Raw genomic sequence first — 144,179 nt, 5'->3', positions numbered from 1 at the left:
GGGTCCCATGGTGCTATTCGAGTTTAAAGTGGGGCACTAAACACTGAAAAATACTCAAGAACTGTAAGAGATCATTTTTTATTTTGATTTGCAATTTACTGGATAGACAGAACTGCTCTCGTGGAGATAATAAGCATCACAGGGCTTTTTAAAGGGATACTTGATCACGCTGCAACAGCAGCAGGAGGTGACTCTAAAATTATTATAGTATTACAATATGTAATGTAGTTATTTTGTGAAGTTATGATTTAATAGTGCATTTTTGTATTTGTTAACATTTTTTCTCAGCTGGGAATGGCACTATGAATGGTCTGCGTTTTTTGCGTAAGTTGTGATAAATTTTAACATTTTGTAATAGATTTCTGTATATTTTAGTGGCAAAAGATAAAATAGACTGGTCTTTGCATACATTTTTTGCATTCATGATATACCTAAACTTTTCTTAAGTTTTTCAATATATCTAGGCTACACAGTTTATCTGCAAGGTTTCTCAAATTGTCTTCAATTTCAGAAGTTTATCCAGTCTATCAACTGAAAAACATTTGACCATTTTTTTCCTTTGAAAATCAAAATAGCATTTTATTACCTATTGCTTTCTATGTTAATTTAAAAAGCTATCAAATAAAATCTATGCTTTACTGCTTATTTGGGGACATTTTGTTGGAACTTCAGGTGTAAATATAGCTTTTTCTTCAAATATTAAAGACTGTTGAATTCAGGCTACACAGACAATCAGATAGTTCAATTATAAGGCTGAATGCTCTGTAGGTTTCTGGGGAAAAAAATGTACATTTTACACTACTTTGAAGTAATGTCACAAAATCGTTTTAACTGACTGGTTTTTTCTATAGTTTTTCTATAGTTATTGGTTTGGTCCTTAAGAAAATCTATGAAAATCAGCCGGTCACTGTGGCTCATGCCTGTAATCCCAGCACTTTGGGAGGCCAAGACAGATGGATTGCCTGAGCTCAGGAGTTCGAGACCAGCCTAGGCAAGATGGTGAAACCCCGTCTCTACTAAAACAGAAAAAATCAGCCAGATGTGGTGGCAGGCACCTGTAATGCCAGCTACCCAAGAGTCTGAGGCACAAGAATTGCTTGAACCCGGGAGACGGAGGTTGCAGTGAGCCAAGGTTGTACCACTGTACTCCAGCCTGGGCAGCAAAGCAAAACTCTGTCTCCAAAAAAAAAAAAAGAAAAACAGATATGAAAATCAATGTGTGTGTTTTTGTTGAAGCATAAGAGGAGTTAAAGAAATGGTACATTATACTTTTCTTCACATCCCTATTTATTAATTCATCCTATAATTTGATAACAGTTTATTCAATGTTTGTATGTATGAGGCACTATGATTGGCATCAAAAATTTCTAAAAGAAAAGAAAAAGTACTATGGAGTTCTCTAGCCATATGTTCTTTGGCACATTATGTAACCTGTTTGAATCCCACTTCTGTCACATGTATATTGAAGATAATAATTTCTACCATGTAAAGTTTAGATGTAGGCTTAATAATGATGTATATCAAGCCCCAGGGCCATGGAGTGGGAATTAGCATATGTCAATTCTTAATAGTATATGAACCAATCCTCAAAATATTAGGCGAGATGAGACTTTGCAGATAATTAGTGATGGGTTCAACTATTGAATTCACCTTTAAGTTTTGTATGATCCTGGGCAAGTTCATTTCAATTCTCAGTATCTAAATTAATGAAGTACCCACTTAGGCCAAATAGATTTCAGAATGGGCTCACATTAAAGTGTTTCACAATTTTATATTTTTTTACATTATATTATGCTGATACCAAAAAACAGTATCTTATCTTAGTAGTCTATGTTAGTGAGACAAGTTCATATGACTCATGGTACTTGCTTAAGTGGAGTAAAGTGTTAGGGCCTTTAATTGATGAAGATTCCTTTTTTTCCTCTTGTTTTGAACTACAGAAGAATTAGCACATATCTGGTGTGAAAATTTTCACAAACAATCATAGAAAGTCAATTAAAATGATATTCTGATATCATTTCAAAGCAATTGTGATACAGAATTCCTTTTGTGTAGGAAAGCCTTTTGTATAGCACTATGTGCAAACCACTGTTGCCAGTTTTGTTCCACCTACAGAAATAACAACACATTACAAACTTCTTAGTAGTAGCCGTTATGTCAGATGTTGTCCCTTTGGAAAGGAGGAATTATATCTTATGCTACTTCTATATAGTCCGTGGCATGTAGTAGATTCTTAATGCAGAGTTAGTAAGTGATAGTAAAAGGATGATTTGATAACGTTAGTTTTGGGTCTGTCAAAGCCTACTTCTAATCCACAAATCTTTGCCTTCCTAAACTAAGTATAGGTATTATAAACCAAAAGATATCTGAGACAGGTCTGAATCAATTAAGAGGTTTATTTTGCCAAGGTTAAGGATCATGACCTGTGACACAACCTCAGGAGATCCTGAGAGCATATGCTTAGGTTGGTTGGGTTACAACTTGATTTTATACAATTTAGGGAGACAGAAGTTGCAGGCAAAGACATAAATCAATCCATTTAAGATATACATTGATTTGGAATGGAAGGACAGGACATCTTATAGAAGGGGGCTTCCAGATTATAGGTGGATTCAAAGATTCCTGACTAGCAACTGAGTGGAAGGGTCAAGCTCTATCTGAAAAATTGAAGTCAGCTTTAGTTAAAGTAAGCAAGAGTTAGTGGGGATGGTTGTGGAAGCCAAGGTCTTGCCATGTATATGAAACCTTAAGGTAGCAGACTTCAGAGAGAATAGAAGTCAATGTCACTTACTGCACCTTAAAAGATTTCAGATTCCCTGGAAATAGCTAGATAGGGAAAGAGATTCTCTAAATAATGTAAATTTCACCCACAGGAGATAGTTTTTCAAGACTCTTAAAAATATGTCAAATAAATATATTTTGAGAAAAAATACTCTGATTTCTTTCAGGGCCTGCTATTTGTCATGTGACATTATACCAGAGTCAGGCTGGAATAAGTTTCTTATAGCTACAGACTCTGTTCTGTCAGTCTTAAGGTCTCAACTGTAATGTTAATGCTGGCCAGTTGTATCTAAAAATCCAAAAGGGAAATGGAATAATGAAGCATGTCCAATTCCTCTTCCCATCATGATCTGAACTAGTTTTTCAGATTTCTTTGGAATCCCCTACATTGAGAGGGGTCTCCATTCAGTCAGTTAGGGGGCTTAGAATTTCATTTTTGGTTTACATTCTCTCCCTTCTGGCCAAAATTTGCCAGACGTAACATCAACGGCCGAACTTTTATTTTGTCCCATAGCATTGCCGAGATGGTGTGGCTGCTTGCCCCGGGTCCATCCTGACCCTCAGTGGGACCCACGTGGTCAATAGACTTAGAGACTAAAGACTGATAGCTAATTTAAGTGTTCTAGGTCAGATGGGAGTGGAAGTGGGCAGGCATTCATCAACCCTTAGAATTATTTAAACCATATAAAACCCAAATGCAAAAGTCAAGGTTACAAACGTGGCTTATCTGTAACTTTTATGCATTGAGCTACCTTAAACTTGATTTTAGCTACAGACTTGTAGCAATCAGCTATACAGAACATAAGCATTTTGTTAAAACCTTTTTAGCTAAGGAAATTAGAGATTTTGGTTATGCCACTGTGCTTTTGCAGTCTTTTTAGTAATTTTTCCTGAGGTGGTTGAAAACATTTTTTATATATATTTGCATAAATGTCATAACTGAGAGCACTACACCCAGGAGACTTTATTACCAGGTATCTGGATATCCTCTCAATAATTTTTCTTTAAATTCAATGGAAGCAGGGAATTCTTTACAGTTGGGATGAATGAAAAGGGCCATGAAATGTCCCAGGAGGTAAAGTCCCTCATTTTGCCAGCTGTTTTGGCATCTGTTTGCCTGTCCTTGATTTGGGGGGCCTGGACTAATTCTCTCCCTCAAAATCAGCCCTTATGATCTCACATGCCCACATTTTCCGTGACAGTTCCTGGATTTAGAGGGAAGGAGCTCATATAGTTTTAGCAGCAGGGTGCTAACAATGAAAACAGATAAGGTCCAGTGGGATTTAAAAAAAAAAAAAGGTAATCTTTGTTGTATTACCCAATTTTGTAGGCTATATATAGAATTAGCAACATTTTAAACAAAAAGGACATGACATAAGCCCTGCCTAAATCTGACAATGACAGGAAAAGGAAATACACGGGTAGCTAAACATTTAAATGATTTAATATTAAGGCATAAACAAATTATATTAATTTAGACAGAGGAAAAATTATTAAATGAGTACTTATGTCTTTGCATACAGTTCTGGTCCAATGTCATATGGAAGCAAACTATTTTGACTGCCATCTTTTTCCCGGTTTGAAGATGAGGCTTTTGTAAACTTGAATTTGGTGCCAGATACCAGAGTTGATGTTTAGGATTCAGTAAGAGTCAGTGCCCCCTTTTAGAGAAGATAGGGGTACCCAGGAATTAAAGCCCTGCAACTTAGCAGCACAAAGGTTAGTTAAAAATATTTGATAAAAGATCCTTTTTATTGGAGCTGGAGGGAGTCTCAAGTGATAGCTAATCATTGGGCTGGAGGTGGTAATACTGGAGTTAATGACTTAATTGGAAGCTGTAGGAAGATTTTATAACTTTGAGGTGATTAATTTTTATAGTTTCGATAAGTCTCCAACAATAAATCTAAATCAGAGACTAAATTTAGGATTTTCTTTTGAGGATGTTTCTTAAAGATGTTTAAAAGCCCAAAACAAATTTATTAAAACAGGTCATTGTAGAATAATAGCTATTCATTTAACTAAATAGATAATTGAAATACTTCAAAAGAGATAAAGGAAGTTCACGTGGATATAAAACTTTAATCCTTTTAAAGTTTAGCTTTTTAATTAATTTTTAAAAACCTAACGAAAACAATACAGAAATTAATTTGATAAAATGTGAAATATTTATTTCTTAGGCTACTTACAAACAAACAAAAGACAAACAAACAAAAACCCTGCTGCAGTGATTGTTTTTCCTTATGGGAAGCCCATTTGGATAACCTGAAAGCCAAACCTGCTGAAAAGTAGGTAGGTTTGTACTTTAGTCTCTATTTTTTAACTGGACCACTGAGCTTAGGGCAGAGCCCACAGAGAATTCTGGGTCACCCAAAAGAGAGAAAATGCCACAAGACCCGGCCATGTTATGTTCTTACAGTGCAATTTGTTATGAAGACATTTCTCTAAGTGTTTAAACTGCACCCTTTTTAAAATTTTAAACATGCAAAGGGTACCCCCTGTAATAATAACTATTTAAGCAATTGCCATTAGCTGCCTCTAAAAGTATATTTCTTACCTCGTTATTACACACACCAAGGTTAAACATTTTTTCATAATGCAAAGTAATTCCCAGTACCCTCAAAAGTAAAAAATATCATGTAATGCAGTACAAAAAGAGAGAAGAAGTTTTTCTGTTTTGTTTTTTTGTTTTTCTGCTTTTTCTGTGACCTCAGTGGAAATCTGTTTGCTTATAACTCTTGGTATCCCATGAGGAAAAACAGACTTCTCATAAGTAGAGGAGTCTAGTCGCCCACTGCTCCCACTGCCTCCTTTCCCACCCAGCCCCCAAGGGATCCCAGGCTGCCAGAAATTCCTTTCTTCTTTCTAGGTCCCTCATGGGGTAGAGGTGGCAAGAGGGAGGAGAGACAGGAGGAAGTAAAAGGAAGAAATGGAACTTAGTTGACTGAGGAGAGAAAAAAAGCATAAAGAAAAAAAGCATACACACACACACACATTGGATATTTGCTATTAATTACGCTGACCTTTAACCCTAGAGCTCTTAAAAAAAATCTTTTAAATCTGTTACTATCTTATCTTAGCTGGGACAAACAGCTGATACTTCAAAAGTAGCACAAATATCAAACCAGCAAGGACTTGATGTAAGAACCAAACCTAGGCTGTCAGGGTGAAAAGGGCAAATCTTAGCTATTGAACTGCAACATGAGGTGGCTGCCATTGCTCTTTCAGTTTAGGCTTCGCTAGCAAAAAGTGGCCTTGCTGGGTACATGAAGTCCCTCATGTACTCAAATGTTTTAATTTTTCTTTTTCCTGGACTCTTTTTCCCTTCCCCCCGCCTTTGTTTTGCAGCTGTGGGAATTTCAACCAATTTAGAGGCCTTGTTCCCCCTAATTTGAGACTTTGCTTCAGATATGACCAAACCTGGTACAGTTGGTCAAGCCCAATGAGAGAAGGGCTGAAACAACAAAAGGCAACAACAAAAACGGAAACATACAAATAAAAAATTTAAACTAAATAAGCAAATGATCCCACAATGTATACAATTACTGAGCACTCTAAAAGTGAGGGAAAATTAAGACCCACTGATTGTGAACCTAAACCTTTAGTCATTAAGCAGAAATTTCAAGCCCAAGTCCCAACTCGGCAACTTATCTAGGAATGGGACACAGGCTGAAGACTGCTCTCTACAATCTTAGAAGCAGGAAAAAAACTCGAACTTGCCTTCCTTGGTGGAAGCAAGTGGAAACTCCAGAAAAAAAGTTAAACTGCTCGTCATTGTCACGGAAGCAAGGACATTTGCCTTTCTTATTGGAAGAGAGCAGAACTCCAGAAAAGGAGGGATTTTTTTGTTTTTTTGCTTTTCTATACAGCAAAATGAACCTTAGATTTCACTCTAAATTTGAGAGATTCTCTGGAGTGGGGAAGCTCTTTCACCTCAGCAGATTGTCCTCATGGTTTGAGCAATGAGGAGCCTGAGCTGGTAATAAGCGCTGATAGAAGATTTGTGAAAAGTCAGGGCACCTCCACTCTGGGTCCCTTCCATTGATCACTAATTTGTAAACCAAAAGGTATCAGAGACAGGTCTCAAGTTAGAGATTTATTTGGCCAAAGTTAAGGATTGTGACCTGTGACATAGTCTCAGAAGGTGCTGAGAACCTGTGCCCAAGGTAGTTCAATTACAGCTTGATTTCATGCATTTTAGGGAGTCTCTCAACTCGAATAGATGCCTCTCTCAGCCTAGGGGATTTCAAAGAAATCTGAAAAACTAGTTTAGACTATGATGGGATGGGAAGGGGGGTTGGACATACCTCATTATACCCTCTCCCTTTTGGAGTCTAGGTAAAACTGATCAATTGTTAACATTACAATAGAGATCCTAAGGTTGTTTCCGTGACAATGGAGAGCAATTTAACTCCTTTGTGGAGTTGTCACCTACGTCCATCAAGGAAGACAAGCTTGAGGTTTTTTTTTCCTTCATCTAAGATTGTGGAGAGCAGTCTTCAGCCTGTGTCCCATTCCTAGATAAGTTGCTGAATTGGAGGTTGGGCTACTCCAACCTGACTCTGGTATAATGTCACATGACAGATAGTGGGCCCTGAAGGAAATCAAAGTATTTTAATCCCAAAATATATTTATTCAACATATTTTTTAATAGCCCTGAAAAGCTATCTTTCGTGGGGGAATTTACATTTTTTAGAGAATCTTCCTTAAGGAGTTCTTTCAAAGAGTCTAATACCTTTTAATATCCAATAAAAGGCATGCACATCTATCTTTCTGACACATGCTACTTGGAGGCTTCATCTACATGACAAGTGTTTGGGTGAAGGAAAAGGGACAAGATGGAGGAAGGTGAACAAGATGGAGCAGTCCCTGTTGTTTCCGGGTTCTTCTTCACAGACTTTCCCGTGCCCGGGAAAAATTCCCACGCCTGGGAAAAGAACCAAATCAACTGAGCATGCGCAGAATGACGTCAAGCCGAGGACACCGAAATTCAAGAAGCCACTCCTACACACACGCCCCAAACTCCTCCCCTTCCAGCTCCCAGGCATAAAAGTCCGCCGCCAGCCGGAGCCGGTGTGACTTCTTCAGCCTCCGCATTTGTGGACCAGAGAACATCACCCGAGAGCACCGGCGCGACTTCCCTGGCCCCCCACACCTGAGGACCAGAGAACTTCGCCTGAGAGTGTGTGTGTATTTGCAATTAAAAACCTGCCACTTTCTTACGTACTTTGGCCTCATGTTTAATTACTTAGCTCTCCTAAATTAAGTTACATTAAATTAAATTAAAACAGTTGGTGCCGAAACCCGACCCAGGAGGAGACCCTTCCTCAACATTCCCTAGGGGTCTAACGAACCTCCTCCGCAGCGAATCGGCTCCCAACCCAACCAGCCACGAACACCAAACAAGTGTTCCAGCTTCCCACTGGTGCCGCTCTGAGAATTTCTCCTTCGGTGAGTACTCCCCTTTGTTAACCCTCTCCGTCCGTTTCCATGTCCTTGGCCTGGAGTTGTACGTACGCCCAAGGACGTAGCCACCCTGTGGCGCAGTGAGGCCTTCCAACCCAGGGCGTCCGTGCTTGAAGTTCCTCAATTCTCTGTGAGTAGCTCCAGGAGCCCGGTCTCTAACTTAGCTGACAGGGCGGCCTTTGCCCACTGCGTGAGGTGGGCTGTTTCTGAGGTGGTTAAACAATGGGAACCTCTGGTGAAACCTCTCCGCATTGTAACATGGCCATGGTATGAATGAACAACCAATCTCAATGGCCACCAGGCGGCTGCTGACTATAACATTCCTTGTCTCTAATTTCTGCCAGGCTCAGAGAGAAAGTGGTCAGAAATTATCTATGTTCAAGGCTTTTAGGACTTACGGCTCTGCTAAATTAGGGACCTATTAAGCCTGGTGTTAAATGGCCCCAGATCTTGGCTAAACCCTAAGCCGGCCCTTGGCTTACCTCAGCAACTGAGGAGGGCTCCACCTCCATTTCAGATGGGGCTGGCGTGACCTCCCTCTCAACACCCAGCCCCCACTCCCTATGACTTCGCTTCCCTCCCGGCCTCCTCCTCAGCCACTCCTCTTACCTCTCATTTCGCCCACACTGGCTCCCAAGACGTGACGGCCCATTAGTCAGCCCTCTGCCAGTCAGCCTGCCCCAGCCCCCTCTACCAGCCAGCCTGTCTTAGCCTACCCTACTGTTCAGTCTGTTTCCAACCTCCCTGCTAGTTTGTTGCCCCCTCCCCCACCCGAAGTTGCACAAGCCAAAGTGGTTAAGTCCACGTCCCGCATGGCTGGCCTTTCCAAACGAGCGACTTGGTGACCTCCGTAGCCTAATATTCCAAGAGTTTGGTTTGATACCTAGGCTAGAGCATATGGCCTTACCTGGCGACACATGTCATTCTTGGCACCATCGCCGCTTCCGGAAAGGTACATTCTAAGCCTCAGGCAGCATGGAATCGGCATTTAACTTCGCGCCACTGTGTCCCATTGAGGAGATGGCATCGATCCATAGAACCAGGTTGGGGCTACCAACCACACAGCAGCCCGGCGCCATAGGGTATGGTTCAATGTCTGCTGGCGTTATGCAGAAGGCAGCCTCTAACAGTAGGGGCAATTTGATAAAACTAAAGGGAAATCATCCTTCCCAGATGAGAACCGGCTTCCTTCCTAAATCGCACAGAGGCACTAGCCCAATTACTCAGCTAGACCCCACCTCCCCAGCTGGGCAGCTGTCCTAGCCTCCTATTTTGCTCCCAGTCAGCCTCAGATATTGAAAAAAGCAGGTTGAATGGGCCTCAGACTTCCCATACAGGAAAATTGGCCTAAAGTTTCAACTCTAGAGAGGGAAGCAGCTGAGGCATGGGGAGCTAGACAAGGAGAAAAGAGACAGCTGGCTTCAGGCATAAGCTCTAAGTGGCTGCTTCCCTCCAGCCGGTAGCACTCTGCGACAGGGGAAGACACAGAGGGCAAGTCTCTCAAGAGTAGCTTAGCTTCAAAAATCACGGAGACCCAGGACACTAGGCAAACCAGGTGTCACAGGCCAAGCAAACATCTGTCTCATCCATGCTTTAAGTGTGTGCTTTCTTCATTATCCATCCACCTACCACCCCAGCCTGCCAACAGGGCCACTAGGTGTTGCCCATGTGGGGCATTGCCTCAACGTGGTGCCTCTCCCCTCCAAGGCCGGGCTCCCTTCCAGCTCCTACCTGGGCGGCTGACTGGCAGTGCCACATTGAGACCCCTGTCACCCCTCCTTTGGGCACAGGGAGTAACTCTGTTGTGTTAAGCCATTTCTTTCTACTGTGTCTGAATTTCACCTATTCTGTTTACAATTATATTTCCATTAGCTAAACTGGGAGGTTAGCCAGCCATCCACTATCTCGTGGTTTGGGGTGGGCATTAAACAGTCTAACCCTGTCCAGACAATGCTAAGTTACTGCCTGGACTATGCATGCTTTGCCCCTCTTTCCTCCTCATGCCCCTCTTGCCCCCCTCTTGGGGTTGAACATCACTAACCTAACAAAACATCTATTCCCTTCCCTTTCTCCAGGTGTGGAGTTCTACTCAAGGATCAACACCCTCCTCAAATTTTCCCACTTCCTCCACCAATTTCTTCATCATGCTTGACTTTTCCCTCCATATTGCAGACACCCTCCTTCGGTATCCCCCAAGCCGGTAGGTTTTAACTTTTTACCCTCATGAAGACCACAAGCTTGGCAGGGTGCCCTTTGTGATTTGACAATGTTGAACCTCTACACACGCTGTCATCATTATGGTTCCTCTAATTCCTAGTGCCCTACCATTCCTAACTTTGTATGGAGATTCTATAAACCTGGTCTACAGACAACCAGATACACTGGTCATGCAGGCACTGCAGATTGTCCCCACCTCCCCACCAGGGTTGTCCTCTGCCCACTCTCCTAAATAAATGTGAACTCATTAGGCCAGGATGAAGGACAGATACAGGGAAGGAGGAAGCAAGCAGAGGCAGTAGAAAGCCCAGACCTCCCCAAGGGCCTCTAGAGCACTCAGTCCAAATCCGTCAAAACCATCGAGAGATCATCCGGAAATCGAAAAACAAGCGTCGTCGAGAATCCGTCGTCCCATCAAAAAACAAAATCAAAATTTCAAAATCCGTCGGCATTCGTCGAAATTTCCGCGTCAACTCATCGGCATTTCCGTCGTCGAAAAATCCGCGTCGTCATCATTTCGTCGGCGCTCCGTCAAATCGTCGCGTCATCGTCCGTCACTCGCGTCATCCATAAGCTCCCAGCAGGTGGCGGCCCTGAAACCGCACAGTGTAACCAAACTCTGTCAGCTGTAACCCATACCTCCATCACCCAGTCCCTTTGCGTTCCGGTATCTTTAGTGCCTAGCTTAGCCCACATATAGCAAAGGAGAATTGTCTGAACTAGCTTCCCAGCTCAGCTCCAGCAATAGCATCCAAAAGCGGGCTGTTTTCTTCCCTTAGTTATCGGAGTTTCCCTATTCCAACAATTTAGCATAGCGGATTTTGGTATGGCTACTGCCTGTAGTACAGCAGATGTTTCCATTCTAATTCCCATACTAATCCTGCCTTATGTTATGTCTTGCTCCCATTCCTAATAAAATTTCCTCCGGGGAGCCAAGGGTCCAAAGAGATCACCGAGTCACCTTCAGCCCCTGCAGGGATGCTCCATCCTACACTAACTGCCAACCTCAGACCTAACTTCCAGCGCAACAGCAGAAGCAGCCAGACAGTCCACGGCCCTAAATTCTTATAATCAATAAGAGGTTTGGACTGTTTGGAGTGAAGGAAAAGGGACAAGATGGAGGAAGAGGTGAACAAGATGGAGGCGATCCCTGTTGTTTCGGGTTCTTCTTCTGGGCGCCAGCCGGGAAAATTCCGGAGCCCAGGAGAAAAGGCAAATCAACTGAGCATGCATAGAATGGCGTCAAGCCAAGGACACTGAAATTCAAAGAAGCCTCCTACACACCCGAACTCCCTTGCTGGCCAGGCATAAAAGTCTGCGGTAAGCGTAGGTGTGACTTCTTATTTGCCATTTGTGGACGGAGAACATCACCGAAGGCGCCCGGTCGCGACTTCCCGGCCCTACACCTGAGGACCAAGAGAACTTCGCCCGAGTGTGTACGTATTTACAATAAAGAGCTGCACTCTTCATTACTTTGCCCTCATGTTTAATTACTTAGCTCTCCTAAATTAGGTTACATTAAATTAAATTAAAACAACAAGAATCTTGGCCTCCATAATCCCCTACTTACCTTTAGTCAAGCTGACCTCATTTCTTTATGGAGAGCTTAAGCTTTCCAATGAATTGTCAACCAAGAAATCTTTAAATCCACCTATGACCTGGAAGCTCCCTGCTTCAAAATGTCTCATCCTTCCAGGCCAAACCTATGTAAACCTCAGATTTACTGATTTATGTCTTTGTCTGTAACTTCTGTCTCCCCAAAATGTATAAAATCAAGCTGTAACCATACAGCTTTGCCCACATGTTCCCAGGACTTCCTGAGATTTTGTCACAGGTCATCATCCTTAACCCTGGCAAAATAAACTTCTGAATCGATTAAGACAGATCTCAGATACTTTGTGGTTTACAATATAAATGTAAACAAGTGTATATTTTAAAAAGAAGACCTTTATATATGTGGTGAGATGTGCAAATAAAATACCAAGGCTTTCAACACAACTTATATACCTTATAGTTCATTATTTTTGTATGAATGAAAGGATGTTCAAATACCATGCATGGCTATTTCCAATACCTTTTCAATTTTCACTATGTTTCAGCATCAAAGTAAACTTTGCAAACATAAGATTTTCCTTGCCTGCTCAATAATCTCATTTCTTATTCATGTTTCAAATAGAACAAAACTGCCAAACCTTACCTTTGAAAGCCATTTTTCAGAGAAATGGCCTTTCAGTATTGTGTGAGCTTCTGACTTTATGCAATCAATAATAAACCTTTAAATGCTTTCTTGGAATATAACACATTTTCTTGTTGTTTTGGATAAGAACCCAAATACTATATTACATTCACCTAAAATTTATTTGCTCTTTCAACTGCATGAGAATGGTTACTTCTGTGGTGTATTTTATTAGTACACTATTTATTGACAACTCTTTCTTATGCTGGTTTTTGGTTAGTTCATATTGGGGATGTATTGAAACAATCTTTATTATCTCTTTTAATTTAACATGTACAGCTGAGAAACTTTAGTGTTATCCCCATCACTTGTCATCTGTTCTGCATTCTGCCATTACTTGGATTTTTCATTAGGTATGAATCACCTCATTTCCCTATACTCTGGTTTCTCTCAAAATAAAGTGAAATAGAATAAGTTTCTTTCTAGAACTTTTAGGACAAAGACCTCTTCCTGGCAATGTCTTTTAGACCACTTTAATGAGTGTAACCTAAGCTTAAATTTTCAGATTCTCCAGCTGAATTTTATATGAGGATATCTTGGTTGGAATAAAAAGTAAATAAAATTGTAAACACCTATTCATAGAGCAAGTTAATTAAATTGTATGGCTATTATAGAATGCTGTTTTAAAAAATATTTACTGCTGTTGAGAAATGTTTATAACTCCAAACATTAGAAGCATTATAGTAAAATGTAAATGCATCAAATACAGCACATTCTGTGGCAAAAATAACTATTTGGCTGTTCTGGCTCTTCATCCCTAAATTAGCCTTGCTAATAGTTTATTCCAAAAGAAAAGACAATTTGTTTTCAATACCACTTTGTAAGTATGTTTTCTGTAATACAAGTTCTATAAAAGATTAATTGGTGTTCTGTTAAAGGGTTATAAGGCCAATAAGTTTGAGAAATAAGTCAAATAAGATCAAATAGGATTTTTAATTACATGAGACACCAAAACTTTTAATGTATTGATAGTCATTTGGGACCTTAAAGAGGGTAAAACAGCTTATATTGTGATGAAACCCGATTTTGTCATCTTTTTTTTTCTTTCATCATTAGTACATTTCGTGTTCTGTCCAAGAAATCTTTGCCTACTCTAAGATTGTGAAGATTTTATCCTATGCTTTTTATTTAAGAAGTTTTATCATTTTTAACTTTTGCATTTAGGTCTCTGAACCCTTTTTAGTTAACTTTAAGTATGATGCAAGTTGGGAAATTTAGAGTATTTTTTCCACCAAAATACCTAGTTGTTTTTACATCATTTGTTGATAAGATTATTCTTTCATTCTCTTACGTAGGCACAATTGTCAAAATCAATTGGCCATATATGTGTGGGTTTATTTCTGGACTCTCTAGTCCGTTCTATTGATTTGTCTATCTTTATGCCATGAATATACTACTTTGATTATTAAAGCTTCATATTAAGTCTTGATATCTGGTAGTACTAAGGGAGGAGACCACCCCTCATATCATCTTATGCCCAATTTCTGCCTCCAAAGAAAGAAGAAGTAAAAACTAAAAGGCAGAAATGAAATCCACAGGCAGACAGCCTGGCGCCGCACCCTGGGCCTGGTAGTTAAAGATCGACCCCTGACCTAATTGGTTCTGTTATCTATCGATTACAGACATTGTATAGAAATGCACTGTGAAAATCCGTATCTTGTTTTGTTCCGATCTAATTACTGGTGCATGCAGCCCCCAGTCACGTACCCCCTGCTTGCTCAATCAATCATGACTCTCTCACATGCACCCCCTTAGAGTTGTGAGCACTTAAAAGGGACAGGAATTGCCCACTCGGGGAGGTTGGCTCTTGAGACAGAAGTCTTGCTGATGCCCCCGGCCAGATAAATCCCTTCCTTCTTTAACTTGGTGTCTGAGGAGTTTTGTCTGTGGCTCTTCCTGCTACAGTACAGGTCTTACAACTTTGTTCTTTTTCAAATGTGTTTGCCTCTACTAGGTTTCTCATTTGCATTTTACCTTTAGTATCCCTCCATCAAGTTGTACAAGACAGCCTGCTGAGATTGCACTGAATCTACGGATATCTTTGGGAAGAACTGACATCTTACAGCATTAAATTTTCTAATTCATAAACATGGTATATCTCTCCAAGCATTTATGAGGGGTTGGCAAACATTTTCTATAAAGAGCAAAGCAATAAATATTTTAAGTTTTGCTAAATTATTTGGTCTCTCTTGCAACTTCTCAACTGCAAAAGTAGCCATAGCCATATGTAAACAAATGAGTATAGATGTATTCTAAAAACAAAAGCAGAGCATGAACAGCAGGCCATAGTTTAGCAATCTCTAATTTATGTTATCTTCAGTTTCTCTCACCAATACTATAGTAGTCCCTCCTTACCTGTGGAGCATACATTCCAAGACCTCTGGTGGATGCCACAAACTGCAGATAGTACCAAACCCTGTATATACTATGTTTCTTCCTATATATACCTATCCATGATTAAAGCTTAATTTACAAATTAGGCATAGTAAGAGCTTAACAATAATAACTAATAATAAAATAGCAAAATTACAACAATATGCTGCAATAAAAGTTATGTGAATGTGTTCTCTCTCAAAATATCTTATTATACTCACCTATTTTAAACTGTGGTTCACCTCGAGTAACAGAAACCTTGGAAAGCAAAACCACCAGTAAGGTAGAGGACTTCTGTATTTTGTAGTTTCAGTGTACATGATGTTAACTTTACCCTTAAGTATTCTATATTGGATGCTTTTGTAAATTGTAGTTTTTAAATATTAATTTCTTATTATTAATGGCTTGAATAAGAAATTATCATTGATCTTTACATACTTATCTTGTATCCTGGGACACTACTAAATTCACTTATCATTCCAGAAATTTTTGGTAGGTTCCTCATAAATTTATTGTCTGCAAATAAAGACAGTTTACCTATTTTTTCCCCATATTAGTTATTTATTTAAATATTTATTTATTTTTGTTACACTGTGTTGTCTAAGATAGCCAGTTCCAGTTGAATAGGAGTAATGAGAAGAGACATCTTTGCTTATAGCTAACTTTGGAGAAGGCATTAATCTTTCTCTATAAAATAAGGTGTTAGCTGTGACTTTATGTGGATGCCTTTTATCAGGTTGAGGGAGCTTCTATTTCTAGTTTGCTGAAATGTTCTATCATGGCTGAACACTAAATTTTTTCAGATGGTTTTCTTCTTTATTCAAATAATATGGAAAATTACATTGACTGACTTTCAAATGTTAAATCAGCTACACATTGCATGGAAAATCTGTAGCTGCTCTTATTCCTTATGATACATTTTTGGATTAGATTTGCTGATACTTTGTTAAGAAGTTTTGTGCAATGTTCAGAAAAGATGTAACTATATCTGCAGATTTATTTTCATGTAATATCTTCGGTTTTGGCAGAATAACTCTGGACTTCTACAGTAAGTTAGAAAGTGTTTTTCTTCTGTTCCCTTAAAGAGTTTGTGTATAATTGGTATATTATTAATATTTTTTCCTTAACTGTTTAATAGAATTTGCCATTGAAACCATCTGGGCCTGGAGTTTCCTTTGTGGGAAGGACTTTAATTATAAATTTAATTTCTAAAATAGATATAGATCAATTTAAACTTTTTTTATGTGAGCTTTCATAAATTGTGGCTTTCAAGTTTGCCCTTTTTTATCAGGTTGTCAAATTTATTGCCATAAGGCTGTTTTTAATATTCCTTATTATTCTTTCATGTGTACAGTATATTGGTAATGTCTACTCCTTCAATGCTCATGCTGGTAATTTATATTTTCTCTCTTTTTCATTAATCAATTAGCTAAAAACAATTTAGCTAAAGATTTTCTAATTGTATTGATCTTTTCAAATAAGTAACTTGTTTACTTTCCTTTTCTTCTTCCATTTCAGCTCTTGTTTCCTGTAATTTGCTTTGTGTGTATTTTTCTTTTTCTAAAGGTAGAAGCTTATTCTATTGATTTTGATCTTTTTGTAAGGTATTTATAACTATGAATTTCTAAGAACTGTTAGCTGCATCCCTCAAATATTGGTATGTTTTGTTTTCATTAACATTCAGTTCAAAGTATTTTACAGTTTCTTCTGTGATATCTTCTTTGGTCCGTTGTTTATTTAGATAAAGACTTGTTGTTTATCTTGGAAACTTATCAGAACATACCTTAGGAAATGTTAAGCACTGTTCTTGGTTACATTTAGAGTATAAGGCATGTTTAGAATATAAAGTATGAGTAGAGAATAGACTCAGGATTGAATCTACGTATACACACGGTCTATATTCCCCCACAGGTTATAGCAGATTTGATTTCATTTCAGAGATTTATTGAGATCCAAGATGGTATCACATTGGAGGGAGTGGCATAAATGTGAAGGAGAAAGTTTCAGTATCAGAGCAGACATGATGCTACAGGTCAGGAGAGCCTTGGGTTGAGGACATCAAGCTTGATGCGTAACAAAAACTTACAAATGCAACAAAGTCAAAAAGCACACAAGTCTCAAATAAAATAAGTAATCACAAAGAACTTCCATAATATGACTCTGCTATATAATTAGAGAATATTTAGCAAAAAAATTATAGGATGTATGTTAAATATAAACAATGCAAAAGTGAGTAGCTTATGTGGTATGGCAAAATTCATTAGATGTGTTAAAAATAGATGGTAAGTTTGTAGCCTGAAAGACATGTTAAAGGTAGAATAAATGAAATATATACTAGAATGAACAAGAATATTACATATAATAGAAAAGGATAGTAAGTTGTAGTTATGATCATGCCCTTTTCAGGCAGGCATTTTTATATATAATCTTTAAGTTGGCCATTATCAGTGACATCCAACATGGTCCCATTCTAACCCATTCACATGTTTTGTGTCTATGAGGTATAGATAAAACCCATAGTTGTTTAGGAGGCTAATTGAAATAGAATTTTGCTTCAAATTTTGCTCCTATGTCTCTCTGATATGGTTTGGATTTTTGTCCCCTTTGAATCTCATGTTGAAATGTAATCCCCAGTGTTGGAGATGGGTCCTGGTGGGAAGTCATGAAAGTCAAAGGGAAACCTTTGGGTCATGAGGCCGGATCCCTTATTATCAAGAGAACCCACTCCCGATGTTTAACGTGGGTTCTTTTCTATTTCCTAAGTGTCTCGGCTGGGTTGAGAAATAAAGGGAAAGAGCAAAAGAGAGAGAAATTTAAAGCTGGGTGTCCCGGGGAGACATCACATGTCGGCAGGATCCCTGATGTTCCCCGAGCTGTAAAACCAGCAAGTTTTTACTAGCGATTTTCAAAAGGGTAGGAACTGCACGAATAGCGTGTGGGTCACAGAGATCACATACTTCACAAGGTAATAAAATATCACAAAGCAAGTGGAGGCAGGGCGAGATCACAGGACCACCAGAAGAGGAGAAATTAAAATTGCTAATGAAGTTTCGGTGGCATTGTCATTGATTACTCTTATCAGGAAACAAGGTTTGAGAGCAGATAACCTGTCTGACCACAATTTATTAGGTGGGAATTTTCTTTCACCTGATAAGCCTGGGAGCACTATAAGAGACTGGGGCTTATTTCATCTCTTTGGCTTCGACCATAAAAGACGGGTTGCCTTAAAAGGGGCTGTCTATAGGCCTACCTTCAGGGCGCATTCTCTTTCTCAGGGATGTTCCTGCTGAGAAAAAGAATTCAGCAATATTTCTCCTATTTGCTTATGAAAGAGGAGAAATATAGCTCTGTTCCGTCCGGCTCACCAGCAGCCAGTTCAAAGTTACCTCTCTTGTTCCCTGAACATCGCTGTTATCCTGTTCTTTTTTTAAGATGCCCAGATTTCATATTGTTCAAACACACATGGTCTACAAACAATTTGTGCAGTTGACACAATCACAGGGTCCTGAGGTGACATTCATCTTCCTCAGCTTACAAAGAAGATGACAGGATTAAGAGATTAAAGACAGGCATAGGAAATCACAAGAATATTCATTGAGGAAGTGATAAGTGTCCATGAAATCTTCATAATTTATGTTCAGAGATTACAGTAAAGACAGGTGTAAGAAATTATAAAAGTATTAATTTGGGGAACTAATAAATGTCCATGAAATCTTCACAATTTATGTTCTGCTGCTGTGGCTTCAGCTGGTCCTTCCATTTGGGGTCCCTGATTTCCCACAACACCTTATGAATGGTTTGGTGCCCTCCCCATGGTAATAAGTGAGTTCTCTAGAGTTCATATGAGATCTGGTTGTTTAAAGAGCCAGGCACTTCCTCTTTCCTCTCTCTTGCTCCTGCTCTCACCATGTGACATTCCTGCTCCCACTTCACCTTCTGCCGTGAGTAAAAGTTTCCTGAGGTCTCTCCAAGAGCTGAGTAGAGGCCTTTGCCATGCTTCCTGTACAGCCTGCAGAACTATGAGTCAATTAAACTCATTTTCTTTATAAATTACCCAGTCTTAGGTATTCCTTTATGGAGATGAAAACAGACTAACACATTCTCTGGTAGAGTATGTGTTTTGGCCCCAGGTAACTTCTGTCCATGCATTCCATTCTTATTCAAACTTCAGCCTTGGTCCCCATCGCCACAGCATCAGCAGAGAAGGTTGGCATGGCAGAGACTGAGAAACATAGGGAGGGAGATAGCTGTGTTTATGTGAAAATTATATAATTCAGGATTTGGGTAGTGTGATTCTTTCACACACTTGTACCCTACACTTTGTGTTAACCTGGTGCCCCATTTCTTTTACATCTCATTGTGTGTTTTAGATTCATTTAATATATCATGTTATTTGGGCATCTTAATTTGGTCTGTAAGTTTTTCTATTCTGAGACTTGTAGAGTAGCAACTGGAGGCTACCATTTCATCAAGGTAATTTCCCACACAACCATAATAACAAAATTAATATTTTAACCAGTGATCAGAAAGTTATATGGATATTTTACCAGTGATTAGGACTAATTTTAATATATATTATGAAGAAATTTTAGTTGAAAATTTAATAAAAAGTGATTGTAGGATTAAACACACATGTTAACCACAGAATGAAGTTATATAAATATATAAATTATCAAATTATTTCATGATAATGGAAAGAGCTTTTTTACATACATATATATACACATACATACATACACACATACCTGTAAGTTCCTAGATTTTGATTCTAGCAAGTATTTAAACTATGAGACAAGAGGTGTTTTTTTTTAACCAAGATTAATATAACAAATGTTTATTGAAGGCCAACTATTTGTCAGCCATAGAGTCAAAACCAATGCCAGTTTAACTTTGTTGACATAAACATATTATTGGTATTGACCTGATTTACACTTTTTGTAAAGGTTATTATGTGTGGTAAAAAAATGTATGAATTTTAATCATAGAACAAATTCAAGGAAGGTGTATTTGCCATGTTTTAGCCAATGTATGTGAAGAGAAGTAAAATTCCTTTTTATAATTTGTCATTGAAATAAATGCTGACAAGATCCATTGTATACATTTATAATAAACTCTCAGATTATAAATCTAAATAGATTTATTAATGTTTTGTAACTTAAGATCAACATTAAATGACTGTTCAGAATAGTACTGTTAGCATATGAACTTGTCACTTCTTTTTACGTAAGCTCCTTTCCCCCACATTAAGTACCAATGCATTTAAGATAACATGTACTTTTAAATATATCAAAAATTAAGTATGTTATTGTGATGGTTAATATTGAGTGTCAACTTGATTGAATTGAAAGAAGCAAAGTATTATCCTTCTGTGTGTCTGTGAGGGTGTTGACAAAGGAGATTAACATTTGAGTCAGTGAACTGAGAAAGGCAGATCCACCCTTAATGTGTAGGCACCATCTAAACAACTGCCAGCACAGCTAGAATACAGCAGGCAGAAAAACAAGCAAGGATTATACTTGCTCAGTTTTCCAGCCTTCATCTTTCTCCCATGCTGGATGCCTCTTGCCCTCAAACATCAGACTCCAAGTTTTTCAGTTTTTGGACTCTTGGACTTACACCAGTGGTTTGCCAGAGGCTCTCAGGCTTTTGGTCACAGGCTGAAGCCTGCACTGTTGTCTTCCCTACTTCTGAGGTTTTGGGATTTGGGCTGATCCACCACTGGCTTCCTTGCTCCTCAGTTTGCAGACAGCCTGTCATGGAACATTACCTTGCGATCATGAGTCAATTCTCCTTAATAAACTTCCTTTCATATACACATATATTTTATTAGTTCTATCCCCATAGAGAACCCTGACTAATACAGTTATTATTGTTCTTAATCTCCAGCTTGAAACTAGGCGTCTTTTCTCCTTCTTTGTCATGGGTACACTCTGACATTTCAGTTCAAAGTCACCCATGTCTATTAGAATCTGCCAACTCCTAGTTCCTCTGTTTCAGACCTGCAGCAATGTTCTGCCAGCCTTTTGTCAGTCACTTTATTCAAATAACTTATGTTAGTAGCAGGTATGCAATACCTATTGCAGTTTCATTACAGAAACATAAGATGAGAAAGCAGAAATTCAAGGAAAACTGATGAGTTTCCTCCCTGGTGGTGACTAAATTTATCCTGAAGCAAACAAAATTGGACCAAGACATACTGTCTGAGGGCCCATGGCTTCTTTCCTTATGAACTCTGTTTTAGAAACAGTAGAGAATGGTTGCCAATTTAGAGGCACCGGAGAATAGGAATGTGTATTCAAGCCACACTGTCTGAGTTCAAATCCTTGCTGGGTTAGCTAATTTCCATGTGATTTTAGGCAAGTTGCATAATCTTTTGGGCCTTGGTTTTCCCATTTGTAAAATGGAGATAACAATAATTTATATCTCATAGGTTTGCTGTGAGGATTTAATAAGTTAACATTTGTGTTTAGCACAGCACTGGAGAAATAGCAGATTGGAGGAACTACAGAAGTCCTAACTAATATTGCTGTGGTTCTGAAAAAGCCTCAACTTGAGGAGCTCTTGAAAACCTAAATAGCATTTAAGGCCAAGAGTATCCGTCTATTGTCAGGATCACCAGAAAAACATGTGAGAAGCAACTTCAAGGTAATGCTGCATTTCAGCATGCTTTACCCCGAATGGAAACATAGAGGACCCAGGCAGGCCATGTTTTCCAAAGAGCAGGGGATCAACTTGTTCTTGATGGGAGGTTTAAATCTTAGGAAAACCATAAATAAGGCCACAGTCATGGACTTTGAACACTAAATCAGATGAAATAACTTGTAACTTCTTCCATGTAATCACAAAAGTTAGAAAACATTTATTAGTAATTTATTTTAAAGAAGATTACCCAATTGACATTTTCTTTGAAAAAAAGATATTAAAAATTTATTAAACTATAATTTTATTGTTAATTATTTGAATTCAAGAAGATTATTATGGTCACTTCTGTGAGGTTTAGTTAATTTTCACTTCTTTCTATGTTGTAATTTTATTAGTCATTGTGAAGCAGTTTCAAATTATTTCATCAATCTTCAACTTTGCTTTTAATTTATGTAGTGGGATTTACTTGTTCATTGGTATGAGTAATTTTCAATATTTTGCCAAACAGCCTGTGGCAACTGAAAGCACAAGTTGCATACATTAGACTTTTCTGTTTGAGTGCAATGCAACAAAAACAAATTACGTGCAAACCCAACTTTATTGAACTGCAGGCACTCATAACTAATTAAAAATACTTTTAAAATATCTGCATTTATGAAAACAAATTTGATCAACATATTTGGGAGGCAAATAGAGCAAAGCATATCTTATGATTATAATAATTTTTAGTTGTACTTTATTTTTATTTATGTTTTTTATCTCCCTACTCTGACAAAATGCTTTATATATCATTCAGTCCATCTTGTTCTAGAATCTACTGTATTTGAAGCCCAATAAATAGTTGTAGACCAATTTTCTTACTGCTATATACTCAGATTATGCCTGGAAATTCACCCTACAAGTAAACTTTCCATCAATTTCATAGTGTTGTGAAAACTCTCTAGTAGCTCAGAACATTCTTGGTGGTCTCAATGTATTAAAAGTATGCAGTCAGATACTGATATCCCTCAGTCCTGCAGATAGCTAACAAAGCTGAAGTTCACAGGCTAGTGAGCACCAGCTGAGAGCAACTTTCTATAGATTTCGTGAGCAGCCCAAGAGAGACAGGATCTGAGATGTGATGATATGTCCTCTGGCAGCAGCAATATCTGATACCGAGCTCTGCTAGGTGGTGCTGAGTGTGGCCTCTGAGGTGTCTTATTGTCTGGGACACCTGCTTCATTCACCGGCTGCAGAGAACACAGTATCCATTAAAGGAGCTGAAGGAGGTGCTACAGGAGTTTACATGGCAGGAGTCCAAGAAGCTCTACAGCAGTCCAAAATGAGGTTGGGGCACATAATACACTTGTTCATCCCTATTCTCTATTTTCGCACATATGGGTATCACTCCTTCTGTGGCTGCAATATCCTTGTGATGGGATCCAATCCAGCTGCAGTCTTGCTCTCCCAGTGCATGCTCATTCTGCAAATCGGAGCTTCAATGTATTGCTACGAAAAATTCTGTCTGGTCTTGAAATCCATTGACACCATCACAAGAAAATTCAACATGACATTGTCATGAACAGAAATGGATGATTGCTTCATATTCTTACATATAATTTCCAACTATGGTGAAATTTTGAATGATTGTAAGAACTGTTTTTGCATGTTTATACCTCACTTATTTTGTTGATGGAGACTATCTAGAGTTGGAATTCTCATCAAAAAGTCCATCAGTAATTATTTTAAATATAAAACTGATATCGAAAAATTGAGTTAATGAAAATAAACTCAAATTTTTCATAAAAAATATGAAATGATATTATATGGAACTTTATGTACATGGAAATTGAATAATTTCTATTATTTTTCTATTTGATATTTATATTTATGTAATTAAAAAACATAATTAAATTTTAAGCTAAATTAAACTGAGCTCCAGGAAGACTTATCATTTTCTCTGAGCCATGACTCTGAAAATTTGGAAAGCACCATACAGTAGGGATTTTCAGTGATTCAGGGATTTCAGTGATTTGCAAGATTCTGCAAAGTACTTTCAAAACTGAGCATGAGGTCTTTGCTACTGCCTTTATGGCATGCAAATCACTCAGCCTCAACTCAGTTCCTTCCTCCAATGTAAAAAATCCTACAAGAACAACATCTCACGGTTCCATCAAATGGGACCATGTGTGATATTTTACACTGGACTACACAACAGACTGGAAAAGTGATCCGCAGAGAGGCTCATTGCTGTAAGTTCACTCCATGTAGGAACTGTCTTGCACAAAGCTGCCACCCTGGTATCTTCTTCCAACTTTTCCTCTAGTTGGACCTCAAAGTTTCCTTCTTCCAGCCTATGCGAGGACCAAGAGGCCTGTCTAGAGTAGCCGCCCAGCATCAGGCTCCGACACCCTTTTCCCTTTCCTCTGGGAGACTTGGATATGTGCCAGCCCAGCCCAGGTCTCCAGGTTCTGCTGCGGAAGCTTCCCACATGGTGCCCGTCGCTTGGGACGCGGCTGGTGGGCTCCCTCCAGTGTCCTTGTGTCTTCTCTGCAGGTGTCCCGGCAGGTAGAGGAGGAGGCCGGTGGCTGGTGTTCCTGCAAGGCGGGGCTGGGGCTCCTCGATGTCCTTGCGCTCGCTCTGCAGGTTCTGCGCCCCAGGACCCGGCAAGGACGGAAACAGGCCGGGAAGTAGTGACACCTGGGGCAGTCAGTCATCCAGGAGCCGCCGCCACCCGCCCCACCCCCAGTCTCTGCAGGAGGTGTTTGTCTTCGCCTCTGCTCCCGGCTCTTTCTCTTTCACTTTTCTTTTCGCCAGGGGTTGGGACTCCGGGTGGAAGGCGCCCGGGGGAATCCCAGCTGACTCGCTCACTGCCTTCGAAGTCCTGCGTCCCCCCGGGAGGGAACTGGGTGGCCGCACCCTCCCGGTTGCGGTGGCTGTCGCCCCCCACCCTGCAGCCAGGACTCAATGGAGGTACAGAGCTTGACTTCTCTGCTTTGGGAGGGGAGTGGTGGTGGTTGAAAGGGCGATGGTATTTTCCCCGAAAGTCTGCGCCCGGGGCCCCTCCCAGCTCCAGCGCTACCCTCTGGTCTACCCAACTGGCCTGGTTGCCCCGCCCTCTCCTGGGGAAAACTTAGTGGCAACTTCAGTTTTTGGTTTTTCCCCTAATGACACTTTAATGACACTTCCGAGGCTCTCCTCGCCATCCTCCCGCTTCCGGAGGAGCGCAGATCGCAGATCCCTTTGCCCCTGGCGTGCGACTCCCTACTGCGCTGCGCTCTTACGGCGTTCCAGCCTGCTGGCTAGCGCAAGGCGGGCCGGGCACCCTGCGCTCCGCTGGGAGGGTGAGGGACGCGCGTCTGGTGGCCCCAGCCAAGCTGCCGGTTTCTGAGAAGACGCTGTCCCGCAGCCCTGAGGGCTGAGTTCTGCCCCCAGTCAAGCTCAGGAAGGCCAAGGAAAGGTACCGCAGCTCCCCGCTTCCTAACTGCTCCCGCCCCAAACTCCCTGTGGGCCGGTGCAGATGTTTGTGCGTGCGCGTCTATCTCTATCTTTGCAAAATCAAATTATCGCCCTCTTCTTTGCTTGCACACGTCTTCTGGGAGAGAAATTTGCAGGAATGGTTAGTGCTTGGCAGTCAGGCCTGGGTCTGTATTGGTTCCAACTCTGAGCCAGCCAGTTATCTATTAGAGAAGCAATAGTGTATCTAGAATGCCAAAGGAACTTGGAAAAAATACGAGCGAATTTCACTGAAATAAAATCATTATTCACGGTGGCTTTTAAATGAAAATCCAGCCAATTTTTTCAAGTGTTATTAAGACCGCATGTTACTAGGGTATACAGTTCATTTGACTTTATGTAATTCCATGCATTAAAAACTATGTTAACTTCAAAGTATGTGTAAACCAAACTAATTATTAAATGACCCTTACAACAGATTCTTAAATAGGATGAGTCAGCAATTTCAAAACTGGAAGTGAAGTGGTGGTCACCAGCTAGTTTCCATTACATATTTTTAAACTACTTTCTAATATTATGATACTGGTGGTGGCCAACTAAGTGGTCGTCATCCTTATCTTGTCAGTGTGGTGAAAGAGGCCATATTAGCTAGACTGAATTCTTACTGTGGTATTACAGAATAAACTGGTGATTATGCATCCTGCCATGTAGAGGAGGCAAGGTGAACCACTCTACTGAAAGTGTCAAGATACAATACACTTTTGGAAGGCTGAGGCGAGAAGATAGCTTGGGACCAGGAGTTCCAGGTTACAGTGAGCTATGATCTGCCACTGCACCCCAGCCTGTCAAAAAAATAAATAAATAAAAAAGATATAATACAGGTTAAAAATTTAAACTCCTCTTGTTTTCGTGTTAAATAATGTGGTCAACAGAGAAAGGAGATACAAGATCCAAGGGAAGGAACATAAAGATATATAAAGAGAAGAACTGAAAACACAGCGAAAGCCATTTAGATTTAAAAAGTGAAGAAAAAGCTAGTTTTACTTAAAGTTAACAAGTATCGTAGAGATCTTAAGGTTCGTTATGATTGTCTTAGTTTCATATCCTTGCGTTTCTGTTTTCTCACAGAATTTTAGTCAATCACAAGAGCCTCTCCTGCAGTATCATCTGCTTTGCAACAGTGACGGAAAAGGGTCAGTTGGCCATTGGTCTGGAACTTCTGATAGGCAGGGTATTCCCATACTTTTGGTTTCACCGTTCCCTGCTTGATTTGTAGTGGCAACTCCAGAACTTGATGGGAAGCTATAGTTCTAGTTGGAATTTTCCTGCAGACTACTGGTGATTAAAATGATGCTCTTTTGTTTTAATCCTTGAAATTAATGTAGCAAATATCAACAGCTATATTGCAAGGCCCAACGTTTGTCAATGAAATATTTGTTTATAAATTTCCTTGGGGGATGGAGAAAAACAGTGCCTTAAAGTTTATTGAAATAGCTTTTGGAAATGGAAGGTTTTAAATCCTATGGGATACTCATCTCAGATTTGGTGCCTCTGATGGATTTCAGGATAGCTAGAAAAGGAGCCCTGAAATGCTGGGTACATGTGGAGTTTTCTCAGGAAAATATCCGCAACTTTGATCAACTTTTTAAATAGGTCTCTGACCCAAAACAGTTTTAAATCTTTTAGAAATATAGACTACTGTCCTTTTCTCCCCATCTGTCCTGGAGTTTAATGTTGAGTTCTGCTCATTGTGTTAACTATTTTTCTGAGGGTTAGCTAATGATAATACAGAGTTCTGTCTTCAGACCCATAACTTAAGTTATGAGAAACAGTATGAATAATAGCTAACATTGTTGAGTTTTTACTATATATCAGACATTGTTCTAAGGATGTATTTTTTAAAAACATCACAATAAACTTATGTGGTAGGCAATATATTTTACAGCTGAGGAAATTCTGAAGGTCACAGAGCTAGAAAGTGGTAGAGCTGAAATTCCAACTCAGACAAGTTTAAGATTGTTGATATTTATGGAGGATAGTATTATCTGCATAAAAATATTTCCTACAATTTGACAGTGATAATCAATCCCTATTTATTTTCAGGCAGCGTTGTAATGGTAGAATGTTGGTTGTAAAGTAATGTTTGTATGGCACTCGTGCAATTTACATTATTATATATTTAAAGATTATTTTTCTAATCAAATAATATTCATTTGAGTATCAATATGTGTTTGGTTCATTGGAGAAATTTCCTTTATGGTCCCCGAATGAAAACATTTGTCTAATTTGCATCACTTTTTGCTGAGAGAGCTTGACAAATAGTAGGCAAATGTGGATTGATCTAGATATCTGTCTCTGCCTATCTATGTATCCATTCATCCATACAACTAGAAGTCTGGGATTCATGGATAGGTCAGAGAAGAGGTTTCCATAATATCACAACTGGTGATGATATGGTTAACCATTTGGGACGTCCTCTTTTCAGAAGGCGTTATGGTAGAAGGGTTGGCAAGAAGCCAGTTCTTTTACTCAATATTAGCTCTTTGATTCACTTACCCAGTGATTACAGTAACTGCATGAGACTACTGACACTAAACATCGCTTAAATACTTGCTGCTGTCCTATAGGAACGGGTTGGATGGAAATATTCCATAGAGGAGTTGAAGGAAAAATTGTTTTAGTGAGTACTTAAATGCATTAACTAACACCTACTTGATGGTGAATTTCACTAATTAAATACTATCAAGTATATGTCTATATGTGTGCATATATGCCTATATATGTGTATATATACTGTATATGTGTATATATGTGTGTGTATGTATATTTTGTACTGTACTATTTGTTAACAGCTGTGGGCAGACAAGGGCTACTTTTTACTCGGCTTCCAGACTGTATTGACTAGGTAAGCATAAGTAGCTAAGAAATCTTGACAGAAAGCCTGAAACAGAAATTATTGTTATTAACAGTGTCATTCCAGCAGGAACCTCATGCGAATATGAAAGTTACAAAGAGGAAGCCTGTGCTATGTTTCAGGCACCATACTGGCCCTTCATCTGTATGTCCTCACTGAATTTGAATAACCATTGCATTTTTATCCTGAATTTACAAACAAAAAAAAAGGCATGCAGAGTTTCACTTGCATTAGGACACAACTGGGTGAGACAGACACTCCACTGAGATTTATCTTGATTCTAATGTTAATGCTCCTTTTTGGATATCATATGTATTCTCTTCTAAGAAAACTCAGGTGTTCAGTGTACTGAAAACTAAAATGCTGCTATCCTTACCTTGAAATAGACCCTGGTCACCATTTGGGGTGATTTAATGCTATTTATTAATTTGCCTATGTAAAAGAATATAGCTTTATTTATTTATTTATTTATTTATTTATTTATTTATTTATTTATTTTTGACACAGTCTTGCTCTGTCTCCCAGGCTGGAGTGCAGTGGCACAATCTCCACTCACTGCAACCTCCGCCTCCCGGATTCACGCCATTCTCCCACCTCAGCCTCCTGAGTAGCTGGGACTACAGATGCCTGCCACCAGGCCTGGCTAATTTTTTTTTTGTATTTTTAGTAGATACAGGGTTTCACCATGTTAGCCAGGATGGTCTCAATCTCCTGAAATTGTGATCCGCCCACCTCGGCCTCCCGAAGTGCCAGGATTACAGGCTTGAGCCACCACGCCTGGGCAGAATATTGCCCTTTTTTAAATAAAAAAAGTTGTTTAGTGCTGGAGTCAGAAAGGGAAGAAAAAGAGGCTCTTTGATCTCAGTTTAGTTCAATGATATTATTTGTCCACATTTCACATCCAGAGCCAGAGTATTTGTATGCACTTATTTCATAGTGTTTCATCCCACTGTAGGGGCAGAAGACTTTATTGTAGACCATATAAAATTGGATTTCTTAAAAGTCTGCGTGTAATACACAGTTGTTTCTTCTCTAAATGCTAATGGTTCCTCCAAGTGCCAACGGGATGCAGACAAGATGAGGAAAGTGACAAATTATTTTGTGAAATGAGGGAATTGAAACTGCAAATGGTTCTAGAACAGGAAAATATGATGGTTGTAAGGTTGATGGGGGGGGGGTGGCGGTGGGGGTGAGCTCTGCTTGCCATTGTGACACACAAAAGGAGCCCAGAGAAGGTCTTTGGTCCTTTATATCACTGAATGCTACTTCTCCTTCCCGGGTATTTTGCCCATGTTCCTTCTAATAGAAATTTGACAAAGTAGTCCTTGCACACTGTTAGCACTGACCTCTAAAATTATCAAATACTTATTTCTTAATTGAACATTTGATAAAGATTTTGCATTTTTTAGGTTATTTGCTCTCCTGACTCATCTGCAACAAAAATAAGTACGTAAAACTTGATCTTTTATTTGAAGGATTTTTATTGTGAAAATTATTCTTGCTTATGTTATTTAAAATACTATCATTACAAAATTAATCAAAGGAACCATTAATTTTTGGTAAGTGGTTATTAAGCATAAAACTAAAACAACATTGGAAATACATATCATACAAGTAGATATGTCAATGCTTTGATTAAAGATGTCTCTTATATCAACTTTTCAAATCGCCCCTTTATTTGGCATCCTGGTGAGGCAAGACACATGTTAAGATTCTGGATAGTGAGAGATAGGCATTTTTTTTTCCTAAAGTGGGAGAAGGGTAATTATGAAAGAGGAAGTGAGGAAGGAGAACTTGCCAGAAATTTGCCTGCTTTGGGCACATATCAGGCATATCTCTGGTAAAAGGGACTCTTGTGCAAGTAATGGATCTTGAAATTGGTTCGTTTAGAACCCTCTATGCCCACAAACCCCGGGAAAGTTGTAGGGTATGCCAGAGGTGTGTGTTGTTCAGTTGGGATATATAGTTCAGCCTTCTTTCCCACACCCTCCCTTTGGCTTCTGGATTACCATGGGTTACTGTGCTTAAAGCAAAGCACAGGGAGTGGGATGGGGAGCAGTAAAGAGCCTGGGTTAACTTCTGTAGAGGTATCCCACTGGGGACTAGTGGGAAATAGCTCTAAAAGGGCTTGGGTAGCCTCTGCAGTGAAGTCTCCTCTTCAGCTACAGTCACCCTGCCTCAGTGTTCCAGACACACTTGCCATTCTTTGTCAGCCTTCCTGGGTCCTGTTCAAAATGTTAACCCCCTATAACATTTTCTGTCCCCATCTACTGCCCAGGCAGAATTATTTTCTCCCTTACATGAATTCTTCTGGTGCAGTCTGCATTCCCTCATAACAAATTTAATGTCTGTAAACTCATTTTTATGTGTCTGCCTCTTCACTTATATTTTGAGTAAGGACAATGTGCTCCATGTGCTTAGCAGAGGGTTGGTCAGAGTCTATTAGGATTGACTTCAGTAAGAGTCAGTCATCATTCAGGTGTTTGACAGCTAAGCAGACAACTGTAAAAGAGGTAGGAAACATAAGTAATATAGCAAAATAATGTTGGAATACTGTAATAAAGATAGAATTTTAGGGAAATTAGTTTGAGGCAGAATTTATTGAAGAAAAGACAATTAGAAATAAGGAAACCAGCTAAAAATCTGTCACAGCTAATTCAGGAGTGTAGTTTCATTCTCATTATCTGCTCAAGGACATAACTCTGGTAATTCATTCTTTCTCCCCATCACCATTTTTTTTTTCTCTGTCTCTGATAGGTCTTTCCCAATACCATGTAGCCATACTATAATTTCTACCATTTTAAAAAAATACTCATGTTTTTCTCCTCATGCTTCTCCTCACTTCTATATCTGTTTTTTCTGCCCACATTTTACAGGAAAACTTACAACATTAACTATATTCTCTGTTTCCAGTTTTCCTCTGTCCATTCTCTCTTGAGCCAGGCAGTCTGTCATGTCCACTGCTCCACTAGAAATACACTTGTCGAAGGTACCAAGAACATCCCTTTTATTAAATCCAGTGGTTAGTTCTTGGGTCCCTTCCTATGTATCCTTTCAGCAGGACCTGAGAGATCTTCATGTGGCTTCCAAGCCACTCTCCTTCTCCTTATTTTCCTTTTACCTTACCAGCACCAATTTCAGTCTCCTTTTACTTTACCAGCAATAATTTCAGTCTCTGGCTGGTTCCTAATTTCCCTAACATGTAAATACAGCAGTCTGGGGGCTCAGTCCTTAGGCCTGTTCTCTATCTGTACTCTCTGTCTTGGTGATCTCATCTAGTGTCATGGTTTTTAATCCCTTCTTACATTGATGATTCACAAATGTACATGTGAATCTAGCCATAACCTCTCCCCTGAACTCCAGACTCATTTAGCCGTCTATTTATCTGTTATTCACCCATCTCTGATTGGATGCCTAATACTTACTGGATTCCTGCCTTTACTGCCATATCTGCTTGCTCCACCTTCTTCCTCATCTGACTTGATGGCAGTTTCATTCTCTTAGTTCCATAGATAATCAATCAGTCTGTCTTGGATTTGTCCTTAACGTCTCTTTATGTCATATTCCACGTTGAATCTACCACCAAATTATTTAGCTAGGCCTTCAAAATATACGCCACATCCTATCTCTTCTCACCCTTTTTTTCACTGCTGTCACCTGGGTTCAAGCTGCTGTCATGTCTCACAGTATTATTGCAAAAGTGCCTGCTGCTTGTCCCCTCATCTCCACTACAGCCTGTTCTCAACATGGCAGCCACAGTGTTTCAGTTACCTGTCCCTGCATCAAAAGGATCAATAACAATAAAACAAGAACAAAACAAAACAATACCCCCAGAACTTAGTGACTTGAATAACAATAATTTGTTATTTATCATGATCTTGTAATCTGGGCTACTTTTGGCTGCTTGACTCCTCCTGGGCTGCTGGAGACAAGATATTCAAGAAGGCGTCTTCCTTCACATGTCTAGAACATCAGCTTGGATAGCTGGAAAGCTCATGCTGGCCAGGCATCCATCTCTCTTTATGTGACCTCTATACGTGGCTAACTTGGACTTTACATCATGTTGGTCTCAAATAGTTGTACCATTGAACTAATTATTGACTTTCAGGATCCCCTATAGCTTATCTTGTTATGGTATCAAACTCAGAATTTAAGTCTCTAAACTGGATCTCCAGATGAGGATGATATTTCTCTGATGTAGTTTCTTGAGTGTAGAAACCTGTAACTAAAAAGATAGGTTATCTGTGACCTTCCCCTTGTCCCAACATACAATGGTAAAACAAAAATAGGACAATTGCTTTAAACAATACAATTTCAAAACAAGACAATAGAAGGCATATAACAGTCGCTAGTCCATAACAAGTCTAAATAGAGCCGGCATATGTCCTAAGTTCTTGCTCTGGAAGCAATACATCTTCCTGATTAAGGTTTAAATTTGTTCCCTAGGAATCGTTCTCTGTGGCTTTTAACTTTACCTTTTGTACTTTGGGCTCCTTTTCTCATTCTTTCTTTCTTTTCTATGAGAAATAATTTTTGCTATTCTTTGCATTGGTGTAGCCTGCTTCCTGATGTTAGAGCGTTAATAATTTAGAGACCTTTTGTATACTCACTTTTGTTTAACTGCTTTTTGTTTTTAAGTTCAATGATATTTAAAATTTGGGGGGCTTCCTATGAATTTTATTGAGATTCATTCACTTCGTTAGATAAAAGACGACTTGTCTCAAATCCTTGAGACAAGTTCCACTTTAATTTGTTGGGAAGTCGAGATGCCATAGAAACCCTTAGCATTTTTAGAAGCCCTTTGCCTAGTTAGAAAGGTCTATTAGGCACCACTTTAAATCTTTCAGAGTTCTTAATGAAGGGCCTCCCTGCCATACAACTGATTTGATCTTCAACCTGAGAGCACATATAGTACACCCTGGATTTGATCTTTGCCCTGAAAGTACTTATTTCTTGGAGAATCTTTTGCTGCCTGGAAAGGCAAGAATGAGAACAGTTGTTATTTTCCAATCTAGCAAGTCTTAGGTTGAACTATTTCATCACTGTGTTTCTGGCCTTCACTGACAGTGTCCTTGCCTCTCTCCAGGTGTCTTCCCACCACTCAGTCTCACAGTAGTTTCAATGTCAATTACTAATTTCCATGTAATAAACTACTCCAAAACTTAGTGGTGTAAAATAAGAACCATTTTATTTTCTCAAACCTAAGAATTAGGACAAGTTACAAAGAGAATGACTTGTATCTACACTGCAATGTATATGGCCTCAGCTGGTATGACTCAATGGTCAAGGGATGTCTGAGATGGCTCAGACATTAAGTCACAGATAGAGAGCCTCAGTTCTGGCTGTTGTATGGGCCCCTTGGCTCTCCTTCTCTTAGTCTTTCCACATGGCTAAACTGGACTTTCTCACAGCATGATCATTTCAGGGTTGTCAGACTCTTCACAACTTGACCAACTTCTATAAGAGAGGAAGTTGGAGCTGTAATCACTTAAGGCTTGGATATGTAATTTCCAGACTGTAACATTTGTTTTATTCTTTTGGGAAAAGCAAGTCAGAAGACTACCCAGATTGAAGGGGAGAGAACAAAGATTCCACCTCTTGATGAGTAGAGTGTCATGCATGTTCATGGGAGGAAGACATTGATTGATGGCAGCTGTCTTTGGAGATTATCCACCACAAAGGATAATCCTGTTAAAATATTAATCAGGTTATGCCGTTCCTCTATTCCAAACCCCCCATGGTTCTTTCATCTCACTCTAATAAAAGCCAATTTCTGTTACAGTGGATATTAAGTCTCTAAGTGATTTGTACCCCTGATGTCTGCCATCTACTACTCTTTCCTTAGCTCACTGAGTCAGTTACACTGGCACCTTTTCTATTCATCAACCATACTACTATGTTCTTGTCTAAGAGTCTTTTACCTTGCTGTTCCTTCTTCCTAGAATGCTTTTCTCTCAGATATCACCCTCTTCCCCATACCTGCTTTGGGGTTTGGCTCAAATATCCCTGTTGCAATGAAGTAATCCTTGACTGATGTACTTCAAATTGCAGCCTCCCCAGCACTCCCTGTCCCAATCCTGTTTGGGAATTCAAATTATTTTTCAGATTTTGGAAAGTAATATAGTGTGTTTACTATATATCATGTAACGACCAAGCTTATTCAGGTACTTCCTCAAAAGGGAATAAATACAGCTTACACATAGTCTAATGTTAGTTCAGTGTGTGTTTTGTTAACCAGTGAATTAAGGAGAAACTTTCAGTTTTTAGAGTTTTTTTGATTTAATATTTTCATATAAGGAGCTATGGACTTATATGTGTTATTGAATTATTTGATTATTAACATCTCCCTTCATTAGAATATGAATATGAAAGTCCAATTTATGCAGTTTTGTTATTTTATTCATTGTTATATCCCCATCACCTATTAGTGCCAAGCATATGATATGCTTGGCACTAATAGGTGATGGGGATATAACAGTCTCTCAACAAATATTTGCTTGAGTATTTAAAGCAATATTTAAAGCAAAAATGAATGAGGGAATGAATGGATTAATGGATGCTAAGTAGTAGGGTACTGCAAATAGAATGGAGAATAGAAAGACAAGCTAATTTCAAGGAAGATTTGATTTACCAGTGTTCTATTTATTCATTGAACTGATTTTGGCAATTCAGCAGTTAATAATTTTGAGTGCCTAATATGGGTTGGGCACCTACCTAAATACTTGACTGGTCTGGATTGAGTGGGGGGAGCAGAGCACAGGGAAGAGTCAGAGGATGCCCAAGATTTTAACCACGAGAGTCAGGAAAGATAAACATGTTAGGAACGGATATATATTACAGCTAACACATGGGGCAAGGTAGGGGAATGGATGAACTTGATTTTAGAAATATCACAATAGAGCTAGAAGTGGAACAAACTACTTAAAATGTCCTGTAAGTGATTAGAAGTGCTAGATTGAAGATTGGATGAACTATTTGTACAAGAGATTTGAGTTTGTGAGTTAAGTAAAAATTATTGGTTAAAACAAGTAGTCAGGCTTTTTCCCCAGGAGGCAAATGTATATATAGATGGTTTAGGGTCACATAAGACAATCAGAAGGACTGTCACTGAGCTAAGCACCCTGAAAGAGAAGATGTTCGGGAAGGCCTTCGAGGAGGGATTGGCCAGCTCCCAGGTCTTCAAAAGAGAAGGCCAGGCTTTTTACACCTCCTATCCCTTGCCTGCCTGTCATACTTGCTCTGCCTGCTGCTATCTAGAGGGATTTTAATCCCTTATATGCTTGTTCTTACATATTCATCTTTAAAGACTCACTTTCTCTGTGACATTTTCCTGGCCAGATGCCATCTTTACCTCCTGTCTTGCCTCACACCTTTTCTTTGTGAGTTCTCCACCTGATAAATATTTCTCTCATAGTATCTGCAGTGTTTCACTATATTTACCTGTGTTCATATTGCCTTTTCCACAGGTGTATGCTAAAGGTCATAGATGACAAGAATTGTGATGGTGGAGTTGGAAGGGCTGAAGTTTGAGAGACACTGAATCCTTATGTGTCTAACACCTTGCCTGGCACAGAGTAGACCTATAATAACGTTATTCTTGTTGTCAATGATCCAACATATATTCCCAAGGGGTCAAGTTAGATAAGGTTCTGAGAAAATGAGTTTGACTATATTTGACTCATAGTATATTACTGGTGATCACATGGCTTTTGGGAAACTATTCACAGCATATTTCTTATTGTCAGGGTCAGAAAGGGAAATAGAATTTTCTGAGGGTGTACTTTGGCCAGGTAACAAATAGGATCTTTACCTTCCTTATTAGGAGTATGAACTTTAGAGAACTGAAAACAAATAGGTTTGTTTAGTATTTTGTGCCAGTTTTAATATGGGGGGATAACTTTATAAATTTGCAAAGTAAATGCTTCAGTAAATGAAAGGAAATTGAAACAAGTCACACCCTATTCTCTAAATTCCTTCAAACAGAAATCCTTTCATTTTCTTAATTTTATTTGCTGAATATTTTGAGAAGTTATTTCAGTAGGACAAAAAAGAGACGAGAAATTGTGTGAAAATAATAGTATTGCTGAAATTTAATTTATTTAGTATCTCTTCTCTTGAGGGTTTAAGAGAAGAAATATAGTTTCTTCTCTTGTTATGCTGTTAAAAAATTTGTAGTTACCTCAAATATCAGATTAAAATCTGTATTTGGTATCTTTCGATTCTACCCCTGAAAAGCAAGATCCTTGTAATGAACCTCTAAAACTGGAAAGATGTGATTATGCTGATGGCTTATTTGACTTGATATTGAGGCATTCATCTTCTAAACCTTGACCTTTCTTAAGTCAAGCCATATTACTCTGAGCCACTGCAATTTATAAAACATGGCTTCCAGGCTAAGGTGTTTAATCCGAAGAAGCTAACAGCACACCAAAAGTTCTAAACAATAGTGGATACTTACTGATCACTTTCTCTGTACATGACTCCCTGCCAAGTGCTGTGAAGGATAAAAAGACGCAACACACATGATTATCTTTAGAAACTTATTATCTAGTGCAACAATTATTGTTTGCAAGTAAAGACCTGAGTGTCCAGGGTACTGAACTACTGTCAGCCCCTGAACACAACACACTTTCTTTCATAGCCAAACATTTGGACACGTTCCTCTTATTGGAAATGCACTACTTCATCCAGTGTCTGTCTCTTCCTTGCCCCCTTCTCCTCACTTACGTCGTCCAGAAGTCTCAGTCTGATCATGGCTTCTCTGGGAATATTGTCCTAAATGTCCAGAGTTGGGTTAGGTGTCTTTGATTCTTAACTTCATACCATGACTATTTCAATAGTTAATCTTTATTTTCATCCATAGTTCCAAGTACGTTAACATATGTAGCCTTCTCAAACTCATGAGATACTTTCCTTTGCACTTTTCAGATAAGTAAACTGAAGCACCAGAAAGGGTGGTGACTGGTGCAGGGACTACCAGTAGGAAGTGGTGGAACTGAAGCTTGAACTCAGGTTTCTCTCCCGAGCATGCACACTTCCTATACAGGGTGCTACCTTGCTGGTGCAATTAATAAGAATTATAAAGTTTAAAAGAGAGGAGGTAAAATTTTCATTATAGATGAAAGCCAGACAAATTAACAAGCTACTAAAACAAATGAGTTCAGCAAAGTTGCCAGACCAAGATTTTTAAAAACTCAATAACATTTTTCAATACTAAATAAAGCATTAGCTAACATAACACAACAGTAAAACAAACCAGCAACACAACCTTCCCCAGCAGAAGACTGCTTGCTGCAATTAAATATGGTTTATTTGAGGATTGTCTGGATGGCTCAACATCAGAACATCTATCAAAAAAATCTTGACGATACAGGAAAAGTTAATGTCAAGTTCTGAGAAGAATAAGAATAGATGGAATTTTCCAAAACTGACTCAAGTATATCTATGAAAAATCTATAGTAAACATCAAATTTAATACAGGGCTCAGAAAAACTTTTTTTTTGTTTTAAATTTTGGGAGATGATGAGAATGCCAGTGTTGGCACAGCTATTCAGTAAAGTAACGAAGACAAAAATAATAATGACCATTCATTTTTATTGAGTATTTACCTATGTGCCAAGCAGTATACAAGCAAAAGTGTGGTGGATTCCCATTGGTGCAAGGAGATGTTGAAACTCCCATCTTCCTACTCCTCCAAGGTAGAGGTGATAATTGAACTAAAGTAAGCAAGGATGAAAAGGAGTTGTTGCAGAGCAATTGTAGGTAGGATGTTCAATTTATCGTTCTGACCCAGAATGTAGCTGTTTGGACATAACGGACTGGAGCAAATTACAGTGTAGTAAACTTTGGGTGGTACTGGTGATGGTGTAGGATAGTTAGATCTAAGCTGTGAAATGAAAAAATCCCTCAATATCTACTAATAACTGCAATTTAGATATAGTCAATACATATGGAGGTGCAAGTACCAAACATACTGTAATCATGGATTTTTGTGGTTGAAGCAGAGCACTTTTGAAATTAATATGGAGAAGCAGCACAATGCATAGCATATGCCTTGTGCTATGTTAGCTGAATGAACTTCTGGTGAAGAATTAAAGTGGGGATCCAAAACACATTGTTAAATCTCAATTTAACCTCTTTATGTAAAATTGAATAATACATTTAATTTCTCTGCACTTATTATTCTCTTCTTGAAAATTAAGATGATTAGACCAGAGAAATTCCCTTTGGTGTTGAATCTGGTGGTTCGGGGAACCAACATAACATGGATGGATTCTATCATATGCTGAGGTTTTCAACCTGTGATCTTTATAGATGTTACTTAGGCACTGGAAAGGACTTTAGACACCTCCAATCTAATCTCCTTACTTTAAAGACAAGGTAACTGACACTTAAAGACATAAAGTACCGTGCTAGCGTCACATAGCTGTTTAATGACAGAATCAAGCCTTGGGTCCAAGTCTCTAGACCCCAGTCCATTCCATGGTTCTGATAAGATTAGGAAAGCTCCAAATTTCATTAAGAAGTTCTCAATCTGAATTTTACATGAACTATAGTTTTGGAAATTGTAATATGTTAATGATGAATAGATGGGAATGATGGTAGTCTGTATGGAGTATAAGAAAACAATAGATGGTGAACATTTCCACCATTATTTACACAACACATCCAAAGAGAGAAATTCTATGGTGTGCGTGTGTATATATACACACCATATATACATATACACACACACCATCTATATATATATATAAAAACACACACATATATATACACACATACACAATGAAATACTATTCAGCAATAAAAATAATAAAATCATGTCTTTTGCAGCAACACGGATGCAATTGGAGGCCATTATCTCAAGTGAAACAAATTGAAACAGAAAGTGAAATGTGGTATATTGTCACTTAGAAGTGGTGGCTAAGTGATGTGTACACATGGACATGGAATGTGGAATAATAGTCATTGGAAAATCCCAAAGGTTTGGAGGATGGAAAGAGGTTGAGGGATGAGAGATTACTTAATGTGTACAATGTACATTATTCCGGTGATGGTTACACTAAAAGCCCAGACTTTACCTCTATGCAATATAGCCATGTAACAGCACTACCTTTGTACTCCTTAAATGTATATTTTTAAATGAATGTTTGTGGTCCCACCACATGGCCACATTTAATGTTAGTTGCGTAGAAGTATGTTTTATAACTGAATGGAGATAATTTTCTATACTATATTCTAACCTAGATGATGTATATATTCTGTAAGATTTTTCAATTTTCTTTGTTCTCACTCTGTATTTGTCAAAAAAAATTACTAGTAATTTGGTCATGTAAATTAATAGTGCAGGCTTAGTTACTCAGGGATTGCTCTGGTGCAAGAAAAAAGTTACTCACTTCTGCCTTCTATACCGCTTCACTTTTCACTCCGCCACTGCCAAAAAAAGCCCTCCAAATAAATCTGACCTCTTAGACTACAAAAAATGCAGCCATCTTGGGAAACCTGCAACAAGTACACCCAGTAGAAAGGGTCAAAATCTTAAAGATTGTGACATATCTGTAATCCCACAGAAGGGATGAGGCATGCCAAGTGTTGGATGATGTCTACAAAACCCATTTTCCTTAGACAAAAGCTGGAAGGCATAGAAGTGATATAAAGCAGAGAAAAATGAAAAGCAAAAATTATAAAGACAAGAATGGCAATCTACTTATAATAATGGTTTTGATAACTACCATTTAGATAAGAATAGTTCATGAGGCCAGTGAAAGAGGAGATACAGTACTAAAACTGACCATTTTCCTATCGTGAGGACAGGATCTCTGTTAGCTCTGTCTCAGATAATTTGTACAGCCCAAGCGGAGAAGAAAGAACCAGCAGTGCTATAAAAGATAAGTTCTCCTGTCCAATTTAGGGAGAAAAAAGCAACCACACTGACCACATTAGAGCTCAGGAGTCCAAACACTGCTAGTTGCCAAATAAACTTCATTAAGAGAGACAACTTCCCCCTTAGCAGTTTTATAAACACTATTGCTTTTTCATATAGACTTGAGAAGGTTAGTTTACTTGTCAGAAAGTAGACTAGAAAGCAATGTTTTAGAAACAAGACGTTTGGGACTGCCACAGGGATCTAATGTTCAGACTAAATCACTTGATACATTTCATACGAAGCTAAGTATTTGGAACAAGAGATGCTAGAGGTCTAATCAGCAAGAATAATAAACAGAAGAACGACAGCCAAGTCTAGCGAAACTGTCTGGAGAAAGAGTACTGGAGGATTTGCAGTCTAATGAGCATTTGTGCTTAATAAAAGATAAGCTGTTCCTAGATTTTTAAATTTAAGTGTTATTCCTGAGGATTATGGTCATCGCATCTCTTTGTTTCTGTAAGGGGCTGGTGAGATGCAATAGCAATGTTTGAGTCCAGTTATTTGTGAGTGGGAGATGTGCTCTATCATTAGGTGTCCTTCTCACCGAATGGGTTATTATCAGCAGGTAATAAGAAATGCGCATCATTACAGATTCTCAGGTGGTATTTTGTTCTAAAACAGACAAGGTATGTCTTCTGTGGCAGCGCTGAGTGAACACATAGAGACTGGTGTCAAAATGGCTGTTATAAATTACAGGGTACGTTTTAATAGTTAAACGATTATCTAAAGAGGCACCACTGGAAAATTGTTTAGTAATAATTGGCTGATTTTTATGATGAAGGATAATTCTAATGCAAATCTTTTTATATAAATACCTGAAGAATTCAAAAGAAGGACATTAATTTTAAAAGCATTTCTGGGAACTTTCTGTTGTCTGGACTTATTTATCTTTAACTGCAAATGCTGGAACTGTTCAGAAAACCATCAAAATAGCTTTCTATATCTATTTTTAGAGTTTAAAAGTATGACATACATATATAGTCATATGTAATTAATGTATATAATATAAATGAAATATAATTTCTACTATATAATAATGGTACTTGAGAGGCCAAAATTGACCACTACTAAATTCAGGCCTAACAAATTCTGTTGTTGGAAGCTACAACTAAAAGAGAATGCCTTGGCCTATGGAATGAAAGGAAAATATTTCGTTATTCTTGAAGGGTTAAAGCTATAAGGCTTCTTTTCCTTCTTACCCTTTCCTTTGTCTTGGTATTATTTCTTTATCATTCTTCTTTACTTATCTTTCTTTCCCCATCGTGGTTTTTATGTTTTCAAAACTTCGCTCAAATTTACCAGCTGTAGAAACCTCACCTTGACTACCTCAGTTTGTCTCTGCCCCTTCAATGCTACTGTACTAGGCTTTGCCCTTTTCATGGCAAAATATGACAGCCTTCCTTTTTGTGAAAATGTTCAAATCATATCAAGGAGTATGTCTTCCCAGTAAGACCACTACCATCCAAATATAAAAATGTTTGTTGCTAGTATTTGGCCTGATAAAGAGCTTGTACCAGAATATAAACTAGCCACATCACTAACACAGGTTTAGTTCACGTGACTTTTTTTTCTCATAGCAAGACTTTCCTGAAAAAGAAATTAGGGCAAGCTTTATTAATTGCAAACTGGCACTTTAATGAACTAGACTATAGGGATGTTAGTGGATACTTTTTATCTTCCTGTGAGAAGGGTGAGTAGGATAATTGTGATAGATGAGGTGACTGGTTGGTGGTGAGCTGTGACATTCACAGTGTTGGATAACTGCTAATAAGAGGTGACAGTTTTGAGTGTTCACTGTGTGTCAAGGCCTGTTCTATGCAGCTTTTATGAATGAGCTCACTTACACCTCACAATTGCCATTTTCCCCATTCTACAGATGAAAAAAGTGTGGCTCTTGAGGCCAGGCACGGTGGCTCACACCTGTAATCCCAGCACTTTGGGAGGCCAAGGTGGACAGATCACTTGAGGTCAGGAGTTTGAGACCAGCCTGGCCAACACGGTGAAACCCCGTCTCTGCTAAAAATGCAAAACTTTGCCAGGTGTGGTGGCACACACCTGTAATCCCAGCTGTTTGGGAGGCTGAGGCACAAGAATCGCTTGAACCTGGGAGGTGGATGTTGTAGTGAGCAAAGATTGTGCCATTGCACTCCAGCGTGGGTGACAGAGCAAGGTTCCATCTCAAAAAAAAAAAAAAAAAAAAAAAAAGTGAGATCCTGAGAAATTAATTTGTCCCAAACCTTACACTTAGTAAGGGGCTAATTCAGATTTCAAACCCAGATTTGTCTGAAACCAAATTCTATACCTGGATCTATTCTGTCCCACATAGCTTTCTACAGTGAAAATGTTCTGTCTTCTGTTTTCAAATCGTAGCCATTTACCACATGTGGTTTATGAATACTTGCAGTGTGTCTGGCTCAAGTGAGAAAGTGAATTTCTAGTTTTATTTTAGTTAATTTACAGATAAATTTAAATAGCCACATGTGGTTAATGGCTACTGTGATCAACAACACAGGTCCGGAGACTTTAAAATGTTGCTAACTACAGGCTAATCACAGGAAACCCAGTCCAGGAAAGTATATTCATGTAAGGTCTAGTTTTTCTCCATTTCTAGAGTTTCTCAGACATTGTAAAAAAACCAAAACCAAAACCAAAAAACAACAACAACAGCAGGGGTACTATCTTAAATTGCTGCTGCATTGGAGGTAACAGAATTCAATTAAAAATATTATTTACAGTCTCCTTTGGTTCAGAAACTGTGTCATGCTTTGGGCATTCTAAATGAATTTTGTCTTCCAAGAGTTCATCGTCTAAGTAGCTTTATGGAGAATGTCATAGTTCTTTTCCCAAATTTTCTTCATAAATGATTAGACAAAGTATTTAAATCTGTGCTATATAATATTTTGTGGTATTTTGTTTTAATTTTATGAATAGATAATACATTCCCATGGTTTAAACTTCAAACGGTTGAAAGCGCCTTCCAATTCCCTTCTATAGGTGCAACCAGTGCTGTCATTTTCTAGTGTAATGTTTTGTGCAGACACACAAAAATGCACATATGTGTTTAACCATCCCCCTTTCTGAAACCAAATAAACACTGTTGAGTTACCTTGTTCTTTTTACTTAAAAAATACACCTTGGATATATTTTCATGCTAGTGTTAAAAAAGCTTCCCATTCTTTTCTATGGATGCATTATATTACATTGCATGCATGTATTATAATTTATTTAAACAGTCCCCTACTGAGGGACATTTAGGTTTTTTCCATTCTTTGCTATTACAGAAAATATTCACATGAGTAATTTCAATACTTATATTCTAAAGTGAGCTAGAGTGACTGTATTCCTGTTTCCCAGACCGTATTCCACAGAACACAAGTCTCATGAGATGTTCAATATCCAAAAGGGTTCTATAGTTAAATAATTTTGGTTAAGTCTGGGTATTTGTTGATGTTTCGTAGTGTACACTGTCAAATTAAAAGAAATCTTGCAATAATCTGCTTCGATGTAATCCAAGTGTTTCCCAACCTCACATTTTCTCAAGGAACAGAATACACTATTGTTTTGGGTCAGGTTCCTGGGAAGCAGACTGAGATAGAAATGTTCATGTGAGAGGCTTACTGGGGCATGTTCTAAAGAACAACACCTGATGGAAGTGAGGGCAGATCAAAACAGGGTGGGCAGAGGGAGAAGTTGGACTGTGATGCAGTTGCAACAGTGGCCTCACAGGATCCCATGGGGAGCCTTCTAGAGGCAGGATGTCCCTTTGGAGATGTTCCAACTCTGGAAGGGAAGCAGGCCAGATTCCTGGAAGGGAGAGCCACTCCCTGATGCTAGACAGCTTTCTTCCATTGGAAGCATTTCTCAGGAGGGGCTCAGCTGTGGGCTATCAACTGGAACAATGAATTTCATTGTTCACTACAACTCTGTATAGAATCTTCAAATTTTTAAAGGAGATGCTTATCAGTTCCTAGAATATCTTGCTGGTCACAGCAAGTCATTCGGTCTCCCGGGACTCAGTTTCTTGCTGTATGAAATATGTATACTGAACTGAAAGTTCTTTAGAGTTTATAACATTCTTTGCATCCATTTCCATTTCAGTATGTGCGAATTAAATTCTAAGGTCAGACATAAGTTTTCCCAAAGACATACTTGGCTATATAGAGGCCAATAATGTGGATAGATAGGCCCTAATTTTTTAATATTTCTGCTGTGCAGTTATGGAAAAAACGTGCATTGTTATAATGCTTTCAAGTATATGTTCCTTAACTTGGGGCAGACTCTTGGGGCAAAAATTGAATAAGAGAGTTGAATTAGAGCTTTTTATTTTAAAAATATTTTGGTTACCTCTTGTTAGGTGTTTGCTGAAGAAGCTAGCCTGCTATCTTCCTAGGAACATTGGCCCATATTGATAAAATTGAAGGAGTATACTGGCATGAGGTGTAAAGGAGAGAGGAGCATAACTAACTTTAAAGCACATTCTTAGAAGCTCTTATTTATTCTCCTTTTAGAAGCTCAGGAAGCAAACAGGTGTAGATAAACAGCGATAGCAATTTCTCAAGGACCATCCGTTTGGGAATCAGATGGGTCTAAATGCTCATCCTATGTCTTTTATGGGACTTGCGAATTTCATTCTCATGCTCCTGCAGGACTCATCAATTCTGGTTGTTATTGATGGAAGCTTGTTTCCTGGCAGGAGAGGGAAAAGGGCTCAGGGAATGGGCCTCTCTTAAGTGTGCCTGGTAGAGTTGATGAAGGTTCATAAAGAGAATGGAAAATATATCCAAGAAAAAGAAAATGTTCTTTTTGGATAAGGAAATGGGAAGTGAAATCAAATTTAAAGCGGTGGGTATTATACAAATATGATGCAGAGAAGCAAACAAAAAGAAAAAAAACGAAGAAACAATTTTAAGATTGGTGGCTGTATGGGTGTAGGATCAACTTTTAAATTGAATGTAAGTTTTTCTAAAAAACCTTAATCTTTTTCTTCAACACAAAGCTTCATAAGGATTCTTGGATCATACTGAAATTTGGTTAAGATGTTTCTTAATTTATTTTATAAAATAAAAGTTATACTACTTTACTTTTTAAAATGGCATAATAAGTTGGATTACCCTTATAAAAACAGAAGTTATACTATTTTTAGGTTTTCCAATTATATAGTCTGTTGACATGCTTATACCCCCCTCAAATCACATATACCTTAAAATATTATACTATATTGTGATGTTGTGGTTTACTACTTCATATTTGAGTGGAGACTTTGCCACTTGACTTTTAGAATAAACGTTTACAACTTATTTTCAACACCTTCTTTAGACTTGGTCAGTAACTTGATATCAAACAAATACATTTGACATCACATGTGCTTTGTGATATTTTGTGATAAAGAGAAAAACATTTTACTAAAGAGCTATATGAAGCATTATAGGTTTTAAAAAATGATATATGATATTTTTTTCTCCAAAATGATATACGATATTTTTTTCTCCAAAATGATGTAGTTCTAGTCAGCAAGGACATGAGTTAAATTATGGGGAACTCTGAGGATTATAGAAAAGATTTCCCTAAGAAGTTCAGTCTTGACTTATATAGTTTTCTCCATATGAGTCTTCCTGTTTTTTTATAGCATGATCAGGTATGTAGGTAACCATAAATCTGAGGAAGGGAGGATTACTCAATACATAATTATTAATCCTTTTATCCCTACCTTTGACTCTTACAGAATCCATTCCAATATATGGCCATGTGGCTCTTTGGAGCAGTGTTCCATCATGTTCCACGATGGTGACATCATACGGAGCACAGAAATCAATGTTAGCAGATAACCAGCCCATATAAAATCGAGTAAGTAAAGTTTTAAAAATTGTATCATGGCAATATAGATACTTCTATGTAATAGCATAACTAATAATAAGGAAGATGTGGCAAAACAGGTGAAGTTATATATACCCAGAACTTTTAAAATGAGCATCTTGGTTTAAAAAACATACCGTTTGTTATTGCATGCTTAAAGTAGATATTTGAGGGCACAGAATATTGCACATAATTTTTTTTCTGGAAAGAGCCACTTAGTAAATATTCTATGCTTTGTGAATCAAATGATCACTGTCACGAGTCAACTCTGCCCTATTGCTTGAAAGCAGCCATCATCGTGTATGGGCATGGCTGTGTCCCACCGGAACTATTTACAAAAACAGGCAGCAGATGAGGGTTGGCCTCTGGGTCATAGTTTGTCAATTCTAGGCATATAAAATGACAGAACTGTGCATATCACTTTCTGTATATTACTGGATTAATTTTGAAAGAACTTGGGTGCTTAAAATTAAATAATAAATATAATCAAACCATCTAATTTTTGAATGAGTTTACTAATGTAAGGATATTAGAAGGTAATGTAGATTAGATTTTTTAAAAGACTAATTGAGACTTTTGAGGAGTATTTTAGAGAAATGTAAGGCCAAGTTCAGTCTCGATAACTAACAAAATATAGTAAGGTATAACTTGATGATGGAGATATGTTCTAAGAAATGTATCGTTGTACAATTCTGTTGTGGGAACATCCTTGGCTGTACTGACACAAACCAAGATGGTATAGCCTATACGTGTCCAGTCTATATGGTATAGCCAATTGGTTCTAAGCTACAAACCTGTACAGCATGTTACTATACTGAATACTGTAGGCAATTGTAACACAATGGTATTTGTGTATCTAAACATAGAAAAGATACAGTAAAAATACGGTATAAAAGATAAAAAAATACATACCTGCATAGGACACTTAGGATAAATAAAGTTTACAATACTGGAAGTTGCTCTGGTTGATTCAGTGAGTGAGTGGTGGGTGAATGTGAAGGCCTAGGACATTACTTGACACTACTGTAGACTTTATAAACACTGTACACGTAGGTCATGCAAAATTTATTAAAATATTTTTCTTCTTTTAATAATAAATTCACTTTAGATTATAACTTTTTTTTTTTTTTTTTTTTTTTTTGAGGTGGAGTCTGGCTCTGTCGCCCAGGCTGGAGTGCAGTGGCCAGATCTCAGCTCACTGCAAGCTCCGCCTCCCGGGTTTACGCCGTTCTCCTGCCTCAGCCTCCGGAGTAGCTGGGACTACAGGCACCCGCCACCTCACCCGGCTAGTTTTTTGTATTTCTTAGTAGAGATGGGGTTTCACAGTGTTAGCCAGGATGGTCTCGATCTCCTGACCTCGTGATCCACCCGTCTCGGCCTCCCAAAGTGCTGGGATTACAGGCTTGAGCCACCGCGCCCGGCCAGATTATAACTTTTTAAAGTTAAGAAACAAACATTTTCTTTAACTTTTTGACTTTTGTAATAACACAACTTAAAACACAAACATATTATACAGCTGTACAAAAATGTTTTTCTTTATATCCTTATTCTGTAAGCTTTTTCCTGTTTTTAAAATTTTAAAATTTTTACTTTTTAATTTTTTTTTGTTAAAAACTAAGACATAAACCCACACATTAGCCTAGGTCTACACAGAGTCAGTATTATCAACATCACTGTCTTTCTCCTCCACATCTTATCTCACTGGAAGGTCTCCAGGGTCAGTAACACACATGGAGATGTTATCTCCTATAATGTCAATGCCCTCTTCCTGGAATATCTCTGGAAGGAACTTCCTGAGGCTGTTTTACAGTTAACTTTTTTTTATATAATTTTTTTTATTATACTTTAAGTTCTAGGGTACATGTGCACAGCATGCAGGTTTGTTACATATGTATACATGTGCCATGTCGCTGTGCTGCAGCCATTAACTCATCATTTACATTAGGTATATCTCCTAATGCTATGCCTCCTCCCTCCCCCCACCCCATGACAGGCCCCAGTGTGTGATGTTCCCCTTCCTGTGTCCAGGTGCTCTCATTGTTCAATTCCCACCTATAAGTGAAAACATGCGGTGTTTGTTTTTATTGTCCTTGTGATAGTTTGATGAGAATGATGGTTTCCAGCTTCATCCATGTCCCTACAAAGGACATGAACTCATTCTTTTTTATGGCTGCATAGTATTCCATGGTGTATATGTGCCACATTTTCTTAATCCAGTCTATCACTGATGGACATTCGGGTTGGTTCCAAGTCTTTGCTATTGTGAGTAGTGCCACAATAAATATATGTGTGCATGTGTCTTTATAGCAGTATGACTTACAATCCTTTGGGTATATACCCAGTAATGGGATGGCTGGGTCAAATGGTATTTCTAGTTCTAGATCCTTGAGGAATCGCCACACTGTCTTCCACAATAGTTGAACTAGTTTACAGTCCCACCAACAGCGTAAAAGTTAACTTTTAAGAAAATATAAGTAAAAGGAGTACACCACACATAATGATTAAAAAAGTATAGTATAATAAATACATAAACCAGCAACATAGTTATAATCGTGTTATGTACTGTAGATAATTTTATGTTATACTTTTATTTGACTGGCAGCACAGTAAGTGTGTTTCCACTAGCATCACCATAAATTGAGCAATGCACTGTGTTATGACGTTATGATGTCATTGTGGTTTGGATTTGTGTCTCCATTGTTGGACGAGGGGGCTGGTGGGAGGTAATTGGATCACAGGGAGAAACTTCCTCCTTGCTGTTCTCATGATAGTGACTTCTCATGAGATTTGGTTGTCTAAAAGTGTGTAGCACCTCCCCCTGCTCTCTCTTCTTCCTGCTCTGACCATGTAAGACATGCCTGCTTCCCCTTCACCTTCTGCCGTGATTTTGTTTCCTGAGGCCTCCCCAGTCATGCTTCCTGTATAGCCTGTAGAACTGTGAGTCAATTAAACATTGTTTTTTCTTTATAAATTACCCAGTCTCAGGTAGTTTTTTATAGCAATGTGAGAATGGACTAATACAGATGTCTTTTTCACCAGGTGCTAGGAATTTTTCAGCTCCATTATAATCTTATGGGACCACCTCATTGTATATGCAGTCTATCATTGACTGAAACTTCATTATGGGGCGTGTGTGGCATTAAAGCACAGAAATAAATCTAAGCATCTGTCTTCTTACTGGTAAAGTGAATCTATACATTTTATTTTCACTTCCAGTTATAATTTCTAATTAACATCCTCAGATAGAATTCTGTAGCATGTATACTAGATCAAGATAAACAGTAAAATAAGTAAAAGAGTGTAAGGAAATCGAAATATTTTATAAGAACTCTAAGAGGAAAAAGGTAGTTTCTTTATTTTTCCATCATTTTTAGTATGAAAAAATAAAATAACTATAAATTCAAAGAAAAAACATGGAAATCATGTTCTTTGACAGTAATTATTTATAAACTGAAACTTACCCCTTAACTTCATGAACTTCCTAGAAATTACTGTTTCTTGGAATTTTCATTAAGAATTCCCCAAACTCAAGAACAAATTTACTGGTGGGTTTTTTTTTGTTTTTTGTTTTTTGTTTTTTGTTTTTTTGTGAGATGGAGTCTCGGTTGTTTGCCCAGGCTGGCATGCAATGGCATGATCTTGGCTCACTGCAACCTCCGCCCCTGAGGTTCAAGTGATTCTCCTGCCTCAGCCTCCTGAGTAGTTGTGATTACAGACACATGCCACCATGCTCAGATAATTTTTGAGTTTTTAGTAGAGACGGAGTTTCACCACGTTGGTCAGGTTGGTCTTGAACTCCTCACCTCGTGATTTGCCCACCTTGGCCTCTCAAAGTGCTGGGACTACAGGCGTGAGTCACTGTGCCTGGCTGATGTCTTACTGATCCACACAAATTATTGCTACCATTGAGGGGTTAAAAAAGAAGCAGGGGGAAATTTTGGGTATTGAGTGATAATATTTAAGACATTTTTAGTAATAGCAATGTAGTTGTAAAGTGTCTTGTCACTGAGATATTGATGGAATGAATAAACATTCTTTTTTTAACAAAATTATTCTGATCAGTTCTGTGGCAAATTAGCTATGGCAGGGGAATTTTGCTTAAACGAAATTACGCTTGAAATATGCAAGAGATTTAAACAGAGATCTCCCCTAGTATGTGAGTAGTAAATAAGTGTTTCAAAGTCATAAGAAGAGTGTCGTGTGCCTTCTCTTTTCCTTTTATGAATTCTCTTTGACTCCTACATTTTTAGGTTCAGCCTCTTTTGTCAGGATACTTAAAAACAGGGGCACTTTGACTGGTTACTTTTTGGTGGCCAATAATAGTTATTCATATCAGGATTTAGGTTAGATGGAATTAAAGACCTCAAGTATCTCTTTCAATTTGCATAGTAAAACAGGCAAGTAAGTGTAATTTGTTCCTTGGTGAACTCTGCTCTTACTGTAACAAGAACCCAGAAAGGCACTATTTGTATCAGTTAATCCCTTGAAGGTAGCTTTTATTTTGGATAGTCACCTGGGGAGTATAATGGGCTCAATGCTAAAGAAACATTTGAAATATTTCTGCCAACTGAATCTCACTTGTAGTCTTTATCATGATTTCTTTGCTATAATTTTTACATTCTGAAAATAAACACATTTATAAAGCAGAATTGGGGTATCAACTAAGTTACTAAAAACCTCACCAGTGCATGTTTTCACTCAAGGCCCCTCCTCTTTTATTTTAGCTAGGGATGCAGCTTACAAGCTTGGGTGGCCTTGAATCACCACTTTTAACTCAATTTAGTTAAAGTTTTTAATTTTATTTCTTCTTATCTCTTTGATTATCAGGGTAATATGTGCTCATTATAGAAGAGTGAAAACTACAGAAAAGTTTAAAGTGGAAAAAATATCACCAGTTGCCGTACTTACTAGAAGGCAGCTAAATGCATGACTGTTAACAGGTTATTTTGTTTACGTGATTGCTATAAAAAAGATTGAAAAGTTGCATTGTGGTTTTGCTTGTTTAACAGGAAATTGTGACATTTCTCTGTGACATTACATAAGTAAACGTTATTTTAATGTGTATATAATACTCTAATTCAAAACAGGATCCAACCCACCATTCCTTTCTCTAATTTTTGATTATTATAAATAATACTTCAGTGAATGTATTTTTGAATAAATTTTGTCCATATTTCTGATAATTTCATTAGGTACATTTCCTAGGAAGGGAACTAAGATGTCTAAAGTAATAAATATTTTAATGGTGCTCAGATCTTATCCCAAAAATGATGTACAGATTGACACTTTTGTCATCCCTACACCTTCATCATCTCTATGTGAGTCTTGGTGATATTGCATCCTCACCAGTGCTGATGTTTCACAATTCTTTCTGGTTCTATGAAGAATAGGGGCAGCAGTTTATGCCAAATGTAATTCTTATCTTGGAAACCACAGAGAAAATTATGAGAATGGGATTGAAGGGAGTCCCACAAACTAGGTCTAGCAAAACCCAGAGACAGTGAGTAACCATAAAATCCAGAACATGTTACTGTAGATAGGCAAAAGCAACTGAAATTAGCAGAATTTGTGCAGGAAGCACTGCCAGGAGGAATGAGAGTGTGGAGGGGCCACGGTGATAGCAGATGTTGCTGACTGTCAGCAGGTAAGAAGGAAAGAGCCCTGTTTTGAGTGGGAGCTAAACTCAAATAGGGAGTCATTCCTGGGAGAATTGGAGAAAGATGTTTTTGTCCCCATAAGAGGCAGATCTCAGAAAGCACATCTTTTAAAAAGGAGAGAAATGCATTGGAAGGAAGGGGTTGTATGCCTTGGCGGCAGCTTCTAGTGAGGAAGCTGGAGGAGCTCAGAGCTGGTGCATGTGTCATTCCTCGTAAGATCCAATGGACTTCACAAGGTGCATCCTGACAGGCAGAGTTGGATTCCTGCCTGCATTGTGCACTTAGTGCCTGGGACTTTTCTCCTTTTATGGAGATGTGGACAAGTTAATAGCCTGTGTGGCTCATCTTTGACCAATGGGATACAGAAGTTAGCAACACATTCTTCCCCTTTTCTCTGCCTGAGTGTGACCTCTTAAAAGTACAGTTTGTGTACTGCTGTGCACTTAGAAATGATGAACTCTGTTGCACACCGTTATATTGGCTCCCTCCATCCTTCGTTTCTGTTTTGTTGTTGTTGTTGTGGTTATTTTTTCTCCTTATTTTCACTTCTTTCTGCTTTCCTGGAATCATACCCCTCAATAAAATACTTTTTTTCTGTGTCTAATGATGATGTCATACCCGTCATACCTTTATTGTTTTTCTGATTTCTATTGGGATTTCTTTTCTATTCCATGGATTATTTAAAAATGTATTGCTTAATTTTCAAGCAATTGAAGATTCCCTAGTTGTCTTTTTCATTTTTAGATTTCACAGCCAGGTTTCTTTTAGAGAATAAAACATTGAGTACTTTTAGTCCTTTTAGTTTTGTCATGACTTGCTTTAGGCCCAACATATGGTTAATTTTGGCAAATGTTCCAAGAGGACCTAACAAAAGTAAGTTTTGCCATTGAGTGCAATGCACCTTAGAGAACAGGTAGGTCAAATTTATTGTTTTGTGCACATCTACTCTGTCCTTGTTGACTTTTTCTTTTACTGTGTATTTTATCAGCTTTTGAAAGAGATGTTTTTACATTACCCACAATGACAGTGAATTTGCTTATAAGATTTAAAGCTGTGATTTTAGAAGACTATAGATTTTGGAATGTGAGACCTTCCTGGTAGTTTGACCTTTTCATAGTTAAGAAATGCACACCATCATCTTTGTAATAAGGCTACCTGCCTTAAAGTCTGCTTTGTTATTAATGTAGCTACCTCAGCTTATTTCATTTAATATTGCATGATATAGATTTTCTCATCCACTTGCTTTCAGCCTGTTTTTTTCTCTATGTTATACACGTGCATCTCTTGTAAACAGCAGGTAGCTGTGTTTTATGTTATTGTTTTGAATTCAGCCTGACAATCTTAGTCTTTTACAGAGTATTTAGTTCATTTTTATTTAATATAATTTGTGTTTGTATTCATCAATCTATTTTTTTCTGTTTGACTCAGCTTTTATGTAGCTTTTTCTTCCTTTGTTGTTATTACTTAGCTATTACAACATGCATCCTTTGCATATTACATTCTATTTAATGATTTGTTTTAAGAAGAGATAATTGCAGTTTGATTTAAACCCTTAGAGAAGAATACAAACTCCAAATTGTTTCCATGAAGTGAGAATGCCACTGATATCTAAGCTTGATAAAAATTTCACAAGAAAACTATTTTCCCAATTTTATTTATGAATATCAGTGCAAAACTCTTTGTATTATTGGCAGAAAAAAAATCCAGCAACTCATTAAAATAGTAATCATTAAAAAAGTAACTCATTAAAAAAGTAATATCATGACCAAGCAGGCAGGGTTCATTCTAGGAATGAAATATTATGAACTCTATTAAAATAATTTATCATGTTAATTGGTCTAAAAATCATATGGTAATTTCTATAGATGCTGAATATTTATTCGACAAAATTCAACAGCCATTGTGGATATTTTTTAATAAGACAACTCAATAAAATAAGAGTTAAAACATTTTATGAACATGGCGAACTGACAAACTATTTATGCTGTAGGGGCAGAAATGGGGTGATCCCTTTCTTCCCCATTGTAAAGGTCACAGCCTACACCCTTCTAACAAAAGACAAATTAACAAGAGAAATGCATAACACACTTAGTTGATCATAGTTTCATGTGACACAGAAGCCTTCAAAAATGAAGACCCAAAGACTCAGGGTGAACTATCCATTTTCATACTCGTCTTTTTGGAACGTTTATGGAGACTTCATTAGCTAGGCATGATTGAAGCATAAACAGCTAATGTAGAACTGTACTTGGACAAAAATGGCATGATCTAATGTTAATGGACCTGGTGGGGAAATCTCAACAAAGCCTGTTCGGATTCTTCTTGCCCTATCTATGCAACTTTCCTTCCTCCCAGGTATGGGATATGGCCCCTCTGGAATGAGAGTCTTAATTTCTTTTTGGCCAACTGTTACATGGAAAGGTCAGGGATGTTTAGAGTAATATTTTTAGGTTTTATGCCTGGCTTTGGTGAAAAGAGGTTCTGGCTCCTATGACCTGCGTTGAGGAAGAGGGCTTCTAGTTTCTATAGCTCTCCGTGGGGAAGAATGAGGCTGAGAGACACGAGAATAGAAGATCAGAGAGAAACTTGCTTCTGAGGCTGCTTCTGAGGACTTCATTTTGAAATATTATTTTTTGAGCCCTAAGAATGCACACAAACAAACACAAACACACATGCACACAAACACACCATCTTGTCTCAAAGCCATTATTGTAATGGAAAAAAAAAAAAAAACACTAGAGGCATTTCTGCTTATTCAGTTAAAAGTATAAATCAGATAAGGATGCACAATTCTCAACCCTGCTACTGATACTGTACCAGAGATTTTAGCCAACAAAGCAGATGCAAGAGACAAGTTAAGTCTTAAGCTCTAAGACCTAAGTAGGTGGAAGTAAAACCTTTATGTTTTTGTGACTTAATATTTAGAAAACCCCCAAATAACCTGTGAAAGTTTCTAACCATTACTCAATTCCAGCATCTAAAATAGGAAAAACAGAGATACATCTGACTCATTAAAAAAATCCTTTGGTTGGAAAAAAAAAAAAAAAAAAACCCACACACAAAAAACCAACAACAAAAACACCCTCTGGGGAAATTCAAAAGAATGATAAACTGAGAAAAATATTTACTTCTCCAATCACCAAGCACTTCCTAATATATTAAGAGCTTTTAGAAACTGGGGCATGTGGGGAAATATAAACTGTAGAGCTGTTGGCAAAGAACGTAAATGAACAGTTTATATAAAAAGAATTGCAAATAGCATTTTAACTCAGAACAAAGGTGTTCAACTCCACATAAGACGCTAGTTTTTATTTGATTTTATTTAAGAAATGAGAAAATATAAGTATATATTTCTAAATTTGCTTGCGTTTTATAAAGAAACTTTCAAGGAAGCATAAGAATTAATAGAAATGGTTGTCTACAGAGACCAGAGTGGAGGGACAACAAATAGGGTGAATGGGACTGGAATCGAAGCCTAATTCTTACGTAAACACTTTCTCATATTGTTTTGTTTTTCAGCCATGTGAACATATTACTTTTATAGAAAAAAATATAAAAATACAAATTTGCAATTCCTTTATGTAAGGTGAAAAATTTCACCTTTTTCGATTACTGTGTAAGTTGAGTTATTTAAAGCATTCATGTGCTATTTGTATTTCTTAAAATTATCTGTTCAAGTTCTTTAGAGATATTTTTGCTTTGTAGTTTTTTTAAACAAACTTTATAATTCCTTAATATATTTAGGAACAAGTACATTTTAACATTTTTATCTCACCTTTTAAAAGTCTGGTTATTCTATCATTTTGTTTATTATACATTAACTTAGAGAAATTAGTAATTCTTATTTTGTCAGATCTATCAATATTCCTGTGTTGACTTTTTAAGAAACATTACTTTATTTTATTTTTGAGATGACAACCGAATGCTAAATGTTTAATGAGAATCATATCAATTTTAAGGAAATTGATTATCACTGGCTGACCTTTCACTTCAAACTGCCCTAGTTTTAATAAATGCATAAAACATTTCAAAGGAATCATGACGGTATATTTTATTTCATGACCTTTAATCTTCTTCATGAAACCTTCATTTTGATGAATGACAAAAGGAGAAAATACAGAAAATGATTCTGGGTACTTTAATGACATCTCTTTGCATGAACTATGAACCACAGTTACCCATGCTATGAGACTGGAGGGTGTTGCTTGTTCATTAGAGATTCTTACAGGGATTAGGAAACAAAGACTAACTGTGAAATGAGACTTCATGGTTTGGGAGATCTGGAAACATCAGGTAAAACTGAAGTTCTCCCACATGAATAAAACATTTTTATTTTTAAGGCTAATTAGGACATCTGTAACTACTATTTGCTTTCTTGAAGGAAAGTATATTAGGTTGCAAACACTAAAGGGGAGATAGGTGGGCATGTTTCTTAATCTTAGGTAGAATTTAAAGACTACAAATATCTGAATGTATGTGTGTTGGGAGATGGAGGAACAGGGAAGAAATGGGTTTAGATCATCCAAGATTTTAACAAACAAAAGTTTGAAATTTTCCAAGCACTATATTTACCTATGTTCCAGGTGCTCAGATTGCATAACAAATTATTCTCAGACTTCATGTAATAAAGACACCATTTATTATGCTCATAAATTCTGCAGATCAGGAATGTAGACAGGGCACAACAGGTATGGTTGTTTCTGCTCCAGATGCATGGGACTTCAATGGAAGACTTGAAGGCTGGGAGGCAGGAAGCAGGTCATTTTTCTCTAAAGAGCCAGAGAGTAAGTATTCTTGGCTTTGCAGGATTTAAGTACAGTCCCTGTCATTACTACGTATTTCTGCTGTTTCAGGATAGTAGACACCATTGATAATATATAAATGAATGAACATGGGTTCCAATAACCTTTATTTTCAAAAACAGGCAACTGGTTGGGTTTGGCTCCCTGAGGTACCTGAAGGATAATTTGTTTGCATGTCAGGTTGATGAGAAGTGTCAAGTGGAGGTCTCAGTTGTTATTCATGTAGACCACTCCATGTAGGCTCATTCCTTTGGGATAGTTTGGGCTTCCTGTCCTCATGGAGGCTGGGATCTAACGATATAAGTCTTCAGAAAGAGGCAATTAATACATACCCCAAATCCTCCTAAGAATCTCCTTAATATATCTATGACACTTCCTCTTCTTAATAAACAATGGAAAAATGAATGAATGGAACTCAAGACATTGCCTCAAATGATTCATCCTTGCCCAAGGATGGACTCACAGAGACTTGGCACAGCAGGTTGGGCAGGTATGTGAGTCTTGAATGATACCAGTTGATCTCTTTGCCACTGTAGTTAAGATGGGCTTCTGCTGTCACTGAGAAGTTCCAGAAATATTAGAGCTCATCTAGAAATTATGTAAATATTTACTTTTTTTCTAGAATGTCTTTTTTTAAACTAGAATTTATTTGTCATAGGAAGTGAGATGAGAATATAAATCTCTTAAAGACCTAGACGAATGCTTCATAAAATCCTTGTTAAGTAGTAACTTGTCCCTTACCTGCTGCTTCAAGATTCAGACAGTGCTTCATTGAGTCAACTGTCAATATGTTAGTATTGATAGAACAAACTTGTTTTTATTTTGTGATAAATTTTAACATCTACTAGGTCTAGTTCCTCTTTATTCCTTTTCTATTTAAAAATTATTTTCACCAGTAGATGTTTTTGGATGAACTTAAGGATCATAGTGTCAAGTTCGCTTCTTATGTCAATTCCTATATGTCAATTTCACTTCCGAATTTATTTCTTATGAAATAATTTGGAAAAATGATATTTCTGTAATATATAGTTTCCATCTAGGAATAAAGTATGCTTCTCAAATTCCTTAATTGTTCTTTCTGCCTTTCAATCTAGTTTTACTGATTTCTTTATATATTTCCATACATTACCATATTCATTCCTAACTATTATATAATTTTGTTGCTAATGTGGATTAGGTAATTTCCCCTACATACCGCTGAGACACGGAATGATAAATATAAGAATTGTTGATATTATTAGGTATATATTTTGGTTTCTGTCCATGGTTTCTGTCTCATAATTCCCATAGATCTTGTTTTTCCTAGTTGACTAAAACAATAGGTATGTCTTTTGTTAAAGTATTTAGTCTTTTGTTCTTGATTTCACAAACCAGCTTCTAAAAGCAACAAAAGTAATAATAAGAAGTGAAAGACAGCCTTTTGTCATAATGTTGGGGCTGTTTAGGGCTCAGAAGCAGGACTCAAGCCCAGATCTCTCTGACCTTTTCCTGACACTCCTCTCCAATTTTGTGAATTGTAACCAGGCATGGAGTGCAGTGGCAAACTTGATCTCTGGCTCGCTGCAAGCACTCCGCCTCCTGGGTTCAGACCTTTCTCCACTGCCTCAGTCTCTCCAGTAGCTGGGACTACAGGCGCCTACCACTACATCCCCGGGCGTGGTGGCTCACGCCTGTAATCCCAGCACTTTGGGAAGCTGAGGCGGGCGGATCACAAGGTCAGGAGATTGCTCCCCTCCTTTTAACTTAAAATTTTCAATTTTATAAGACAGGGTCTCACTCTATCAGCCAGCCTGGAGTGCAGTGGCACAATCTTGGCCCAGTGCAGCCTTGACCTCCGGGGCTCAGGTGATCCTCCCATCTCAACCTCCTGAGTAGCTGGAGCTACAGGTGCACACCACGCTGCCTGGCTAATTTTTTGTGTTCTTTTGTAGAGATTTGGTTTCACCATGTTACCTATGCTGGTCTTAAGCTATCTATCCATCTCAGCCTCCCAAAGTGCTGGGATTACAGGTGTGACCCACCCCACCTGGCCTTTCTGCCTCCCCTGCCACTTTTTTTAAACTTTCTCCTTTTTCTCCCCAAGGAAAGCTATAGAAACTAAAAATATACTCTCATCTTCCCTCCTTTTGTGTCTTGGAGCTGGCCATAGAGAATTTGTCTGATTGTAAGTCATAAGATACCCATTTCTGAAGGGGTCCTCCTGCACCATACCCAGGAAGAAGGAATGCTGCACAGAGAGGCCAAGAAAAATCTCAACAGTCCTTGCTGGGTTGCCCCACTCAGTCTATTCATATTAGGCTATACTCTCTTTGTCCAGTCATATTTTTACACGGTTGTCCATGCTTCAATCATTCCTATCCAATGAATTTTCCATAAGAGGCCCAGAAAGATAGAATGGGGGGAGCCTCTGAATAGCTGAACTTGTGGAAGCTTGCAGAAAGGTGAAGAAGAACTCATCCACGTGCGGGTGGGTGGCACATCCCACTTCCACAGGAATGGAAACACTTGTGCTCAGGACCCTTTAGACCTCACCCTGTGTATCTCTTCATCTGACTGTTTATTTTCATTTTTAAAAATATCCTTTATAATAAAGTTGTAAATGTGTTTCTCTGAATTATGTGAGCCAATCTAACAAATTAATGAAACCCAGGGACCAGGCTATGGGAACTCTCATTTATAACTGGTTGGTTAGAAACCCAGGCAAAATAACCTGGGACTTGTAGGGACTGAGCCTCCAACCTGTGTGATCTGATGCTGTCTCCAGGTAGATAGTGTCAGGAGGCTATTTCCAGGTAGAGAGTTGGGTGTCCACTGCAGAACTGACTGCTTGCTTGTTGGTTGGGAGAAATCCCCACACACTTGGTCACAGAAATTTTCCGTGTTGATTGTTGTGGTATGAGAGTAGAGAAAAACTGTTTTTCCCACTCAGCACCTATGGTTTAATTCATACCTTCTTTTTTCACTCTGTATGCCACTTACTTTAAAAAAATAAAAATGTGAGTGTCTTGTCTAGCCAGCAAGACTGAGAAATAAGTTTGTCTTCTGCTTTTTGGGGCTCTGTTTTTTTCAGTTATAGGAAGGAAGGGTAGAGTTGAATCAAATGCTAATTCTTAAAGCATCTTTTGTTTTTTTAGTTCTCTTATAATGTGAGGTAATGTGGGGTGTATTTATGTTTTTCTTGGTATCCTAATGTATATAATACTTAGAAAGTTGTCAGAACCCTCTAGGGATTAGACATATATGCATAGATAAATCAGCATGAACCTCACTGTCAGCATCTACCATTAGTGAGCTTATTTATTTAATTCTTTCTCTTATTTTAATTTTCTGGTACAATAGGTTATGTTAATATTCTGTGAAAACTAACCTGACATTGTTAACCTTTTCATGGGACATTACACTTTGACTACTGTCACAGTTAGTAAAGCTCACTTTACAGAAATTTAATCTGTGCATTAAAAATATGTATATACAATTACCTTTTATTAACACATATTTTACAGTTGTGGTTAAATCACTGTATAATTTTATTAAAATGTATGAAATGATTGATTTTGAGATAGAGATCATACCTAGTGCCACATATGGTGGGAAATACATGCACATCCTTGTTGAGAGGTATTTTCTTTAGGATGGAAGGCCTTTTGAGAGAGACACTGCAGCTCTCCTGTGCCTCAACCTACCTCCCTGGGCCAGGCCTTTAAGCTGTCTCTGATGTGGTGGGTTCAGCTTCCTTTATGCCACTTGGCTACTGCCTCTTCATGCAAGCCTCTGACTCTCCCCTCAGCTATCTTCCATGTTCCCTGTGGGTTTTGGCAGAAACTTCTGGATTTCTTCCAGAGAAGACGCTCAGATGAGCTGCCCAGGGTGTTTCTGAGCCAAGGTTAATGGCTGCATCATGTTGAATTTAGCAGAAATAGAGAGTTAAAAGAAGAGAATGTTGCCTGGGTAGAAAAATTTTGATTTTAGATTTATTAAGTTTGAGGCAATAATAGGCTATTCAAGTGGAAGTATCCCAGGGGACAGGGATTGGCAAACTTTTTCTGTAAAAGGCCAGATGGTAAATATTTCAGTCTTTGTGGACCGGATCTGATCTCTGTCACATCTTATTCTTTGTATTTTTTTTTTTTTTTTTTTTACCATTCTTTTAATGTATATTTAAAATGCAAAAATGTAGGACAACAACAAAAAGCTGCAATGTAACTTGTCTCATGACAGAGCCTTGACTGAGATATTGGGTCTAGAAATCTAGATTAATATTCACCATGTGGATAATTTGAAAACTCATGAGTAAGCATAGATGTACAATATTCTAATTAAGATAGATTATTATTGTAAATTATATAAGTATTTACATTGAAAGTGTTTTGCCCAGAAATAGATTTTATAAAATCATGTCTTATTTTTTTGAGCCACGTAAAGTTACTAAGGACTTCCATCAACCAGATATAAAAATAGATTCAATAAAATTAATAAAATTTTTCAAATTTGATTAGGATTTAAGAAAAATAGTTTCAGAAAATTTCTAATTTCATAATTCTGTGGAAATTAATGCAAAATAACGTTAAGCTTACTGGATGTCACAGAGGCTAAAAGTAATCTTTGGTTTATGAGAATATCATGATACATGATAGAATAAGACAGGCTGTAAGAATTGTAGCCAGCTGTGTTGCCATCAAGGAATTATAATATTTATGCTTTAACTGTGGGATTAAAAGGGGTTATATCCTTTCAAAATTGACTGAAATAAACGCATTATAGGTAGGATTAAATAAAAACAACATGAGTTCTTTACTTCTGTCCAAATTAATCAAATGAATGGCACAAATTGAAGAAGTCTTTTAAACTAGTCATAATTAATGAGTTCATTTATTCCCTTAATTCAAGTAGATCACTAGAGTTTAAGTCTATTTTCCTAATGGAATTTTATTGATTGTAAGTTTAACCAACATGTTTTGCTCTTTGCAACAGATTTATAGAAAGATTCAACATTTTTACTAGTACAACCTAGAAATTATTTTACTTCTTTCATTTAAGATGATACAATGTTTCAGATAAATTTTTGAAATCTATAGAGTATGACTTTCATATATTAAATGCAGAGTGCAGAATACAGAAGTTAGTTTTAGATTCAACATTATGTCCAAGTTCCAGTAGTACCTTTATACCTGAAGTGTTTGAGAGAAACATGGGCAAATTGGAGCTTATGTGGAAAGACATAACCAGGAATGTAACATATCTAAGTACTAATTCAAGTGAAAAATAGCTAAAACAACTAGTATGGAGAAGAAAGACCTTGGAGGGTCTGACCTCATGTATGCATTGCACAATGGGGTGTATATCACAGTTGTCTTAAACGTTTAAAATGGCAGAAGAAGGAGCAGACTCATTTATCTATCCACTCATCCATCTGTCTAACCATTCACCCATCATTTCATATAGAAATAGCCTTCTATATGCTAATCTTATTGTATATACTAGAGACAGAAAGATGAGTAATATAACCCTTACCTAAAGAAGCTCATAGACTAATGAGGAAGCTCATATTTTGTGGGAACACTTATTAGTTAGGTAAACCATTAGCTTTCTTTTCCTCCTCTATAAGTCCAGATAATAATAATAATAATGCATAACTCAGAGGATTATCTATGGGGGAAAATGAAATTGTGAAAAGTACTACAAAATGCTATAGAATGTTAGATGACATATTATTGACTGAAGGATTTCTGGATAAGAGATTACTAACTCATGTTTTCTGAATCTCTTGATTTAATATTTTATAGTAAATCAGTTACATGTGGTGTGATAAACCATGTAAAATTTAGTGTCTTAAAATCACAACACTTTATTATTTCTCATTATTTTGCTGGTTAACTGACTGATTTTCTCCCTGTCTTTTTTGGGCTCATTTGAGATCTCCTCACTCACCTGCCTGGTGCCTTGGTGATGGCTGTTGTGTGAGCTGCTTTCATCATGCAGTTTCTTCATTAGGTAGTCCAGCTGGATTTTCTTACATGACAGCAGAAACAGTCAAAGATGTAACAAACAGAATGGCAAGGCCTCTTGGGACCTAGAGTTGGAAGTCACACATTATTTTTGCCATATCCTGTTGGTCATAGCTAGTTATAAAGACATAGGACATAAATCATAGCTAGGACATAAATCATAGCCAGCCCAGATTTAAGGGGAGGGAAGATAGACTCCACCTTTCAATGGAAGAAGTGGCAAATTCACATTGCAGAAGGGCACATGGGATGGAAGAGGCTGTTGTGGCCATCTTTGCAACTATGTACCACATATACACATGACAGGTTTTTATTTCCCATTTGGTAAAGTGTAAGTAATCTATTTTTCTGTGTACAGTGGCTAACAGTTGTACTTATTTTTTTTTGTATTTCAATCATCATTGCTAGCAAGGAAATAATAGTATGAAAAGGCACAGTTTGAGTTCTCCTATATAGTTCATTCCGTCATTGTTGTTCATAATTAAAGAAATTGCAGCAACTTCTAACCAATAGGTTATGAGTGAAGGATTTGTCTGTCTGTGAAAAAATCTAGTAGTTTGAAGGTTCTTAATTCTTGCTACTTTATTATTACACTATCGTCAATTTTTTAGCAATAAGAGGCACATTTTTACTTTACTGCTTAATATCTGTCACTTTTATTCCTCCATAACAAGAAGATAAATATTTTAAGTCAGTTTTCCTCTTGTCTAAGTATATAACCAATGGTTACAGAGCATGGAGTTGGGGTGAAGTGTGACTGTGTTTTCTTTTTATTTTAATCTAGTAGTTTCAATATCATTTCTAACTAGATAGCCTTACTTTTCCAATGTCTCACCACAAACTATTACGTTGCTGCATTGATTTATTTTTGTTGTTGTGAAGTCTCAGTGAATTTATGATTTACATTCCACTCTATTTTGAGGGTATGTGTGCTAAAGCAGAAAACACAAACTTGTCCATTTTGGTGAAATAAGGGTATTCCAAACTTTTGACAGTTGCAAAAATCCTACTTTGAAAAATATTCAGTCTCCAGATGAACTGTAGACTTTAAATACATAAAAGCAGTTATAACAAAGAAAAATATACCAGTTTATAGCCAATGATGTATGTTGATCACAGACTCTAGCTATAGGAATGCCTTTCATTTTCTTGAAAATACAAGACAATATCTTATCTTTTAACTTATACATATGTTGCCCTCTCAGGTTGAAACACACCCTACTATTCTTTTGATGAGTGTCTCCCTACCCTGTAAGTCCCAGTTTCCATGTCACTTCCTCCAGTCTTCTGGCCAGGCACCTCTCTTGCATGTTTGCATAGCGCCCTCCTCTAATGCCTCCCATTATCATCTAGCTGCTGTGGACTTTTCTTTCTTCCCACTAGACTATGAGCTCAATGAGGACAGTCATGATGCTGACCTTGAACATGTTTATACCTTCACTTCTTAGCACAGCAGTTAGAACATTGTAGTGGGCAATTGGTATTTGTTAAATGAATGAATTTGGGGTAGACCGTAATAAAATCTCCCACTTTGTGCATTTTCATTCAGATAAAAATACAACAGAAAATCTCTTTTTTGAATCAGGACTCATAGTTGTTCGGCACTGAAATAGAAAAAGCATACAATGATCTATCATTTCATTGTGTACAACAAATCAAACATTACGCTTTGTAAGTGTCTACATAGTCTCTCATTAAATGGTTCTTTATATAATCAAAGATATGATTTTTCTTGTTACTTTTATTTTGTGGTTCCCTAGCAAATTACTATGGGAATTAAGGTCACCCAAATCAAATACCTCAATTATGCCTTTGGTATCTTACTCATCACTATCCTACCTACTTTGCCTGTATCTTTCTGCTTCTTAAAATTTTCTACAGCTTCCTTTCACCCTCTGAAACAATAATGACCTCATTGCCCCACTGTTCTCAGAGGGCTCGGCTATTAGATACAAGTTATTTGACTGTATCTGCCTCTTGGAACACACATGAAGTAATGTATTTATACTATCTGACAATATATTTCAACTCACCTTCTGTAGTTGCCACCTTTCCTTAATTTTTGTCCATTTATATCATACATATAAACTACTTTATTCATTCTGACAGCAGTAGCATAGATTTCATTCTCTTTTTAATTTCATTATATGGTTTGCTTCCTCTAAAAACAAACATTCTAGTTTTTTATACCATTTCTAATATTCCAGCATAATTAATGATCTGCTCTTTTCACTCAACGCATATTTGTACTTTGATAACTATGAATTATTTGGGCCAGCTAAACAATGTAAGCAAATTGAACATTCACAGCATTTGATCATTCATAGCATTTGATCTATTTTGTCTGGGTCTTGATATTTAGAAAGTTCAGCCAAAGTTGATATTAAAGTGTTAAATTTGCAGGAATTTCAGGTAACTCTTCAGTTGATCTTTATTGAAATAATGAACCACAGCCTAGAGCCCTTGTGCTTTTGTATGCTTACTAGGATTCCATAATTTTTAAGGATATCTAAGGATATTTTAAGGATATTTAAGGAAATTTTGGGAAGTGGGGATTTGACTTTTGGTTCATTCTCAACTGAAGTGTAGCATGTATAGGATGCAAATACAGACCAACCAGACTGAACTTTCTGTGTGCTTTGTGGGGTCATTTGATTATTTGTGTGGTATCTCACATGAGACTTAATTTTAATTTAAGCAAACCTGTAAGTCTGTTCAAGGTACAGGGAAACCCAGGTAGAAGTAATACCCTAACAATTTTGCAGAGAATATCAGAAATATAAAATGTGTCAATACAAAAATTAGCCAGGTGTGGTGGCACCTGCCTGTAATCCCAGCTACTCAGGAGGCTGAAGCAGGAGCATTGCTTGAACCCGGGAGGTGGAAGTTGCAGTGAGCCAAGATCACGCCACTGCACTCCAGCCTGGGTGACAGAGAAGACTTAGTCTCAAAAAAATAAAAAATGAAATAAAAAATCTCTGAAGTTTCATAAAATAAAGAATTTAAAGGTACAGTAACAGCATATTAATTTATTACTGTATGCTAAATAGTGTGCTAGGCACATTACATACAAGATTATGTATGCAGTATGTATGCAATGTGCCTCCTAAAATGTGTTTATGATTTGTATTATTATCTCTGTTTTTCAGCAGCTCTGGAAGTTAAATAAATTGCCCCATGTATTAGTTTTCTATTGCTATGTAACAAATCACCACAAACTTAGAGAATTAAAATAACACCATGACTTATATCGTGGTTCTCTAGATCAGAAGGCCAAGCAAGCTGGACTGGATGTTCTACTTAGGGTCTCTGAAGGTAGAAATCAAGGTGTCAGCCGTGCTGGGCTCTTAGTTGACAGCTGGAAAGAATTCATTATCAAGCTCATTCAGGTTGGTGGCAGAATTAAATTATAACTGAACCTCGAACAACATGGGTTTCAGCTGCACAGGCTCACTTATACCCATATTTTTAAAATAATTATATTGGAATTCTTTTGGATATTTGAGACAATTTGAAAAAAATAAAAGATGAACAGTGTAGGCTAGAAATGCTGAAAAAATTCGGAAAAAGTTAAGTGTGACACTAACTAGTCTGGAGATACTAGTCTATTTTATCATTAACTACCAAAAAAATACACAAATCTATTATTAAAAGTTAAAATGTATCAGAACTTACACATATAAGCACTTAGAGTTGACAGAAATGTAAACAAATATAAGGAGGCATAAAATTAATTGTGGAACATACTAAGCTACTGTAATCATTTTGTAACCCCCTCCTGTTGGTATTGAGGTGAACTCCAGTGCTGTGAGTCTCTGCATAAAATGCCCTGTGATGCTAATCAACCTGTGTGAGCAGTTTATTTCCAGTAAATTGCATACTGAAGTAAAAAGTTACCTCTTGCAGTTTTCGAGTATTTGTCATAGTGTTTAGTGTACTACCATAAACCTTGAATAACACCCATAAGAAGTGTCACTAGTGATGCTGGAAGTGCTTCCAAGAAACAGAAAAGTCATGACATTACAAGAAAAAGTTGGATTGCTTGAGATGTACCATAAAACGAGGACTGCCACTTTGATTGCCCATCATTTCAAGATACATGAATCCATCCTAGGAAAAGGAAATTCCTGAAGCTGTAGCTGCAGCTACAACAGCAGGTGCAAAAACCTTGCACATTTTGTGAAATACCTTTGTATTTCGTATCGAAAATGTAGCTTTTATGTGGGTACAGGATTGCTATGAGAAAGCCATAGCTATAGACCAAGAGACAGCATACTAGTTGCCTAGACACCATTAAACAATAATTAAATAGAAATGATATCTGCCTTAACAGGTTTTTAATACAGACAAAAGTGTCTACTCTGGGAAAAAAAAGCCACAGAAGACATTTGTTAGTAAAAAATAGAAGCCAGCACCAGGAATTAAGGCAGCAAGGGATAGGCTAACTCTACTGTTTTGTACAAATGTAGTCAGGTTTATGATCAACACCGCCCTCATCTATAAAGCTGCTAATCCAAGGCCTTGAAGGGAAAAGATAAACACCAGTTGCCAGTCTTTTGCTTTTACAAGAAGACCTGGACAATGAGAAGCCTTATTCTGCATTTGTTTTATCAGCGCTTTGTCTCTAAAGTCAGGAGGTACCTTGCAAGTAAAATTCTTTTGATTTTGGACAATTCCCTTGGCCACCCAGAACTCCATGAATTCAAGATCGAAGGTGTCTAAGTTGTCTACTTGATCCCAAACACAACTTCTCTAATTCATTCTCTAGATCAAGAGGTCACAAGGACTTTAAACGCATTACACATGGTACTTCATGGAAGTGATTGTCAGTGACATGAAAGACAGCCCTGATAGAAAGGACACCATGAAAGTCTGGAAGGATTACGCCATTGAAAATGTCATTGTTATTGAAAAAGCTGTGAAGGCCACTAGCCCAAAGCAATAAATTCCTACTGGAGAAAACTGTCCATATGTTGTGCATGACTTCACAGGATTTATGATGGGGCCAATCAAGGAAGTTATGGATGAGATTGTAGGTATGGAAAAAAAAAAAAAAAAAAAAAAGATGGCGTAAAGGATTTCAGGATATGGATCTTGGGGAAATTCAAGAGCTAATAGAAACCACATGAGAGGAATTAACAAAAGACAACTTAATGGAGATGAATGCTTTTGTACCAGTGCCACACTATGAGGAAGAAGACATATTATAAATGAAGCAGTGCCAGAAAACAAATTGACATTAGACAATCTGGCAGAAGGGTTATTGTTATTCAAGACTGCTTTCAACTTCTTTCATGACATGGACCCTTCTATGATACAGGCACTGAAACTAAAGTGAACAGTGGAAGAAAGATGCTACCACATAGAAATATTTTTAAAGAAATGAAAAAGCAAAAGACTCAGAAGTTACAATGACTTTCCTCGAAGTTACACCAGGTGTGCCTGCCTCTCCTTTCTCCCCTTCCACCTCCTCCACTTCTTCTGCCTCTGCCACCTGAGACAGCAAGACCAACCTCTCCTTTTCCTCCTCAGCTTACTCAGTTTGAAGACAATGAGGATGAAGACCTTTATGATGATCCACTTCTACTTCATGAATAGTAATTATGTTTTCTCTTATGACTTTCTTAAGAAAGAAAATTTAAAAAATCCCTTACTTGATCATACAAAGCTTTCTTAATCATAATTTTTTCTACAGCTTGCTTTATTGTAAGAATACAGTATCTACTACATATGAAATACGTTCAAAATATGTGTTAATTGGCTGTGTTATCAATAAGGCTCTGGTCGACAGGAGGCTATTAGTTTTGGGGGAGTCAAAATTTATAGGTAGATTTTTGACTTTGCCAGGGATCAGTGCCCCAACCTGAGTTGTTCAAGGATCAGCTGTACTTGCAGTTGTAGGAGTGAGGTGCCAGTTTTCTTGCTGGCTGTCAACAGGGGCTGCTCACCACTCTGGGAAGCCACCTGTGCGTCTGCTCGTGTGGCTCACTCGTTTCAAACCAGCAATGGCATGTTGAAACCTTCTTATGATTTGAGTCTTTCTGGGTTTCCCTTCTCCTACCAGCCAGATAAAGTTCTCTGCTTTTAAGGGCTTGTGTGATTACATTAGTCACCCCTTCTACATAAAATCTCTCTATGTTAAGGTTAACTATGCCTTGTAACATGAAACAGTCACAGGAGTGATACGTTGTCACATGCACAGTTAGTGTGAGATATTCTGGGGGAGAAGGGGCATAATTCTGCTTACCATATCATATTGCTCAAAACAGAAATTGGCAGAGTTAGAGGTCAAGCCTGGGTTTGGTTGAACTTCAGAGCTTTTTTCTATACCACATTCATCAGAGGGCCTAATTTTATCTGTGGTGATATGGAAACCAGTCTTAGTCCTATATAGCCAGGCTATGTTGGTTCCATATAGTGCTCTAAATGTATTGCCTCAGAGGTCTCCAGCACAGTTTTACGTACACACTGGTCCTGTAAAATAGGAGATCCAGATGGTCAGAAATGCATACATTAGGTTTTGTTATGCACCTTATATTTCTGTGATTTGCACTTGTGTGTGTTTGTTTAGTCTGCACTATTTTATTACAAGCTTTGATTTCTACTTTCTACCCTTTCTCCCTTCTGCTTACCTTATGAACATACTTTAAAAACTTGGTTAACTAAGAGTCAGGTTCACTGCAGTTTCTTATGGAAATTTGTAGTCATATATATTTTTTTCTGTTTAGTTAAATCCTTTCCAGAGGTGATTGAGTTGAGTGACCATAATGTGCTAAGAGAACTGCAAAAGATACAAAACCAATCAAGAGAAATCCCTTACTTGATCATACAAAGCTATCATTTAACTAGGGACCCCATGGATTTTTATGAAGTGGAATATTTGATCTGGTGCACACAATAGAAAAAAAAAAAAGCAAATGTGTGATTTCGTTGTTTTTTTTTCTTTTTTTTTTTAGACAGAGTCTCGCTCTGTCACCAGGCTGGAGTGCAATGGCATGATCTCGGCTCACTGCAACCTCTGCCTCCTGGGTTCAGGCAATTCTCCTGCCTCAGCCTCTTGAGTAGCTGGGACTACAGGTGCCCACCACCACGCCCAGTTAATATTTGTCTTTTTAGTAGAGATGGGGTTTCTCCATATTGACCAGGATGGCCTCGATCTCTTGATGTTGTGATCCACCCGCCTTGGCCTCCCAAAGTGTTGGGATTACAGGTGTGAGTCCCCGCGCCTGGCCTCAGTGATTTTAAATAACATAAACAAATATATGCCATATATTTCTTAGGCTGTTAAGTGTAACATATTTTGAGATAACTATTAATTTCTTTGTTAACAGCTTTTGAATCTTGTTTGCTTGCCTCCATTCAGAAAATGACACAGTCTTCTTTTTCCTCATGACTCACCAGGCCAGAGACAGCCTCCCAGATTATAACTAGCTCAGTGGTATGAGGAGCAGTATGGATTGTGTATGAAACAAAGTCCAACTTTTATTTACTCAATGACTAAGTAATTTGGGACAAGTCATTAGATACAGCTGGACCTCATTATTCTCCATTATAAAAATAAGCAAACAGTTCCACAATTCTATTATTTTAAATGACATCTGCTGTGATATACTTTGCTTAGTATCCAAGAGGCTGGAAATATTTAATTTATTTTAGTTTGACCGCTAAAAAACTTGTTCTCTGGATCTCATAAAGACATGGAAACATTTTACAAGTCAATATGTGTAAATATTATAGTAAAATTAATTTGAATACACATGGGGCTTATCATACTTAATCAAGTTATAAGATTGTCTTTCCTTCTTTACACAATAAAATTCTTTCTTTGGTTTCAATTTTTTGTATATGCTTGTGTTCTCAAAGGTGTTCCTTTTATTCTCTTTCTTTTATTTAACCAGAAATATATTTTATTTTGAATGTTATTTTGTCATAATTCATGCATGATTGTGCTTACTTTAAATGAGATATGATTATTTCTGCTGTCTAGGTTACATGACCAAAATATTAAAAAACAGACATGATGATTGCAGACTATGGCCAACATGGCTACACAATGTCTTAGAAAAGTTAGTTTTGCCTTTCTTTGTGAAATATATTGCATGAAACACTGATGTTATCATTTTGATGGATTCTCCCCCAAATTGATGGTCTGGTTTTTACAAGTCAAAGCATTCACATATTTTAAAGTGTTAAAGAAAATTAAATGAACAGTTAAATTAGAAATGAAGGATGAGCTATAACTTCTCTTCCTAGAAGGGAGGACATTATGAGCAACATGCACATAGAGAATGATTTTTCTGGTAATAAAGTTTGGAAAACAGCAACCAAAACAACAAAACTATTCATGTCGTCATTCAGTACATAGAGAACAAAAAGAGTTAGCAATGATGCTTTAATGCAGGGGAAAACAGCTGTTTATCTGTTTTTCTTTTGGTTTTATTTTCTTTTTACATTGCCATCCTGTCAGTACGTGGCTTCATAAAGCTGTAGGATTCTGATAGGGAAACTACCGATTCCATGTGCTTTGGAAGCCAATGCGCTGATTATCTAGCTTGATAGCAGTATTTTATTATAGCTGGAGGGAAAGTGTGACTCTGTTTGTGAGAGGCAGGAAGGCAAATGCCACCAATACCATGTCCAGAAGTGAGCTATCCCCTGTGTTTTATGCGCTTCATTCTACTGAATGAATATTGTATCACTGTTTTCATTTTTTTGTTTGAGTATCAGAGACTTTTCCAATGGTTCTGTTTCTGTCGAACTCTTGATGGAAAGCCCTGTTGTAAAGCTTCCTTCATGGAGATGGCTTTATGACTTGGCTATAAAGTTCCATAAAATTTGATCAGAAATCGTCTTTATGGGTTGCCATCCTGTGTGCTATTAAAAGCTCAGAACCTGGGTGTTAGTTTTCACTCAGAGCTGCGCTTGTCTTTTGTATTTGGCAAGTGCAGCTCTGAGTTAAAACAAACACTATCCTTCATTTTATCACTTTCTTCCTACAGAACATCTCTCCCACAAGCCTCCCTTTTGGGGCTCACTAGTCTTGTTCAACCCATCTTTACTGTACACTAGAACCAAGTTCTTTGGGTGTTTTCCTAGGATATTTGCGACATCAAGGTCAAAATGTTCTTTATGTTCAATAATTCACCTCTTTCATTATCCTAGGTATAGCTCCTAAGAAGTACTTCACACCAAGGAGTCCTCAATAAATATTAATTATACATTTTTGAGAGATTTGTATTGCAATGAACATGCTTCAGTGCCAGTTCTTCCTTATTAAAACTTCTTGTTCTCCACTTATATCTTGTGGCCATGTCATCCTGGCTTTGTATCCTTACCTGCTGATGTCTATATATTCAGCCCAGCCAGTATGCATTTATATTCTCTCTGTAGTTCTGAGACTTATTAATGGTCCTCTTTTACCTTAATTGAGTACAGTCTGAGAGAGTGCCTGTCTTCCATTATTGTACATTTTTCTTCTCACAGAACATCTTTTGATTCTTGCTCTGATCTCTTATATGAGATGCACTGTGAAACACAATTTCTTTCCTTCTTTTTTCTTTTCTTATGAGTTGGTATGTTTAATTAACCTGTGTAAAAAAAAAAAAAGAAAGAAAGAAAGAAAAGATATGACTTTTTTTTTAAAGGGTAATAGAAGTCATAGTAATCTTTTGCTTTGCCTGAAAACAGCTTTCTCGGTGTCCAAAGGGATTCTAAACTATACATGTATTTCTTCACATGCATTATTAATTTAAAAATAAATAAATAAGAGGGTAAGTGGCAGTCCAGACAGCCTGCTTCACTGTGTCTTGATGCCTCATGGTAGCACAGGTGCTAGAATGCTATGAGTGGGAAAACAATTTCTTTCATCTTCCTTTCTGATAATGTTGTTTGCGTGATGTAAATATTCAGTTCTAGCATGATAATGGGTACCTGAGGGAATTTAAAGTGAAATAACAGGATTGTTAACAAATTTTCATTCCCATATAATTTATGTTTCATATATTTCTACTGGAAAACTGAGAAAACATTTTTTCCCGAAGGCAATTATTTTGCAAGGCCTTTTTACCCTATTATAAGACTCTCTTTCTTTTCCGTTAATAACCCACAGTATCTCTTCAGATACTCAAGTCAAGTCGTTAATTGGCTTGACTAAGTGGTTGTTGGTGCAGAAAGTTTATTCTCTCCGTTGGTTGTATATAACTCATAGACATTAAATGACCCACTTTGTTGTTCCTAAGGCAAAGAATCATTATTTTCTTTTGGCAGTATACTGTGGACTTTTAATTCACAAACTTATAGCTCAGGTTGAAGTAATTTCTGCTGGGAAGTGATGTTTCTAAACAATTGTTTAATGTTTTTGATTAGAAGTAAACATTAGATGCAACTTTTGAACTAGTATACTCTACTATAGAGATCATTAACGTAAGCTTTTGTTTTTGTAGTGTACCTGTCTCCCTTCAAAAATTGTTTATTCTAAACTGTGATCTTTTTTCTAAACATTTGTTTAGAGTTAACAAGATACGTATCACCATTAAATTCACATATAAATGATTAATACATAAATATTCAGCTTTGTTCTCTGCATAAATATCTCCCTCTCCTTAAATTAAAATTTGTAATTGTTGAAAGAAAATTTGAATACTAGGAAAATTTTACTTAATTATGTCTAACTGTGAATTTTATTTGCTGAGTGGGAAATAGTGATAATTGAATCTCATAAATAACTTTACCTAGAGTTACATAAACCTTTTGACCAAAATTATTTAAAAAATAAAGTACTAGCTAGAATATGTCTGTCAGAAAGTCACTACAACTTACCTCTGCATGTCCATAACACACATAAGTAATATATATAGTCATATTTAAAAATGTGTCAACTCTGTAAGAACGGAGACTTTTTTCTCTTTTGTTCTTTCAGTGGCACGTGCACACGTGTACATACCTGTGTACACAGACACACACAATGGAAAGCCAACATTGGCACCTTCTCCGGGGAGTTGGGGAACGATGAGAGACAATGTGGTATAATAAAAACAATAGGGACTGGGTGTGGTGGCTCACGCCTGTAATCCCAACACTTTGGGAGGCTGAGGCAGGCAGATCACGAGGTCAAGAGATTGAGACCATCATGGCCAACGTGGTGAAACCCTGTTTCTACTAAAAATACAAAAATTAGCCTGGCGTGGTGGCGTGTGCCTGTATTCCTAGCTACTCAGGAGGCTAAGGCAGGAGAATCGCTTGAACCCGGGAGGCAGCGGTTGCAGTGAGCTGAGATCATGCCACTGCACTCCAGCCTGGTGACAGAGCGAGACTCCATCTCAAAAACAAAAGCAAACAAACAAAAAACAACAGACCAAGTGTGGTGGCTCATGCTGTAATCCTAGCACTTTGAGAGGGCAGGGTGGGTGGATTGCCCGAGTTCAGGAGTTCGAGACCAGCCTGGGCAACACGGTGAAACCCTGTCTCTACTAAAATACAAAAAATCAGCCTGGCATTGCAGCGTGTGCCTGTAGTCCCAGCTCCTTGGAAGGCTGAGGCAGGAGAATTGCTTGACCCCGGGAGGCGGGGGTTGCAGTGAGCCAAGATCAGGCCACTGCATTCCAGCCTGAGTGACGGAGCGAGATTCCATCTCTGGAAAAAAAAAAAAAAAGAAAGAAAGAAAGAAAAAAACCAATAGTGGACAGTGTCTTCTCTTGGTTGTTCTAGTAACTGCACTGTGGGAACCTGGAACAAGTCATTTAATAACTTTTAGCTCACTTTTATCTTGTCCATATACTAGGAAAACATTCTCAAGTGTAATTTCACATTATTATTAGAGTAACAGTTATTTGAAGATGGAGAAGATGATGTTAAAGATACAGAAAAGAGCTTTAGGTTGGAGAGAGAGCAGTACAGATGTTCTGGGGGAAAATGGCATTGCTCACATCTACTGTTATCTATAGCAAGGATTCTAAAGGGATTTATAACCCAAACATACTGCAAATGGATTTGTAGAGAGATTAATGACTAGCGTTAGTAGACTGAAATGTAGACACAATATGAATACTTGATACATAGCAGGATTTTCTTCCCCAAAAATACACTTATGGAAGCAACAATAAGAAAGAGTGCTACAGTGCAGGTGAAAGCCCCTGTTGGGGATATGTGTTGGAGAAGCTGGGAGATGTCATGCTATGACCTCAACTAATTATGACCCAGCCTGTACCCAGACAGCTAAAAATTAACACAGAAGTTTAGCATGTAATCAACTACAAATTCTCACTCTTCAGTACTCAATAGTCTTTTTTTTTCTGTTAAAGGAATCACCACTGATGACCAGGAATTGTAAACGGATTTATTCAAGTAGAAGGGCCATTTATCAGATTAGGCTCTTAGTTTATCTAACAGGTAAACGACTGTTCTGAGTTTTCATACTAGCTGATGTTAAAAAGTAATGTGTAAATTTTTTTTTCTCTTCAGTTATGCATTTAATTACCGACTAATCCCTGTCAAGTATAATTATTAGGCAGCATCACTGTCTAAGAATCTAAAGTGATATCCCATTGCCGAGCAAATCATCTCAGATTCCTCAGACTGGCTTTGAAGGACGCATGCAATCCGGCTTCAAGCTGCCTGTCCACATGTATTTCCTTTGACTTCCTTCAATACTTTTCATTCAGTGGCACCTCTTAGGTTTTCTCATACTTGCTATTATTATCTATGCTAGGCCTATATTAGCTTGGAATATCCTCCTTCTTTCTATTCAAACTTTATCCACTCTTCAAAACTGACCTCAATTACCAACCATTCCAAGACCTTCTCCATTTGCAGCAGTGTTTATTCAGTATTATTATTCATTTTTTCATATATTCACAATAACTCAACAAATGTTTATTGAGTGACTTCTATGTTACAGATGCTGTCCTCACCTAAACATGAATTTTTATTTCATGTAGAGTCATAACCAAGTAGTATACTGAGTTTGTGGTTTAATATTTATTGTATCTCCTCTATAAAACTGAGCCTACAGTGGCAGTCATTATGTCTTTTTCTTTTCGTTAACAAAGAGGTCATGAAATAGTGTAAGACAAAACCAAGTGGTGAATTATAAGGCTGATTTGTATTTCCTCTTGGCTGCTACTTAGTCATTGGATAATTCAAATCAATGGACATTTATTAAACTTCTATAATGTACATTGCAATGTTATACACTATAGGAGATATACAGACAATCACTTAATAGAGTCAGTATTCCAAAAGAGAGAGCCTCTATTTGAGGTCCTAAGACCCCCATAGAGAATTCTATGTTTTAACTTCAGAGGATTTTATCTAAAGTTTGGATATGTGCTTATATTCATTTTTCTGAGGAGCAGGCACATAGTTTTTAGATGTTAAAGATGTAATTGATAGGCCGGGCGCAGTGGCTCAAGCCTGTAATCCCAGCTCTTTGGGAGGCTGAGACGGGCGGATCACAAGGTCAGGAGATCGAGACCATCCTGGCTAACACGGTGAAACCCCGTCTCTACTAAAAAATACAAAAAACTAGCCGGGCGAGGTGGCGGGCGCCTGTAGTCCCAGCTACCCGTGAGGCTGAGGCAGGAGAATGGCGTAAACCCGGGAGGCGGAGCTTGCAGTGAGCTGAGATCTGGCCACTGCACTCCAGCCTGGGCGACAGAGCGAGACTCCGTCTCAAAAAAAAAAAAAAAAAAAAAAATGTAATTGATAATTTTTTTAAAAAGGTTGAAGAGCTCATGATCTCAGTATGTATGAAATAAGTGCACAACTAAAGAACAAGAGTCATAAAAGAGCAACAAAGCCTAAGCCGCGTTTAGAGAAAGGTAAACTGATATCTGACTGTGGTCGTTTAAGGAAAAACTTCTTAAAAGAGATGACTTTTGGAATAAATGCAGTGCATTTTTTGACCTAAGCTCCCTCACGGAAAAAAAGGATAGATTATAAAATCTCTGCTATTTTTCCCAGATATAAATTTATTTCTTGATTCAATCACCAAATGCTCTTCAGAATGCCAGTGACATCATAGGCACTCAAGAAACATCTGTTACTTGGTAAATCTGAAATTAAACTTTAAAAATTTATAGCCCCAAATATATCTATTATGTTGAGTTGAAATTTTAGAATATTATTGCATTAGCTTCCTAATGTTCCATGAATGAATAGATTTATCAGATGTTTATATACCATTAATCACAATCTTCCACTTGGCAGATCAGAATGTTTAATTCATTATTTCTCCTTCATTTCTTCATAACATTAAAAAAACTTTGTATTTTGTTATTCTTACTGTTACAGCCATTGGGGTCTCCTCATTAGTCTTTATGATTTGGAGGGGCAGGAACTCTCTTAGACCTGTGTGATATTATTTAGAACCTAGCACGTCCCCCTAATCAAAAAGGGACACAGTAAGCTGTGCCTGTAATCCCAGCACTCTGGGAGGTCGAGGTGGGCAGATCACGAGATCAGGAGTTTGAGACCCATCTGGTCAACATGGCAAAACCCTGTCTCTACTAAAAATACAAAAATTAGCCAGGCATGGTGGTGGGCACCTGTAATCCCAGCTACTCAGGAGACTGAGGCAGGAGAATCGCTTGAACCCAGTAGGCAGCAGTTGCAGTGAGCTGAGATCGTGCCATTGCACTCCAGCCTGGGCAACAGAGCAAGAGTTCATCTCAAAACAATAAAAATTAAAAAATAAATAAAAGGTGGGGGAGGGGAACAGTAAATATTTAATCATAAATGAAAGGCTGCATATCAAGGTGCATCAAAATAATAAATTTCCTATTTCATTATCGCCCAGAATTTAAAGAGCACGAGCCCAGGAGTGAGACCACATGTTCAAATCCTGACACTGCCTAGTCCTCTGTGAGTCACCTTTGACACGTTCCTTAAATTTGTCACTCAGCTTTCTTGTCTGTGAAGTGCAGTAATGACAGTGCCTACCTCATAGGGTCATTGTGAGCATCAAATTTAGCGCTTGGCAAAGTGCCTAACACATCATAGGCAAGAGAGAATCCAGGTTTGTAGGGCCTTAAGCTTTTACAGTGTCTGAGCTCTCTTTAAGAAAATGAATTTCAATCTATGAATTCAAAATTAGTTAATTAGAACATTTTAAAGGTATTTCTTTGGAGTGGGAAATTATAGGCAGCAAAGGTCTGAAAAATACCCCAGTTATCATCAAGTATTATTGTTACTAGTAATTTCCTGACTCATTATAATACTTTATTTCCTATACATTTTCAGATGCATACACTCAGATTTCCTTTTTCAAATAATTGTTTTAAATAATTTCTATAAAGAGAATAGAAAGAAAATTCATTCTTTAGCAAAGTGGATTGTTATTTATTTATTTTTTATCGTTACTGGTTTAGGAAGTATTCATTTACTGAATTCATAATGTATTACTGAAAATGCCACATTCTGACTTCCTCCATGGCTTTTTGGCCAGTAAGTTCTTGTTTGGAAGGAAGCCTCAGAGAAGTTAGGTTATGGGTCTCACTTGGCATGGTCTCAGACAGGACAGTGCCTTGGCAGCGGCTCCATCCTGGCAGCCTTCTCTTGACTCCCCATCTTCATCCTTGTGAGCAGGGCAGGTCTTTCTGTGAGAGATGAGGGGAGGAAGTAGAAAGTAGCCAAGAGCCTGGGAGACAGTGGTCACAAAGCTTTGCATTTACATTATTAGGGTCACTAAGGTAAGATCCAAAATCTCCCTGAAGTCCATTGGGGTTAGGTTGTCATTGAAGTGTAGATAGATTGAAGGAAATGCTGGCAGCCTGCCTCCTGATAGCATCTGCTGCAAACCCAGGATGATTTTTAGGAAGTAGAAGGTGAGGACCAGGCTAGGACCACTCTCCCCACACCTCCACTACAGGCCTGAGGCTATTACTTCCTCACTATAGAAAATGCAGGTGAGGAGCTCTGAAGCCTCAACTCCATTAATTCCCTAGTAAATCTTCTTCTGACTCTTAAGTGCTCAGTAAATTAGCACTTACCCAAATGATTTTACTGTTTCATTGGTAAATTATTTTTCATTGAAACCCTAGGAATTTTGTAATGAATACCTTTTTAAATTCTATTTTATTTTTAAAAAAACTTAGCATTAATTGTGTTTCTCCACTTTATTCCAAACAGGACAGAATTCTAAATGACGCAGCCTTTTACTAAAGTGAATTTGAAATGAGTTGTGATAGAGCAAATTTTTTTAATACCTCATGATCACGTTAAGATCTAATCATATTGAGAAAAAAAATGCCGTATTCATTTTATTCTTAAATATCATTTGTAGTGGACACTGTTCTGTGTCCATAGATCCTTTCAGAGATGAAGAATTTGTTATCCCAGTTGTTGGGAGTGCGGCTTGCTACTTGTTAAGATGACAGTTCTCTCCGGGACAAACTCTTTTTGTGCAAGATCACAATCACTCCCTAAGAGCAGCTAACACCCAGTGTTTCTTTGACAGGAGTTGGGTAGGGTTGTTTACAAAGGCTCTGGTCTAGTTCACCCAACTTGGCATAATTCTGAAGGATCATCCTAGCTTCAGAGCTCCACAAGGTCTGGCTAGTGACAGAACAGTGACTTTACTTCTCTTCCCTCTGACTGATTTACCTATCCTCCCTTCCCTGACATGTAGTGACCCTGAAAATATTTTCCAGTATACCTTGTGTACGTAAATCATTCTCAGAGTCTCATTCTTAGAGACCGCTACCTGAAGCATTTTCACAATTTTTAAGAGGCATAATGTGTTAAATAATAGCTTCTCTGGGGACAAGGGTAGAGATCACTTTAAAAATGTGATTGAATTCCAGAAACGTTCAAGTTGAAAAAAATCTTCTTACATTCAAGAAAGTGTGCTATCAGAGTATACAGGAGTGCTATAATTGTTTGCTCTATGTTAGCTGTGACCAATAACCTGAATCAATGAGAAGCCTTTCACTGAAGCCATTTTCTATAGAAAAGTTAAAGATTGTTGTTCTTTCCTTTTCCCACTGCAGTTTTCTCTTTATATGCTCTCTTGGCTTGATCTCTTTTGAACTCATGGTTTTTGACCATTGCAGTACATCTCTAGTTCTGCCATCTCTTGAGCTTCCGATTTACATATTCATCTGTCTGCCAGAGCCCTTTTGTTGATATCCCACCAGCCTCCCCAACTTAACATGTCCAACATTGAGTTAACTTTCCCTCAGATCAGTCCTGTCTTGTTTACAGTTTCAATTAGTGGCCCCACTACCCTGACATTTCAAATAATAAAACCGATTAATCATCCTAGATTCTTTCTTCTCCCTTATCCAGCATATGCAGACAGTCAACAAGACCTGCTAATTTTCCTATGAAGTATTATTCCAATCAGCTTCCTCTTTGCAATTCCTATTGCTACTTTCTCGGTTTAGGTTCCTATGAGGACTACTATAATAATAATTGACTTGTTTTCCTACCCTAAGCCTGGCTTCCTTTAAGCCCTCTGCATAGTGGTCCAGATACTCTACATCAAATACAAATTTGATCATGCCATTACATTCATGAACACAATGAACAGCAACTTCTCCTGTCAAGAAAGGCTCTCTATGACATACTCCTATTTTTTTCATTTTCTATATTACCACCACTCCCTTTGTCCAACTATGTGCTAGTAAAATTGAACTGCTTGGAGTCTACTGGTGTGCTTCATATTTCATGCCTCTGTGCCGTTGCCCATTATTTCCACTTTTCCAGGAAAGCACTTTTCTTCTTTATTAGATTAACTAACTTTAATCATTCTTTAAGATGATTTATTTTTATCATCTCTAGGATGTTTCTTGCATCTAAAAATCCTATAATACTGTAGTAATCCATTTTCTTACTGCTATAAAGATACTACCTGAGACTGGGTAATTTATAAACTTAAGAGGTTTAATTGACTTGCAGTTCTGTGTGACTGGAGAGGCCTCAGGAAACTTACAATTATTGTGGAAGGTGAAGGGGAAGCAGACACCTTCTTCACAAAGTGGCAGGAGAGAGACAGCATGCAGGAGAAACTGCCAATTTTAAACCATCAGATCTCATGAGAATTCCATCACTATCATGAGAACAGCATGGGGGAAATGGCCCCTATGATCCAATCACCTCATACCAGGTTTCTCCCTCAACATGTGGGACTTACAATTCAAGAGGAGATTTGGGTGGGGACACAGAGCCAAACATTATCATTCTTCCCCTGGCACTGCCCAAATCTCATGTCCTTTTCCATTTTGAAACCAATCACACCTTCCCAACAGTCCCCCAATGTCTGAACTCATTCTGGCATTAGCCCAAAAGTCCAAGTCCAAAGTCTCATCTGAGACAAGATAAGTCTGTTCTACCTATGAGCCTGTAAAATCAAAAACAAATTAGTTATTTCCAAGATAAAATGGGGGTTCAGGCATTGGGTAAATATTCCCATTCCAAATGGGAGAAACTGGACAAAACAAAGGGGGCACAGGCTCCATGCAAGTCTAAAATCCAACAGGGCAATCATTAACTCTTAAAGCTGCAAAATGATCTCCTTTGACTCCATGTCTCATATCCCTGGCAGGCTAATGCAAAAGGTGGGCTCCCAAGGCCTTGGGCATCCCTACCCCTGTGGCTCTGCAGTATACAGTCCCTTTAGTTGCTTTCATGGGCTGGCATTCAGCGCCTGTGGGTTTTCCAGGATCATGTTGCAAACTGTCAGTGGATCTATCTTTCTGGGGTCTGGATGTCAGTGGCTGTCTTCACATAGCTTCACTAGGCAGTGCCTCAGTGGGGACTCTGCGTGGGGGCTCCAACTCCACAATTCCTCTCCACACTGCTCCAGCAGAGGTTCTCCAGGGGCTTTGCCCCTGCAGCAGACTTCTTCCTGGATATCTAGGCATTTCCATACATCCTCTAAAATCTAGGCAGATGCTCCCAAAGCTCAACTCTCATCTTCTGTGCACCTGCAGGCTCAACACCACATGGAAACCATCAAGGCTTGGGGCTTGCACCCTTTAAAGCATGGCCCAAGCTGTGACTTGGTCCCTTTTAGCCCCAGCTGGAGCTGGAGTGGCTGGAACACAGGGTGCCATGTCCTGAGGCTGCACAAAGGAGCTGGGCCCTGGGCCTGGCCCACAAAACTGTTTTATTTTCCTAGGCCTCCAAGACTTAATGGGAGCAGCTGCCTTGAAGATCTCTGAAATGCCCTGGAGACATTTTCCCCGTTGTCTTGGCAATTAACTTTTGGATCTTTGTTACTTAGGTAAATTTCTGCAGGCTTGAATTTCTCCACAGAAAGTAGGTTTTTCTTCTCTACCAAATGGTCAGGCTGCAGATTTTCCAAACTTTTATGCTTTGTTTCCCCTTTAAACATAAGTTCAATTCAAACTATCTCTTTGAGAGCGCATAAAAACACGTACAGGAAAAGCCAGGTCACCTTTTGAATGCTTTGCTGTTTAGAAATTTCTTCTGCCAGATACCCTTAATCAACTCTCAAGTTCAGAGTTCCACAGATCTTTAGGTCAGGGGAAAAATGCCACCAGCTTCTTTGCTAAAGCATAGCAAAAGTGACCTTAACTCCAGTTTCCAAGTTCCTCACCTCCATCTAAGACCACCTCAGCCTGGACTTCATTGTCCATATCACTATCAGTATTTTGGTCAAAATTATACAAGTCTCTAAGAAGTTCCAAACTTTTCCATGTCTGCCTGTCTTCTGAGCCTCCAAACTGTTCCAACGTCTGCCCGTTACCAGTTCAAAAGTCACTTCCACATTTTCAGATTATCTTTGTATCAGTACCCCACTTTGCCAATTCTCTGTATTAGTCCATTTTCACACTTCTATAAAGATACTACTTGAGCACCACTGCACTCCAGCCTCAGCCAGGGCAACAGAGCAAGACTTCAACCGCCCCCCCCGCCAAAAAAAAAAAAGAAAGAAAGATACTACCTGAGACTGGGTAGTTTATAAACAAGAGGTTTAACTGACTCACGGTTCTACATGGCTGGAGAGTCCTCAGGAAACTTACAATCATGGCAGAAGGCGAAGGGGAAGCAGGCACCTTCTTCACAAGGCGGCAATAGAGACAATGCAGGAGAAACTGCCACTTTTAAAACATCAAATCTTGTGAGAGCTCACTCAGTATCCTGAGAATAGCATGGGGAAAATTGCCTTCATGGTCCAATCACCACCTACTGGATCCCTCCCTCGACACACAGCGATTACAGTTCGAGATGAGATTTGGGTGGGAACGCAGAGCCAAATCATATCAAATATTATAACAAAAGTATGTGTTGATTTTCTATAAATTCCTAAAGGACAGGAACCATGCTCATTCACTTTTGTAACCATAGTGCCTGACACATAGGGGATACTCAGTAAATGTCTGCTGAACAGATCTGAATAGTTAACAGTAATAGGTCCCTAGATCTCTTTGCACTTACTGACTTATTTCTTATTTGGTATATTATCAATTTTTCCATGATTGTTTCTTTAAAAATTAATGCATTTATGATTTATTTATACAGTAAATATTTATTGAGTGGCAATCATATGAAAGATACTTCTAGATAGTGGGAAAACAAGAATAAATTAGTATTAAATGATTTAGATACACATTTATTGGATAAATAAGACAATTTCATTAGTTATTTGAAACAAAAAAATTAGTGAGCACATACTGTGTTCCAGGCACTATTCTGGAAGGAAGAAAATTCTGGGAAGAGAGGAAGGAGGTAGCACATATAGATTATTTTTAAGAGTTTTTTTATTGTACTGAAGACAGAAAGCTTAGGCAGTAGTTGGAGGAATTGGTGAGGTCAAGAGTCTTTCTATATGAGAGAAATAATTATATATAGGTATGCCTGATATAAATGATCCAGCAGTGTCAGAAAAACTGGTGATGTGGGAGACAGTGGATTCAATTAATGGAACAATGGTGTTGAGAAAGTTTAAAAAGTCAAGTATTTACTGCACCAATGGATGGTTTTATCTTAGGTAGTGGCACAGTTTATCTATAGTTGTAAAGGGAAAACAGAGCAGATGGACACAGATACAAGGAGATGGAAGATGTGGAAGTCCTCTGGTGAGTCCTGTTTTCTAGGTGAAATAAGCAAGTGATCATCTACCTGTGAACATGGAGAGTACTTGTTTAAGGAAAAAAGAGAAACAGAGCAACAGTCACCTGAGAAAATTACTAGACTATTAAATGTAATAAAATAGCTGGGCATTATTAAGGGTGGGTTCTCTTGAGGTTAGAGATCACAAACTGAAAGTGAGCTTCACCATTCAATATATGGTATTTCTCTAGGCACATTCTGATGTAGGGGTGAGGTCACAGTAGGCAGAGAGGTGAACTTAACCAGGTTAGATACTTTGTCAAGTAATTTCAATGAAGGAAAAAAGAGGCAGTGTTGTTGAATCTGGTTGCAATGGAGGTGGTACATACTTATATTTAAGATAATGGAAAGCCTGCAACAGAAATAATTGGGGAAGCCCAGGGCTCAATTCTCAGACCCTCTTCATCCTCCTTTCTTTGCTAGATGATCTCATCCAGCCTTGAGGCCCTGCAAATCATCAATAAGCAGGTCTATTACAAATTTATATCTCCAGCCTGGACCTCTATCCTGAAACACAGCCCTCTTCTCAACATCTTGAAAAAATTGGTCATCTAAGAGGCATGAAACTTTCAAAAAACTCTGGACTTTTCCCACAGACCTGGTACTTCCACGGTTTCACCCATCTTAATAGATGGCAGCCCTGCTCTATTGGTATCTCAAGCCAAAACCTTTGGAGCCATCCTTGAGGCTTCCATTTCAAATGTGATGTCCAAATCATCAGCAAATCCTATACCATCAGAATATACACCTCTCTCCATGTCCAGTGCTATTTATTTTGGATTACTGTAGCACCTTCCCACTTGTCTCCCTGTGCCCATGCTTGTCCACACAAAAAATTCCTCAATATGGTAGCCCTGGTGTGCCTTTTAAAATTTAACACAATTTACATTCTCCCCACACTCAACATGCTTCAAATTGGTTTCCCAATTAAATCCCAGCTTCTTACCTGATGGCATACCTCCTGCCACCCCTAGCTAATTTTAACTTTATACTCTTTGCCCAACTTCTCCCAATCCTTCTAAGCCTCTTCTCATCCCTAGTCTCTCTTCTGCTCTGCTTCTATGATACCTTTTTTTTTTTTTTAAGATTCCACATATGAGTGAGATTATGTAGTACTTGTCTTTCTGTGTGTGGCTTATTTCACTTAACACGATGTCCTACAAGTTCACATGTTCTCATAAAAGACAACACTTCATTCTTTTTATGACTGAATAGTATTCCATTGTGAATATATACCACATTATATTTATCCATTCATTTGTTGTTGGATACCTAAGGTTGTTTCCACATTTTGGGTTTTGGAAATAGTGCTGCAATAAACATAGGACTTCAGATATCTCTTTGATATATTTATTTCTTTTTCTTTGCATGTATACCCATTAGTTGGATTGCTGGATCCAATGGTAGTTCTGTTTTCAATTGTTTGAGGAACCTCTATACTGTTTTCTGTAATGGTTGTGCTAGTTAACAATCTAACCAACAATGCATAAGCTGTGGCCTCTCTTCACATCCTCACTAACACTTGTTTTGTCTTTTTGATAATTCGAGATTTTTGTCCATTTTTCAAGTTCTATTGTTTCTTGAAAGTTGAGTTGTTTAAATTCACTGTATATTCAGGATATATACACTATATATTCAGATGGATAGTTTGCAAATATTAATATTTTCTCCTATTCTGTATGTTATCTCTTCACTCTGTTAATAGTTTCCTTTGCTGTTCAAAAACTTTTTAATTTGATATAATCTCATTTTTCTATTTTTGCTGCTTATGATTTTGAAGTTATTTAAAAATTATCTTTGCCAAGCCAAATGTCATGAAACATTTCCCCTATATTTTCTTCTAGTAGCTTTGCCATTTTAGGCTTTACATTTAAGTATTTAATTCATTTTGATTTGACTTTTGCATATAGTTTAATTTTCTGCATGTGATGATGCAATATTCCAGCAAAATTTATCTAAAGACTGTCTTTTACCCAATATATATTCTTGGCACCCTTGTTGAATGTCCACTGTAGGTGTGTGAACTTATTTCTGGGTTTTCTTTGCTGCTCAACTGGTCTATGTGTCTGTTTTTTATGCCAGTATCATGCTGTTTTGGTGACTAGAACTTTGTAGCATATTTCAGGTAATATGATGCCTCCTACATTATTCTTTTTGCTCTGAAATTTTTGGCTATTTGGGGTGTTTAGTAGTTCCACATGAATTTTACGATTTCTTTTATATTTATGTGAAAAACGTCATTGGTATTTTGATAGGTATTCCATTAAATCTGTAGATTGCTGTGGGTAGTGTGGTCATTTTAACAATATGAATTATTCTACTTCATGCTGGATAGCTTTCCACTTTTTTCAACGTCTTCACATTCATTCAGAAAAGGTTTATAGTTCTTAGTGTATGGAATTTTATTACTTTTCATTTTTATTTAAATAGAGTTTAGGTAACTGTGGTTTTTGGTTACAATGATAAGTTCATTAGTGGTGATTTCTGAGATTTTAGTGTACCCATTACTCGAGTAGCATACACTGTACCCAATATGTAGTCTTTTATTCCTCACTCTCCTCCCAACCTTTCTCCCTGAGTCCCCAAAGTTGATTATATAATTTTTATGCTTTTATGTCCTCATAGCTTCGCTCTCATTTACAAGTGAGAATATATAACATTTGGTTTTCCATTCTTGAGTTAGGTCACTTACAATAATGGCCTCCAGCTCCATCCAAGTTGTTGCAAAATATATTATTTCATTTCTTTTTATGGTTGAGTAGTATTCCATGCTGTATATATATGAGATTTTTTTTAATCCACTCGATTGATGGGCATTTAGGTTGGTGCCATATCTTTGCAACTGTGAATTGTGCTGCTATAAACATGCGTGTACATGTGTTTTTTAAATATAATGACTTATTTTCCTTTGGGCAGATACCAAGTAGTGGGATTGCTGGATCCAGTGGTAGTTCTACTTTTAGTTCTTTAAGGAGTCACTGTACCTGCTTTCCATAGTGGTTGTACTAGCTTACATTCCCACCAGCAATGTAAAAGTGTTCCTTTTCACCACATCCACACCAGCATCTATTGTTTTTTGACCTTTTAATTATGGCCATTCTTGCAGGAGTAAGGTGGTATCTCATTGTGGTTTTAATTTACATTTCCCTGACGATTAGTGATATTGAGATTTTTTTCATGTTTGTTGGCCATTTGTATATCTTCTTTTGAGAATTATTTATTTATGTCCTTTGCCCACTTTTTGATGTGATTATTTGTTTTTTTCTTGCTGATTTATTTGAGGTCCTTGTACATTATGGATATTAGTCTTTTGTCAGTACATAGTTTGCAAATATTTTCTCTCAATTTGTGAGGTGTGCATTTACTCTGCTGATTATTTCTCTTGCTGTGCAGAAACTTTTTAATGAGGTTCCATTTATTTATTTTTGTTTCTGTTGCATTTGCTTTTGGGGTCTTAGTCATAAATTCTTTGCCTAAGCCAATGTCTAGAGGAGTTTTCCCAATGTTATCTTCTAGAATTTTTATGGTTTCAGCTCTTAGATTTAACTCTTTGATCCATCTTGAGTTGATTTTTGTATAAGGTGAGAGACGAGGATCCAGTTTCATCCTTCTATATGTAGTTTGCCAGTTTTCCCAGCACTATTTATTGAGTAGGATGTTCTTTCCTCAGTTTATGTTTTTGTATACTTTGACAAAGATCAGATTGCTTTAACTATCTGGCTTTATTTCTGGGTTCTCTATTCTGTTCCATTGATCTACATGCCTATTTTCATACCAGTACTATGCTGTTTTGGTAACTATATCCTTGAAGTGTAATTTGAAGTCAGATAATGTGATGCCTCCAGATTTGTTCTTTTTGCTTAGTCTTGCTTTCGCTATGTGGGTTCCTTTTTGGTTCCATATGAATTTTAGGATTGTTTTTTCTAGTTCTGTGAAGAATGATGATGGTATTTTGATGGGAATTGCATTGAATGACCAGATTGCTTTTGGCAATACGGTCACTTTCACAATATTGATTCTACCCATCCATGAGAATGGGACCTGTTTCCATTTGTTTGTATCATCTATGATTTCTTTCAGCAGTGTTTTGTAGTTTTTCTTGTAGAGAGGTCTTTCGCCTCCTTAGTTAGGTATATTCCTTTATTTCTTTTTTTTCAGCTATTATAAAAAGGGATTGAATGACAGTTCAATCAATTTCTACTTTACCGATATGGATGCCCTTTATTTCTTTCTCTTGTCTGATTGCTCTGGTCGGGACTTCCAGTACTATGTTGAATAGAAATGGTGAAAGTGAGCAAGTGAGCGTCCTTGTCTTGTTCCAATTCTCAGGGGGAATGCTCTCAACTCTTGCCCATTCAGTACTATATTGCCTGTGGGTTTGTCATATATGGCTTTTATTACTTTGAAGTAAGTCCCTTTTATGCCTATTTTGTTGAGGGTTTTAATTATAAAAGGAGGCTGGATTATATAAAATGCTTTTTCTGTGTCTATTGAGATGATCATATGGTTTTTGTTTTCAATTATGTTTATATGATGTATCATATTTATTGACTTGCATGTGTTAAACTGTCCCTGCAACCCTGGTATGAAACTCACTCGATCATCATGTATTATCTTTTTGATATGCTGTTCAATTTGGTTAGCTAGTATTTTATTAAGGATTTTTGCATCTGTGTTCATCAGGGATATTGGCCTGCAGTTTTCTTTTTTTGTTTTGTTCTTTCTGGTTTTGGTATTAGGGTGATACTGGCTTTATAGAATGATTGAGGGAGGATTCTCTCTTTATCTTTTGGAATAGTTTTAGTAGGATTGGTACCAATTCTTCTTTGAATGTCTGATAGAATTCAGCTGTGAATCCACCTGGTCCCAGACTTTTTTTTTGTTGGCAACTTTTTTATTAGTGATTCAACCTGGCTGCTTGTTATTGGTCTGCTCAGGGTTTCCATTTCGCCCTGATTTAATCTAGGAGGGTTGTATATTTTCAGGAATTTATCTATTTCCTGTAGGTTTTCTTGTTTGTATGCATAAAGTCGTTGATAGTGGTCCTGAATGATCTTTTGTATTTCTGTGGTTTGGGTTGTAAAATATCTTGTTTCATTTCTAACTGAGCTTAATTTGATCTTCTCTCTTCTTGCTTAATCATACCAATGGTCTATCCATTCTGTTTATTTTTTCAAAGAACCAGCTTTTTGTTTCATTTATCTTTTGCATTTTTTTTTTTGTTGTTGTTGTTGTTTCATTTTCATTTAGTTCTGCTCTGATCTTTGTTATTTTTTTTTCTTCCGCTATGTTTGGGTTTAGTTTGTTCCTGTCTCTTAAATTCCTTGAGGTGTGATATTAGGTTGTTTATTTGTGCTTTTTCACTTTTTCGTGTAGGCATTTAATGCTATTAACTTTCTTCTTAACACTGCTTTTGCTGTATCCCAGAGGTTTTGATAAATTGTGCCACTATTATAATTCTTTTCAAAGGATTTTAAAATTTCCATCTTGATTTCATTGTTAAGCCAAAAATCATTCAAGAGCAGATTATTTAATTTCCATGTATTTATAAAGTCTCGAGGGTTCCTTTTGGAGTTGATTTCCAGTTTTATTCTACTGTGGTTTGAGAAGATATTTGATATGATTTTGATTTTCTTAAATTTAATGAGAATTGTTTTGTGGTTTATCATATGGTCTATCTTGTAGAATGCTCCATGTGCTGATGAGAAGAATGTATGTTCTATAGTTGTTAGGAAGAATTTTCTGTAAATATCTGTTAAGTCTATTTGTTCTATGGTATAGTTTAAGCCTATTATACTTTGTTGACTTTCTACCTTCATGATCTATCTGGTGCTGTCAGAGGAGTATTAAAGTGCCCCACTATTATTATGTTGCTGTATAACTCATTTCTGAGGTCTAGTAGCTATTGTTTTATAAATTTAGGAGCTCTAGTGTTAGGTGCATATAAATTTAGGATTGTAATATCTTTCTGTTGGACTAATCTTTTATCATTATATAATGTCCTTCTTTGTCTTGTTTTACTGTTGTTGCTTTAAAGTCTGTTTTGTCTGATGTAAAAATAACTACTCTTGTTTTGTGTTTCCACTTGCATGGAATATCTTTTTCTACCTCTTTCCCTTAAGTTTATTTGAGTCCTTATGTGTTAGCTGCATCTCTTGAAGACAGCAGATATTTGGTTATTGGCTCTTTTATCCATTCTGCTATTCTGTATCTTTTAGGTGGAGCATTTAGGCCATTTACATTCAACATCAATATTGAGATGTGAAGTAGTGTTCTATTCATCATGTTAGTTGTTTCCTAGATACTTTGCTTTTATTGTGTTATTGTTTTATATACTCTATGAGAATTATTTATTTATTTTGAGATGGAATTTCCCCCTTGTCATCCAGGTTGAGGTGCAATGGTGCGTTCTTGGTTCACTGCAATCCCCACCTCCCAGGTTCGGGCGATTCTCCTGCCTCAGTCTCCTGAGTTGCTGGGATTACAAGCACCCACCAACATGCCTGGCTAATTTTTGCATTTTTAGTAGAGATAGGGTGTCACCATGTTGGCCAGGCTGGTCTCAAGCTCCTGACCTCAGGTGATTCACCTGCCTCAACCTCCCAAAGTTCTGGGATTACAGGAGTGAGCCACTGTGCCTGGCTGAGATTTATTCTTTAAGGAGGTTATATTGAACTTTTGTTTCAAGATTTAGAACTTCTTTTAGGATTTCTTGTAGTGCTGGGTTGGTAGGGGCAAATTCCCTTGGTGTTTGTTTGTCTGAAAAATACTTGCCCTCTCCTTCATTTATGAAACTTAGTTTTGCTGGATAAAAAGAGTCTTAGCTGACAATTATTTTGTTTAAGGAGGTTTAAATATAGGGCCCCAATCCCTTCTGGCTTGCAAGGTTTCTGATGATTTATCTGCTGTTAATCTGATAGGTTTGACTTTATAGGTTGTCTGATGCTTTTTTCTCACAGTTCTTAAGATTCTTTCCTTTGTCTTGACTTTAAATAGCTTGATGATGATGTGCCTCAGTGACGATCTTTGTGCAATTAATTTTCCAGGAGTTTTGAAAGCTTTTTATATTTGGATGTCTAGATCTCTAACAAGGTCAGGGAAGTTTTCTTCAATTATTCCCTCACATATGTTTTTCAAACTTTTAGACTTCTGTTCTCCATCTGGAACACTAATTATTCTTACGTTTGGCCATTTTACATAATCCCCATATTTCTTGGAGACTGTGTTCATTAAAGAAAAATTGTTTTTGTCTTTGTCTGATTGATTTATTTGAAAGCCTTGTCTTTGAGCTCTGAAATTCATTCTTCTACTTGTGCTACTTCTACTTGTTCTAGTCTATTGTTGAACCTTTCCACTGCATTTTGTATTTCCATAGCATGTCTTTCATTTCCAGAAGTTCTGATTTTTTTATATAATATCTATTTCTCTAGAAAAATGTTCATCCATATTCTGGATTATTTTTTAAATTTCTTTAAGTTGCTTTTTGCCTTCTCTGGTTTCTCCTTGAGTAACTGAATAGTCAACCTTCTGAATTCTTTATCTGGCATTTCAGAGATTTCTTCTTGGTTTTGTTCCATTGTTGGGGAGCTAATGTGATCTTTTGGGGGTGTTATAGAACATTTTTTCTCATATTACCAGAATTACTTTTCTAGTTCCTTCTCATTTGGGTAGACTATTTCTTCAAATTGTTCTTGAATTTAGTTTTGATGGGATTGAGTTGTTTTAATATATTTTTTCCCTCTTGAGGATCTGACTTAAGATCCTTTTTTATACTTTATTTTTATATATAAAAATTTATATAAATTATATATCATATAATTACATATATACAATTACATATATTATGTATAATATACTATATATTATATAGTATATTTTATATTAAATCTTATGTTAAATTATATATTATATTTATATAAATTATATATATAAATTATATATATAAAATTTATATTACATACAAATTATTTATATAAAATAAAGTTTATACTTTATTTTAGCCTAATTTAATTCTTGGTGCTTTTAGGGTGAAGACTTTGTATGAGTTCTTTAGTCATAGAGAGACTTCGTGTACTGGTTTTTCTAAATGTTGTTTGTAGTAGTTATGTACTTGGTGTGTGGGCAAGTTCACTGTCTCCTGTGGAGTTGGAATGGCTGGAATCTCTTGAATTTTATCTCATTCTCTTGTGATGTACACTTTATTTATTTAATTTTGCTCCAGTATTTTATTTACTGAGTTGATGATTCAGGCTTCAATCCAATAGGAGATGTAGCCCTTAGTAGTCACTGGCTGTAGCTAAGGCAGGTGGGTACACGTAATACTCAGTGGTGGGCAGGGATCCCAGCCTTGATGAAGGTGGCTAGGGGAGTTCTCAATTAGATGTGCAGAGGTTGTACCAGGATGAAGGGTGTGAGCTACCTCAGTTCCCCTGCCAGGCCAGCAGAAAAACTATCCACCTCCCAGCCTCACTTCTGTACCAGTGTTCTGGCTATTCAGATCATACAGGCACCTCTTTTCACGCATAGGAATGTTGGTGTTCCAAGTAGGGGGGAATTGTGACCCTGCCTCTCATACAGGCCTGAATATGGGGTGTACCCCCCCCGTTGGGCTGCAATCACTATGAAGTGTTCCAGAAAGGCTGTCTATACATGCATCCACACTGCATTCTTGTGGTAGAAACTCTAGTTGTGTCTGCAGTGATGTACCAGGGTTGAACAAGGATCTCTTCTCCAAGACCCTTCATGATCACAGAGGCTGCCTGCCTGTTTGGGTAGAGGTGCTGACTGACCCCTCTATTGTGTCCAGCTCTGCACTTGGGTCACTGCTGTAAGAAACATTCCACTAGTGGAAAGATCCGGGACTCAAGCCTGCTGTTCAGACTCTTTTGTCCTATGGGTGTTCTCTTGATATGGTGTTCTACCCCTTCCCCTAAAAATGGGACTTCTTGAGAGCCGAACTGCAGTGATTACTATTGATCTTCTTGGTCTAGCCACCCAGTAGGGCTACCAGACTCTGGGCTGGTGATGGAGAATATCTGCAAAGGATCCAGTGATGTGACCTGTCTTCAAGTCTCCCAGCAATGGATACCAGCGCCTGCTTTGAATGGAGGTGGCAGGGGAGTGACATAGACTCTGAGATTCCTTGGTTGTCAATAGACTTAGTGTGCTGGCTTTCTTAAATGCTGGTTGTACTAATAGTGAACTTGTCATGTGGACAGACTCAGGACCCCTGGATAGCCAGGGTATTGCAGGCAGTGGTGTAAGCTGAGATCACACAGCCGTTTTCTCCTTCCTGAGAGCAGTGATATTCTGCTGAGAGGTATTGTAATGGCCTGAGTTGGCTGGCCTCCAGCCGGAGGTGGCGCTTGCAAGACAGCACCAGCTGCAGTAGCAGCAGTGGGATTTGAGCTTGCTCTAAGTTGCTCAGGGGAATTATTCTGGTTTCTCAGGTAATGGACAGGGCCGTAGAGCTCCCAAAAGTTTGTTATTTGCGTTAATCTACTAGGGTGAGTGGAGAAATATCACCAGGTGGGGGCAGGGTTAGGTGGATCTGAGCTCAGATTCCCCTTGGGTGGGGCCTGCCACAGTCACTGTAAGAGGCATGGGGTGGTTTGCAGGCCAATAGGGTAATATTCCAGAGGTGAGTATAACTGCCTCTGCTATGCAGAAGATTTCACAAAGGGAGTGGGGAGTAGCGGGCAGCAGTAAGCCTCATCCAGCTTCAATGCAGTTGGCAAGGTCAGTCTTGTTTCTGAAGTGCCATGCTATTAGCACCAGGTTTAGGTCCACATAGCCTGTGCACAGAACTCAGACTTGCCTGAAGCCATACGTTCCCTGTAGAAATAGCAAGCATGACTTTCGGGTCATGTCCCTCCTCGTCTGCCCTCAAGGCTGGTCAGCAGTGCTCTTCCCACTCGCCACCAAGTTCTGTTGATGGGTGTTTGTCCCTACTCAAAATTATACCACAAATTCAGCTGGGAGCTTATTTCACCCCGTGACCCCTCCCTGAGCTCATTGGCTAACTTTCTTGAGGGCTCCATAGTCAGGAATGGCTTCCCATGGTTCACATTAGAGACTCGGAATACCTGCAAGGCACTTCCTGCGACTGCTTCTGCTTTTATTTTCAGGAGGCTCCCTAAATTTGTTCCAGCTCTGGGTAGCGTTAAGGCCTTCTCCTGTGGCCTGGATTTTCAGATTCCTTGTGGGGATACATGCTCAAAGGCAGAATCTCCCCCTCTTATACTCTGGGAACTTTTATTTTTTTTTCCTATCTCATGGAGTAGGCTGCAGCCTACCGCTTCTTTCAAAAGGTCTGTGGATTTTTCCAGTTTTCCCAGTGGGAGAGACATGCTAACACTGCCTCCTATCTGCTATCTTGGGGGAAAAAAAAAAAAAAAAAAAAAAAAAAGGTGTTATGGATCATTCACTTCCTTCACTAAGTTTATTTCTAGGTATATGATTTTTTAAAATTTTTTGTAGCTATTGTAAATAGGATCGCTTTTTGATTTCCATTTTAGCTAATTCATTATTGGTGTGTAGAAATGCTGGTGATTTTTATATGTTGATTTTCTATCCTGCAACTTTACTGAATTTGTTAATTTTAAAAGTTTTTTGATGAAGTCTTTAGGGTTTTTAATATGTAAAGTTTTGTCATCTGCAAACTAGAACAATTTGACTTCTTCCTTTCCAATTTGGATGCCTTTTATTTATCTGGCCTAATTATTCTGGGTAAGATTTCCAGTACTATGTTGAATAGAAGTGATGGATAGGCATCCTTGTCTTGTCTTTAATCTTAGAAGAAAAGCTTTCAGCTCTTCCTTCTTCTGTATGATGTTAGCTGTTGTTTTGTCATACATGACCTACCGAGATACATTCCTTGTATGTCTAATATTTTTGTGAGTTCTTCACATGAAGGAATGTTGAATTTTTTCAAATGCTTTTCTGCATATTATCATCTGTATTTTGTCTTTCTTCCTGTTAATATGTTGTACCGTATTTATTGATTGGCTTGTTATGCCATGCTTACCATGCTTGCGTCTCTGGGATGAATTCCTCTTACTCACACTAAGTGATCTTTTTAATATGCTGTTGGATTCAGTTTGCTACTATCTTGTTAAGAATCTTGTATCTATGTTCATCATCAATATTGACCTATAGTTTTATGTTTTTGTTGTGTCCTTGTCTGGTTTTGGAATCAGATTAATGTAGGCATTATAAAATAAGTTTAAAAGTTTTCTCCCATCTTCAATTTTCTTCAGTAGTTTGAGGAGAATTGGTATTAGTTCTTTATGTATTTGGTGGAATTCAGCAGTGAAGCTTTCAGGTCCTGGTCTTTTCTTTGATGATGGAAGACTTATTAGTGATAATAATAAATAATAATTTATATTGTTATTAATTTCTTTACTCATTATCAGTCTATTCATATTTTATATTTCTTGGTAGATTTTATATTTTAATTTTGATAAGTTGCATGTGCTCAGAAATTTATTCATTTCTTCCATGTCATCAATTATTTTGGTGTATACTTGTTCATGATAGTCTCTCAGGATCCTTTGCATTTTTGCAGTATCAGTTATGTCTCATTTTTCATCTCGTATTTTATTTACTTGAATCTCTCTCTTGTTTTTTAGCTTAGGTAAAGGTTTGTTGATTTTTATCTTTTTAAAAAGCCAAATCTTTGTTTTGGTTTTTATATGAATTTATTTTTTTAGTCTATATTTTATTTATGTTTTGAATTTTATCATTTCTGTCCTTCCTTCTACCAATTTTGGGTTTACTTGTTCCTGTTATTTTTAGTTCCTTGAGGTGAATCATTGGATTGTTTACTAGAAATCTTTCCTCTCTTTTGGTGCAGGCATTTACTGTTATAAACTTCCCTCTCAGAGCTACTTTCACTATGTCCCTTAGGTTTTGATATGATGTGTTTTCATTCTTGTCTGAAGAAAATAGTTTTTCACTTTATTTATTTATTTATTATTTTATTATTATTATTATTTTATTATACTTTAAGTTCTAGGGTACATGTGGATAACGTGCAGGTTTGTTACATATGTATACTTGTGCCATGTTGGCGTGCTGCACCCATCAACTCGTCAGCACCCATCAACTCGTCATTTACATCAGGTATAACTCCCAATGCAATCCCTCCCCCATCCCCCCTCCCTATGATAGGCCCCGGTGTGTGATGTTCCCCTTCCCGAGTCCAAGTGATCTCATTGTTCAGTTCCCACCTATGAGTGAGAACATGCGGTGTTTGGTTTTCTGTTCTTGCGATAGTTTGCTGAGAATGATGGTTTCCAGCTGCATCCATGTCCCTACAAAGGACACAAACTCATCCTTTTTTATGGCTGCAAGTTTTTCACTTTTAATTTCCTCATTGACCCATTGGTTATTTAAGAATAAGTTGTTTAATTTCTATGTATTTTTAAATTTTCTGAAGTTTTAATTTTAGTATTGATTTCTAGTTTTATTGCATTATGGTTAGGAAAGATACTTGATATGATCTCTATCTTCTTAAAATTTTTAAGATTTGTTTTGTGGCCTAACATGTGATCTAGCCTAAAAAACTGTTCCATATGCAGTTGGGAAGAATGCATACTCTGTTGGATGCAGTGTTCTGTAAATGTCTGTTAGGTCCATTTGGTCTATGGTATAATTTAAGTCCAATGTTTCTATGTTGATTTTTTGTCTAGATGATCTGCTCATTGTTGAAAGTGGTATATTGAAGTCCTCTACTATTACTGTATTGCCCTCTATTTCTCCTGTTAGGTCTAATAATATTTGCTTGAGATATCTGGGTGCTCTAGTGTTGGGTGCATAAATATTTATAGTTGTTACATCCTCTTATAGAATTGATTTCTTTATTTTTATATAATGACCTTCTTTACCTCTTTTTACAGTTTTTGACTTGATGCCTATTTTATCTGATATAAGTGTGGCTATTTCTGCTTGCTTTTTGTTTCTGTTTGCGTGAAATATCTTCTTCTATCCCTCCACTTTCAGTCTGTGTTACACTTGTTGGCAGCATATAGTTGGTTCCTTTTAAAAATTTATTTAGCCACTCTCTTATCTCTTAACTGGAGAATTTAGTCCACTTACATTCAAGGTTATTATTGATAGATAATAACTTACTCCTGACATTTAAAAAAATTACTTTCTGGTTATTTCGCAAGTGTTTTGTTCCTTTCTTCCTCTTTTATTGTTTATCTCTGTGGTTTGGTGGTTTTATGTGGTACTAAGCTTGGTTTCTTTTCTCCTTGCTTGTATATGTTATATATGTTGTATCTTTCTTTGTGGTTATTATGAGAATAAACAGTCTTATGGTTTATTTAAATCTGATAGCAAGTTAATTTTGGTCACATAAAAATACTCCAGATGTTTTCTCTTTTCTTCACTATTTATATATCTGTTTCCTTAATTTACTTCTTTACCCATTATGTAGCTGTTGTAATTTTTGACGATTTTGACTTTAAACCTTCATATTAAAAGATTTGCACAACATTAGAACGCTCAGATATTCTGAGTTTGAATGAATTTACCTATACTAGTGAAGTTTATATTTTCACAAGTTTTTATTATAGTAATAATCAGCCTTTCATTTCCAATTGTAGCACTGCTTTAAGCATTTCTTGTAAAATCAGTTGAGTGGTGATGAATCCAATCAGTGTTTGTTTGTCTGGGAATGTCTTCATTTCTCCTTCATTTTTGAAGGGATAGCTTTACTGAATACAGTATTCTTGGCTGATTTTTTTTTTTTTTTTAATTTTCAGCACTTTGAATGTATCATGCCATTCTCTCCTAGTCTACTGAAAAATCTGATAGTCTAATAGAGATCCTTTTGTATGTGAGTTAACACATCTGTCTTGCAGCTTTTAGAATTCTTTCTTTGTCTTTGACTTTTGACAGTTTGATAATCATGTGCCTCAGAAAGGATCTTTTGGGGTTCAATTTAATTAGGGACTTTTCAGCTTCCTGAATCTAGATGTTTATATCTCTCCTCATACTTGGGAAGCCTAAAGCTATTATTTCATTAAATATGTTTCCTATGCCTTTTAAAAAAATTTCTTCTTCATCTGGCATTCCTATAATGTGAATATTTGTTTGCCTAATTGTATCCCATGTATTCTGTAGACTTTCTTCATTCTCTTTCGTTCTTATTTCTGTGTTTTTCATCTGACTGGGTTATTTCAAAGACCTGTTTTCTAGTTCAGAAATTCCTTCATGAAAGATCTAGTCTATTGTCAAAATTTTCACTTGTATTTTTAAAATTTTCACTTATCGAATTTTTCAGCTCCCAGATTTCTGTTTGGTTCTTTTAAAATTATATTTGTATATTATGAATTTCTCATTCCAATTATTGATTGTTTGTGTTCTATTGTATCTCACTGAGTTTTTTAAAGATTACAATTTTTAATTATTTTTTAGGCATTTCATAAGTATCATTTTACTTGGGGTCTTCTACTAGGATTTATTGTGTTCCTTTGTGGGTATCATGTTTTCTTGCTTTTATTATATTTCCTTTGTCTCTGCATTGATATTTGTTCATATAGTAGAATAGTTTTTGTTTCCAATTTTATAGAGTAGCTTTTTTAGGGAGAGACATTTCCTGTAGATAAGTCCTAGGGTGTAAGTTCAGTATGGAGACTGGCTTTGATTCTGGGTGGACTCAGTAGCATGGTATCTGTGCAGTTTCTTTGGCTATAATACTCATCAGTGATGTCTGTGATTGCCTCAGTGGTCTACGCTGTGAGAGCTTTTGAGGCAGTGGCATAGTTTTCTTGGGGTGGGAGCACTGGGTTGGTTTTCAGGTTGGGCATGTGTGGGCACAGTGAGCTGACAAGCTGTCTGGCTACCTCTCCAGAGAGTCAGTGGCTACTGCTGTGCTGGCTGTTGGGCCAGACTTGAGCTTACAGAGATGCTGCCAGCAAAGTAGCTGTGTGACTTTCTTTTCAGGGAGGCAGGGTTGCCACCAAACTAGATGAGCACAGCAATGCCAAGCATCCCTGTGGCAGTCTGTTGGAGAGGCAGAGCTGCTGCAGGACTGGATGTCAGGCTGCATGTGAATGTCTGTGGGTGCAGTAAGGCCAGGCAGCTCTGCAGTTGTCTTTCACAGGAGTGGATTGCCACACGACCACTTGCCAGGCTGGGTGCAGGCACATACATGCTCAGTGTGCTTGCTGGCTGTGAAGCACAGGCATGTGTTGGTAACATGGCTAGTGGCTGTTTCGAAGCTTCCCTGCTGTGCATATCTGCCTGTTCCCTGAGATGGTGGTGTGCCGTGTGAGTTTGGACACTGGGGTCTTGGTCATCATGACAGGCCTATGCTCTAGGTAGCTGAGTTTGTGGAGTTGCAAGCATTCATGTGAACATCGTGGAATGAGAGCAGGGTCTCAGGATGGAGACAGTCAGTTGCTTTTGGCCCTTAGTACTGGGTCTGGTTTTAAGAAGCCATTGAGCTGTATCATCTTAGGTCTTAAGGGTGGGAGGTGTTGAAGGTGGGCTCCTACTCTGAGGCAGTGCAGCTGTACAAACTTCTGGCTAATCTCCAAACTGGATTCAAAACCTGTAAGGACCAGGAAACTCTCCTGCAGCAAGGATTTCTGGCATGTGTGGTAACAATTGGGACTGCTGGGGATTTACAGCTTACCTTTACCCCATAAAAAGAAGTCTCCCTGACTCTGAGCTAATTCTGGTGAAGATGACATTGTGGCAGAAGTCGATTACTTGCTCTCCTCTCTATGGTGCTATTCTCGCCTTCTGCGCTTCCCAGGGATGTTGCCACTTCCCTGGTGCTCTCCATCATACTTCCTCAGTCACTCCAGTCAAATTATAGATGTTTAATCATTGTTTTGATCCCGTTTAGTTGGGGGAAGAAGCACCAGGTAACCATAGTCAGTCATCTTTCTGACTTCATTTGGACAAGTATTTTAATTAAGTGCCATTTCCAGATTGACTTCCTCTTTTATTTAGGATTACTTTAAATGATAATTTTATATTTATAAGTGGACAGGATTTTTTATTGGCTAGTCTTTTATTATTAATTTGTAATTCAATATTATTGAAATTTTTGGAATTCAATATTCCATTTAATAGTTCAATATTATTATTTTTTTGGATTTTTTGGATCATATAATGTAACAAGCATGAATTTAGATTTCTGTAATGTTCGATACTTTATTTTAGATCTAGGACATAAACACTTTAGGTCTAGGTCATGGATGACCTTTTACAAATATTCTGTATGTTTATTTTTAATGTACTATCACTGTGGTGTAGGATGTCATGTATCTAATCTGTTTAACCAAATGTACATATATACTACATAAAAAGATTGTTCATTGTGTTTTTAAAATTTACCCTAGGCATTGGTTTGCTGGAGCCAGCTCTAATTGGCTCATTAGGGCCAATGGTTAAATAGTTAGGAATTTTATGAGCCAGCTTTTAAACCATTGGTATTTTGAAGTCAGTATAGTGAGGTTTTTATACAACAAAAATTGGCAAATGCTACAAAGTAATGATTTTTTTTTGAGAGCTCGTTTATTGGCATATCAATGCTAGCTTCACTGATTTCTGTGTATGTTTAAATTTCTAAAAAACTAGGTTAAAATATTTTTAACTTATTTTTCCTATTCAATTTTCTCTGTATAATTTGAAGCTATACTATTAGGCACATAAACATTCATAACTATCATATCTTCTCAGAGGGTTTTATTTATTTATTTTCTCAACTTTTATTTTAGGTTCAGGGCGTATATGTGCAGGTTAGTTACATGGGTGAATTCTGTGTTGCTGCGGTTTGGTGTATGAATGATGCCATCACCCAGGTAGTGAGCACAGTAATCAATGAGTAGTATTTCAACCCTTGTTCTCCTCCCACCCTCCCCCCACACTAACTCAGTGCCCAGTTTCTATTTACCCCCACTTATAAGTGAGAAGATGCAGTATTTGATTTTCAACAGAAAATCATTAAAAATCATTATTTTGCCTATGATAATGGCTTCCAGCTGTATCCATGCTGCTGCAAAGGATGTGATTTCCTTCTTTTTATAACTGCATAGTATTCCAAGGTGTATATGTACCACATTTTTAAAAATTCAGTCCACTGTTAATGTGGAATGACAGCAGGGCCTCAGGGATGGAGACAGTTATTGGCCCCTGGGGCAGGATACCCTCTATTAGTGGGTCTGGTATCAAGAAACCATTAAGCTGTATCATCTTAGGTCTTAGGAGTGGGAGGTGTTCAAGAGCCAGTGTTAATGAACATTCTCAGAGAGTTTTAACTTTTATCCATGTGCATTATCCATTATATTTTTAGTACGTCTCACTTGAATTCTACTTTTTCTCTATTCTTGTTGCTACAGTCATATTTACTTGGCATATCTTTTTTTTTGTAATTTTTAAGCATTTCGTATCATTTTATTTTTGTTTCATTTCTTATAAACTCATATTTTAAAATTTATCTGCATCTACTTTTTAACTAATCTTAGTATCCATCTCTTAGTAGTCAAATATAGTTTATTTACATCTTTGCTTGCGTGAGTGAATGATTACTGGTCTGTTGAGACTTACTAGTGCCACATTGCTTTTTTCTGTATATTTTTACTGCACTTTCTTTTTTTCTTCTCTCTTTCTGCCTGTCCCCACTACCTCTACTGCTATTACAACCTTCTGTTAGATTCTTTGAATTTTGTTTCTTCATTTTATTTTGTTTTGGTTTGGAAATTATACATGTCTGGCTTGGGTTTTTTTTGGTAGTTAAATTTTCTCTTGATTTTTTGCAATTAATCAGCATAAGTGTGTTTCAAATTCCACAAATAAAATAATCATCACAGTATGAGTTTACTTCCTCTTCTTCCTTTTCCTACACCATTTCCCCCAGGGAAATTATCCATGATTTTCTTGGCACATTGCTACTTGGAAAAGCACGTGGCTAAATCAGTAGTTGCCTAGCATTGGGACTGATGATACAGTGACCGAAAAGGAGGATGAGATAATTTTTTATAATTACAAATATTTTCTATATCATGGTTGTGGTAGTAACTTCATGAGTGTATACTGTCATCAAAACTGCAAACTGTATGCTTAAAAAAAGTGTATATTTTATTATCTTAAAACTGTATCTCAATAAAGTTTATTTAAAAGTATGGTACAGAATGTCAGAGAGAGTAGGAAAGAATTAGCAGGATGTGGAGAAAGCCCATTGCAAGTTACATCTCATGAAATTATACTGGCATGGTTTTTCCAAAAATACTTAGCACTTTGGAACTTGAAATTGGTGAGATGGATGTAGTAGAAAGAGATGAAATATGGGGTAAAGTTAGTGTGCTATTTAGGATAGTATTTATTACAGTGACTGGCTGGGCTACCTTCTGGTTATGGAAGCTAGTGCAGCTAAGATGCTGATAGTTGTGAGAATAAGGACAATCTATTTATAATATAAACAAATTAAAAATCAAATCCAGTAAATACGTCATATGTGCTTATTATATGCTTAGCATGCTTATAGGTGTTGTAGGTACTGTAGGTACAGTAATTAGTAAGATACACAAGGTTTCTGACCACAAGAATTTCACATTTTTGCAAAATGAATGATGTCAAAAATGTACTTTAATGAATTGCCATTAGTGATTTAGACTCAAATATAAATGTTACTAATTCTGCATTCTTTCTTATATCCCACATCTTTTTTGGATAACTTTTTAATTTTTCTGGAATGCATTTTTTACATAATTATTTCATGGACATTCTGTGGGTCTTATATTTTCTAAGACGTGCTATGAAAGAATGTGTTTGCCCTCTTTTTCAAATACTAATAGCTTTCTAGGTTCAAACTCATACTCACTTAGAACCTTGAAGATGAATTCTCTTGTCTTGTAAGTGCCATGATCAGATTCATTTTGATTTTTGTCCTTAAATAGCTTTCTATTAGCATATATTTCGTTATCCTGGAATCAGGAAATTCAATTCAAATTGCTGTGTTTTTCAATTATCCGTTTTATGCCCCGTCAGTGTGAAAGCTTGTGTTCTACTTCAGCTCTGTAAACTTTTATTTTATGACTGTTTTGATTATTTCATTCTGTCTGTTGTCTCTTTGCTGTCTGTTTAAGGAACTCCTTTTGGATACTATGTTGGAATTTCTAGACCTATCTAGCTCATAATTTCCAACTTTTTATTCTTTTGTACTATGGCTTGGGATAATTTCTTCACTTTAGCAAGTGTTTGAATGAAGTGCTTTGGGAAACTGACCAGAGGAACAGATATCATTGATTGTTTCTGAAGAGTACATTAAATATATCTTTGCTGCCCTGAGGAAGCTGTCCATTGTTCCTGCCCTAGAGAATTATACTAGCTGGGATTTTTCAAAAACATTTATACCAAACATTTTCCAAAACATTTGCACCAAATGACAATAGCCCATGAACATAGTGCTACAGAAAACTATGATCAGAGAGTGGTAAGAGAATCTATCATATATCCCCTCCAGCCACATGAATGAATATCCCTTATTTACCTTAAATGATAAACTACCTGAAGTGTTCCTGTATTTATTTTATATATTTCTATAAATAAATATATTGTTTAAATATATATTAAATATTGTTTAAATATATAATTCTATATATATATTGTTTAAATATAGTGTTTTTATGTTTACCCACTATTTGTTTAATTAATGCTTTTTGACAGTGATTAAAACTAAGATGTCCAAATCTTACTGCTACCTCTGTCTGTGGCAGTTCAAAGAGTATTTATGTAGATTATTGTTTGCTTTGGAAACATTTCAATATAATTAACAAATTTGTCTTATTTTAAGCATTCCAAAGGACTTAAAGGTATTTCATTTTAAAAGATACATATATTTGTATAACTTTGCATGAAGTAGTTACCTAATCTTTTTTTTTGGTTTTGATAAACTGAAATTTATAGGCCTTATAAACATGTTGGGTAGTCTTACAGGAGAATTAATACCAACCTCAGGTCTTACATTTGTATGAATGAATTTTTAAAAATCATTATAGTAATCCAAGTTACTATAGTTTGTATTGGGGTTTATTTAGCCTTGATATTGAACACAGATTAAGTTTGAGGAAATTTCTTATTTGAAAATCTCACATTGGTGTCAATTTAAAACAGCTTGAAAGCAATTACTGAAAATGTCTTAATGCAATTAATGATAGGAAGATTGGAGATGTTTAAAGATATCACTTTCTCAGCTGTGCTTAAATTAGGACTGATTAAGAGAGCTGTAGCGGTCAAGAGCTGGCAAACCAACTGTTTATTTATCAAAACCGACTACTTATTTGTCAAAGCAGGTGGTTGGTGATTCAAATCCATCAACCACCTGTTTTTATAGATAAAGTTGTATTGGAACACAGCCATACCCATTTGTTTATGTGTTGTCTATAGCTGCTCTTACACTAGAGTGGATGAGTTAATCACTGGCGACAAAGTCTGCAAGACTTGCAAAGCATGAAACATTATCTGGCCCTCTACACAAAGTGTTAACAGTTGCTGCATTAAACAATGGTGACAGTTTTGTGGAGTCCTGCCGACCACTACTTTCACACTGTTAGGAAAGTGGCTCACAGTCATCTGCAAACACGCTATACTTGTTTGCATATGGCCTTGCTTGGGTTCTGCCTTCTGCCTCAATGCTGTTTTTCTCCTTTCACTCATGGCTAGAATATATCCGACCTTCATGGTATGATTCAAGTAACACTACCTTTATGAAGTCCTGTAATAAAGATATGAAGTAAAATTTCCCGGACAAATCTCCCAATCGCTCCCTTACATATAATCTGAAATCCCTTGCCCCTCTCTTCCTTGTACTATCTTAGTATACACACAACAGGTTTAAATCCAGTAATCTTACCTATTCCAGGCTTTCTTTCCCTTTCAGCTTACTGTGGCTGGAGAAAACACATACAACCTTAATGACTAATCTCACTCTACAGCCATTCACAACATTGATCCTTCAATAGGCCAGGCTCTCATACTATTCTCCCAGTTACCTAAATGGCTATTTTGTGTATCCTCTTCCCTGTCATCCTCCTCCTTTCCCCATCCTCCTCCAATCTTCACTTTCTGCTCATGACATTTTATCTTAATTCACTGAGAAAATGGAAGTAATAGTAGAAAACTTACACCTAGCTACCAGCCCCACCCCCCTTATAACTCAGCATTCCTTCCTGTGACAGTAGATGACTCAGCCCTCACCCCCTCTCGGAGGTGAGCTAACATCCTCATCCTCACTTGCTTATTAGAGAACATTGCTCTGGCACTTCCTACCCCCACCAACATCCTTAACTCCCCCTCTCTAATAAGTCATTCCCATTAGCATGCAAACGTGTTGTTATTTCCACCACTTTCTACCACCTGCTACAACCCCCTTTCCTTCCACCCTTTTGGAGCAGGATTCTTAACATTTCCTGCACTAGCATTTACAAAATCTTTTCTTGCCACTTTCTTGTCAACCATCCCAGGCAGGCTTCCCCCTCCATCATACCCCTAAACATGCTATTGTCAGAGTCATCTGACATGACCTCTGGGTTGCCAAGCCCACTGGTCAGTGCTGAAACTGTGTCTTGCTTGGCCTGTCAGTGCATTGGATGTGTCCATCATTCTCTTTTGCTGGATATACTTCCCTTGACTGCGTTTTCCCCTTCTTCAGTAGTCATTCCTTTTGATTTTTCTTTCCTGGTCCTTCTTTTATAATCCCTAACCTAATTAATACTGAAGTATCCCATGCTTAGGTTTTGGTCCTTTTCTCTACCTACACCACTCCCTCATGAGCACTCTCATGAGTCGCATATCTATTTCCAGTTCAGTAACATTCCTGAACTCCAGATTTATGTATCCCATGGCATATTTGACATTTCCTTGTGCATATCTAATGAGCCTTTCAAACTCAGCATGTCCAGAACTGAAACTCCTGACCTGTCCCCTCTCCTCAAGGCATCAGCTCTGTCCAAGGCTTGCTTGTTTCAGTTGATGGCCGCTTGATCATCTCCGGTGTTCAGAGGAAAAGACTCAGAGTCATTCTCATTCTCTTGTTTCCTCCTGTACCCTACAATCTGTCAGGAAGTTCTACTAGTCCTGTCGTAAAAAATGTTTCCAGACTCTAACCACGTGTCTCTACCTCCACTGCCACCCAAAGCAGATTCAGGTCCTCCTCTCCTCCACCTTTCTGACCTCATCTCAGACTACTCTTGCCCTTGCTCACTCCACTGGCTTGTTTTCTGTCCGTTAGACTCATAGCCACACAGTTGCCTCTGCCCTATCTATTCCCTCCGCTTCAAATAGTCTTCACAGAGATACTACCAGGGTTCACACCCTTGCTATCTTCACCCTGACCACCCAAAATTTCAACCTCACCCTTCTTTCCTTTTTTTCCTTTTTCCTAGATAATTTTTCACTCTCTAATAAAATACAAAATTATAATAATTTATTTGTGCATTTTCTATATAGTCCATCTTTCTTTCTGAAATCAAAATTGTGTTCTGCCATCATTGATGTATTCCAAGGTCATAAAAAATGCCCAGCCTGTAGTAAATGTTCAGTGAATCGTTACTAGATGAATCAAGGAAAGTGATGCTGTCTTATAATCTCTATATTCTATTCAGTCTTGTCGTGTCTTTTCTAGTGGTTTGAATAAATGGATGATGTATTTAACACAATAAACCAATACTTGTAAATCTTTTATTCTTGTATGTTTAATTAATTTTAAATGTGTGATTAGACAAGTTAATAAGCAGAATAAAACAAAACATCAAGTATGTCAGATCATCTTTCCTCACTGGGAAGAACTATAATATTGGTATAGAATGTAAGATGTTTACAGTTATTTTCACAAGCATTTATTTGCTTGGGAAATAGCAATGGTGTGAGCCACAACAGTATCTGAGTGAAGAATATTTGAAGCAGAAGGAAAAGCTAGAGCAGAGGCAACTGTGTGACTACGAGTCTAAGGGACAGTTTTCACTTCAGAATGAACACTACAGAGATGCCTGTCTGTGTGAACTTGCTCACCTCACGATGTACTTTCCCTGGGCAGTACCATCCTGCTGCGATTTCAGTGCTGCCGTGAGTCACCAGTCACCCTGCAGTGAGACCTAGTCACAAGATTCTAAACAGTTCCTACCCTGTGAGCTCCTTGAGGACAGGGCTGGGATTTAGTCTCTTTTATTTCACAGGCCCAGAGTTTTAGGATGGCAGAATGGTTTCCGGTGCCAGGCCCCACCTAGTTGCTCTCTGTAGACTTGCTGCCCAGGGCTGCCTTGGGACTTGGCTCCCTACTTGCTGGTGCAACACTCTTCGGCCACTCCAACTATGGCTTAAGTGGCCCCAGCTACAGCTTGACCCACTGCTTCATGAGATACAGGTGTTAAGCCTTGGTGAAATTCATGTGGTGTTAAGTCTGCAGTCTCACAGAATACAAGAACTCAGGGGACATGGCTTCCTCCACCTTGACTTCAAAAAATGATGCTGACTTCTTTGGGACACAGACAGAGACTTTGCACAGGGGCAGAACCACCACAGAGAACCCCCAACAGGGCAGTGCCTCTTGAAGCCAAGGAAATGGGGTTGCCACCAAAATACCAGAACTATGGTTAACAATGTAGAGTTGTAGTCTGGAAAAGTTTCAGGCATGAGACTCCAACCCATGACAACTGAAGCACAGGCTGAGCCTAGGAAAGCCGTGGGATCTGACCTGCCTGAGGCTTTAGGCGTCCAACCCCCGCTCAGTGCCCAGGATGCAGAGTATGAAGTGAAAGGAAATTATTCTCCAACTTTAAGATTTAATATTGTTCTCCTTGTTGGGTTTTGGACTTATTTCAGATGAGTTATCCCTCTTTTCTTGCTTATTTCCCTATTTTAGAATGGGAATGTCTATTCTATACCTTCGCACGTTGTATTTTGGAAGCAGATAACTTATTTTAATTTCACAGGCTCGTGGTTACAGAACATTTGCCTTCAGGATGAAATCTCACCCATATTTGATTTAGATAAGTATTAGCTAGATGACTAGATTAACTAGATAAAGATAAGTATTAACTAACAGTATTAACTTTAGAATTAATACTGGAGTGATTTTGAGCCTACTAAGATGGAATGAATATACTTTGCGTTGTATGAAGGGCGTGAATTTAGCAGAGAGGGGAGGGTAGGGGCAGAATGCTATGGTTTGAATGCCTCCACCAAAACTCGTGTTGACATTTAATTGTGATTGTGACAGTGTTAAGAAGTGGGATCTTTAACAGGTAATTAGGTACCTCTTTAGGCACTTTCACTAGACAGGGCCCTCACAAATGGATTAATGCAGTTACGGAGGGAGTCAGTTTGTTATTGCATGAGTGGGCTCCTTATTAAAGGGTAATTTTGGCTCAGTTTCCTCTCTGTCTTGTGTGCTTGCTTTCACCTTGTACCCTTCCGCCACAGGATGACCTTTAGCAGATGTCAGTGCCATGCTCATGTACTTCCCATCCTGCAGAACTGTGAGCCAAATGAGCTTGTGTCCCTTATAAATTAAGTCTGTGGTGTTCTCTTCTAGCAGCAGAAAATGGATTCAGGCAGCAAGCAGAGCTATAAAATACTTCCTTTTTTTTTTTTTTTTTTTGAGATGGAGTTTCACTTTTGTCGCCCAGGCTGTAGTGCAATGGCATGATCTCGCCTCACCACAACCTCTGCTTCCTGGGTTCAAGCAATTCTCTGGCCTCAGCCTCCCGAGTAGCTGGGACTACAGGAATGCACCATCACACCTGGCTAGTTTCATACTTTTTTAGTAGAAATGGGGTTTCTCCATGCTGGTCAGGCTGATCTCGAACTCCAGACGTTAGGCGATCCGCCTGCTTCGGCTTCCCAAAGTGCTGGGATTACAGTCATGAGCCACCGCGCCCGGCCAATACTTCTTTTCATCTACACTGGCTTCCAATATCATAATTTGGTTAGATACCTTTGAGGACATTTTCTATTGCATTCCTCCATGTTTGGCAATCACTCTATTGTGGAGTATTCTGGCTAAACACTTAGCTTTCTTTTACTTATGCCAGCAGGATGTAGTTGAGCAGGGTAGTGAAAATCCATTGTGATATTGTAAAGCCTCACTGCTATAAGAGGCCAGGAATGAAATTGTTTACAAAAGTAGCTTAGTAAGGCCTAATTAAAAATTATATCACCCACGGCATTGCTCAATCCCAAGTCAATATTATTGCTTTTTGAAAAATGTGGATTTGAGGATACCATAACTAAAAGGGAGGTAGGGAATGTAAGAGACTTTGGATGAAATGATGAAGATAACTGTAAAGTTCTATAAAAAATTTGAAGCACTGAGATAATATAGACAAAGGGAATAATTATAAAATGAGAGTGATAAGGAAGGTTTGCTTTAAATAAACCAATCAATGAGTGATTTAGATCATGTGTAACAGGAAGATTAGATTTGATACGTTCTTGTGGACAAAAAGGTATTTCTACTGGATACACCTTTATATCTTGCTTAATACTTAAATAAGTGTTAGCTTTTTCTTTCTGTGAGTTATACATAATATATTTTAAAGCAGCCATTTTTATATTTCAGAAACATCTGAAAAGTATAATAATTTAATTATTTGAGTTTGTAGAACTTAATTCAGTGAATATTTGTGTCATGGGTTGTGGAAGATTTTGATTTTTTGTGGAAGAGGTCACCACATATATACTATTTTAAAGGGCAGAAAATAGTTGTTTGTATTTTTGTATATTTTGGTTATAAACTGCTTTTAATGACATAGAGTTGAATTTAGGAATGTTTAATCTTCACATTCTTCACTTGATTTGAGTGAGAAAAATAAAATTTTCTTGATTACAAAATTCTCAAATGATTAACAGTGGTTTATTTAAAAGACTGAAGATACATATTCAGTGACTGTAGAAATGACTACTGCTGTTGTAAACTGATTAACAATCAGTACTTCTATAAATCTAAGTATTTGTTTTTTCTTTTTACTAGTATGACTCTGGAATTTTTCAATTCAGGGACATAATATAATAGAAAAGTTTTGCAAAGGCATTGTAATTAGACAGACCTGGTCTCAAATGCTGGCTGTCATGTACTTGCTGTGGACCTAGAGCAGCTTACCCAAATGCTACTAACCTTCTTCCATAGGATTATTGTAAAGATTGAAGGTGATGCATCTGTTAAGTAACTAATAGAGTGCTTATTAAAAGGTAGGTGTTCAATAAGTATTAATTCCCTCCCTTTCTTTTTCTCACTAGTCCACTTGTGTTTTTAATGGATCATACTTTACCCTAGATTGTATTGTAGGAAGCACCGTGGATGGATGGCTGCTGGAAACCCCCTGCCATAGCCAACTCTTCTTCAATACTTAAGGATTTACTGTGGCTTTGAGTAATGAGAATTTCGGTAAGAAAAAAAAAAAAGATGAAAATAGCATATGGAATTTCCCTAAAAGGTCGTTTGAATCTCAAGAGTCTTTGCAATAAGTTACATGGTTATTCTCTAAAGATCTTGGGATGTCATAGATGTATGTTCACATTTGGATTGTTCTTATTTTGAAAATAAATTAAATAGGTTTTTAAAAACTCTATTGACCATCTTAAGGCTCTTCTTGTCATTATAAATGTGTTATTTCACTTATCCCACTCTTTTGTGTTCTCTAAATGTCTTTGTACACACTAAATTGTGTAGTCTTAGAGGGCAGGGTGTGGTTATCATTCATCTTTTCAGTGTAAACAGAAGGAAGCATGAACAATCAGTGGTTAAGGTGGCAGTTAACACTGCTTTCTGAAACTATAAAAGCTTTGACAACATAAAAGAGGCAGGTGAAAGTATCAAAACTCTGGTAAGTTCTAGGATAAATGATTTTCCTAAATCACCAAGAAAAATTATTAGATAGTCACTCTCGAGATGGAATATAGTATCTGTAGTTGGTTCCATTTTATCCAATTTTTCACCAAATAATATTGATATAATTCATTTTATCAATATTTTACGTGAAGTTAATATAACTAGTGCATCTCTGTTATTAATGCATGTTATTAACCTGTGCTTTATAAATTATTTTGGCCTGCTAAAACAGAGAGAAGGATGAGGAGGAGGTCAAAGATAATATAAAAACATTAAGTGGTGACATTGGTATGTATGTAAATTAACAAATATGTCAACTTTGTTAAATTATCTCTGACATGCATCTGCAGAAATATCTGTTAAGGAATTTTGTGCATAAGAGACAGAGTTGGAGGTAGGAGAGAAAGCAAAAAAAATATAAATTATAGTTGTATTATTTTTTGATAAGGAGCATTAATTATGAAAATATGAAAAAATTACATCTTTAGACCTAAAAATATGTTGACATGTTATTTTAAACCTCACTTTTTAACTAAAAAATGTAACCATTTGTCTATGATTATATTTTTCAGAAACCACATTTGAGAAGTATTTCCATCCAGTGCTACTTGTGTTTACTTCTAAACAGTCATTTTCTAACTGAAGCTGGCATTCATGTCTTCATTTTGGGGTAATTTTATCTTTAGGCATAAATAATATTATGTTCATGGTCATGATGACTGTCCTCGGATATCTTTTCCATTAAGTTAGTTTATGTTCAGTTTGCTTATATCTCTAGGTACTCAGTATCTGGGGGATAGAAGGCAGACTATAGAGATTCAGAGGAGGTTGGGTAAACACCTAACTGAGCGTTTTTCTACATTGTGGTAATAGTACAAATGAGCATTATAGCCCTCAAATAAATTGGGCCTTTTGATATTTAACGGAGCTTGGAAATGTACGACTTATTGATAGACTACATATTTTTCACGGCAATTAAAAGTAGATATTTAGAATTTGCTTATGTTACTTCTTATCTGTCCCTGACACTGACTTCTCCTATCCCTTGATCCTTATCCTAGTTCAGTTGAAAACACTTCTTTCTTTATTTAAGCCTTTTGTTGTTTCCTTCTAATAAAATTCATATGTTTCCATGACTATTAACTTTTTTCTTCTCTCTTAGATGCAGCTAATATACCCAGTTGGCCCAAAGCACCTAACCTATAGTTATATAATCTGACTCTCAGTTCAGTTTTACTCTACTAATGCCTTCATGGTATTGGGAACCATAGATTTGTGCAGGTAATTCTTCATCATAAGACAGATTAGTGTTGACTATCATGCTTCTGTGTAAGATCCATCAGGAAGTGAGGGATTATTTTTCCTCAAGCTGTAAGAATCATTCTAATGTTACTTGGTCAGTATAAGTGTATTTTGTCTGGATATTAAATTTTAATTTTTATGAAGTTTATGAAAGTGAGTAAGTATATGGTCATTCAGCCTACACTGGGATGAAGTCTGTAATGTTTATGGAGAAAGCTGCTGCAAGCATAGTAAGAGCATGAGCAACATGAAAGGGGCGTGTTTAATGTTTTGTAAAAAAAATTTACTGTCAAAATCATTACATGAAAATAATTATTACTTATTTTAAGAATTTTACCTATTTATTAGCCTTCAAAGTCTCAGTAAATCTCTATGTAAAGGAAACTAGTAATTCATTCAAAATCATTTACTGAGCCTTGCCACACATCTGGCACTGTTTCTATTTCATTGTGATAAATTGAGCCAGTTTATTTATAAAGTATGCCTACAATTAGGCTTTTCTCTAATCAGGTTGGTGAAGCCTCAAGTTATCATAAAATGTCAAAGTTGTACTATATGCTCAATGTTTATATTCAGCTACAAGGCTGTTGAATGCACAGAGGCAAGGATAACACTGATTTTTTTCACTGGTCAGAATAAAAAAATTATTGATTGCTCTTTTGCTTATAGTATTCATCAAGATGAATAGGCTCCTTCAAAATGCTTTGCTCATGGTTTTTCTTTCAGCTGTTTCAGTGCAGGGCTCCCTAAAACAGAAGCCAACTGGGTGAATGTAATAAGTGATTTGAAAAAAATTGAAGATCTTATTCAAGTGAGTACTCATTTTTCCATATAATGCCTGGTAGAACTGCTATGAAGTTTGTTTCTCTCTGTGTTTTTCTATCTGTCTTAAAGAAACCACACTTGAAACAATAAGATTTTTGTAGAAATTTATGATCTTATAAAGCAGAAAAAGAAATCTTTTCCTTACTGTTTTATAATCTAATTATCTTTAAATCTTAATTTATAAGCGGCCCAGCCTGATGAGTTCTAGTCTGCACAGGTGAGGTATTATCTTCCTGTATCTGGAGAAGCCAGATATCTTGGTTGCACGTGCAGGGAGAATGGCTTGACCCAGAGAAGAGCTGTTGTTGTTTGTGGACTAAAGGCCCTCTTCTCCCACCTTGAGAAAATAGATTGCCTGACCTAAGGAAGTGCTTCCTGCCATAGAAGGTAATATTAGCTTCAGTGGAAGTCTCAATGGCACCAAGCATACCAAAATAGCACCACAAAGTTCTGAAAACTAAATTGTCATTGGATTCACAGCATTAAAAAGTAGGTTAGAACTTGCATGCTAAATCCAAACAGGCTGACTGCATGCTAAAATAGAAGATTTAAATAGGACCAGAGTGTCCTAACATAATAGACATGAAGCCAAGATACAATTGAAAATCACCCATTGTACCAAGAAATAGGAAAGTTACAACTTGAATGAGAAAATATAGTCAACAGACTACAAAATTGAGGGGGATCAGATGTTGGAATTCTCTGACATGGATTTGAAAGCAGACATTATATAAAGTGCTTCAAAAACCAGTTACAAATGCCCTTGAAGCAAATGAAAAACTAAATGCCTAAACAAAGAAATAGAAGATATGAAAGGAACCATATAGAAATTATAGAACTGAAAATACAACTGAAATATAAAGCAAACTGTAAAGGCTCATTAGCAGAATGAATAACAGAGGAATGATAGTTAATTTGACAACAGAATACTAGAGAGACAATTGACTTAAAAAAAAGAAAAAGCATCACTGATCTTGAGAAGAGTGACAAAAGATCCAGCATTCCTGTGGTTAGTATCATAGGAGAGTATGAGAATACACCAAGTAAAAGAGAGAGATTGGCCGAGTTGATAACAAAACACCATCCATCTATACTATCTATAAGCAGTTCAGTTCTGGTACAATGACATACATTGGTTGAAATTTTAAAAGACAGAAAAAGATATACCATACTATAATGGGTTGAATAGTGTCCCCCCCAAATTTCACATCCACTTGGAACCTTAAAATGTGATCTTATTTCAAAATAATATCTTTGCAAATATAATGAATGAAATTAAGATGAGATCATACTAGAGTGGTGTGGGCCCTAAATCCAGTGACTAGTGTCTTTACTGGAAAAGGAAAGGACACAGAGGAACTCACTGGGAAGAAAGCCTTGTGAAGACATAGAGGAAGAGATCAGCGTGATGCCCCTATAAGCCAAGGAAGGCCAGGGATTGCCAGGATCCACCAGAACCTTGGGAAAGTCAAGAAAGGATTCTTCTCTAGACCCCTCAGAAGGAACATGGCCCTACCAACATCTTGACTTTGGACTTCCAGTCTCCAGAACTGTAAATGAATAAATTTCTGTTGTTTTAAACCACCCACCTTGTGGTAGTTTATTACAGCAGCTCTAGACTGATATACACGCATACATTAATTATAAAAAGCAGAAGTGGCTAGATTAACATCAAATAAAGTAGACTTCACAGAAAATAAGGTTACTAGAATCCAGAGGGACACTACATAATGATAAAAAACAAATCCATGAGGAAAACATAATGTTCTTAAATGTATACACATCAAACAACAAAGCCCCAAACTTTGTGAAGTAAAAAATAATAGGGCTAAAAGAGAAACAGACAAATCCACAATTATTCTTGAGAATTTCACCACCTCCTCCTCTGTAACTAATGGAAGTACTAGACAGAAAATCAGCAAGGGCATAAAAATACAACATAACCAACCAACAGGATCTAATTTAACACGTAGACCACTATACCCAACAACAGCAGAATATACTTTCTTTTATCAAGACTGAATATATACTGAGCCATAAAAGAAACTTTAAAAATTTTTTCAGAACTTAAATCATGCAGAATTTGTTCTCAAACCACAGTGGAATCAAACCAGAAATCAGGAAATTAAATACAATGGGCAAATCTCCAAATGCTTGGAAATTAAATACTATACCTCTGTATAATACATGGGTCAAAGAGTAAATCTCAAAGGATATTCATAATACATACAATGAAAAAAATGAAATACAGCATATCAAGGTATATGCGATGCAGCTAAAGCAATACTGACAGGGACATTTTTTTAAATCAAATGAATACATGAGAAAAAAAGGAGAATTATCAAATCAAAAATATATGTTACCACTTCAAGAAACTAGAAGAAGTAGAGCAAAACAAATTCAATACAAGCAGAACAAAGAAAATATTTAAATGTAAGAGCCAAAATTAATGAAATTGAAATCAAGAAAACAATAGAAAAAAGTAATGAAACATAAAACTGGTTATTTGGAAAATCAATACAATTAATCTTTAATAAGACTGACAGAAATAAAAAGAGAGAAGACACAGATCTCAGGAATGAAATGTGAGGCTGTCACTACATAATCTGCAGTCATTAGAAGGATAATAAGAAAAACTATGAACAGTTTTATGCTCACAGATCTGACAACTTAGAGGAAACGAACCAATTCTTCAGAAACCACAAACTACCAAAACATGTGAAGATGAAATGGACAATCCAAGCACTCCTGTAATCACTATATACATTGAATTCATCATACACAAGCTCCAAAAAAGGGATCTCCAAGCCTGCTGGTTACACTGAAACATTCTATCAAATATTTAGAGAAGCACTAACAACAATTGTACAGTTTCTTCTAGAAAATAGAAGAGGAAGGAGCATTTTCCAGTTGATTTTAGGAGGGCAGTATTGCTCTGATGCTAAAACCAAATAGAGACATTACTAAAAAAGACAACTACAAACAAAACATGCATTTGCCTTACAGTCCAACAATTGTACTCTTAGACATTCATTCTCAATAAATGAAAACTTATGTGGACACAAAAATATGTACATGAATGTTCATAGAGATTTTTTCATGACTGCCAAAAACTGGAAACAAATATGCTTTAGTTGTAAAAACTGTGGCATATCATGTCAGGGAATACTACAGAGTAATAAAAAGGAACAAACTAGTGATACTCACAAGGTGGGTGGATCTCCAGGGTATTATGATAGTGAAAAAAGTCAATCTTCATAAAGAAACTGGGGTACATTTATAAAACAGAATATTATCCATTGATAAAAAGAAATAAGCTATCAGGCCATGAAAATAAATGGAGAAACCTTCAAAGCCATATTGTTAAGTGAAAGATGGGGATGCCAATCTGAAAAGGCTTCACACTATATGATCCCAACTATGACATTTTGAAAAAGGCAAAGCTATGGAGACAATAAAAGATCAGTGGTTGCCAGGGGTTCGGAGGGAGGGAGAAATGGCTAGGCAGAGCACAGGCTACTTTTAAAGCAGTGAAAATGTTAATATATGATGATGGGTGGCATTATACATTTGTCAAAACCTGTAGAACATACAACACAAATAATGAGCCCTAATATTCTATATAGCTAAGATCATAATGGTGACTCACCGATTATAACAAACACACCACACTAATGCAAGATATTAACAATAGGGAAACTGGGGTGGAGGACAAAGGGGTGTATAAGTCTTTGTACTTTCTGCTAGTTTTTCTGTAAACCTAAATGACTCATAAAAATGTCTATCAATTCTTTTAAAAGCTAATTTCAGAAGGTTACATACGATATGAGTCCCTTTACGTAACATTCTTGAAATGACAAAATTATAGGAATGGAGAGCAGAGAAGTGCTTGCCAGAATTTAGAGAGACTGGGTGATGATGAGGTATGTATAGGGAGAAAGGTGACTTTGGTTATGAAAGAATAGCAGGATAATCCTTGTGGTGATGGAACTATTTTGTGTCTTAACTGTGGTGGTGGTGATGTGAATCTATGCAAGTGATAAAATTGAATAAAACTTCAGACATATGCATGCACACATGCTGTGGCACATAAAACTTGTGAAATCTGAACAAGGTGACTGCATTGTATGAATGTCAATTTTCTGATTGTAATTCTGTACTGTGGTTATAGAAGATATTACCACTGGGGGAAGCTTGTTGAAGAGTACACAAGATATCTCTGTATTTACTCTTACAGTTTCATATGAATTTTAAATTATCTCAAAATAAATAAATGAATTAAAAACAATTTAATGTTTTCAGTAGGTTGTGCTCATAATATTTAAAGCAGGGCATAATTTTTAATATTGTCTAATTTTGTTTCCTTCCAGTCTATGCATATTGATGCTACTTTATATACAGAAAGTGATGTTCACGTGAGTATACTTTTTTCAAAATTGCTATTTGTCTTGTTATCAAAGTTTTTAAAAGTATATTTTTGTAACAACTAAAATATGTGTAGTTTTAAAATCTAACTTTTGGCGTGTTTCTATAATATATGATCAATGAGTTTTATTAGTGATTGTTGAGATGGGACTTGGGGGCAGATAGCTACATAAACTCTATTTTTGTAATGGTGCCAAATCAAAATATTAAAAAAGTCTTTTCCCTCAATGTCAAACAAGATACATTATATGTTTTTGTGATGCAGTTGCATCATGATGCAATTAGATGCAAAAATCAGATTAACTTATTCAATTTAAGAGTAGCCAACATATCAGTTATTTCCAATGCTGTAATGTATCACCGTCTGCAATATTTTCCATAAATTGCTTAAAGTCATCCATGTTCTGCATTTTACATGGTTCTCTACATTTGTCAGAAAAAGATTCTGACCAATTATTCTTTATGTGAGAAAAGAAACATAACCCATGAAACGTACTAGAATTGAAAAGTGATTTTGAACTTGTTTCATTAATACATTGACATTTACTAAGGCATGTAGGATTTGTCATTTTGGTGGTGGTCCTTCCCTTCGGGATTGTTACTAAAACCAAGAAATGAATCCCCAACTTCACCTCAGGGAAAACAAACTCTATGTCCCTCTCCATTATTCTTCAATTGGAACTTCTCTTACATAGATGACTTTCTAAGCATTGGAAAGAAACCATAGCCAGAAACTAGAAAAAAGAGATATTCACCAACCAATTGGGTCATGCTGCTGCCCAAAGAAATTGTCTCCCTCCTCTGGCTTCAGCATGTATTGTTTTTCTCTGCATTTTTTGTAAAATGGAAAGTAGGCAATTAACCACCAAATTCAGCATCCTGAGATTGCTTTTTTGCAATAAGATAACTTTGCAACCCATGGGTTATAGAAACCACCTTAGACTGAACTTTAGATTTTAAAACTGACTCCACCACTTTTTACTTGTGTTACCTTGGAAATTACTAAACATTTCTGAAGCTCAGTTTTATTATTGCTGATACGGTGACAGTATTTGTCTTTCAATCCTAAGCAGTGACTGTCGGGGTTAAGGAATATTACCAGTGCTGGGCACATGGGTGTATTTTTTCATTTTTTCATCCATTCAGTAAGCATTTGTGGAGTGCCTGCAGGCTCCCAGGCACTGTGCAAGGTATTGAGAACAGAAAGTCAAATAATGGTCAAATCCCTAGATATTCCTTGTTTCCTTTCTTTAAGTTCTTGTTAAAGTAAATGTTGTGGAAAACATATTTTTGTGGCACCTAAGAGCCTTTTCTGATTTGGCCAGCCTGTGAGTGGACATTAGTCCTGCTTTGATTTTTCTAATAAATTTCTTGGAATTGCTTCTCTCCCTCTGGAACTTTGGAAATTGAAAGAATAGTATAATTAGCAGCTACCACTATTTAAAGTGTTAACAACATGATTTGATTCTAAAACTTCTTACAAATGCACTGTCTATATTGATATTTTCAGAGTCTAAGGCCAGTATTGTTACCCTTTCCACAGGGGAAATGTGCTCAGTGAGAAAAACTGGCTAATATTTCTACATTTTCTAGTTTCATGTTCTGTACAATATTACCATCCTTCTTGATTGTGTTTTATTGGTTTGTTTTGGTTTTTATTTTAAAGCCAAAAGAAAAAAAATTAAACTGCCTCCTATGTAAAATTTCTTAAGGATATTGTGTATCTTTATAAAATATTTGGATTAACTTTTTGAAAATCAAAATTACATCAGTATGAAAATTAATAATCACAAAATATTAATTGTTCTTTATAACTTTTATTTTTAGCCCAGTTGCAAGGTAACAGCAATGAAGTGCTTTCTCTTGGAGTTGCAAGTTATTTCACATGAGTCCGGAGATACAGATATTCATGATACAGTAGAAAATCTTATCATCCTAGCAAACAACATCTTGTCTTCTAATGGGGTGAGTTTTCCAACAGTTGCTCAGAGTTGCATCTTATGTTTTGGGCCTGATTTGGAGAAGTCGTTCATGGACAAGCAGATCCTCCTAAGGGGCACTTAGGAGAAGGAGTCCTTTTCCAGTGGAATGGCATCCAAAAGTGGCACCAACTCCAGCATGCACACAATGCTAAACTGTTCAATGATTTATTCAGTAGACAAACATTTACAGAATCATGCCAGGTAGTGTGCTTCAGTGCTAGAATTATAGTTGCAAACCAGACAGACAGGTCACTGACCTCAAGGTGTTTATTGTCAGGTGCAGTGGATAGACATTAATCTAATTACATACTCAAATGTCTAACATCAATAATAGTAACTCACATTTATTGAGTTATTACAGTGTGGCAGACACTATTCTTTGAGCTTTAAATTGTTAATTCATTTAATCCTCATGACAAATCTGTGAGATAGTTATCTTTATTTCTAATTGAATGATGAAGAAATTGTGGCACTGAGAGCTTGGATCACTCGCTCCAGTTTATACAGCTAGTAAAATGAGGAGCCACAATTCTTACCTGAGCAGTCTGTCTGCAGAGTCTGTTATCTCATGAGAAGATAAATGCTTTAAAAGGATAACAATGAAAATATTAATAATTTGAGTATAATCTGGGACATTCCAGGCAACTTGAGCAGTAGAGGGTTCCAGGAGAGCAAATTCTAGGTACTCATATGATAGGCTGGGGCATCAGCTGTGCAAAGGCCCTGAAGTGCAAAGAATTATGACTTTCATGGCAAAACACCAGTGGCCAAAGCAAGGTAGAGAGAAAGCAGTTTTGTAACAAAGAGGCATAATCAAATTAGTTCATTTCATAAATACTTTTTAGCCCTCAGGAGACAGTATGAAAAAATAACCATAATCCCTGCTGTTAAAGAGGGAGGAAACAGAAAGAAACCAACCACTCAGCAAATGAGTAATAAGTTAGTTATTTATGAAGTCCAGTGGTGAAAAAGAAGGTAGGGTAGGGGGACTGGGGCTCCAGTTAGGGTAGGCTGAACTAATAAGCTGCCATTTGACAAAGATGTGAGGGAATGAGCCTTAAGGGTATCTAGGGACATGTGTTCAGGCAGACACAACTGAAAGTGCAAAGACCCTGAACTTGTGTGGGTGGACACCTTGACTTTTCTCTAAAAATACAATGCTGCTTTATGTCTTTGCTTCAGTGTCACCTTCTCAAAATCCCTTCCCTATTTGAGCACTCCCTGTCCCCTTGTCTGCAGGTCCCATATCTGGAATACGATATATTTTATGTAATGGGTATTGTCTGTTTTTCCCTATGAGAATGTCAGCTTAAAAGGGACAAGTGTTTTTGTTTTTTATTAGTACTATATCCAAATTCCCAGAACAGTGTCTCATATATATTAAATACTTTATATATGTATGAAATGAATTGATTAAGGTTTATAATTATCTTATGATGTTATCTCCATCTTATTGGTGGAAAGAGTGAGCCATGCAACAGATAACTCATGGCGAAATAAATGATGAGCTCTTTAATGTGAATGTTGATAGTCACCCTGATCATGGCAGAGTGTGGTATACATGCTGGAATGCGTGGGCAGGACTGCGCAGTCAGAAGACCTGGATGTGAAGAATTTCAGTTGATTATGTCAGTTGAGATGAGTCAATACCTCTGTCTTCCTATCTGACATGATTATTTTCAGGATCAAATAGGACAGCATTATATGAAACATGACAGTGCTTGGCATAGAGGATGTGCTTGATAAATGTTAGTGATGCTGAATTCCAAATAGTTAATGGACATAAAATCTAATTTTTATTTTTGCTGGCACAGCCTTCATGGTTCAGATGATCTCTAAAAACTTTATTCTTAATTGCTACATTTGGAACATTCTAGTTATCCATAAAACTGTGTTTGAATTACAACAATTTGTGGTATTCACCTAAATGGCTCAATTCAACCAGTGGGTGATTACAGTGCATCAGGCCCTGTGCTGAATGCTAGGGAAACAAACGTACTGGCTTTGCCCTTCTGGTAGAGAGCTTAGAGAATAGTATTATAGTATAAAAAGAGTAAAACTTCATAATATGAATAGAATACATGAGATGTTGTGAGAGAGGTCTAAATAAGGGTTCTGAGATGTAAAGATGGGACATTGAGTCCAGCCCTGGGAACCCAGGGGTTCAGAGAAGCCTCCCTAAAACAGTACTTGAATAATCTTAAGTGTGACTAGCAGCAGCTAAAATAGGAAAGAATGTAACAGAGAGAAAAACAAAGGCAGAGAGGCATCTAATAGTAGGCTGTGCATGGCAAGGAAAGCCAGATGCTCACTCAGTGTTCCTAGAGCATAACATTGAGGCACGGGGTATATGTGAGATAAATAGGTAAGAAACAGCTCATGAAGAGCTTGTGTGCTATGCAGGGAGGCATGGTCTTTATGCTAGAAGTAGATGATAGGAAACCATTGAAGGGCTCAAAGCAGGAACTCCATGGTCTGACAGACACAGCTTATTTTTCTCAATGTCCTTAACCCATTATTGGAAAAATAAACATGTATCAAATCTCCCAGTTCTCTTTTCTCATAATTCTTCCTAGTATGCTATTTGCTAAAGTTTTCATATCTCAATACCTCACCATAGGGTTCAAATGATATGATATTCCCATTCCCATGAATGTATATTTAATTTAATTATAAATTGCCAATTTAATCTTTCTTTATATTTTGCAGAATATAACAGAATCTGGATGCAAAGAATGTGAGGAACTAGAGGAAAAAAATATTAAAGAATTTTTGCAGAGTTTTGTACATATTGTCCAAATGTTCATCAACACTTCTTGATTGCAACTGATTCTTTATAAAGTGTTTCTGTTACTAACGAACATCACTCTGCTGCTTAGACATAACAAAACACTCGGCATTTCAAATGTGCTGTCAAAACAAGTTTTTCTGTCAAGAAGATGATCAGGCTTTGGATCAGATGAACTCTTAGAAATGAAGGCAGAAAAATGTCATTGAGTAATATAGTGACTACGAACTTCTCTCAGACTTACTTTACTCATTTGTTTTTAATTTATTATGGAAATTGTACATATTTGTGGAATAATGTAAAATGTTGAATAAAAACGTGTACAAGTGTTGTTATTTGAAGTCGCACTGATATTTTACCTATTATCGCAAAATAGCATTTGTTTAAGGGTCAAATTAGGTAGTGGCGGGGATGGGTACCAATGCTGCAGGTCAACAGCTATGTTGGTATGCTCCTGCCAGTGTGGAACCACTGACTACTGGCTCTCATTGACTTCCTTACTAAGCATTGCAAACAGAGGAATAATTTGTTCTCAATAAGAAAAAGAAGAACTATATGTGAATCCTCTTCTTTACACTGTAATTTAGTTGTTGATCTATAAAGCAACTGTTATGAAATAAAAAAATTGCAATAACCGGCATATAATGTCCATCAGTAAATCTTGGTGGTGGTGGCAATAATAAACTTCTACTGATAGGCAGAATGGTGTGCAAGCTTGTCCAACCCATGGATTGCAGGCCATATGCAGCCCAGGACAACTTTGAATGTGGCCCAACACAAATTCATAAATTTCATTTTTAGCTCATCAGCTGTCATTAGTGGTAGTGTATTTAAAGTGTAGCCCAAGACAATTCTTCTTACTCCAATGTGGCCCAGGGAAATCAAAAGATTGGATGCGCCTGGTATAGAAAACCAACAGTGACAGTGTTTATATTTCATGCTTTCCCAAATACAGGTATTTTATTTTCACATTCTTTTTGCCATGTTTGTATAATTTTTAAAAAGTCCTGTTGATTTGTTATCTCATTGTTATCGGACAGAAAATAATTGTTTATATTTTTTGGACTACACTGTCTAAAATTAGCAAGCTCTCTTCTAATGGAACTATAATAAAGATGGAATATTTTTGTTTTATTATACATTTATTTCATCTTAATTCAATTCTAGTAATACTCACTGAGTGACTGTGGGATGGGAAATTATCTCTTAAGAATTTGGTTTCTCTCCATTCCACAGTAAAAACTGGTTCTCTGTTGAAACATTCTTCTATCACCCCAGTGCCCTATCCATGTACATGGGTCTTATTGCCCTAGTCAAATGGTGCTTATAAATACCTTCTGAGAAAGTTTAGAAGAAATCTGTATCCTGTTTGACTTTCAGTAATCATGTATTGGCTCTCAGCTTCTTACCTAATCTCAGTCTAGAAAAAAATAGTATTTGGCAGCCACTCTTAAAAGTCTTGGATTGTGGAAGTTTATTTATTTTTTTATTTCAATTGAGATAGTATTTTTAATATACCTGTATTTTTGTTTTGCTTTATGTATCTTTTTTCTATTAGGGAGAGGAGGAAAAGTGTACCATTTTCATCTCTAAGTTTCCAGTTCAGTCTTTAGGGGAATGTTAGTCTTCCTGAGATGGGGGAAGGAAAATCATAATGCCAGTCACGTTACAAATAATATTTTATAGTGATCAATAGTTCATTTTGGTTACATAGGCATACATGTGGGCTTAAAACTTGGAATTCACTAGGGCTCAAAATTAAAATTCTTACATTAGTTACTCGATATGGATCACTTCAGTTGATCTTAGAAAACTCAAAGCATAGATCTGCAACTACTTTAAAATACTATTAGTTAACTGAAGAAACAAAATAATAGTGTAAAATAATCTAAATTTTATTTTTCATGCTTATATTCTTTACAAAATCAGTCTTTCCTTTGGATTCAAAATCTGCCTGTTTGAAGTATCTTCCTGAATTAACCAACCCAATGTCATGTGCCTAGAGGATACTGTGTTTATGTCTCATTTACTACCTTAAATGCTGAAAACATCTTCCATATGGAACATATAATAAAGGAAGCACAGAAACATATACTTAGAAACTCAAATAGTAAAGATAAGCATAACAATATGACATACAGTCCAAAGTTATATTGTTGAATTTTGTTTTTGTCTTTTCTTAATTTCGGGAAAGAAAAAGACATATGAAAGAATATTATCTCTACATTCTCCCTGACAATGAACAAAAGGGCTAGAAGGCAGAGGACATGGAAATGTAAACAGAACCAATATATAATTGTTGAGCCCAGGCCAGGCACGGTGGCTCACACCTGTAATCCCAGCACTTTGGGAGGCCAAGACGGGTGGATCACGAGGTCAGGAGACCGAGACCATCCTGACTAACATGGTGAAACCTCGTCTGTACTAAAAGTACAAAAAACTAGCCAGGCGTGGTGGCGGGGGCCTGTAGTCCCAGCTACTGGGGATGCTGAGGCAGGAGAATGGCATGAACCCAGAAGGCGGAGCTTGCAGTAAGCCGAGATCAGGCCACTGCACTCCAGCCTGGGGGACACAGCGAGACTCCATCTCAAAATGAAATGAAATGAAATGAAATGAAATAAAATAAAATAAAATAAAATAAAATAAAATAAAATAAAATAAAATAAAATAATTGTTGAGCCCAGAGAATTTTAAAACTTAATCACAAAGCTAGTATTATATACTCTCATTTTTTTTTATCTTAGAAGAGTAAGTCACAGAATTACTTTTCTTCTTTTGCTACTGTTGTTGTGAGAGGGGATCACGTGTTTTGATGTGCTACTGTTTATGGCCATCAAATTCAGTAACTCATAAGGTCAACCAACATATACAATATGAAAATCAAGTAGTGTGGTTGTTCCCTCCCTTCTCCCCCAACTTAGCACAAAAATACTAGAGAATGCATTTTAGTTCCTTCATCTGTGTTATGTCAGGCTTAGCTTAAGCTCTTTGTATTCCTTGTGAGCCATGGTTAAGGTATGCATGCCATATATAAATGTTTTGCACAGAGAATATCTCATTTCCATAGAAGTTTGGTTCAATGTTTCTGAATGTGTCTGATGACTGAATTGTGTCCTTAGTAAGAAATTGATTACGCAAGGTAAACTTTAGCTTAATTAAACAGTATCCTAATTGTAATTGTATAATCTATTAGATGACACACAGAAGAAAAATTAATGAATTATTAATAAAGGCTAATTATTTTATTCTATATTTTACTTCTTCAACCCTGTACTTCAAAATGACAATAGAGGAACTGAAGAGGAAATTGTTAGACAAGTAGAATTGAAAATTCTACATGTAATTTATACAAAGGTATCAACACTTTCAGAATATTGTCATCAGAGAATCCAGAGTCACCCAACAGGTTATATGCCTTCATTGTCATCATCACTTTTTTTTTATTAACAAATTCTCTCCTTTAGTCATACTGAAAGCATCTTTCTTGAAAACCTACTGTATGTGAACATTATGTTAGATGCTACAATTCTAGCTGTGAATAGAAAGCCATAGTCTCAGCCCTCATAGGGATTTCATTTCAGCAGAAGAGCCATATTATCAAACTAATAACTTGAGAACTTATTCACTTACCATCATTTCTAATGAACACCACCAGAAGAACATACAATGGGAGGATCTGATTCATTCAAGGAATCAGAATTTCTTTGAGAAAGTGATATCTGAGGTCAACTATGAATTATGATTAGGACTTATCTGGGGTGAAGTGGGAAGAGTCCATCAGCAAAACAGCCTACCAAAACCTTCAGTCAGGAAGGATCATGGCATTTTCATAGAGTGGAAGGAATGACAGTACAGCAAGGCTAAATGAAAGAACTAAAAGAGGAAGCTGATTAAAAAAAGTATCAACTGGTTAGGCTCTAGTAAGAATTTGCTATCTGAACAAAAGAAATGAGACTTACTCTGACATGCATAAAACATACAGAATGTATTATTCTACTGTCAAGAAAAGAGGTGAAGTCAAAATTCCCTTACCACTAAATCCCAAGTTAATAAAACAATTTCTAATAACAACATCTTACATGGGCCTCATCATTGCACTCATTTAATGAATTATTTTCAACTTAATGGGCATAAACTTCAGCAAGTAATTACCTGCTCACTGTCCAAAACAACAAGCCTTTTAGTAGTGTACATAATTTGAGAGGCTGAAGTCAGGACAATTAACATATGAATCCATAATTGGGGAGGAGAGCTGAGGAAGATGATGGAATAGCTCTCTTCAGGGATTGCCTCTGTCCACAGAAAGATCAATTTGAACAACTATCCATGCATGAAAGTACCTTCAAAATGGCTAAGGAAACCAGGTGAGAGATTACAGTGCCTGATTATAGCATAATAATAAGAAAAGATGCATCAAAGAGAGTAGAAAGAATGATTTTATATTATTTGCATTACCCACACACCCTCACCAACCCTAGGCACATAGCACAGAGAGATACCATCTGCTTGTGAGAAAGAGAAAGAAATGAGTATATAATTTTTCATTGATGCCTAACATCACAGTCAATCCAAACAAGACTATCCCAATACATACTATAATCAAACTGTTAAAGAGCAAAGACAAAGAGAGGATCCTGAAATCAAGAGAAAAGGAACAAATAATATGTAAAGAAGTTTCAGTACACCTAGCAGCAGACTTCTCAGCATAAAACTTACAGGTCAGGAAGAAGTGGGATGATTCAAAATACTGAAAGAAAAAATATTATTAACCAAGAATATTGTACCCAGAAAAGCTGCCCTTCGGAAATGAAGACAATATAAAAACTCCCAACCAAAGAAAAACTAAATGAGTTCATCACCACCAGACCTGTCTTACAAGAAATGATAAAATGAGTTCATCAAGCTGAAAGAAAAGGGTATTAATGAGTAACACAAAAGTATCTGAAAGTATAAAATTTACTGGTAAAAGTAAGTACGCAGTCAAATTTTGCATACTCTAATACTATAATGGTGGTGTGCAAATTATTTATATCTGTAGTATGAAGATTAAAAGCTAAAAGTAGTAAAAATAATAGCTACAATATTAACTAAGGGATATGGAATATAAAAAGATGTAAACTGTAACATCAAAAATTCAAAATCAAAGGGGATGGAGTGAAAGTGTAGAGTTTTGTGTGTGTGTGTGTGATCAAAGGTAAGTTGTTAGCTTAAAATAACCTTCATAAGATTTTTGGTCAACCTTTTGGGAACCACAAGACAAAAACCCATAATAGAGAAATTAAAAATAGAATTAAAGGAATCAAAACATACTACTAGCAAAAAAATCACTTAATCACAAAGAAAGATAGTAAGAGAGGAAGAAAAGATCTACAAAAAGAAAGGCAATTAACAAAATGGAAATAATGAGTCCTAACTCAATAATTAGTCCTAATAATAAGTCCTAACTCAATAATTACCTTGAATGTGAATTGATTAAATTCTACAATCAAAAGACACAGAATGGATAAATGATACAAAACCAAAACCCAATTATATGCTACCTAAAAGAGATTCACTTCACCTATAAGGACACACAGTGAAGAGATCTAAAAACATATTCTTCACAAATGGAAACTAAAAGAAAGTAAAAGTTACTATGCTTACATCAGATAAAATAGACATTAAGACAAAAACTGTAAAAAGTGCCAAGAAAGTCACTATATAATGATAAAGGATTCAACAAGAGGATACAACAATTGTAAATATATATGCACCCAACATCAGAGCAGCTAAATATATAAAGCAAATATTAATAGTTTTGAAGGAAGAGATAGACTACAATATAACAATAATAAGGAACTTCACTTTCAGCGTGGATGGAGCGTCCAGACAGAAAATCCAAAAGGAAACATTGGATTTAGACTACACTCTAGACCAACTGGACCTATCAGACATAAAAAAGAACATCCTACCCAACAGTTGTAGAATACACCTTCTTCTCAACGGAACATAGAACATTCTCCAAAATAGATTAGATAATATGTTAGGCCATAAAACAAGTCTTGTCAAATTTAACAAGGTTGATATAATATCAAGTATCTTTTCTGATAACAATGGTATACAACAAGAAATCAATAATGAGAAATTTGCAAAATTTACAAATTCACAGAAATTAAACAACATGTTCTTGAACAACCAATGAGTCAATAAAAAAATTAAAAATTTCTTAAGACAAATATAAATGGAAACTTATGAGACACAGCAAAAACTTATGAGACACTTTTTATTGATAAAGAGTTTTTATCAATAAATATCAATATCAAAAAAGAGAAAGATTTCAAATAAACTATGTTGCACCTTAAGAAACTAGAGAAACAATAACTAACTCAAAATTACTCAAAGGAAGGAAATAATAAAGATAGAGGAGAAATTAAAAATAATGGAAACTAGAAAAGAAAAACAGTAGAAAAGATGAATAAACAGTTGATTTTTTAAAAAGATAAGCAAATTCAACAAGCCTTTCACTAGACCAAACGAAAAAAGAGAGAACACTCAGAATCAGAGATGAAAAAGGAGACATTACAACTGATACCACAGAAATAAAAAGGATCATAGGACACTATTGTGAACAATTGCCAACAGATTGGGTAATCTAGAAGAAACGGATAAATTCTTGGACATATACCACCTAGCAAGATTATGTTATGAAGAAAGAAAATCTCAACAGATCAATAATGAGTAAGGAAATTGAAACACCCATAAAAAGCCTCCCATGACAGAAAAGTCCACTCTTCACTACTGAATTCTGCCAAACATTGAAACAATAACTAACACCAATTCTTCCCAAACTCTTCAAAAAAATTGAAGAAGAGAGAATCCTTCCAAACTCATTTTATAAAGTAAACATTACCTTGATTCCAAAACCAGAAAAAAACAGAACAACAACAACAACAACAAAAAACCATAGGTCAATATCTCTGATGAATACAGGTGCAAAATCCTCAACAAAACACCAGTACATTAAAAAGATTATTCATCATGATCAAGTGGGATTCATTCTAAGGATGAAAGGATGGTTCAACTTAAGCAAATCAAAAGACATGATACATCACATTAATGGAAATAAGGACAAAAACCATATGATTTCCATTGATGCAGAAAAAACATTTGACAAAATTCAACATTCCTTCACTTAAAAAAAAATCGCAAAAAATTAGATATTAAAGGAATGTACCACAACACAATAAACACCATATACAAAAAAATCTACATCTAATATTACACTAAAAGGGGGAAATTGAAATGTTTTTCTCTAAGGTTAGAAACAAGAAAAGGACTCCCGACCTGCCTCTTCTATTCAACATAATACTGGAAATTCTAGCCAGAGCAGTTAGGCCAGAGAAAGAGATAAAAGGGATAAAAGACATCCAGATTGAAAAGGAGGAAGTTAAATTATCTGTTCTTGTAGAAGGTGTAATTTTATATGTAGAGAACCCTAAAGACTCCATCAAAACACTATTACGACTAATAAACAAATTCAGTAAAATTGCACGATATAAAATAAACATGCAAAAACAATTAACATGTTTATACATGAAAGCAAACCATCTGAAAAATAAATCAAGCAATCTCATTTATAATAGCTCAAAAGTAAAAATGAAATGCTTAGAAATACCTTAGCCAAAGAAATGAAAGTGCTACACTAAAAGATAGAAAACATTGATGAAAGAAATTGAAAAAGAAAAATAAATGGAAAGATATCCCAGGTTCATGGAGTGGAAGAATTGATATAGTTAAATGTCTACACTATCCAAAGTGATCTACAGACTTAATGCAATGTCCATTGAAATAGAAATGTTATTCTTCACAGAAACAGAATTCCAAATTCATAAGGAATCCCAAAAGACCTTGAATAGCCAAAGAAGTCTTGTGCAAAAAGAACAAAGCTGGAGGCATTACTCTACCTGCCTTCAAAATTCACTAAAAAGCTATAATAGTACCAAATACAATAACCAATAACAGTACAGCTTTCTGACAGTACCAAAACAGCATGGTATAATTAAAAAAAAAAAAAAAAAAAAAAACAACAAACAAAAAAAACAGACACAGAAATTAATGGAACAGAAGTATCAAGATCAATAGTGCCACAAGCACACAATGGGAAAGGATGATTTCTTCAAAAAATGGTGTTGAGAAAATGAATACCCACAAGCAAAAAATAGACTTTTATCCCACATCACATCAAAAAATCAACTGAAAATGGATTACAGACTACAGACTTAAATGTGAGAATCAAAACTATGAAACTGCCAAAAGAAAATATACAGTGAAAACTCCATGACATTTGGTCTGGGAAATTATTTTATTTTCTGGATATGATCTCAAAAAGGACAGGCAACAAAATAAAAAGTAGACAAATGGGATTTAAAAGCTGTACAGCAAAACAATCAACAGAGTTTGAGAACTCCTACATAATAGTAGAAATTATTTGCAAACTATATGTCTGATAAGGGAATAATATCCAAAATATATAGGAAACTCAACTCAATCACAAGAAATCAAGTAACCCAATTAATAAATGAACAAAAGACCTGAGCATAGATCTATTTCTTTCTTTTCTTTTTTTTTGGAGACAGAGTTTCATTCTTGTTGCCAAGGCTGGAGTGCAATGGCGTGATCTCAGCTCATGGCAACCTCCGCCTCCTGGGTTCAAGCGATTCTCCTGCTTCAGCCTCCTGAGTAGCTATGATTACAGGCATGCGCCATCATGCCCAACTAATTTTTGTATTTTTAGTAGAGATGGGGTTCCTCCATGTTGGTCAGGCTGGTTTCTGGTTCCTGACCTCAGCTGATTCGCCCACTTTGGCCTCTGAAAGTGCTGGGATTACAGGCGTGAGCCACCATGCCCGGCCAGACATCTGTTTCTTAAAGGAAGACATACAAATGACCAAGAGATATATGAAAAAAATGCTCAACATCACTAATCAAAATCTCAACGAGTTATACTCTCACATCTGTTAGAATGAGTATTATTTTTTTAAAAGTTAACAAAAGTTGCAAAGATGTAAAGAAAGGGGAACCCTGCCACTCTGTAGGTGAGAATGTAAATTAGTTATAACCATTATGTAAAACTTTATGGCGGTTTCTCAGAAAATTAAAAGTAGAACTACCTTTTGATACAACAATCCCATTGCTTTGAATATATACCCAAAAGAAATAAAATCAGTGAAAGAAATGTCTGCACTCTGATGTCTATCACAGCATTATTCATGATAGCCAAGATACGGAATCAGTCCATCAGCAGATGAACGGATAAACAAATGTGGTGTATATACAAAATGCAACATTATTTAGCTATAATAAAGAATTTCTTGTCATTCACTACAACATGGATGAACCTGGAAGACATTAGGTTAAGTGAAATAATCCAGGCACTTAAAGGCAAATACTACATGATTTCACTCATATGTGGGATATTAATAAGTTGATCTCAGAAAGTAGTGAATACAGTGGTGGTTACCAGAGGCTGGGGCATTTATGCAGGGAGGGAGAGTTAGGGAGATGTTGGTCAAACGATATGTATTTATAGTTAGGTGGGAGGAATAATTTCAAGACATTTATTGTACCGTATGGTGACTATGGTTAATGGCAACATATTGTACTCTTGACAAATGCTAAGAGAATGGATATTAGGTGTTACCATCACAGAAATGATACCCAAGTAAGGTAGTGTATTAGTTAATTACCTAGATTTATCCATTCCACAATGTATATGTATTTCAAAACATCATATTGTACACAATAAATACATAAAATTTAATATATCAATTTGAATAAATTTTTTAAAATAAATAAATCCAGCATTGAATTCTGAAGACTGACAGAATTTATCTGTCATCAAAATCTTAACATAGGGATGGCTTCTTGACAAAAGGACTTTCTAGATTACCTTTCAGTGATAACAAGTTTTTTGGTTTTGTTTTGCTTTTTTAATTGACAAATAAAATTATATATATTTATCATGCACAACATGATATTCCAAAACACATCTATCAGAATGATCAAACCAAACCAACCAACATGTACATTTCCTCACGTAGTTGTTGTGAGAACACATAAAATGTACTCTCTTATTATTTTTCAAGAATAAAATACAGCATTATGGTCTCCATGTTTTACGATCTATCCCTTGAATTTGTTTTTACTATTAATTGAAATTTTCCAAGCTTTGACCAACATCTCCCCAATCTGCTCCCCCACCACTACCTTATCTCCTGATGATCACTGTTTTACTTTCTACTTCTTAAGATCAACTTTTTTAGATTACATATATGAATGAGATTATGAAGTATTTGTTTTTACATGCCTGACTTATTTCACATAACATAATGTCTTCCAGGTTCACCCATGTTGTTGCAAATGACAAGATCTTTCTTTTTTGTGGCTGAATAATGTTCCATTGTGTAGATATACCATATTTGCCTTATCCATTTCTCTGTTGATGGACTGTTAGGTTGATTCTATATCTTGGCTATTGTGAATAATACTGCAATAAACATAGGGGTGCAGATATTTCTTTGACATACTGAGTTCATTTCCTTTGACTATATATCCTCAGATGGGATGGCTGGATCATGTGGTAGTTCTATTTTTTTTCTTGGCAGGAACCTCCAAAAAGTTTTCCATAATGGATATACTAATTTACATTCCCACCAACAATGCATATTCCTTTTTCTCTGCATCCTCTTCAATTCTTGTTATCTTCTCTTTTTCATTATGGTTTAATTTGCATTTCTCTGAATATTAATGATGTTGAACATTTTCTCATATATCTGTTTTACATTTATGTTTTCCTTTTAAAAATATCTATGCAGGTATTTGCCCATTTTATAATCAAGCTATTTGTTTACTTGCTATTGAGTTGTCTGAATTTTTACATATTTTTTCATATTACTTCCTTATCATATATGTGGTTTGCAAATATTTCTTCTTTACTTTGGTGATTTTTTTTTTTTTTTTTTTTTTTTTAGCTCATGTCATCGAATTTGTGTATTTTTGCTTTTGTTGCTATTGGGATTATAGCCAGAAAATCATTGCCCAGACCGACAACATAGAGCTGTTATCCACTGGATTTTTTGGTGGTAGTTTTATAACTTCAAGCTTTACATTTAAGTCTTTAATTGGTTTTGAGTTGATTTTCATATACAGTGTGAGATAAGAGTCTTCTGCATGTAGATATATGGTTTTCTCAACATGACGTATCGAAGAAATTGTCTTTTCTCCATTGTGTGTTCTTAACTCCTTTGTCAAAATTCAGTTAGTATACATGTCTGGATTTATTTCTGGGCTCTTTACTTTGTTTCACTTGTATGTGTGTTTGTTTCTATACAAGTAGCACATTGTTTTAATTACCATAGCTTTGTAGCATATTTTGAAGTCAGGTAATATGATGCCTTCAGCTTTGTTCTTCTTGCTCAAGATTTCTTTGACTGTTTGAGATTTTCAGCGAAAACATTTTGTATAAGGGGGGCTAATTATTCTCTGTAAGAAAAATGAGGTAGAGGAATGCACAGGAGCATGCTGATGGTGCTCTGCTGAGTGATGACAGGGTACAGTTGAAACATGGAGAATGAATAAAGGCAAGGTAGGTGTGGCTGGGTACAGAGAGAGAAAGATTTTGAGGCACAATTATGCTACTTACAATCAGGGACTCAGAAAGTTAGGCTATACATTAGCTTAGAAGAGATAAAAGTTGATATGTTTAATGGGAGGATAAGAAAGAAGCAACATTTTTGAATAAGTGACAGCTAAGAGCCTACAGGTAAGGATAGAATGTCACTGTGTTGGTTGTGCATGACAAGCACCATCTTTTCAAGAGTTTTAAAGATAATGATCATCAACCACATTCAGTTTTTAACAAAGGCAAAACCCTCAATGTGTCTATGAATTCTGCTAAGGACACACCAGGTTGATGGTAATGACAATTGTCTTATACATTTATGATTCTTTAAAGTTCACAAAGTACTTTTATCTACATTATTTTAATTGGTAAGGGTTTCTGTCCCTCATGGGTAAAGACAAGAAGATATGCAAGTCCTGGAAAACCTTTTTATATATATTACTGACATATAAAAATAATAAAAGAAGACACTACCTGAAATTTTATCTGAGCTGAGCTGTGTATTTTTCTATGCCTTATTGCCTTTTATATTTCTTTTCAAATGAGCATGAGCATAATACTTATGGTGGAAAATTATTTGTTGTTCAATAAATCAAAATAAAGTTTATCATATATTTTTATTTCATATTTTAATTATTTTTTCTTCACACAATTATATACTGGTGTTTTGTTTGCTTTGCCCAGATGGCAAATGCACCATTAAGTTTATCCAGCCTGAATTAATTATCTTTTTATAGTAGAAGAAAATCCTTTCCTTTTGACAAGTGAGATGTTTGTGCTGTATTTATGAATAAATAAAGACAGCTTTTACACACAGCATTATTAATAGCAATGCTTTAAACATCTCATCTGAAAAGAAATCCACTCTTATCAATATAGTGTAAGCTCTTGGTGTTCTAGATTTTATTAAATAAGTGAAAACCACAGACTTGTTATCCATGCTACAGCATAATAAGAAAAATATCATGCTTTCTATGAGACACTCAATTCAAAATAGCAAACATAAGGCAGTACTCTTTTAAATGCTTGTTGTCTTTGCTGGTCATTTTTTCCTGATTCTTCAATACTTCACACGTTAAAAATCTGGAGACCAGCAACACTTCTCTCCCTGGAAACACAGTTAACATGCAGCCACAGACTTCATCTAAATGGCCACAGTGATGCTGCTCCCTGTTTTCCATTGAATGGCTTTCTGACAGATGATATGGCCATTGTAAAAGGGATTTTTTGTCTTTAGTAGGAGAGAGTATGTTTGCAACACAGATATACCCTTTTCCCTCACAGACAGGTCTTTGTAACTCTAAGCCAGAAAAGGTAAGATGAAGTATAACCCCTTGTCACCATGATGAGATTACAGCTCTCTGGAGTACGTCACTGGACTTCAGACGTTCCCTATTTGAAGGAACTTGGTTTCTCATAAGGCCACTGTTTCTCGGCAGTGCCAACTTGTTTCTAAGAATTTAGTTTTCTTTTTAGTCATCTTTAGTTTTACTTAAAATAATAAAGATAAAATATGTTCAAAGGAACACATATTTACAAGTTCTGGCACCAAGGTCCAGCAGCAGAACTCCCAGGTGCAGGCTTCAAGGAAATGCATTGTTTGTACAGAATTTAGAAACAATAATGAAACTGAGTAAACATCTGTCTGCCTTTATGATGACTACATCAACAATTACTATGTGTAAACAATACCCACGGTAAAACACTCTTCTCTAAAAACATTTCTTTGGTCTAAATTTTAAGCAATTGCTCAGGTTTTGGTTGTTCTTCATAGCACACATATAATCTTCTAACTAGCACATATTTATTATGTCTCCTTCAAAAACACTGTACTCTACATGGATGTTATTTTACAGACCTTGGTTATGCAGGTAGCCCATCAACTCTAGTGGACTCAGTTGACAGTGACTTCTAGGGTTCAGACTTCTTCACACCAGCTTTGGGCGCAGATGGCACTATTTTGACTGCTCTGGTCCTACATAGTCTTGTGTTTAAACAGGTTGAAATAAGCAGTGACAGCCTAATGATGGTAAGGATGATAGCCTAATGATGGTAAGGATGAAAATTACCTCAATTTTGTTTTTTTCTGTGACTGCTTGGGATTTTGATTTGTGTTTCACATGGAAAATGGTGAGAAGGAGAGGGCGAATTTTGATGTGCAATGGTTTAGAATGCTCAAACTTTATTTTACCCCCAAAATAGTTTATTGAATATAATTAGTATCTTTGACTTTGGTATTTGTTCTTTTTAAATTGTTGCTTGCTTTAAAATTAAAAAGAAAGAATATAAAATGTTACATAAGTGGTACAGTTTATTAGTTATCTAAATTGCATCTTTTGCAGATGTTTTAGTGTTACTAAATTTATTTACTAGTTACTGGTAAGTTATTTACATGAAATGTTATTTTATCAGATTGCTACTAAATGATAAAAGTCTAAACTGTTATGGTGATATAAATAATTTAAAAAGTTGTGCTTTCTGTCCTCCATAAACTTGTAAGAACTTACAATTTTTGTACTAGTTTTGTAAAACTAAATAGTACAACTGATTCATAATTATTCTGAATTTTGTAAAGAAATTTACATGCGGAATCCATATCAACATGCAGCTATATTGATGGTGAGGAAAAGTTAAGGGAAGAGGGAGGTGTTAGCAAAATTAAGAATCATAAATTCTTGGATACATACATCCTCCCAAGACTGAACCAGGAAGAAATTGAATCCCTTAACAGACCAGTAACAAAGATCCAAAATTGAATCAGTACTCACTGGCTCAAAGTGCCTAGACCAGACCAATTCACAGCTGAATTCCCTTCCAGATGTACAAATCTGGTAGAACCAAAAAAGAGCTGATACCATTCCTACTGAAGCTATTACAAAAAACTGATGGATTCCTCCTCAAATCATTCTATGAGGCTAGCATCATCCTGATGCCAAAACCTGACAGAGACACAGCAAAAAAAAAAAAAAAAAAAAAAGAAAGAAAGAAAACTTCCAGGCCGCATCCTGAAGAAACATGTGGGTGCAAAAATCCTCAACAAAATAATTAGCAAGACAAATCAGTACACATCTAAAAGTTTAGTCCACTACCATCAAGTAGGCTTTATGCCTGGGATGTGCATTGGTTCAATATAAGCAAATCAATAAAGGCATTCACATAAAACAGAACTAAAGACAAAACCACGTGATTATCTCAGTAGATGCAGAAAAAGCTTTCGGTAAAATTCAACATCCCTTCATGTTAAAAACCCTCAATAAACTAGGCATTGAAGGAACATACTTCAAAATAATAAGAGTCATCTATGACAAACCCACAGCCAACATCACACTGAATGGGCAAAAGCTAAAAGCATTTCCCTTGAAAACTGGAACAAGACAAGGATATCCAGTCTCACCATTCTTATTCAACATAGTATTGGAAGTCTTGGCCAGAGCAAACATGCAAGAGAAAGAAATAAAAGGAATCCAAATGGGAAGAGAGAAAGTAAAAGTATCCCTGTTTGCAGATGACATGATTCCATATCTAGAAAACCCCATCGTCTCTGCCCAAAAGCTCCTGGAAATGGTAAGCAACTTCAACAAAGCGTCAGGATACAAAATTAATGTACAAACATCTGTAGCATTCCTATATGCTAATAGCACCCAAGCCAAGAGCCAAATCAGGAATGCAGTACCATTCACAATTGCCATGAAATGTATAAAATATTTAGGAATACTAGCCAGGATGTGAAAGATCTTTATAGTACGAATTACAAAATATTGCTTAAAGAAATCAGAGATGACATAAACAAATGAGAGAACATTCTATGCTCATGAATAGGAAGCATAAATATCATTAAAATGACCATAGTGCCCAAAGCAATTTAAAGACTCAATGCTATTCTTGTCAAACTACCAATGACATTCTTCTCAGAGCTGGGAAAAAAAAAAAAAAAAAACTATTTTATAATTCATACAGAACCAAATCAGAGCCTGAATAGCCTAGGCAATCCTAAGCAAAAAGAACGAAGCTGGAGTAATCACATTGCCTGGCTTCAAACTGTAGTACAAAGCTACAGTAACCAAAATAGCCTGGTACTGGTTCAAAAGCAGACAAGTAGACAAATAGAACAAAATAGAGAGCCCAGAAGTAAAGCTACACACCTACCATCATCTGATCTTTGACAAAGTTGACAAAAGCAAGAATGGAGAAAGGATTCTCTATTCAATAAATGGTGCTGGGATAACTGACTAGCTATATGCAGAAGATTGAAACTGGACCCCTTCCTTATACCATATACAAAATTTAACTCAAGATGGATTAAAGACTTAAATGTAAAATCTAAAACTATAAAAGCCCTCGAAGGTAACCTAGGAAATATTAATACCAGTTGGACATAGGAACTGGCAACAATTTCATGATGAAAATGCCAAAAGCAATTGCCACAAAGGCAAAAAATTGGACTAATGGAATTTAATTAAACTAAAGAGCTTCTGCAGAGAAAACAAACAAACAAATGAATGAATAACAACAACAAACAACCCTATCAACAAACGGGAAACTTACAGAATGAGAGGAAATATTTGGAAACTATACATCAGACAAATATCTAATATCCAGAATCTACAAGGAACTTAAACAAGTTTATAAGAAAAAAACAAAAACAAAACAAAAAACAATCCCATTAAAAAGTGAGCAAAGCACATGAAGAGACACTTTTCAAAAGAAGACATACATGCTGCCAACAAGCATATCAACATCAGTAATCTTAGAGAAATGCAAATCAAAAGCACAATGAGATACTGTTTCATACCAGTCAGAAATGGCTATGATTAAAAAGTCAAAAAATAACACATGCTGGCAAAGTTGTAGAGAAAAGGGAACACTTTATACACTGTTGGTGAGAGTTCAACATTGTAGAAAGCAGTATGATGAATCCTCAAAGAGCTAAAAGCAGAACTACCCTTCAACCCAGCAATTCTACTGCTGACCCTCAGGGAGTTTCTAACCCTCTATATACCTAGAGGAATATAAATCATTCTACCATAAAGATACATGCACACATATGTTCATTGCAGAACTATTCACAATATCAAAGACATGCGATGGGCAACCTAAATGCCCACCAACAGTATACTGGTTAAAGAAAATTTGGTACATATACACCATGTAATATGCAGCCATAAAAAAGAATAAGGTCATGTCATTTGCAGGAACATGGATGGAATTGGAGGCCATCTTCATTAGCAAACTAAAGCAGGAACAAAAAGCCAAATACTGCATGTTCTCACTGATAAGTAAGCTAAATAATGAGAACACATGGACAATAAGAAGGGAACAACAGACACGGAGGCCTACTTGAGGGTGGAGGATGGGAGAAAGGAGAGGTTCAGGAAAAAAAAACAAAAACAAAAACAAAACCTGTTGGGTTCTAGTCTTAGTACCTGAGTGACAAAGTAATCTGTACACCAGACCCCTGAGTCATACATTTACCTAATTAACAAACTTCACATGTACCCCTGAACCTATAATTAAAGATTTTTAAATTTAAAAAAATTATAGAAATAAAAATAAACTAAAAAAATATATTAACAATATTTTTAAATAATGGAAAAGAGAAAGACACTACTAAAGACCAAGTAAGATTAGACCAAAGCGCTAATAGACTTGGGCAAGACAAAGACTTTATTAAAGAAGAGTAGACGAGTGATAATTTAATCAATTTTTCTATCACTAATTGTCCACAACTGCTTCCAGGTGACTTGAGAATTAATCTCATTAGGAAAAAAATGAATCTCTTCTCAATAAAGATAGACCTCCCTTCAAAATCCAAAGAGAGGGGAAAGGGGGCAAAAGAAGCAGTCAGTATTGATGATGTTACAATGTTAAAAATTTTACTGAATGGTGAAAAGGGTTGAGAATGTGGGTATTTTATTCAAAATCCATTTTTTTTTATTTTCCTTTTGCTTCAGACTTTACAGTTCATAAGGTAAAAATTGAAATGCACAGTTTTACAACCAGCTGAATAGTCATAGTTATTGAAATAGTCTTTGAAAACATAGTTGAGAATACATCTCAACATCCCTAAGAATGAGGTATCCAAACATTATTTTAGAAAAAAATTTTCATCAATGAGGAAAATATTGGAATTGGGACCGAAACGCCAAATAACTATCGATAAAGTCCGTGGAGAAGTAATAAGTAGAGAAATAAAAAGAGAGAAAATTTCTAGGGAAATGTATTATGTCCACATAAGTCCATATAGTGTATCCACATAAAAAAAAGTTCTGCTATTTTCTAAGGATGCATATATGGCTGAGCTTGTATAATTATAGTCACGTTTGCTTAACGATGGGGATATTTTCTTTTTTTATTATTATTATACTTTAAGTTCTGGGGTACATGTGCATAACATGCAGGTTTGTTACATAGGTATACATGTGCCATGTTGGTTTGCTGCACCCATCAACTCATCATTTACATTAGGTGTTTCTCCTAATGCTATCCTTCCCCCAGCCCCCGACTCCCCAACAGGTCCAGTGTGTGATGTTTCTCTCCCTGTGTCCATGTGTTCTCATTGTTCAACTCCCACTTATGAGTGAGAACATGAGGTTTGGTTTTCTGTCCTTGTGATAGTTTGCTGAGAATGATGGTTTCCAGTTTCAGCCATGTGTCCCTGCAAAGGACATAAACTCATCCTTTTTATGGCTGCATACTATTCTGTGGTGTATATGTGCCACATTTTCTTTATCCAGTCTATTATTGATGGACATTTGGGTTGGTTCCAAGTATTTGCTATTGTGAATCGTGCCACAATAAACATATGTGTGCATGTGTCTTTATAGCAGCATGATTTATAATCCTTTGGGATCACTGGGTAAAATGGTATTTCTATTTCTAGATCCTTGAGGAATTGCCACACTCTCTTCCATAATGGTTGAACTAATTTACACTCCCCGCAACAGTGTAAACTCCTTCCTATTTCTCCACATCCTCTCCAGCATCTGTTGTTTCCTGACTTTTTAATGATTGCCATTCTAACTGGTGTGAGATGGTATCCCATTGTGGTTTTGATTTGCATTTCTCTGATGACCAGTGAATATGTCTGTTGGCTGCATAAATGTCTTCTTTTGAGAAGAGTCTGTTCATATCCTTTGCCCACTTTTTGATGGGGTTGTTTGTTTTTTTCTTACAAATTTGTTTGAGTTCTTTGTAGATTCTGGATATTAGCCCTTTGTCAGATGAGTAGATTGCAAAAATTTTCTCCCATTCTGTAGGTTACCTGTTCACTCTGCTGATAGTTTCTTTTGCTGTGCAGAAGTTCTTTAGTTTAATTAGATCCTATTTTTCTATTTTGGCTTTGGTTGCCATTGCTTTTGGTGTTTTAGTCATGAAGTCTTCACCCTTGCCTATGTACTGAATGGTATTGTCTAGGTTTTCTTCTAGGGTTTTTATGGTTTTAGGTCTTAAATTTAAGTCTTTAATCCATCTTAAGTTAATTTTTGTATAAGGTGTAAGGAAGGGATCCAGTTTCAGCTTCCTACATATGGCTAGCCAGTTTTCCCAGCATCATTTATTAAATAGATAATCCTTTCCAACTATGGGGATACTTTCTAAGAAATGCATCCTTAGACAATTTTGTCCTTGTGCTTACATTATATAGCCTATCGCTCCAAGGCTAGAAACTTGTACAGCGTGTTACTATACTGAACACTGCAGGCAAATGTAACACAATGGTAAGGATTTGTGTATCTATCTAAAAATAGAAAAGACATAGTAAAACTATGGCATACAGGATTTAAAAATGGTACACTTTTAAAGGGCAGCTCCATTATAATCTCATGGAGCCACCACCATGTATGTGGTTCATCTTTGACGGTAATGTTACGTGATACATGACTCTATGGTGCTGCTAATGGAAAGAGTTCACTTTTTTTCTTTCACTATGGTTTTTCACTTTCCAAACTTTTTATACAGATTTTGTATTTCTCCACTACCATAATCACCTCCCAAAGGCACTTTTAACCTGGAGTCTACAGATAACTAGTTTGTCCACACATAGGTTTCAGGGAGTTTATAACCCTCAGAAAATAAATAAAAGTTTGTGTAATAATGTGCTTACTTTATTCAGGAGAAGGTTCATGGTTTTAATCAGATTTTAAGAGTGTTCCATGAACCAAAAAAGGTTTAAGAATGCCTCTTTAATAATCTTCACTTTTCCTGTTAAGTCAAGGGGTTAAGGAGTGTTGGATCTTGTAAATTATGTATATGTACTTGATGGTGCATCTTAGGGTCTTGTTAAAATGCAGATTCTGACTCAGTAGCTCCCAGGAGACATGATGCTGTTGATCCAGGGCTCACACTTTGAGCATCATAGGTGCAAAACTTTTAAAGTTTGACGTTAGAGAGCTTTTGCCTGTAAACTGTTCCAGTAAGCCACAACGATTACTGGAAGGATACCATCCAGAGAGACATGGGACTAGATGTGGTCTTAGTTATCTGATCATGGGCAAGTCACTCTAAGCTTATTTTCTTGAGTCTAAAAAGGCAGTAATTATATTAATGACTAGCAGGATTGTTATAAGTTAGATGTCAACTGCATTTCTTGGTACAGAGTAACTACTAAACTTTTTTCCCAATTTCATTCTCTGAAGCACTTTCTGATTTTCTTTCCCTCTAATGAGGTGATTACTTAGGAATTACAATCAGCATAACTGACAATGGTCCCAGGTTTAAAATGAGTACAGTATGACATATGCCAAGAGTTTCCTTAGGAAAGTTGCCACTTAATAACTCCTGCTTCCAAGCAGAATTCGAGTTCCAGCCTTTTCTACCCATCAACTTTCACCAGTAGTCTGCCAATACAAGTTGGCTGTTTACTGCTCTTTTTGGTTTAGCTGCTCACTGTTTTGGGGAATGCTGCCTTTAAGCCAATATGACCACTGCATTCTCTCACTCTTATTCCAACTTCAACACTTATTTGTACCAGTTACATTGGTTGTCATCTTCTATAGTGAATACTGCAATATTCCCATATTTCTATTTTCTATCCCCAACTTCATTTTCAAGCAATTCTGTCTGCCAGATTTCACTTACCTCACTACAACAAAACTTCAATGCTTATCTAATTACCACTGCTGAATGTAACTGCTTAAATTATTTATATTAATTATTGATTTGATATATGACCTTGGTTACTCATCTTCTCACTTTGCCCTTCTCAGATTTTCAAGAATCAAATATGTATAGGTTTGAATTGCATCACAACACTGAAGTGTCACATGGAGCTGGGGGCCTAAATGCTTTGGAACATGTCACGGTTATTCCTTCTTGTAGTCTAGGTCACTGCTGTTGCTAATGAATAATTTTATGTTCTCATCATTAAGCTACAAAGGCAGAACAATTTGATCACTACTTTATTTTATTAGAAAAGTACCAAGGTCATGATTAACATGGAACTTATATTAATGTGACCGACTATCAGAGTCTCATCATAGAGAAAGACTCAAAGCAGATGGTAGTAAACAAATGTGGTGGAAAACAAAGGTACTAATTGATAATTTTTCAGTTCTTGAAGTTGCCACTGGTATGAATAGATCCCAGAATAAAAATGGAGAGAAGACTGTTGTGTTATACTTGAAGACTAGGAGGCTCAAGGACACCAGCCAAGCATAATTCTTGTTTAACTCTCCCATTATCTCCTCATCTTGTTTATGTCAGGAACAACTTTAATAGAATGTCACTTGAAATCACTGAAATACAGACAGGTGCTGTAATTTACATTAGCGACAAAATGAATACCCTTTCTACAGGGACCCTTGAGTTAGCAAGTGCATCAGGGACAATGTATGTTGCCTCTGAACTCTCTCTGGAAGCCATAGCCATTACTTGGTGGATATCATCTAAGAGGAAGGTGACTTTTTTTTCGGAGACATCAATTAGAGTGTTCCCCTTTCCCTTTCTGAAGGGAGTTCTGGGTGCTGATCCAGGAAATAAAATGTTTCTGGTTTCTGGCACTATAGTGTCTCTGTCTGAAAAGGAAGGATTAGACTTATCTACTCAACCTCTAAGTTTTAGTTCTGCCTACAGGGTGTTCTGATGTCTGACGAGGCCTATGGCTGACTTCTGGAGTAGCGTATCCCCATGAGAAGAGCTCCCCAAATGCTTAACTACTCAGTGATAATTGAAGAAATCTGCATTACACTGGACCTGATGTATTTGGCTATTGGCAGCTACAGAGAAGAAAGTACAACAGAATTAAAGTCATTGATAGGACTTCAAAACGACCTTTTGAAGAACAAATATCTAGGAATGTAACTTCTTATAGAAAAATTATACCATTTTTAGTAACTCAATTATTGCTTTGATAAAGCAAGAATATAAATGTTGACTATGCCATTCAATGACAAGAATGAACCTGATGATTTTTAATTTGCCATAAATTGGGACTGTGGAATAACCTTTAATTTTAGAAGTAAGTAACTGAGATTTATGGAAACCATTGTTGGGATGACTAAGTGGATTTGCTGGGTGGCCAGCAAATTTCTACAACAAATTTACTGTCTATAGGTAACCTGCCATTGAGAACACTTTGCAAAATGCACAACTACAGCAGCCTTTTAGTATGATGGAATTTTCCACTTTTCAAGTCTAAATTGGTCAGAGCTCAGGGGAGGGCAGGGTTGGGGGTAAAGGAGGCAGAGTCACACTTCAAGGGCCCACCTGATAAAGGGTCTGAGGACTCCAACAGTAGGCAGGCTTGTAATTGGCCCTGCCCCATTTTTTTCTACTCCCTTTAGGCATCATACCCTATCTTGACTACCTCTTTTATATGATTCCTTTTGTGTATTGCAGTGGTTCTCAAACTTTAGCATGCATTCATTTCAATTGGAGGGATGATTAGAACACAGATTCCTGGATCACAAGCCCAGAAATTCTGCTTTAGAATGTCTGAAGTAGGGAAAGGAACAGTAACTTGCATTTCTAATAAAATGA

At 36.8% G+C, this 144,179-nt stretch overlaps 1 protein-coding gene across 7 annotated transcripts; it reads left to right on the top strand.

The window, feature by feature from the left end:
* The first annotated feature begins 23,976 nt into the window (after window positions 1-23,976).
* Window positions 23,977-122,681, top strand: IL15 (interleukin 15). Of its 7 annotated transcripts, XM_021938822.2 has the most exons (9): window positions 24,054-24,664; window positions 45,710-45,831; window positions 109,670-109,780; window positions 110,797-110,894; window positions 111,387-111,505; window positions 112,253-112,337; window positions 116,722-116,766; window positions 118,604-118,741; window positions 121,468-122,681. In XM_021938822.2, exons 5-9 carry the CDS (start codon window positions 111,477-111,479, stop codon window positions 121,576-121,578), a joined length of 408 nt encoding a protein of 135 aa, XP_021794514.2. In that variant the 5' UTR covers window positions 24,054-24,664; window positions 45,710-45,831; window positions 109,670-109,780; window positions 110,797-110,894; window positions 111,387-111,476; the 3' UTR covers window positions 121,579-122,681. The 7 variants fall into 7 exon arrangements, with proteins under 7 accessions (XP_021794510.2, XP_021794508.2, XP_021794514.2 ...); XM_021938821.2 differs by lacking the exon at window positions 111,387-111,505 and having other exon boundaries at window positions 109,682-109,780; XM_021938819.2 differs by lacking the exon at window positions 111,387-111,505.
* The last annotated feature ends 21,498 nt before the right edge of the window (window positions 122,682-144,179 follow it).

This window comes from Papio anubis, chromosome 3 (assembly GCF_008728515.1).
Source record: "Papio anubis isolate 15944 chromosome 3, Panubis1.0, whole genome shotgun sequence".
Classification (NCBI taxonomy): domain Eukaryota; kingdom Metazoa; phylum Chordata; class Mammalia; order Primates; family Cercopithecidae; genus Papio; species Papio anubis.
The sequence above is the reverse complement of the archived record's forward strand: the minus strand, read 5'-3'. Positions and strand labels throughout refer to the sequence as shown.

Excerpts from the sequence above, each read along its gene's own strand:
- IL15 (XM_021938816.2), top strand. The coding sequence starts at position 24,133 with ATGTGCCAGCCCAGCCCAGGTCTCCAGGTTCTGCTGCGGAAGCTTCCC. Across the intron at positions 24,665-45,709 it reads GCAGCCAGGACTCAATGGAG|AATCCATTCCAATATATGGC; the intron begins GTACAGAGCTTG and ends TGACTCTTACAG.